The 121,896-nt window shown below is 45.2% G+C and overlaps 1 protein-coding gene across 1 annotated transcript; it reads right to left on the bottom strand.

Annotated features, from left to right (window-relative positions):
* Positions 1-878: 878 nt before the first annotated feature.
* On the bottom strand, positions 879-62,547 carry TMEM51 (transmembrane protein 51). The gene is made up of 3 exons (XM_073603358.1): positions 62,416-62,547; positions 22,910-23,370; positions 879-2,974 (listed from the first exon to the last, which is right to left on the bottom strand). Exons 2-3 carry the CDS (start codon positions 23,254-23,256, stop codon positions 2,584-2,586), a joined length of 738 nt encoding a protein of 245 aa, XP_073459459.1. The 5' UTR covers positions 23,257-23,370; positions 62,416-62,547; the 3' UTR covers positions 879-2,583.
* Between the last annotated feature and the right edge of the window lie 59,349 nt (positions 62,548-121,896).

The raw sequence follows: 121,896 nt of genomic DNA, 5'->3' as shown, positions 1-121,896 counted from the left end.
CATGATGCTGCACATGTGATCAGTTATGACACCAGCCATTGGATGGTTTGACAGTTTGGTTGAGAGCACAACCAATGGGAGTGTTACATTTCCGGCATGTCCCGGAAATGATACTGTTTTATGGATGGGTTTACTTCCGCTTTAAGCACGAGGCCAGGTTCACATATGTGCAACTGAGGTTTTCAGCCTGGGCTCTGGTGCGTTTCCGTTCACCGGTTCGTTTCCGTTCACCGATTCAGGTGCGATTCAGGTCTGAATTTTAGCCTGAATTTGCACCTGAACCAAAAACACACGGGACCCTTTGGGAAAACTGCGGCCGCCCCGGACATGTGTGAACCGCCTCCATTGAGAGCCAGTCACACTGACATGTAATGCGAATTGGATGCAGTGAAAACCGCATTCAATTCACACATATGTGAACCCGGCCTCAAAAAGAGACCGTCACCCTACGCATTCAGGGCAAAGTGACAGTGTCTACTTAAAGAGCGCCCCAACCAAACCCTACAGATACCCACCTTGCCCGCTCTGCATTGACACCCCTTCCAACATTGCAGCCAGTGATAATACTAGGTAAGGGGGGACAATGCCACCTCCTTTCATGTGACAGTGTTTGTTCTAGCAGGCAGCTATTTGTTAGACCCAAGCATCAATAATGACCAGGGGAGTCACCGCTATCACCAGCTGCGACAGAGGATGGAGCGTCGAGGCGAGTATCAGAGGGCTCTCTACAAAGACACCTTTCACCTCCCTGAATGGGGAAGGGGACAGGTTCTCTTAGATATGACGCTGTGTTCTGAATTCACACTAGAGATGATTTCTACAATGATCCACAGCCAACACTCACAGCCCATTACCAGTGAGCACCCATCATTTTCCCGTTGGGTTCAATAAATGTAATATTTGAATTTTCTGACAAGTAATCTTACAAGGCTTATACAAAAGCAAATAGTGAGTGATACAGACAGAGGGAAATAACAGAACATTCAGAAATCAATAGAGATCACATATATATCCAAGATGTACAAGATGATAAAGAACTTCAAACATTTTTTTTTTTCAATTTTGGATGGAGTAAGGGAAGGATCAAAACCCGTCAGGTTTTTTTTTATTACTCTTGTGTCCCCCTTGAGGCTGGGTTCACATATGTGAATTGGATGCGGCTTACACCACACATCCAATTCACAGAGTATTTGAAAATATGTTCTTTTCAATGGGTCTGGTTCACATGTGCATTGCATCCGCACTCCGCATTGCACAAAAAAAGTGCGCGTTTCCTAGGCAGTGTAGTGCGAATTGCAGGCACATAATCTTCAAAGGGAACGCATCTGATTCGCATATGTGTTCCGTTATGAACAGGAAATCTCTCCCCCCTCCTCCTAAACCACCCCCCTCTCCCTGGTCAGCTGATCCGCAGCTATCAGGGGTCTCAAACTGGTGGCCCTCCAGCTGCTGCGAAACTACAAGTCCCATGAGGCATTGCAAGGCTGACAGTTACAAGCATGACTCCCACAGACAGAGGCATGATGGGACTTGTAGTTTCGCAACAACTGGAGGGCCGCAAGTTTGAGACCCCCAAGTCGTAGATGAACCCCGGAATGAATCATTTTTATCTTCGCAGGGAAACCGGAGCTTCAATTCGCACTGGACTAGTGTGAACCCAGCCTTAGACATTTCCCCTCATTTCCTGTTCTGGAGACATAGCAGGAAGGAAAAATCCTCAATGAGAGCACAGACAGTAAAGAAAACGCAACTATTCCCACTCTACGTGGGGAGGAAAAAAAAGAAAAAAAAAAGTAGTTTTTTGTACTCACCATAAACTCCTTTTCACGGAGTTAATTGGAGGACACAGCTATGCTTTTAAAAATAAACACCCGCAGTTGGCAATCATTTAAAGCAGAGCTGTCTCCTCGAACTAAAGAGAAAAAATAATAGTTTTATTCCTGCGCGTATCTCCCTTAGAGAAATTCTCACTTCCTGTCTTGCTAACAAAACAGGAAGTGAATAATAAAAACCAAAATACAAAAGCAGGAATGAAAAACCAAAAAAAAAAAACAAAAAACACCTTCTCAATTTTAACCAAATATTAATACATTTTCATAGTTTGATGTTCTTCTCTATAACTTGAACCTCTTTTGCTTATAAATACAGCTAATTTTAGGGCTGGGAAGAAACGATAGATTTGTTTTGTTGACTGAAAAATAACTTGTTGGGCCTGTGTGAAGTAATGGCTCCTGTATGAGGTAAGGGTTCCTGTATGCACTAATGCTCCTGTATAAAGTAATGGCTCCAGAGGTCCCCAGAAAAAAAAAATTACCTCAGGATGGATCACTTGTACCTGGGATTCTCTAATATTCATTCATATCATATTAATCTAGAAGTAGAGGGAAATTGACTAAACCTACAGCAGTATTGTCAGCGAGCGGCCCTGTCAGTCACAACCTAGAATACAGGATTTAGGCAATGCCTAATTAGAAAAAAAAAAAAAAAAAAAAAAGAAATAGTTTATATCACAAAAAAATACCAGTATAAAAATAGTCTCAAAAAGGATGAACTACAAACTATTCCTTTTCACAACAACAAAGTCTAGACCGGCTGGTGAGCCCCGATCTGTTTATCTTCATATTGCGGCGGTGGCGTTATGGGCTCGATCTTCTGAGTGTCGGCCAGGTTTTTACGACCGGACAAGTTAAGTCTGAATTCCTTCAGGTGAAGTTTGTCAGATTTGATCCTCCGAACGTTCAAGGGTTTTTTCTCCTTTCCCGATCGTGAATTGGTCCTTTCCGGTTTCGCTGAAGCGGCGTTGGGCCTAGTTGGCGTTGACTCGTCGAGTTCGTTCAGGGACTCGTAGGATGGAAGGGTAATGCTCATTCTCTGGTCTCTGTCGGCGTCTGCAGTTTGTCGAGGTTCATATTCCAGTCTCATCACTTCCTCGTAGCTTGGGGCGGAATACCCCGGGGAATCGGGTTCTTCATGGCTGCAATGAACAATAGAGAGCATTAGTACCCGCAATTCGGTTCTTGGGTTGTTTTACAGAATCTGTGAAAACGAGAGCTTGAGGAAATCTGTGTCTACATTGTGTAAAGGGGAGCCAGCATGGCCAAACATTACAACTGGATATAGATTGGACCAACAACTTTGTAGTGTGAGGGTTTCTTAATTTGATTTTAATTGAATCAATTGTTTACATAGGCCACCAGTTTCATACTGGACCATAAAACACCTATAAGGCCCCCCACAGATTTTTAAGATAATAAAAACAGTACTTCTATACCAGTAATGACAAACCTTGGCACCCCAGATGTTTTGGAACTACATTTCCCATGATGCTCATGCATTCTGCAGTGTAGTGGAGCATCATGGGAAATGTAGTTCCTAAACATCTGCGGTGCCAAGATTCGCCATCACTGTTCTATACTCTTCCCCAGCCTGATCCCTACAGACACTCCACTTCTCTTAAGCCAGCCATACATGGATCGAAATTCGGCCAGTTCAGCAGGGACTGGCTGAATTTTGATCCATGTATGGGCAAGGCTGGTTGTACACAGGTTGACTTGTGTACAACCAGCCTGTCCGATTTTTCCCAAAATATCAGTGTTGCTGACTACAGCCGGCAACACTAAGGATTGTATGCTGATGGCAAAGAAGGCTCCCTGCAGTCAGAATACAATACCACAGTGGGAGTGATTCACCCATCCTCAAGTGTGTGGATGGGGAATCAATGTATTTTCTTTCATTCATTCAGTCTGCTGGTTGACCAGAAAAAAAATGTATGAGCAAAAATCAATCATTCATCCCACTTCCTGTGCGCTCAGGGTGTCAAGGCTCCACCCATAGATGTGCGCAGCCTATTGGATTAGAGTGTGCACCCTAAAGTTTAAACAAACACATGTGTGTCTACATATATATGACCCTGGCACACTGATCTCCCTGCCATCACAGTGAAAAAGTAGTGTGTAAGCATGACAGAGACGGTAAGAGGGAGATCTTTCTTGCAGCCACACAGAGCGATAATACTAATGCACATGGAGTGATTAAACTGTGCTCAGGCATATCTGGCACACCCTGTGCGCACGCCCATGGCTCCACCCCTCAAACTTGGGCTCATGGGAGAATTCTGCAGAAAATGGCACCACATCAGTACGCGATGCTGCTCTCTGCATTTACAATCCTCCAAAAAAGGAAGAAGAGGGTGAAGAGGACCTGTGATGTCAAGTGACTGAAAATACCTGGAACACACAGATTATATGTTATACAATATATACATACACAGACTAAAGTAGCTCCCTCCCCTATTTACAGTAGGTTGTTGGGCTAAATTTATTTTTGACCGCACTGTAGTTGGTGATTATTTTTGTCTGGGGAGAGTTTCCTAGGCTGTGTGGTTGATTTCTCCTACCTTCTTCTGGAAGAAGCTTCCGGAATATAGGGCAGGGAGAGTCAGATACCCAGTTATAAATATTTATCATGCCTCAGGCAATCCCTGGATGGCTGGGGAGTTGTTAAATGTTTGGAGAGGCCTTTCCTCTCCAGGGCGGGTTCCAGTATTCCTGGGGCTGCTGCCCCTGGGGGGCAGCTATACTGAGACAAGAAATTGTAGTCTGGGTGGCCTCAGCAGATGCGGAGCGGAGGGCCTGTAGAAGATTTACTAAAAGGATTATGCTGGAGGACACTGTCCTGAAGTCCTTGTCTGGACTGGAGAAGAATCAGTCACCCCCCCCGAGCAACTACCTGCAGGGCCGTCTTTAATATTGATTGGACCCTGGGCAAACATTTTCTTGGGCCCTCCTAAATCCACTTAACTATTTGCGGGCAGTGTGGGCTCAAGGGGAAACCGCCTTGGGCCCCACAACAATGACTGGGCCCGGGGCAGCTGCCTCTTTTGCCCTGTACCTGTGGAAGCTGGGTGGCAGACAGCTTCTGGGACATTGTAAGACCAGGTTGAGACTCAAATGTGTGTCTACAGCTATAGGAAAGTTGTCCTCCTAATCGTCAGTTTTGGAGTATCCTGAACCCCACTTCTGTTTCAAGTTATTCAGCAATAAATTCTAAGATGATATCCCTTTAGTTATATTTTAAGGTTGCAAACAAGGCAACATACACAGTATTCATCCTACAGCCCCAAAACACAGTCATAATCTGTTGACTTTCTCTGGGTTTTTTGCTTTGTGTGGGTTCCTTTGGACACCAGTAGTGTATCTAAAGCCAAAACGTATCTTTTTTTTTTTTTTAGACTAGAATGATGAGGGGTTGGAATCCCTGCCGGGTTATTATTGCTGTCTATGTCCCCACTAGGGATAGCTCTGGTGTTAAAGCAGAACTGCAGGTAACACAGGAACATACATCTACATGCGCCAATCAGTTTACATCACCAGCACAGTCCCTGTGTGCCAGGATGACTGCCTCCTGCGCATGCCCAGGAGTTACATCATCCTGCACCAGCCAATGAAGATAGCCGAAGACCACACCCGGAAGGAGCCAGTGAGAAGATGTCACTCCAGCAAGGGACCCCTTCAGACTGTTGGAGAAGGGCCAAGTATAGGGACTGTCCTGCCTTAAGCTACCCAACAGGACGATGACAGCTATAAAAACCTGACAGCTGTTAAAACCCTCCACTACTCTATGATTAAACTCCAGACAGCTTAATACACAAGTGAAGCACATGTATGGGAGTTTGTATGTGCAAGTGTGAGAGCACCGCACTCCCGACAGCCCAATCTAAAGGAATAGTAGGGAGCTGCTTCAGCCGGAGCTCCTCCCCAGCCACGCCCTTTGACGCATTTTGCCCAGGGGCTTAGTCAGAGGTTCTCTATAAATAAGCTTCGGGGCGAAACGCATCTGAGGGCGTGGCTGGGGAGGAGCTGAGGCTGCTCCATTATTCCTTGAGACTGGGCTGTCCGGAGCGGCCCTCTCACACAAGCAACTTCTGGATGAGAAACAGAGACGCCGCAGCACCCATTTCAGTGTGGATCATTGGAGGAGAGAACACAGGGCTTCAGAGCGTTCCAAGCATTTTAAATGAGTCACATGTGTAGGAGCTGCTTTACTTGACAAATCAATGGTATTTCTGTCCATCCAGTCCTGGATTTACACAGCTTGACTCTTCCTGAAAAAGGCAGAAGACCTGATTCTTCTCTGCTATAGTTCGGTAATGGCCATTTTCCAGAGCGATTCACTGTGGGTCACTTTTTGGAAAGCATTTGACAGGCGGTGGGTAAGCGTTGTGTCGCTTCCTCCCTGCCTATTTTAACCCCTAAAAACCCACACTGCCCCATTCACATGAACGGGTCATGTTCAGTGGGTGGTACTGCTCACCAAACATGACAGCGGGCATGGGTATCCCACCCATATGGCTGCCTTTGTAGCTTAGGGAAAGCAGCAGGGGAGGAGGGGTGTAAAAATGCAGCTCAACCACATGGTTTTTACTATGCCCCCACTTCAAGTGTAAACTAAGCCTGAAACTTGCAGGTCCCGTCTTCCTCTTCAGCCTGTGACTGGACAGCGAACAGAGAAGCAGCACACTGACGAGTTGATCGCTGTCACCTGCTCTCTCCTTTCCACATGCCCTGTCCACTGCAGCACAACTGATTAGCTCCTTGTGCTGCTTCTGCTCCTCCCAGTCTGAGCTCTGCTATACAGGGGCTGAAAAAGGCTGTATAAAAAAAAAAAATACACTTAATGATGCAATATTGATTACAGTGCCGCATTATGTGTGGCTTTTATATCTGCCTGGAGCTAAGCGTTCGGGTTTGTTCACACCAGGTGTGGTGCAAAACCACGTCTTCCTGCACCGCACAGAAACGCGGTGCCTTCTGTAGCTGTGTGCAGGTGCCATTAAATTCTTAATGGCACCACCACACTTCTAGCAAATGTGGGTGCGTTTTGGCCTCCAAAAATGTATGGTATGTGGTCTGGTGCGGCACAATTTTTAAAATAGTGCCTGCACCTTTTTTTTTAAAATGTATTTCACACGCATAGGGCATCCTATTGAAACGAATAGGCTGCCATAAAAAAGTGATGTGCAGGAACACTAACAAAAAAAAAAAAGCGCATTTGCTTGGACACGCCTTATGCTGCGGACAAGCCCTTGGAACCCTGCTGCCCAACCTGCGGCCCTTTGGTATATGATGTGCGGCCCTCAGAGCTCACCAGTCTATAGTGGGAACATGGGTTAGGGCAGTGATGGCAAACCTTGGCACCCCAGATGTTTTGGAACTGCATTTCCCATGATGCTTATCTAGAGTGCAGACTGCATGAGCATCATACTTTTTCGCAGAAGAGAGTTTACCAAGACTCGTGGCCACTCATTAAAATTAGAAGAAAAGAGGTTTAACCTTAAACTACGTAGAGGGTTCTTTACTGTAAGAGTGGCAAGGATGTGGAATTCCCTTCCACAGGCGGTGGTCTCAGCGGGGAGCATTGATAGCTTCAAGAAACTATTAGATAATCACCTGAATGACCGCAACATACAGGGATATACAATGCAATACTGACACATAATCACACACATAGGTTGGACTTGATGGACTTGTGTCTTTTTTCAACCTCACCTACTATATATCATGGGAAATGTAGTTCCAAAACATCTGGAGTGCCAAGGTTCACCATCACTGGGTTAGGGTAATCACATTGATCTCTACAAGCCTCATGTAACATGTTCCCTGTTTCTCATCGCCTTCTGCGACATATCCCCAGCCAACAATGGATCCTGTCCACATTTTTCGACCTTCCTCTATTCGGTCTGCAGTCTGGCAGTTCTCCCAAGCATTACATATACTGAACATTACATGCGGCCCTTTGATGATGTCAGGAGGTCACATTTGAGGCCCCATTTAGCTCATAAGTTGACAACTGCCTTAAAGTGGTTGTAAACCCTTTTACAACCACTTTATACTACAGGCAAGCCTATAATTAGGCTTACCTGTAGCTACACTGGATATCTCCTAAACCTGCACAGTTTAGGAGATATCCCTGTATTTGCATGTGCCGACGTCCTTGGCACTTGAGCAAACTGAAGCAACGGCACGTACGTAGTGAGTACACCCCTAAGAGCCCATTCACACAGGGACGACTTGTCAGGCGACCTAGTCGCCTGACAAGTCGCCTCCCGTTCTGTGCTATGGAACCGTTCTAAGGGGAGCGACGCAAGTCGCTCCGACTTAGAAAAAGGTTCCTGTACGACTTCGGGGGCGACTTGGGGTGACTTGCATAGACTTCTATACAGAAGTCGTTTTGCAAGTTGCCCGGGCAGTCGTTTGCAGGTCGCCTCGCTGAGGCGACCTGCAAGTCGTGTTGCCCCTGTGTGAATGGGGTATAAGTGAAATTGTCCAAATTGGGCCCAATTATCCATTTTCCCTCCCCGGTGTCATGTGACTCGTTAGTGTTACAAGGTCTCAGGTGTGAATGGGGAGCAGGTGTGTTAAATGTGGTGATATCGCTCTCACTCTCTCATACTGGTCACTGGAAGTTCAACATGGCACCTCATGGCAAAGAACTCTCTGAGGATCTGAAAAGAAAGAACTGTTGCTCTACATAAAGATGGTCTAGGCTATAAGAAAATTGCCAAGACCCTGAAACTGAGCTGCAGCACGGTGGCCAAGACCATACAGCGGTTTAACAGGACAGGTTCCACTCAGAACAGGCCTCGCCATGGTCCACCAAAGAAGTTGAGTGCACATGCTCAGCATCATATCCAGAGGTTGTCTTTGGGAAATAGACGTATGAGTGCTGCCAGCATTGCTGCAAAGGTTGAAGAGGTGAGGGGTCAGCCTGTCAGTGCTCAGACCATACGCTGCACACTGCACCAAATTGGTCTGCATGGCTGATGTCCAAGAAGGAAGCCTCTTCTAAAGATGATGCACAAGAAAGCCTGCAGTTTGCTGAAAACAAGCAGACTAAGGACATGGATTACTGGAACCATGTCCTGTGGTCTGATGAAACCAAGATCATACCTCCCAACTTTTTGAGATGGGAATGAGGTACACCTATCAGCAAAAGCATGCAGGTATAGGACACACCCCCTTAAAGTTAAAATTGTACAAAATAAAAATCAAGATTGGTTAAACCCACAAGTGCTTTTTTTACCACTTCTATTCCTTTATATTGGCTTTTGGAATTTACAAATGCAGCCATTTAGAAATCAGATGAAAGGTTTAGCACTGGGAAACACTTTTTGATAGATAAAAAGTAAATTTGATATACATCTATATAGAACGGACCAAAATGAGGGACAAACTAGGAGGAATGAGGGACAGAGGGACATTTCTCCAAATCAGGGACAGTTGGGAGCTATGCAAGATAAACTTATTTAGTTCAGATGGTGTCAAGCGTGTGTGGCCGACAACCAGGTGAGGAGTACAAAGACTAGTGTGTCTTGTCTACAGTCAAGCATGGTGGTGGGAGAGTCATGGTCTGGGGCTGCATGAGTGCTGCCGGTACTGGGGAGCTACAGTTCATTGAGGGAACCATGAATGCCAACATGTACTGTGACATACTGAAGCAGAGCATGATCCCCTCCCTCCGGAGACTGGGCCACAGGGCAGTATTCCAACATGATAACAACCCCAAACACACCTCCAAGACGACCACTGCCTTGCTAAAGAAGCTGAGAGTAAAGGCGATGTACTGGACAAGCATGTCTCCAGACCTAAACCCTATTGAGCATCTGTGGGGCATCTTCAAAATGGAAGATGGAGGAGCGCAAGGTCTCCAACATCCACCAGCTCTGTGATGTCATCATGGAGGAGTGGAAGAGGACTCCAGTGGCAACCTGTGAAGCTCTGGTGAACTCCATGTCCAAGAGGGTTAAGGCAGTGCTGGAAAATAATGGTGGCCACAATAATGACACTTTGGGCCCAAGTTGGACATTTTCACTTAGGGGTGTACTCACTTTTGTTGCCAGCGGTTTAGACATTAATGGCTGTGTGTTGAGTTATTTTGAGGGGACAGCAAATTTACACTGTTATACAAGCTGTACACTCACTACTTTACATTGTAGCAAAGTGTTATTTCTTCAGGATTGTCACATGAAAAGATAGAAGAAAATATTTACAAAAATGTGAGGGGTGTACTCACTTTTGTGTGATACTGTATATGTAAAGCGCTGCGTAAATTGATGGCGCTATATAAATGCCTGTAATGCTCGGTTCACACTGAAGTGACAGGATCTGACTTGTGACACCCCAAGTCGTGTGACATGTGAAATTCAATGTTTCCCTATGAGAGTTGTCCTAACTGATAATTTTTGGAATTTTGATGTATGGGACACAATGGCCTGAGCACCATTATTCAGCTGATCGTCTTATAAACATGCGGTAGAGCTTGGGTGAGTTTTTGTCTACATTGTCCTAACTGATACTACACAAGTCTGTCCGCCTTTAGAAAAGGTTCCTGTGCTACTTTGGTACGACTTTGAAACAAATTCAATGCCTGGTCTTGAAGGGGGGTAAATCTTCTAAAGTGGTTAATGTGTGCTGTGTTAGGCAGTCCAGATCAAGGAGCTGCAAATGAACCCTAAGAAAAAAAAAAAAAAAAAAAAAAAAAAAAAAATCATCAAGCGGTCACACATTTAAAACACATCACAAAACTATGATGCGTTGGGGTACTATTCAAAATGAATGGCACTTCATGTAATGTGTAATGCTGCACACTGCGGTAAAACGCGTTCCTTTAGAACGTAGAGGTCAATGGGCTTATAATACGTTAATAAAAAAAATGACCAAATTACCATTGACATTTACCTTTAAAAAAATAAAAATAAAATCCTAAATTCATTCTGGAATTCTATCCGGATAAGAACCATTTCTTAGTCATTTATCACTTTGGACAGCAGAGGGCACCGTGTGCAACACAAATGACTGCAGTGCCTCTATAGGATATTGTAGCTCCTCGCTCGTCTATGTCTTCACAGTGCAGAGCACAGCACTCCTGAGCAATGGACATGTACTTGGTCACAAAAAGCTTTTTACAAGTAGAGACAATCAATCAATGGTTGGCCTGTCATTACCTATTCCAACTCCTCACTTTAATGTCACACACAGCACAGCATGGCTCCCGGCCTCTTACCAATAGACATAAAGCTATCACAGAAATACGAAACAAGTGGCAGAATGACCGATTGTCTCTGCGGTAATGGGATATTCTGACATTCGCTTCTGTTGACGTACTTGACTTCTATCCTTCAAGAAAGACTCAAGCGTGAAGTTCTTTTTTTTTTCTTTTTTTTTTTTAAATCAGGGTTCCCCATGGCTGTTTTCAAGAAATCCTGACCACTTTCAACGCATTTCATCTAACAAAAAAAAAAAAAAGGACTGAACTCCCATTACAATCTCAGGGTTCGGGATATAAAATACATCAGTGGTAGTAGTGGGCTCCATTTTTGCGATTGTTAGCTGGTTTAAAGCATTTCGGGTTGCTTGAACATTGCCATGTGTATGGCCAGCATTAAAACACCCACCGTTCGGTCTTTCGATCATATCATTAAGGTGAAGGTTAAAGTGGCTGTAAACCTTTATGCATTCTATGGATGAAGGTAAAAAAAATCTGTGCCGCTCCCCCCTAATACTTACCTAAGCCCGATCTCGATCCAGCAATGTGCAGGAGACCCCGAGGCTCTTCTGGGTCTCTCCCTCTTCATTGGCTGAGATGCAGCAGCCATTGGCCCCCTGCTGCTGTCAATCACAGCTGGTGAGGAGGAAGCGGGGGGGGGCAGGGCTGAGGCCTTAAGGCCGACTTGGGAGCGAGCAGGCACAGGTGCCCCCGAACCAAGTGGTTTGCTATGGGGGGGCACTTGGCAAGGGGCCCAGAGTGCCGAAGGGGGACCAGAGAAGAGGAGGATCGGGGCTGCTCTGTGCAAAACCATTACACAGAGCATGCAAGTATAAAACACGAAAAAATGTTGCATTTACAATCACTTTAAACGTGGGTCTAAAACCACCACTCCTCTGAAAAGCCATTTGGATTGCTTTTCAGAGGCGACTGACAGGTATGTCACATCTCTTCACCGACTGTTTTAACCTCATTTTTGCAGAACAAACGTGCCACAGCTGTGTGCATTGAATGTGTTTGCCACCCTCCCTCAGTCACTTGATATGTTGGATACATTTTGCAGCGGAGGCAAAGCACCCAGACCACGGAATGTAAACACCCCCCATTCACTGACACTGCAGCTTAAGGGTGCAAGGAGTTTGGGGTGGAGGAAAGCTAAAAATGTGGCTTAACCATATGTTTTTAACGCCCCCCCCCACCCCCCGGTAACCAACCGAGGGCTTAGGGCTTGTTCACATCCTTGTGTTATGCGCTCAGTAGCTGCGTTTTAGAACGGCAAAACAGGCCCCTCACAGATGAACTCCAGGTTGATATAAAATATACTAATGAATGCAGCTCTGGATTCATTAATACATCATGAAATCTAAAAAAAAAAAAAAAAAAAAAACTCTATCGTCTTTGGAGTTGGTTCACATCTCCATTCCAAGTGGCCTGAAGCCAAACGCCTGAAGCTCAAAAAAAGTTCTGGAGCTTTTTTTGTACTCGAAATCGGGCAGATATGAGTGTTTTTTGGTGCGTTTATTTCCATAGGAATGAATAGAAACGCGCCATGTGTGCGTTTTGTTGCGATTTTCTGCACAAATAAAAAATTGTAAAACATAAAATAGCAATACATGAATAAATGTAAACTAAATTCCCAAATAACTATGTGTGTAATACATAAATTATAATTAACCTTTAACCTTGCCAACCAGCCGCCATCGTTATACAGCAGCAGGTGAGCAGATCACCGTAGCTGTACGATGGCACGGGCGCGCTCACGCCCGCTGCACACTGCGGGAGCGTGTCCTGTGGGTCGCGATGTCCGCCAGCGTCCCGCGATCGCGGTATACAGAGGCAGAATGCGGACCTGTCTTTGTAAACAAAGCGGATCCCCATTCTGACAGGGGACAGGTCAGAGATCTACTGTTCCCGGTGATCGGGAACATCGATCTGTCATGTCCCAGGCAGCCCATTCCCCCCCTACAGTTAGAACACGCTGAGTGAACACATTTAACCCCTTGATCGCCCCCTAGTGTTAACCCCTTCGCTGCCAGTGTCATTTTTACATTGATCAGTGCATTTTTATAGCACTGATCAATGCAATAATGTCACTGGTCCACAAATTCAGATTTGTCTGCCGCAATCCTGCAAAAAAAAAAAAAAAAAAAAAAAATCACAGATTGCCGCCATTACTAGTAAAAACTATTTTAAAAAATCCCTAAATCTATTCCATAGTTTGTAGGCGCGATAAGTTTTGCGCAAACCAATATACGACTATTGCGGTTTGTTTGTTTTTTTATCAAAAATATGTAGAATAATATATATCAGCCTAAACTGATGTATACATTTTTTTTTTTTAGATTTCTTTTTGGACATGTATTATAGCAAAAAGTACAAAAAAAATTGGCGCTCTTTGTTTGTTTATAGCAAACACAAAAAAAAAAAATAATAATATTGCAGAGGTGATCAAATACCACCAAAAGAAAGCTCTATTTGTGGGGAAAGAAAAAAAAAAAAAAAGGATGTAAATGTTGTTTTGGTACAACATTGCACGGCTGCGCAATTGTCAGTTGAAGCGTCGCAGTGTCACATTGCAAAAAATGACCTGGTCATTAAGGGGGCAACTCGTTCCGGGCGGATTTGGTTAAATTATAAATATTATTAATAATACTAGTAAGTGATTTATTTTGTGTAAGAGTTAAGGTGTTTCATGTATTAGTATTTCATTTTTTAGGGTTAGGGGTTAAGGTTATGGGTTATTTATTTACTATTACTTAGTATTCATTTATTGAATTTATTTATGATTATTTTTGTGTATTTTACATTTATTCTTAAATATTAATAATAATTAATAATAATAAAATACATTTAAAATACACAAATAAATTCAATGTATGAATAGTAATAGTAAAAATTAACCACTACAAAATAACTAAACACCCTAACCCTTACACAAAATAAATAAACTTACTAGTATTTTTTTTTCAGGTTTGGGTGTTTATTATTATTGTGATTATTATTATTAGTATTAACGCCCTAAGAAAATAAATAAATAACCCCCATGTCAGGAAGCTAGTTCAGCCAATACTAATTCTCATACAGCTAATGCAAATTCTTCTGCAGCTACTGCTCATTCCCATACAGCCAATGCTCGTGTACCAGCACACAGACAAGCCCAGGCCAACACCGACTTCAACCAAGGTACGCCACACCCAAACTCCTAATCCTAACCTCAAATCTAACCCCTTACCCCCAATGAAAAAAAATAATAATAATATAATGAATAATAATAATTAAAAGATAAATAAAAACTAAGGGAAAAGCTGAAATGCCTAGCAACAAATGATGCAACAGATAATATCTCTCTATTGGCTAATAAAAAAAAAAACGCCAAAGCTCAAAAACGTGTGCAAGTCGCGTGGAAAAAAATGCTGAGGTGTGAATGCAGCCTCAAGCTTTTAAAAGGCTTAAGAAAAAACAAAAAACAAACACACTAGAAATGTAACTATTATAAAACAATAGGAAAGAATGCTACATGTTGAGAACATTTTGCCCATTTCTTAACAGGTCCAACTGCATTGCTTACTCTAATTGTGCTACACATTGTGAGCTTCTCTCGAGTGTATTAGAAGCTGCAGAATATCAGATAGAGCCTGCCTCATTTTCTGGCTGGATGATTCCCAGCATCATCCAGCCCTTTCCCTCCTGGCCCGACTGTCCCTAACCTGTTTATTTCATTCATTGGATTTCAGTTCTTTCAGTCATGAAGGCTCAGCATCACATGTGGGTATTACTTAGGAAAGTCTCTGCTGTTTTCGGGATGCCATGTACAGCCCCTCCCACCAGCCATGATCAGACTGCATTGCATAGAGAAGCACAGACACCCAGTGATGAGGGTCACTGGGTCTAAAATCAGGTATACAATGCCAATGGAACTTTTTTTTTTTTTTTTTTTAATAAAAACCTCATTAGCATGCTGATGAAGGCATCCTCATCCATTTCTAGGTCCTCATCAAAATCAGAGCACAGAGCTGGGTTCAGCCTGCAGTGCTGTTTGTTTATGTCATACTTACCTCCACTGTGCAGTTAGTTTTGCACAGAGCGGCCCCGATCCTCCTCTTCTGGGGTCCTCCGGCGGCGCTGGTAGGTCATCCCTGCATCGTATAACCCCCCTTTCGAGGGGTTACCTTGCGGGCACGCTCCCGGGTCCAGCATTTGCGTCTATAGACACAGAATGCCAGACTTGGCTCCGCCCCCCCACATCACTGGCCTTTGATTGACAGCAGCGGGAGCCAATGGCTGCGCTGCTATCAATCTATCCAATCAAGAGCCGAGACAACGGGCAGAGGGAAAGAGCGTGTCTCCGGCATGGGAATTACAGGACTAAAACAGGGGGGGCCAGTCAGTGACAGAAGTTAGGATCCATTAAGGTGAAAAAACATGGAGGGTTTACAACCCTTTTAAGGCTTCATGCAAACGAGACGCCGGTGCAAACTCTGCTGAACACGTTTTTAAAAGCTGAAACCAGCGTTTAGAAACGCCCATTTTGCCGCATTTGCATGCCGCGTTTTACCGCGTTTGCGTCTAGAAGCGTTTAGTCAAGATCCCCAAGCACTTTTCTGCAGCAGGGAATGACATTTTGCGACCCATATCTCTGGGCCACTTGGTGCTAGGAACCCTAACTTTGGATATGTTGTAGTGCTAGTTTCACTGTGTTTGCACACCAAATTTGGGGTTCCTAGCACTAAGTGGCCACGAGATATGGGGCCCCAAATTCAGGTCGCAAAATGTCATTCTCTGCTGCAGAAAAGTGCTTGACATTTTGTGACCCGACTTTGGGGCCCAGTATCTCGGGGCCACTTGGTGCTAGGAACCCCCCTTTTGGATATGTTGTAGTGCTAGTTTCACTGTGTTTGCACACCAAATTTGGGCCACTTGGTGCTAGGAACCCCGACATACAGGGCCCCAAAGTTGGGTCACAAAATGTCATTCTCTGCTGCAGTTTACCATCATATTTCTGTGTTTTCTGGTCCAAAAAATAGGGTTCCTTTAAAAACACTTATAAACGCAAACGTTTGGCGTCTGAAACGTGGAAAACTTTTGCATCTGAACCCATTTTTTTGCTTCTGGAAAAATGAGGTTAAAACGCAACTGCCTAAAAACGCCAAAATACGAGACTGTGTACATGGACACATAGGATAACATTGAATGGGTTCAGGGGCAGTTGGAAAAAGTGTCCAACTGCCTCTGAACGCGTGTTTAACAGCGTCTCGTGTGCATGAGGCCTAAGTCGTATGGGTGACCCTTTTGAACTGAGCATTTCATATGACCTCAAATGGAGGCCGCTAGAAAGAAGAAGAGCCTTCCTCTGTAATCACGTTTTCTAAATAGAATAATAACATTTTTTTTTTTGCTATTCTAAACATATCCATAGAAACATGTCTCCCCATCCACCAAGGTCAGATCTGTCTACATCCTTGGCACTAACACTTGCTGTACAGTTTATCACTATTGACTGTGAGGTAGAGAATGTGCCACAACAACGTCTGGTTGCCTTGACCTTGCCTATCCTTCCAGGCATTCCGGCACCAAATTGAAACACTTTTTAGCTTCCTCCCATAATCCTCCGCCTGGAGGAACAGGAGTTCCCACAACCAAGCTGAGACCTGAGCAGGAAGCCTGTGGGAATGTGGAGGGACAGCACTGCTCATGATTTGTCCTTACCAAACCTCTTCCTTAGGAAAAGCACTTGACCAAGGAAGTGGTCATATTAGCCCTCCTATGCTGGTGATGTGACCAGGAACCTAGGTGTTGCTTACGTCATCTCTGCTAAAGGGGAGGAACGGAGTTCAGTAGAGATCACCTGACTAAATGCCTCGGCTTTTAAGTGATTACTCAGCACAGAAGGAAACCTGGGGAAGCATTTTGTTCTAGGAAAAGTACTTAAGCCCGTTATTCTTTATTTATTCTCCCGAGGCAGACTAACACAACTTTATATTAAAGCCCACCTCTGGGAACCCTGCGCCTGTACTGCAAGGGTTAACTGCTCGTTTTGTCTAGGAGAGTAAAAGCATCTTACCTGCCCAATCCTCCGCTCTCGTGGCCCCCCCCATATTCTGGCAGTGTACTGTCCCTTGGCGTCCCCACCCCAAATGCAAGGCTACGTAGCCCGCATTGGTCTAGATCAGTGTAGCAATAACTCTCGGTGGAGCTGCTGGTTTAGACGGGCTTGTTACCTTCACTCTCCTTCCCTCTGTTTTACCGGCACCGGGTCTAGGGTTCCGTTGAGTTTACCTCTGGACGACATACGCACCAACACTTGAGTACGTTTTCAATGCTTTATTAAACAATTTACTAAGGAAGTAGCAGGAAAGAGGCAGAAGGGAAACTGCAGAAGAAACTCATATCTTCTTGTAAGATTCTTAAAAAATGTCCTGGTAGAATTTGAATATTACAATAGAATGCGCTCCCCTCGTGGGACACACTCTTTGCTCGCCTGGATAGGCCTCTCTCACTTGCCTAGCAGCCAGTACATAGCACGAACAAAAGTCTCTGCCACAGACTTGTTTGGAATAAAACCCGTACGATCCTCTGCCACAGGATGTATTGGTCTTTCTGCAATGAACGTCAGTCACAGTGCTTGAACCTTTAAGCCAACCCAGCAACACTATGCTTAATAGTTACTTTAGGATACATCCTCCAACTGAGTCACCAGGCCCCTCTCCAGACCAGCACTCTGCATGATCCCTCCATGACGGGTCCTCCCCTGGGATCTCCTCGGTTGTCCAGCTTCTTCACTCAGGATAGACAGCTCAGGACCATTCCTCGGCTGTTGTGGTAGGCCCCAGACAAGCTTCTGGGCCCACCCCTGCGCCGCAGCGACGTGGGCCTCCGGAACGGAGGACAACGAGATTGCTCTCTAACGCATACCTGTCGGCCAGGAGGTCCAGCAGGTGGCTGTAAAACGAACCCCCTAATATGGAGTTTGTCCCATATATACCCTCTCCCAGAATGCAACTCGGAGGACCACCTCCACCGAGTTGTCTCCGGGACAGAAGAGCATCCATACGCTTAGACACGTTGCTTTTCCAACACTGACCAGTGATAACAGCGACACCCACCGGTCAGTATGGAAACACCCACAACAGAGGCAAACCTAACCTTCCTAACGAACAAGTTACTAAATTTACCTAACATATGGTAGATCGCAAATCTACCAGCGCTACATCAGTGTTTCTCAACCGGGGTGCCGCGAACAGTCCTCAGGGGTTCCACAGCAAAAGGACAAAAAAAAAACAAATACAAACTGTCCCAACCCTATACAGTTCAATTTGAGTCTAATTTGAGCAATCCTGTGTTAACTCCTGTATACAGAGAGGTGGGAGAGAGCACAGCCCACACCTCTGCTTTGCAGGTCATCTACAAGCGTCCTACCAACTGATGGCATCATCATTTGCCAAGAACATGTAGGGCTGCTCCTGTATACAGAGAGGTGGGAGAGAGCACAGCCCACACCTCTGCTTTGCAGGTTGTCTACAAGCGTCCTACCAACTGATGGCATCATCAGTTGCTAAGGGCATTCAGGGCGGCCCGCACAGCTTTCTGGGTTGCAGACTTTAGTACAGATAGCAGCAGGGAGGAGAAGAAAGGTGGGTGGAGGTGTGGGCTGTGCTCCCCCCACCCTCCTGTCTGTACAGAGGAATTAACACAGGATCACTCTAAGATTTGAATGTACAGGAGTTGATTACTGCCCTATCTCCTCCCCACACCGTCCCGGTGTGCTGTCGAGATAGCCAACTTGTTGAAATCTCCAATTACATCACGTCAGGTGACTAGCAGCAGACTTCGACGAGTTGGCTTTACTGCCCATGCACAAAGGTGCTTCACTAACCTTTTTGGAAAACTCATTGAGTTCTCCAACAGCTGTCAGTGCGCATGCCCAAGGTAGGGTAACCGCGCGCACATGGGCGGTAGCGCCAACTCGTCGAAATCTACGGCTGGAGAGCAATTGGAGATTTCAACAAGTTGGCTATTTCGACAGAACACTTGCAGCAGAAATTGCGGAAGGGGGGGGGGGGGGGCGCAATAATCAACCTCTGTACATCTGGATCTGAGAGCAATCCTGTGTTAACTCTTCTATACAGACAGGAGGGGAGAGGAGCTCATGGGGGGAAATGGAGAGCACAGCCCAACCCCACCTTCTGGCCCGCTCCCCTCTGCGGCTGTCCCTACTCCTGTAATGATGGGGGGGACAGAATTAGTGCTAGGAGGGGAGATTTGAGGAGAGTTTTTTGCTAGGAGGGGAGGGGGTGGTGGGGTATGTGCTAGGAAAGGGGACTGGGGGAATCACAACCCCACTGAACTTTGCCTCAGACTACATTTTAGTGCTTGTTCACACCAGGTGCAGTGTGGTAATATGTGCGTAATCGTGCATTTTCCTACACCTCACAAAAATGCTGCCTTTTGCAGATGCATATGGATGCCATTAATGGCACCGACCACACCTTTTACACGCGCATAGAGCAGTCCTTTATGAAATGCATCTTGCGGGAACAGCAAAAACGGACGTGTGCGTGCTCGGACGTACCCCTTAGTGTGAACGAGCCCTCAGACTGATATACCCCCAAGATTGTGCAAAAATTCAAAAGGGTGCCTTGACCTAAAAAAGGTTGAGAAACACTGGTCTAGATGACATTAGGACCAACCTTAGGCCACTGGAGCACGAGGGAGAAGACTCTGCAGGGATTAAACTAGCAGCATGAAGGAGCAGAAGATTGGGGTAAGTAATCTACTTTTAAATGCCCTCGGATGTAAATGAGAATTTTACAGTCTCCTGGAGTTGGGCTTCAGCATTTGATTGTAGGTCCACCTTAGAAGGATAACTGTGCTGTTCTGCACCCCCTCCAAAGTCTTATACTGACTTATCTAAGATCTTGACGGATCCTCCCTGTGTGTGACTCACAAGGAACCACAAAGGCTTCAAGCACTGACCCTTGGGGAAGCAAGTGAGGGGGGGGGGGGGGGGGGGTGCCGTGGCATCCTTTATGGGGGGGGGAGTCTGCTATACTACACCATAGCCAAGGTCTTCTACTTGCCTGTCCAAGATCCTGACAGGTCCACTCTGTGTGGCTCACAAGGAACCACAAAAGGCATTAAGCACTGGCCAGGAGGGGTTCCTCCTTGGGGAAGGAAGTGAGGGGGAAGGGGGGGTGCCATTTAAAGGATACAGATCTGCTATACTACACCACTTCCAAAAGGTCCTCTAATTACCTGTCAGGTCCACTATTGTGTGGCCCAAAAGGCAACAACCACAAAGCCACAAGCATTTCTAGCACTGCCTTCATGGTTCCCCACGGGCAGCATTTGACTCTGAGGGCAGGGGGTCATTTAAAGGATAACTTTACAATACAAAAGCCATCCTATAAATCCTAATTAGCTGCATTGTACATGAACCCCACAATTATGGAAACCTGCTGCATGCACATTTCCAGTGTAGTTATACTATTTATACAGCGTGGGTGTAGTTAAATTAAGGCTGACTTTCAACGCTCTCTAGCTGTCGTTTTACCCTTCAAAACACATGTTCGTGAGCTCAGGAGGATGATCTCTCATGCAATGCTGTACTGCCAGTTCCCATACAAGCCTCAGCTTGAAGATACTGTACAGCCCTGAGAGAGACGTCCAATAGGGGCAGAGAGAGCAACATTCTCCGCATGTGTCATCACCTGCTGATCAAGATTGCTCAGGAATTTTTATTCCAACATGATCTGTGGTGCCTGAACTACAAAATCTGCAGCGCCAACTTGCACAAAAAGGTACTTTGTGCACTCTACCTGCAGCATTGTGAAGCCGACTAAAAGAATTGCAAATCATTCCTTTTCAATAAAAACGATAATTTATGGATACATCTATTAAGCATGCTGGGGGGGGGGGGGGGGGGTGCGATACGATATGTTAAGATCAGCATCATTTTCTAATTACTATGTGGTGCCAGCAGAGATATTTTAAATACTGTATAATGGAAAAAGAGGCAGATGCCCAGGGAAGAACCCCTAGCAGCTTTTGAAGGTACCCTAGGGCAGTGGTTTCAAAACTGTGGCCTGAGGGCCCTTTGCTTGCCTTTATTCGGCCCTTGGGGCACTAATGCTCACATTGATACAAGGCATTATTTCCCCTTATTGACACCAATGAAGAGGCACCATTCTTTCCACTGACACCAACAATGAGCCATACTTCCTTCCACTAATGTAAAATGTTGGAACACTATTCCTCCTGCTGACATCAAAGATGGAGCACTATTCCTCCCACTGATACCAATAATGGAGCAATATCCCTGCCACTGACAACAACGATGGGGCACTACCCCTCCCACTGACACCAATGATGGGGCACTATTCCTCCCACTGACACCAATGTCGGGGCACTAATCCTTCCACTGACACCAATAATGGGGCACTATTCCTCCCGCTGACACCAATGACAGGGCACTATTCCTCCCACTGATACCAATGACGGGGCACTATTCCTCCCACTGACACCAATGATGGGGCACTATTCCTCCAACTAATGCCAATGACAGAGCACTAGACCTTCCAGTGATACCAATGATGGGGCACTATTCCTTCCACCTATACCAATGATGAAGCACTATTTTTCCTCATACTAACCACAGGCACTATATACATTTCTTTTTTTTACTCCCACTGACCACCAAGCCCAGGGAATTTTCTACTCTCACTGGCCATAGTGGGCCAGTCTGAAGGACCGTAAAATGGCCCTTAGTTTAAAACATTTGGAGATGCCTGCCCTAGGGTTTCACAGAACCCTGATAGGTATCAAGAAAATACTCCACACAGTCCCACTGGCCCTATGGCATGATGGGCGGCCTAAATGGCCACTAGGAATGAGCAGGAGGCAGGAGCAGAAGGTGCTATAAATAAGGCTGCAATAGCCGAAACATGTTAGCATTGATCCGGTGTATAGGATGTAGCCAAATAAAGGATAGTACCAAGAAGTTATGCGGTTGCTGGCTTAATTTCTGCTTTGGATGTTCGAACAGGGGAGTGAAGATCCCCCAGCCTGAGCACCGAATCTTAGCAAGTATTTTTCAATTGCGCGGTTGAGCCCTCCAGGCCATTTCATGTGGCCCTCACACCTCTCCTGCAGCTGCAGGAGAGCTCCAGCCCTCCTCTGGTCCTCCTCCAGACCCCCACTTTCTGCTTTCAAGCAATGCATCCAGCTTCTTCCCAGCAGCAGCATAAGGAAAGGGGGGTGCACTGTGATGTTAGGGAGAGTAGGGGACTCAACTTCTGAGGTTGGGGTGGCTCTTGACATCTAATGTAAGGGGAGGGGATGTGCTGGACATCTAATCTTACTGCTACAACTGGCGGACAGTTTTGAGGACAATCATAATGCTGATGTGGCCCACGATGAAATTGAGTTTGACATCCCTGTTCTAGAGCTTTGCCTGCCAGAACTCTGGCAGACATGGCTACACGTTAACTTTTTTGCCGTTTTTGATTTAGCAACAGAGTCCCTTTAAAGGACAACATCAAAGAATGAAAAGCAGCCAGAAACGTGACACGACAGACTTGGGGAAGGACTAGGAAGCAGTGTTGTCATATCTTTGCTCACGTGTGTCATTTGGCAGTAGCAGCAAGAACATTGCTAAGTAATCATTATGGATGAGTTGAAGGGATGATCTTCTACTCACACCCTGAGGTGTAACTGGTTAACAATACTTCTGTAAAAATAGGCGACTTTAGCAGAGCTTGCTTCTAAGTTCAGAGTAAAGACATTCTTGTTGCTCATCAAGGTATTATTCTTTTGTTTGGCAGAATAAAAGGATTAGTCATACCGGTTTTCTAGGTTGACATTTACTTACCTCACATCATTACCCCGGGGAATGGTAACTTCCTGCGGGACGACGTGGACGTTGTCCATGCTTGGGCGCCGTTTCCGTTTGCTGCGTATGCTCAAGCAGATTGCCACCAGAAGAAGCGATATACCTGAACCCACCAAGACGTAGGCTACAGTGAAAGTCTTACTCTTGAGATTGATTTCGCCATGGGTTTCTGGCTTGCTGCTATTCCCTTGGGATGGGCCAGGATTGTCATTGCTGCCAAATCCTGGGACCAGGTTCCATACGGCCATCACTACGCCGAGTACCAACAGCCCTACTCCGATGGCAGTGAGGGCATAATAGGATCCGCTGGCCTTTGATTGGGCCATAATTATGGATATATCCAACCACGGAAAGCTTCTGTGTTCTTCAGGTCTTGGTTTACATGTTTTACTGTGCAAAGGAGGCGTCTTCTACCTGCAGTTTAGGCCCATCATCAAGAGCTTAAAAACAACAAAAAAAACAAACAAAAAAAAAAAAAGTTAAAATTTTCATCCAGGGAAAAATATACAATATATTGTTTTAAAGACATTAGTATAAATAAGTAAAATCCTTTTTACAATTGGGTTTCCATTTCTAAAGCTTGGTTGCTGTCAAATATGCAAAATTAGCCAATCCCTGAAACTCAATACCTACATTTTTTCGTATCTGTCCTTAAAGTGGAAGTAAAGTTGTTTTGTAAACAAGTGGCTGACAGGCAGTGTACTTAGGACAGAAGAGACCCAACTGGTCTCTTCTGCCATAAACGCATCTTTCTGCCTGTCAGCTGTCATGTTCATTGAGTAGCGCATGCGCAGCTTAGCGAACATTTACTGCTCCAATCCGTGCCGCAGCAAAGTGACTCCCATGCACATGAGTGGCGTCATCGCGGCCTGGCCTATCAAGTGGCCAAAGGCATGGGACCTGGAAGGAAGACCGGGTGAAAATGGAAGCACCGGGGGCCCAGCGCTGCGCCGAAAGACACCATATGACAGGCAAGCCTGCCATAATGTACCAATATGCTGTGCATACTAGTATTTATGGCATAATTCATCTAGGGGGAGGGCGCCTTAAAACTTTTTTTTATAGAGGACTTAACTGTCGCTACAAAGGACAAGTCCACCTTTGGGAACATGTTACGTGTTCCACCTGTGAGGGCTCCGGTAGTTCATTGAGTCTTCCTGTAGTCATGCAACTGCCTGCCCGTACGAGGTATGAGCAAACAGATGCACTGACCGTCTGCATTGCACCCGTGATCTGATGATTACGGGTGCAATGCTTTACTTAGGTGCATAGCTATTCTGCTTGGAAAAAAAGACTCAAGTCCATCCAGTTCAACCAATGGGGGGGGGCGCAAAAACAAAACACATATATACATATCACCATATACATGATCATATCTCTCCCCCCCCCCAATCCCATTTAATCTCCTCTTAAGAGAATTCAGTTCCTCTAATGTTTCCTCAGATTTTTTGGATACATTCTGTACATAGATGCATTTTAATCAATGTAAAGTGGCGTTTGGTGCACTTTAATTTTAGTACTCACACTACACAGATACACTATAATATACTATTCCTCCCTCTGACAATGATGGGGCACTATTCCTCCGACTAACACCAGTGGTGTAATTCTGTCCGCTCCCACTGAGGTTGGGGCATTGCCCGCTCCCACTGAGGTTGGGGCATTGTCCGCTCCCACTGATGTTGGGGCATTGTCCGCTCCCACTGGCCACAGTCCAGCCCCCATAAAGTGTGAGGGGCAGTGAACTGGCCCTTTGTTTTGAAAGTTTGGAGACCCCTCGGTTAGACCCACACCTTAGTCCTAGATATTTTTTATTTTGGTAGGTTCACATACCTTTTATACCAATCACCTTTGATCAAGAAAGATACATGGCAATACATAAATAAGAATGCAATAAGAGAAGTCCCATTGTTCATACATTAAACCTCTTCAGCTCTGTCATGAGAAACAAACTATTTTTAGAAACATATCAAAATTACTTTGTTACCAAAGACTTGCCGGTACCCAGAGCCCCAATGTTGACTCAGTGAAACACCTACAGTATCTGTATGACATTGTTCTGGTGTTTCCTGTGTACAAGTAATTTGCATATTCTCTTTGAAAGTTTTTTTTCTGATTACACACCATGTTGATTCTCCAACAAATGTTAGAACTTCAGTGAAAAGTTATTAAGTCACCTGCGTCCCTGCCAAGAGGAAAGAATAACTAATAACAAGAACACAAAGTTTCAAGGGGAAAGAAATATCAGAGTTTACAAAAGGTGAGCTTCCTGTATGATAGACAGGGTTGTGCCTAGGAAGTAGGCAATAAACAGCTCTTCCAATGTCAGGAGGTTCATGTTAACACTTGCAAAGATCTTTAAAAAAAATATTTTTTATTTTTAAATCTCTGCAAGCAGAAATCTTGTGAAATTAAATTTTTACGTACATCTAAAAGTCTTTTCCTAAAATGTTACTAAACCCAGGACCCTTCATTCACATCTGATTGCCCACAGTCCAGGGAAATGCAATTATTTTAGTAAATATAAACTGCTAAAATACCTTTTCTCATTAGCAGTATATAGCTAGTCTTGTAACTTCTATCAGTGTCTTGTCAATGCTTGCAGGAGGAGTTTTCATTCTACTCTGACTGTCCTATGAGGCTGCAGGACCCCTGACCCTCTGTCCGATTGGCCCTGTGCTGATCACATGCACCCTCCCAAGAAAAAAAGAACAACTCTTCAGTCTTCAGCAATGCAAACCAAAGTGAGCATGTGCAGCTTGCCCCCAAGGCTCTGTACTATCAGGAGATGGACAAGAAGGGGAGGTTTACAGAAGACAGGATCAAACATCTTTTTTTACACAATGCAGAGGATTAACCCCTTAGGTTACACAGCGAGTATAACAAGCATGCTTTACTGCATATACAGACTGATTTTACGGTTGTGGGTTTAGTAACACTATGTACAAGGCACAGATCTTGAAACAGGTGGGTTATATCCCACATGGTTATGTGATTGGACAATGACAGCACCACTGAAAGGGTTAACACACCCTAATATAACCCTCCCCACCAGGCAAACCTCAGTTTCATAGCAAGCAATGTTAAGACCATAGTCCTGTGTTCTGTACTGTGCTCCAAGAAAATAATTTTACAGGTCAATCCAATTTTCTTTATCGTACAGTACATGGATCTTGCATCATAATGGGTGGGATGTTCTAAAGAAGAAAAATGAGGGGAGGGTAACCTTACAAATAACCTGCCAACAGACCCCCAAAACAAAAGGCCAAACATTAACAGACTGCAACACCTTGCAGCCAAAACTGGCATCAGCAGAGGCTTGAACATCCACCCAATAGAATGTGTGAACAGAGGACCGGGTAGCAGCCTTGCACAGCTGTGCAACAGAAGTCCAATGCTAGAATGCTCAAAATGTGCCAACAGATCCAGTAGAACGAGCCTTAAATTGGAAAGAGAAGCTACTTCAGGGCTTAGGCAGGAGAAATGATCCCCCACCTGGGGATTGTGGAAAGAATCAGGACCTCAGGAAAAATGAAACAAAGTCCTATTTTCTGATAAAGGCCGTAGCTGTGAGGTAAATCCCCACAGCCCACTCTACATCCAGGCAATGCAGGGTCACCTTCTTTGAACCCTAAGGGGAAGGGCAAACCTGTGAAGCAGGATGGTTGATGGACATTGAGCCAAAAGGTCTGCCCCGTCCAGAACAGGTCAAGTATCTTCTGCCCACTTGCGAAGAACGTCTAAGAACCAATCCCTTCTGTTGCCAGTGTGGGGCCACCAGAATCACTGGCACACTTTACCTCAATCCTGTGAAGCAGACATGGTAGCAACTGAAGAGGGCTGGGAAAAGCATAGATCGGTCAGAACTGATCCCATGGAGCCAGAAGAGCATTTACTGCAAATGCTTGAGGCTCTCAAGTTCTGGCCACAAACCTGTCTAGTTTCCTTTTAAATATGGATGCCAGAAGGTCCACATCCAGAATCCCCCACTGACAACAGATCACTTAAAACACGTCTGGATGCAGTGTTAACTCCTGCTGACTAAGGAAGTTCACCTGCCAATTCTCCACTCCCTTGATGTGCAAAGGGAATATAGCTTGCAGGTTGGTCTAAGCCCAAGCCAGAATGAGAGCCACCTCCTTTTAAGCTGTGCTGCTTCTTGTTCCGCCTTTGCGGTTGATCCAAGCCACTGTCGTGATTTAGTCCAGCTGCACTGTGTGTGGGCACCCTCTGAGATGAGCAACCCAGTGTAGAAGGAACAGGTAAATGGCCCTCAATTCCAGGACATTTCCCTTCACTGTTCAAGTTTCTGGAGCTGTGGCAGTCCCCAGCCCCCTGGCTAGCCTTTTAGGGCTGGCATCCATGGTGAGGATGGTTAAAGTCAGAAGGAGGCAGGATCTGCAATAGGCTGGAAAATCCACCAAGTCAAAAAATTCCTGGCCCTAAGACACTTGGGCTGATGAGTCGACCTGTTCTAAGCTGACTGAATGTTGTACTGCAGAGGTCGTGACTGCCATTGAGTGTACAATACTACATTGAACAAGGACACCTTGATCCCAAAAATCCTTACTGAGGGGCTCGTCGTGGAGCAGAAGTTCTGAGCCTGCGCCCAAATAGAGAACTTTCTGTAGTAAACAAATTTTCCTGGGATATGTCTAGAACTAGACTCCAGGCACTGAGACAACTCCAGAACTTCTGGAGATTGAGAACCCAAAGTTCTGCAGACAACCTGCATTCTCCCATATAAAGGAGGTCATCTAGACAGTCCAGAATGTGAATCCCTAGGGAACATAACAATGCCAGGACCTTTGTGAAGACTTGCAGGTGAAATCAATCTCAAGAGAAAGGCCATTAACTGATGATAATCTTCCACCACAAAGTGCAGATAGTGCTCATGCAGAGGGAAAATTTGTGATGTGCAACTGTGACCCGGACCCGAGGCAGGAGCAATGTGAGGGGAAAGCATCCATATTTAAATGTGTCAGCACACAACCCCGGTACACAGAGCGAGACTTTTTCACCCACCTTGGACAAGCACACTCCTTACCTCTATAGACAGGAGTTCCTCAAGTACAGGGCTCCCCTGCAATTGGGCTACAGCATTGGACCTGTAGAGGCTTGGTGCAGCTTAAAGCAGAAGTAATCAATTTAACAGTTTCAAAATACCGTTACATACCCTGCACGTGCCGGGGAATGTTAAGGTCACATCTGGTTATGCTCTCAACCAAACTGTCAAACCATCCAATGGCTGGTGTCATAACTAAATCACATGTGCAGCATTATGGCAGTTGAAGATTAAAACAGAGGCCAAGATGGAAGCTTCCTTGGCTGAAAATGATAGGAGGGTTTAGTTCCACTTTAAAGATACCTCCTTCTACTGTTTTTCTTCAAAATGTTTCTACATTCATTCTCTAGTCTCTCCACCCAGAGACATGTCCATCACTTAGGGACACTAACAAAATACTAAGGCTTGCCTAGTGGAAGGGGATTATATGAGGGCGTGTTTAAGCTTTGTGGCTTTGTCAGTGTGCGGCATTTAACCTGTTATGACTCAAGACCTGTGTCCTGTACGATATAGAAAAAGATTTACTAGACTTAACAATACATATTTGGCGCAGTCATTCTTCCCATACACCTTTAGAGCTACCAACACACCAGATGGGTAGATTAGCTTGATGTTACGGCAGCTGGGAACATTTACAATATTGAGGGGGAAATCCATGATACAGAAAAAAAGTTATCCTCTTGATTTTCTGCAATATTCCTCAAAAAATAAATAAAATAAATATATTAGACATAAGCCGCTACTACTCTGTAGTAATTACTTTAACCCCATGAAAAAACTATGCTGTCATCACTGGGTATTACAAGGATATTATAACACAAAGGCCATTATGTAATGCCAAGAACTTCCTCAGTCACCGACAATGCAGAGTTCAGGCTGGTGACACATTATAAAGCCATCTCTCATGGAACTGTAAAAGGAGAGCTCTGGGCAAAGTACGCAATACAGCATTAAGCACAATAAGAACTTACCTACGCCAAGTGGTTTTCATTCACTGATATAGGACACCCATTTAAAAAGGTAATAACACCAGAGACTGTTGATCCAGGGAATATCTTATTGCCTTCAGACGATCAGGAAGGAATTTTTTTTCCCCACTGGAGCAAACTTGACTAGGTTTAAAAGGGGTTTTTTTTGCCTTCACCTGGATCATCTGCAGGTTTGTATATGGAGGCATTCAATTTTTTTTTTTTTATTGGTTGAACTAGATGGATGTGTATTTTTTCAACTTATGTAACCAACTTGTTTGTAACACATTTTTCTACTGTTGTGAAGCCTGCTATAACCCAAAAGTGGACATAAACCATATTTAATTGTAGATCAGAGGGTGCCAACAACTTATCCTTTGGTACAGGCACTTATACAGATCACATTAGAAAAAGTTATAAAATTACACATTATTAGGTATTGTGACCATCACAAATTAAAAGAGTAACTGTACTGTTATTAAAACTATAGCTGAAATTACTTCTAAACCTTACCCATGTGTCCCATTCAATCATTTCTCCATTTACTGATCATCTTCAGGTGTGATAGTGCAAAAACCTCTGTCCAGGACCTATTGCTGCCCATGCCCTCATTGGGGAGATTTTCCCTCACTTCCTGTTCTAGTGACCACACAGGAAGCAAGTGTAAATTTCCCCAGCAGGGGCATGAACTGGTATAAAAACCAGACAGGAGGTTCCAAAACTCCCCCACTATCCAAATTGCTGAAGGTGAGAATTCATAAATGTACATAAAAAGACCTTGGATGAGATGAATATGGCATTCTCGTTGCCAAAGTATTGCACATGTACTGTTCTCAGTCATAGACAACAATATACTGTCTGTAGCCCTCACTACAAAAAGCGGACAGGGCTGCCTGTAGCTGTATGATCACCATTAAAAAGGTTGAAGTCCAGGAATGCGATACCTGATCGGCCTCTGTGGAAGCTGTAAATCACTGTGGTAGCCCAGAGCTACTACACTGGTAGCCGCAGTCTTCCAGGTGCTGTACCAAGTGGCTGCTTTTATTTAGAGTAAACCACAGGGGATTGCTTGCTCTGACTTCAGAGAATACACACAGTTTTAAAGGAACACAAAGCATTTCCTGATTGGACAAGGTGGAGAGGAGTTCAAGTGGAAGTTCAGCCAAAAATGAACTCTAAAATGTACTGGCAGCAACATTCTAAGACTAATCCATCTAATCCAATGAAGCAAAAATCGCTATACATACCTTTTATGCAGCCAGTCCAGTCTCCAGCGGCAGATGCCCTGTAGAAGAGACCACCGACAATGGCTGGGAAGTGACGTCACCCACAGACTTACTATAGGGCTTCCGTTGTCGGCGGGCTCACCTGCACATGCCTAGACAGAGAAGCCTCCGCTGATAGCGCAACGTAGGACTGGATTGGCTACAGAAAGAGGTATGTATAGGGATTTTTGCTTTCCAGGGGTTACATAGATTAGTCTTAGAATGTGGCTGCCAGTAGATTTAGAGTTCGTTTTTGGCTGAACCTACTACTTTAAATCCCATCGGTTTGCTGTCTGCGTCCCTTTAGCAAGATTTCCCTAGATCCCACAAACGCAAAAATGTCTATGAAGTTACAGGGGAATTCTTCCCATAAACAGTTGTCAAAAGAACAGGTGTCTAGGTCAGTGCAGCATTTACCCTCACTTCTTGCTCTGGTGACAGCTCCAAATTTTCCATCCCATCGGTCACCAAGACAGAGGGGGATGAATTACCTCAACAGGGACACAGACAGTAACAGATACCTGTCTGGGGTTCCAAAACTTCCCTACTGCCTAACATTGGAAATAAAAATAATTAAAAAAAAACAAAAAACAAAAAAAAAAAAAAACACGTTTAGCTACGCATACACTTTAAGGTCTTATCTGAAGTCGGTTTATTATAATAAGTCTGTAGTATGATTAGTAGTAGCAGTAGCTGCAGTAGTATTAACAGAATACATATAATACATACAAGACTACTATTAGAAAAACAAGTACAACCACAAGTACAACCACCACCACATGTACCACCACCACCACCACATGTACCACCACCACCACATGTACCACCACCACCACCACCACCACCACCACCACATGTACAACAACCACCACCACCACCACCACCACATGTACAACCACCACCACCACATGTACAACCACCACCACCACCACATGTACAACCACCACCACCACCACCACATGTACAACCACCACCACATGTACAACCACCACCACATGTACAACCACCACCACCACCACATGTACAACCACCACCACATGTACAACCACCACCACCACATGTACAACCACCACCACCACCACCACCAAAAGAGCAATAAATAGTAAAATAATATAAGACTACTACTAGAACAACAACCGCCATTACCACCACAAGTACAACCACCACCACATGTACAACCACCACCACATGTACAACCACCACCACATGTACAACCACCACCACATGAGCAATAAATAGTAAAATAATGTAGCGCTGGTAGATTTTTTTGATCTACCGCTTATATGTAAATTTAGTGGGTCATCTGTTCTGTACATAGTTCAAATTCAATTTATAGCTAAATTAGCCTCTGTTCCAGCATTGGCTGTGTTGCGTGCAGTTCCACACTGTTGCCTGTAGGTGTCGTCACCATAGGTCAGTGTTGGAAAGCAACAAGCTGAAGTATATTGAGTGCTCTTCTTTCTCGGAGGCACCTCGGCAGAGGTGGTCCCCTGCCGTGCATTCTGGGAGAGAGCATTTAAGGGACAGATGCCATGTGCTAGGAGTTCTACCTCGTGGCCCTCCTGGCTGGAGGGCTGCGAATCTGCAGCCATGCAAGTAGGCCCAGAAGCCTGTCTGGGGCCTACTACTGCCGAGATGGTCCTGTGCTGTCTGTCCTGCGGGAAGAAGCCGAACAATTGAGAAGACCCAGGGGAGGACCCATCTTGGAAGGGATCATGCGGAAGGCTGGTCTTAAGAGGAGCCTGGTGACTCGATCGGAGGACGCATCTTAATTTAATCTACCGCACAAGTACTGCTGGGTCGGCTTAAAGGTTCTGGTACTGTGTTGCTGTTCATCTAAAACTACTACGTCCTGTGGCAGAGGATCGTACAGTTATTGTTCTCCTCAAGTCTGTGGCAGAGGCTTTTTGTTCGTGCTGCGCACCGGCTGCTAGGTCAGTGAGAGAGATCTATCCAGGCGGGCAAAGATTTAATTCTTGGACTGAAGGTGCATTCATTCCCGAGATTTCAATTCCCTAGTGCTACATGTGGAAAAGGTATTTGAATTTCCCTGCAACTCTTCTTCTACCTCTTTCCTGCTACTTCTTCCAGTTTTCTCCTATTAAAGTATTGGGAAAGTACTAAAGTGACTGGTGCCTACATTGTAAGATATTGAACTCAACATGGGCTCTGGTTCTGATATTGGTGAAACTACGGGTGAAGAGGTGACGGTAACAGCCCGATCTAAATCAGCAGCTCTTTCGGGGGTATTTGCTACAATAATATAAGACTACTACTAGAACAACAAGTACAACAACCGCCACCACCAGTACAACTAGGCCTGGTTTATTAATAATTCCAGCAATCCTCTAAAAATTCAGCCCTTAGCAGTCAATATACTGCTAAACTATAAATTACATTGGTAAACACTGTGGGTGAGGGACCTGCAATCAGCTGCAGAAGGTACAAGGTTTCAACTGTAATGGATCCATCAATATTCCACCCTACAAATCAAATTGCTGGGCTGGATACAGCACCTGCTTAGTTCCACCCAGCCAAATGGATCATAGTTGGGTGTACCTGAACAGAGATCTAAAACAAATACATGGGGAGTTGGCCTCCAGAGAGACAAATCGATGAATAGATAGGATAGATATAACACCAGCTAGGCTCCTAATAAGCTAGCTTGTACTTTATCCTTGTAAATCCATTTGATTTGTCTTGATACCTTGTAAAATACTTTCATCAGTCTCTTCAAACACTCTCCTTATATGTTGGGGTGTGCTAACTTTTATAATGTTGAGCTTTAAAATTGGTAAGAAAATTTAAATTAAAAGGCCAAAACTTTATTCCCCCAGCTTCGGATAGAGTAACAGAGGGTTATAACTTGTTAGTTTTTTTTTTTGTTTTGTTTTTCTTTTTACATCTGTGTCCCATTGATTCCCTCAAAAGTGAAGAAATCCCTGGCTGTCACCAGAACTAGTGCCCCCTTTGCAAGATTTCCTCTTTTCCTGTTCTGGTGACACCACAAAATGTGGGATTTTCTGTCACTGGTAACTATAAACAGGACAAATAGAGACAGGTTTTCTAAACCAGGGGTGTCCAACCCGCAGACCGGGAGAGTTCAGCATTCGTCCCAGGGCATATCTGGAAGAACCCTGCGCCCCCCCAGATCTCAGTTGCTCCCCCTGAAGCCCCCCCCCCCCCCCCCCCCGCTCACAACCTCCCCACACAGCAAATAACAGGGTTTCCAGATGCCACTAAATTCAAGGACACTTTGTAAAATCCATTATTTTTACATTTGTCCATGAATGTTTGTAATTGGACATGCAGTCCACAGATTTTACAAACGGTCCTTGAATTTAGGCTAGGTTCACACTACTGGGGGTGGTTATGGGTGCGGGAATTGCAGCTGTTCCCCCTCCTGCAACCACCCAAAATCAAAACGCGCTGCTCTTTACAGACGTGCGGGGCGGGGTACCAGTCATTCCTAAATGGCGCAAAAAAACAGGGAAAAAAACTGCGCTAAGATATGTGTGAGTGAAGAACTCAAATATGTGAAATTAAAACAGATAAATGTGAAAAGCAGCAATTCTAATTATATGACACGCATACAGTAATAAAATATAAAAACCCAAGAATCGCGCCTATTTATAAGTAATAACATACGAAACTAAGTGAGTAAATTGATAATCACTACAAAAAATTCAAATTAAAAACAAAATGAAATGGGTGTAGAGATGGAGATCTCTACTGAATGGTGCAGTTTCCATACCTCTGTTACATGCTATGCATTTCCTATGAGCCGGTCCATACAAGGCGATGATCCGAGGACCCAGCGGCAGATCAGCGGGTGATACTTTTCAGAGTCACAGCTGTTATGCTTTTCATGATCCTCTGTAGTGGGGGATCATGTCTGTTTGGTAAGAAGTAACCCCTTCTATACCGGTGGTGGATCACATCTTTACGTCACACAGTGGATGAAGATCGTCTTTTGTGGACGTTTTTTTGTTTTGCACGGGTGGATGACATTTGCCATTATTATACACAGAGACTTATCTTTTTATGTTTGCACTTTACACCCATTTAATTTTGTTTTTAATTTGAATTTTTTGTAGTGATCATCAATTTACTCACTTCGTTTCATATGTTACTACTGATAAATAAGCGCGATTCTTGGGTTTTCATATTCTTAATGGCACCCCCATGATTCTAATAACGCAGTGCATTTTCAGGTGTAGGAACCGTCCCTGCAGTTCAAAAATGGCGCAGGAACCTTTTTTCCTGCATGACATGCAGGCACAGCGGGCCGTTCAAATGACTGGGCTACCATGCCCAAGCAAATGTGGCCCAAGACAATTCCTCTTCTTCCAATGTGGCCCAGGAAGGTCAAAAACAGTTGGACACCCATTTTTTTAAACCCTCTCCACTGTATCCAAAATGTATAAAAAGCTTTGCTTTTAGTTATATACTCACAGCAGGAGCCCGATGTGTCTCCATTCACCGTTTCAGGTATGATTTCAGCCCCAATATTGGGCCGAATTCGGACCTGAAAAAGACCAAAAGACGCACAGGGCTTCTGTGCAAATCGCACCGGAGATGTGAGAGCGGGTCACAAGCCCCTGTTATGCAAATTGGATGCGGGGAAATCTGCATCCAATTCACAATAGTGTGAACCCAGCCTAAAAAGTGTTACTAAACCCTCAACCTTAAAATCAAATCAGTGTGTATATGCAGTAAAAGCATGCTTGTTATACTCACTGTGGAAGCTAAGTGGTTAATCCTGAGCATTGTGTAAAAAGGCTGTTTGATCCTGTTTTCTCTGACCCTCCCCTTCTTCCACTGTCCCCAATCCATCTCCTGACAGTACAGAGCCTTGGGGGGGGCACTCTGCACATCCTCAGTTTGGCGGGTATTGCTAGAGTGTATTTTTTTCCCATGGGAGAGTGCATATGATCAGCACTGTCCAGACAGAGGGTGAAAGGTCATGCAGCCTCATGGGACAATCAGGGGAGAATGAAAACTTCTCCTACAAGCTTTAACTAGACACAGATAGAAGAAGTCATAAGTCTGCTATATACTGCTGATGAGAAAGTATTTAGCAGTTTATATTTACTAGAATAATTCCATTTCCATGTTCTGTGTACTGTGGGAGACCAGATTACGTGAATGCAGGGTCCTGGGTTTTGTAAAACTTTAAAGTGGTTGTAAATCCTTACAATCTACTGTTTGCTACAGGTAAGCCTATAATAAGGTTTACCTGTAGCTACCCCGGATATCTCCTAAACTTAAACGGTTTGCTTTAGTGAGCGTGCCGTTACCGCAGCTCCGGCCAATCACAGCGCCGGAGCCGAGATACCCGGAAGTAACTCCGGGGAAAAAATGTCGCTGGCTGGTACTGTGTACGGGCACCGCAGTGGGGGCTTCGATCTCAGGTGAGTATTACATAATGAGCTAGTATGCTGTGTATACTAGCTCATTATGCCTTTCTCTTGCAGGTCTTTTTTTTTTTTTTTTTTTAATTTTTCATGTGGGTTTAGTAACACTTTAAAGAGGAAGTTCCACACATTACTTTTACCTATAGGTAAGCCTATAAGGCTTACCTATAGGTAGTGTTAATACCTCCTAAATGTGCACCGTTTAGGAGATATTTACATTACATGCAGCCAGTGACATCACCGGTGCATGCGCTCTGAATGAACGGCCAGCCGCGTCGTTCCTTCCGATCTCTGTGCCGTAATCAGCGGCTCCCGCGCGCAGTCACAAAGCTGGAGTCCGCGAACCTGGATACAAGACGGGTGAAGATGGGAGCCCGCTGAAATCTTGGCGTGGGAGTGCTTCATTTTAAGGCAAGTTTAACATAATGTGCTAGTATGCAATGCATACTAGCACATTATGCCTTTACCTTGCAGGGTGCATAAAAAAAAAAAAAAAAAAAAAAAAAAAAAGCAGAGCTCCACCAAAAAAGGGGAGGGGGAGCGGGTACCTGTTTTTGACAGGTACCCGTTCCCACTTCCAACTGACCTTGCCACAGGAAGGCCCCCCCCTCCTCCTTCCCCTGCCGCTGGGTGGCCATTCACAAAACGCAGCGGTTTCCCTTACAAGAAATGGCGGCAGCATCATCCAAGAGCCGATTGAAATAAAATCAGCTGGGGTGCCGACATGGCTGGATCCCTGGGCAGGTAAAGTGTCTTAATATTACAGTATTTGTAGCTGCTGACTTTTTATTTTTAGGTGGGGGGGGGGGGGGGGCTGTAGCTCCTCTAAGTCTCCATAGGGTTTTTTTTTTTCTGTAGCACATGAGCTCCTTGTTAATCGTTTTGTAATATTCTCCTAACTCCTTCAGCTGGGAAGACATTGGGGGGTGGGACATTGGAGCAGAAAAAATGACAACTATGTAAGTGTTTTATAAACACAGAACACTGGCAGCATGTTATGGAAACATCATCCTGCATACAGGGCACAGGAAACCTCTTCATAAACACAGCAAAAGAAATATATCATGCTGGGCAAGCATTAACCACTTGACCCCTGAAAGATTTACCCCCCATCATGACCAGGCCATTTTTTTGTGATACGGCACTGCGTTACTTTAACTGACAATTGCACGCTCATGCAATGCTGTACCCAAATAAAATGTATGTCCTTTCCCCACAAATAAAGCTTTTTAGTATTTGATCACCTGTGCATTTTTTCGAAATTATATATATATATATATATATATATATATATATATATATATATATATATATATATATATATATATATATATATATATATTTTTTTTTTTTCTAAATTTCTTAGAGCACAAAAAAAAAAAAAAATAAATAAATAAATATATTATAATATAATATAATATATATATATATATATATATATATATATATATATATATATATATATATATATATATATATATATATATATATATATATATATATATATATATACACACACACACATATATACACACACACACACACACTATTACTATGTCCCTTTAAGGCCATTGGGCCAAAGTGACGTTTGATGTCACTGCCATCATCGACCAACATCACTGAATCGAGTGGGGGGGGCCCATCATTCCCTCAGAGGGGAAAGAATCCGCCGCTGCCGACAGCTCTGGTAAGCGGCGGAGATCGCTTATCTTAAAGCGGACCGCTATCTGCGGCCATAACCCCGGTATTTAACGTCAAAGTACCGACGTACAACGATGACGGGCGGTCTAGAAGTGGTTAATAGAGACTGTTCCATTCCAACTTTGATGCTTATAGTATAAATAAAAAGTTTGTTCAATAAAAAAAAAAAAAAAAAAATGCATATATAAAGTGCTGGTGCAAATTTATAGTGCAATCATATAAAGTTCATCTATGTATATAATGTGCTGAACACGTGCAACCTTTGCTGTGAAGATTCCAGCGACACTCCGTGCGCCCCTCCTGGGTCCCCACTCACCAACAGTAATCCTTCAAATCACCAGGTCTTTATCCTGCATGTAGGTTAGGGAATTACCTTCCTGCTCCTCCAATGATCAGGTTTCCATGGTAAGGATGTGTTAATACAAAATACCAATGAAGAGAGAGAAAGATGTATATAGTGTAATACTGCTTGGTTTATTTGTTAAAAACATCCAATACACTTACATCAAAGATTTGAACTTGCAAAATTTGCCACCTTGGCGTACAAACAACCATCACTAGGTCTTCTTTGACGCGTTTCGCCCCTCCCACTGGGTGTCTTTAGTAGCGGTCTACTGAAGAAGTCTACGTCTGACGACACGTGTCTAGGGGGGCGGAGCCTACGTGCTGACGTCATACCGCAGCCATCCCGTTTTACATTGTATCTAAGCTCGTACAGCCAGCACGGCCTATAGTGCCACTTTTGTGAGTATGTTTTTTTATGGGAATACATTTTCTATTACAGAGAGCACTAGATTTTGCCATTTTCTTTAATATACATGCCCATCATTGCACTATAGCACGTTCGCTTACCAGGCTTAAGATGTGTTTGTACTAGAGGATCTCCAGTGCTGACATCACGACAATCTTTCTCGATATCCCCAGAGGGGAACTGCTTTGTTTGACCCGCTGGTGAAACGGGTCAAACCATGAGGTGAGCAGCCTAAGACACAGGTGGAGGATTGCATGAGCACTTTATATTTGGATTTCTACACAAGAATGGTGGATCGCTCTTCTTTATCATACATTTGATCGATCACTTTTCATGGACTGAAATGCTTTAATTAATTAGTTCATGTCTTCATTAATTGTTGTATTTACACTTTAGTATTTATGAGTAGCACAGCACTGTTTATTTATACATTGGTTATTTGGGTGGAGGGAAACACTGAGTGATAGCAGCTACTTTTTATTGATCCCTTGTCACTTATACATATTTATTTATACCGATTGATTTCATTATTATTTTTTTGTCAACGTTCCCATCATGCCTTGTGTTTTTCCTACAGCCAAGAAACTGGTTCCTCAACTTGACATCCACAAACAATGTGTGTTTGGTCAATTTAATCAACCACAGGAACTTTTCACCAGTGGTGAATCAGAGCGAGATAAGACAAGCGAGGACATTGGCTGCCAACAATATCTACAAGAGTCCAGAGGTTCAAGGACAAAAACAGCAGAAAGAGAGGAAGAACAGATGATGAAATATTGTCAGGACAATTATAGAAAAGTCATTATTTCCTTTATGTCAGATTAATAAAAGTCACAGAAAGCCTGTTAATGGTTTATTAATGGCCGTGTCATATGTAATAACATTAGAAAGAAAAAACCTCATCAAAAAATTACTGATTTATTGAGAGAATGAAGAAATAAAAAAAAAAAAAAGAAGAAGGAAGAACACCACCATCCATTTATAATGAAGGTCAAATTAGATTTTAAAGCTTAATAACTCAAAAGTAGGTGCCACCTACTAAAAGTCAAAAATACTTGGAAGTTCTTCATGAGACCTAAGGATGCTCAGAAAATAGTGTTGAAATCAAAGGTTACCTGTACGGTCTCATTGTGTGCCGAAAACCATTCTAGAACCACAGCAAGAAGCAGCCTAATGTCATGGAGACAAGGAGAGGAGGAGGAGGTGTTCTGTAGTTTAGCAGGGCTGACAATGATGCTAGATAGTTCATTGCAGCAGAGGTAGGGCTGTCAGCTCACTACAGGAAGCTACTAGATTTCCAACAGCCATTTCTCTTTGCTTGCAACATTTTTAAAAAGGGATAAGTCATGAGGAAATGTGCTGGTATAGCAGACACGACCTAAAACATGCTTTATGTTACCTAAATCTACCCATTCCGTTTTTCTAAAGCTCTTCTTTTTTTGCATGATTTTGCTGCCATGAAGCTAAATGCGTTTTCTTCTTGAACTTGAGTGTGTTTTGTGTATTTCCTCCAGATCTGTGCAGTAATCCAGTGTGAGACTTTCCCTCTGAAGGAGCTTCCTATAAGAAAGGCCTGCGATTTCAGCCACACAGATAGTACCTCGGGGCCCACTGATCGTTTCTGGGGAGAGGCAGAACGGCGGTCTGCCTATGTAAACAAGGCAGATCGCTGTTCTGCCAGAAGGGAAAAAAATGGAGATCTTGTGTAGCTGCCGACTTAATTTTTGGAGGGGGCGGCGGAACTCTGCTTTAATCCTTTCATCGCCCCTGGTGTTAACCCTTTCCCAGCCAGTGTCATTAGTACAGTGACCGTGCATTTAAAAAAATTTTTTTTTTTAGCACTGATCATTGTAATAATGCCACTGGTCCCCAAAAAGTGTCAAAAGCGTCAGTTAGGTGTCCAATTTGTCCGCTGCAATGTCGCAGTCCCGCAAAAAAAAAAAAAAAAAAAAAAAAAAAAGCTGATTGCCGCCATTACTAGTAAATAAATAAAAATTCCATAAACTCCCGTAGTTTGTAGACGCTATAACTTTTGCACAAACTAATCAATATACGCTTACTGGGAATTTTATTTTATTTTTTAACCAAAAATATGTAGCAGAATACATATTGGCCTGAATTGATAAAGAAATCCGATTTTTTACTGGATGTGTTTTATAGCAGAAAGTAAAAAGGCATTGCGTTTTTTTTTTTTCAAAAAATTGTCAGTATTTTTTTTGTTTATAGTGCAATAAAAAAAAAAAAAAAAACAAACAAAACAAAAAAAAAACCACAAGCAAACAAAAAAAAAAAAAAACGCAGGAGGTGATCAAATACCAAATACCACCAAGAGAAAGCTCTATTTCTTGGGGGGGGGGGGGGGGGGGAGCATAAATTTTGTGTACAGCGTCGCACAACAGCACAATTGTCAGTTAAAGTAACGCAGTGCCGCGGCGCAAAAAATGGCCTGGGGGGGGGGGTGTGAACCTTCAGGGGCTGAAATAGTTAAAATCCTGCACTAATACACCAAAACCACATGCATGCAGTTGCAGGGCGTCTCCACCGAGTAGCGTTCAGTGGGTGGTATTGCCCGCTGAAGGTGACAACAGGGGGAGAACATTTTTTGCCTCATGATGGCTGTGGCATGTGTACACCCCCAGACACTGCCTTTACTGCATGAGAGGGAGCGGTTGAGGAAGACGGTTCAACCATGCGATTTCACCGCGCTCCAACTGCTAATGTAAATGAGGCCCTAACTAAAATCATTGTCCTGGAACAACTATGCAGCAAATAAAAGGGTGGTGAAAACCTAAAAAAAGGTCAGTGACTCAAAGTATTGAAGCCAAAGCACCAGGCAGAGATCAGCAACGGCAGCTTTCATCTCTCATGAAGTTTTCTTAAGCCCCGGGTTCACACTGACAGCGGGAATGAAATCGTGCGAGTTCAACTGAATTTCATTCGGGCATGTCAGTCCCGACTTCGGGGCAATTTCAGAGACATCTGCGCGGGTTGCTGCACAGATGTCAATGGAAATTGCACCCTGAGGTCGCCAAAAGTAAAGACAGAAACTACTTTTGGGAATTGGTGCAATGCCGCCGATTGCTGGCAATTTCCGACGATTTGGCATGCGATTTGACATGCCAAATTGCTCCAATGTGAACCAGAGCTTAAAGGAGCACTAAAGATATCTTTTTTTTTTAAACAAACATGTTATACTTACCTCCACTGTGCAGCTCGTTTTGCACAGAGTGGCCCTGAACCTGGTCCTCTGGGGTCCCTCTGCGGCTGTCTCGGCTCCCCCCGCAAGGACTCAACACGTTCATGCGAGCTCCCTCGCATGGTGGCGAGTTCTTGTGGGCGCGCTCCCGTGATACAGCCGGTGGCCATAGCCGCTCACTGTATCACTCGGCCCGCCCCCCGGTGCGCCGCGTCATTGGATGTGATTGACAGCAGCGCGAGCCAATGGCTGCGCTGCTTTCAATCCATCCACTGTAACCAATCAACGGCCTGGTTGAGCGGCGAAGAGGATGTCGGGAGCGAGCGCGGGACTTTCAAGGGGTCAGGTAAGTAAAAATGGGGGGGGCGGTATTGTCGGATGTTTTTTCACCTTAATGCATAGAATGCATTAGGGTGAAAAAACTTTTACTTTTTCAACCCCTTTAAGCAGAGATGCTAATCACATTCCCTGATATACAGAAGGACAGTAAACTAGCGAAAATCCTGATAAAAATGCCTTTCAGACAAAATGTGACAAATTTTAGTACATACTGGAGGGCTACTTTACACCACATACAGTCCAGTGAGTTTTTTTTCTGATATTCCGCATGGATAGTAGGTTACATGGTTTGCAATGGCATAGTTCACACCAATGCAGTCAATTTCATTTTTTTTTTTTTTTAGAACATGCTGCATTTTTTCCTGCACTGAATGTACTGGAATGCAGTAAAACGCATCAAAAGAGCAACAAAAAAAAAAAAATGCACTGGAACACACAAGTCCTTATTTAAGAAAAAAAAAAAAAGTATCAAAAATGCACATGCATCCGGACTGCGTTTCTATGGTGTGAACTGGCCTTTAAAGGGTAACACCATCACCGTTGCGGTGAAGCCACATCCAATTCGCAATAGTGAGCCTAAATGATTGCGACACAAGTCATTGTAGATGAATGTTATTAAAGACGACCTTTCCTATCTGCAGTGCTGTCATTTTCTGCAAGATGCAATATGGCTACCTGGAATTCTGTATACAGAATGTGTACAGAGTGCCCCCCCCCCCCCAAGATATGTCATTTCCCGCTTGTGTGATTGGCTCACTGGATTTTCCCAGAAGTCTGCACTAAGATACAAGTCAGACTTTGGGCATCCCCTGCAACACAAATCTCATGTTTGGCGAGATAGTCCCAAAGGGAAATCACATCTGAAGGGATGCAAACCCTGACAGACACTTTCCTCAGAGCCCTGCAAGTGCAGCAGCTGAGAATTATAAAACTCCCATTCACATTAATTTTGCACACAGAAAAACAGCTAATTATAGGCTTACCTGTAGTAGGTACAAGTGAAAAGTAAAAAAAAACAAAACACTTTACTACCCCTTTAATACGGTCTAAGTTCCTGCCATATTTTAGGAGTAGCAGAGCGTTCACATAATATGCAGCAGTCTCAGCTCTGGACTCCAGCTGTTCAATGTGGCAAAACCCGCCATTCACATGACTTTCCCCTGCCACAGCTCATTAGGCAATCAGTGTAATGGGCCAGCACACTCCTGCCCTCTACACAGCTCATCAATTACCAGTCACATGGAGGAAATTATCACCTTCCTACAAGTCTTCTCTGTTAATCTTTAGTCATCCTACAGGCGGGGCGGATTTTCAAGATCTCTGTACTGTATAAAAGACAACCTGTCTCCACATTTATGGTAGTAAAGAAGTGAGCTACCTGTAAAGGTGGCCATATACATATAGATTTCAACAGATTCCTCTGTCCATGCCAACAGCACCATACCCCCCAACTGTCCCTGATTTCGAGGGACTGTCCCTGATTTGGGGCAATGTCTCTCTGTCCCTCTTTCCTCCTAATTTGTCCCTCATTTTGGTCTGATCTATATAGTTGTATATAAAATGCACTTTTTATCTTTCAAAAAGTGTTCCCCAGTGCTAAACCTTTCATCCAATTTCTAAATTGCTGCATTTGTACATTTTAAAAGCCAATATAAAGGAATAGCAGTGGTAGTAAAAAAAAAAAAAAAAACAAGTGGATTTAATTTTTTTTTTAATTATCAAATTAATTTTAATAAAATGCTTTTGGAGTAAAAAATCTATCTAAAGATAGTTTTCTATTTAAGATACATGAATAATTGAGTTTGCATGAATCTATCCATAGTGCACAGAGGGGGCAGCAGGAGAGAGGGGGCGGCGCCCTTAATGCACGGGCCGCCACTGAAGAACTCCACTACAACACAAGTCAGAATTTTAGGCATCCTCCGAAACCATGTCATCTTTGGCGAGATACTCCCTAAGGCACAGGTGGCAAACACAAGGCTGAATCCGGTCGGTCGGCCAGGCCTTGTCATGTGGCGACAGATGTGTGCAGAGATGGGAGGGATGTTGCACTCTGCGCACCCCTGAACCCTGCACGTGGCGCAATCCTGAACCCTGCACGTGGCGCAATCCTGAACCCTGCACGTGGCGCAATCCTGAACCCTGCACGTGGCGCAATCCTGAACCCTGCACTCTGTACATAGCACAATCAAATATGGAAAAAGTGAAGCGCTGTGAATACTTTCCGGATGCACTGTATAAGGTTTAATCACTTCTAAAGATATGCAGACAGTGAAACTTTTCTAATCAGAACATAAAGTGCACCAGCTGATTATAATGAACCAGTCACTCATTTATATTACATGGTCTCACAAAGAACTATTTCTTCAGATAGGAATCTGCAGCAAAGTTTGATAAATTCCTTCCTCTACAGTTAAAAATGAATTTACTCTTTAAGCAGGCACCAACCTGCCATTCATGGGCCCCAAGCTGTTACCAGCGATAACATGATCGTATTTTCTGTGACGTATCAGGTCTACCTATAAGCCTCCATGTCATATAGAAATGTCAGGGAAGTGAGCTGGGTAGGGCTGTGTGATTACCAAGTTAATCATCTACCAGTCCCAGCTGGAGCCTGAAATAGAAAATTATAGAACGCCCATCCCTGTTCTCATGCTGTAGAGTCAGGAAATCAATCCCGGTGCCCGGCTCTATATGGAATATCATGGGTGGCATTAAAAGCCTGGCATCAAAAGTCTCAGCATAAGCATGGCAACCAGCCAACTAAACCAGGTCCTCACCATGTAGAAATCAGGTGTGTGCCACCCACTTTGGGAATCATTACTAAAAGGCCTTGCTCCCATATTTATGCTTTAAATGATAAGTTCACCTTCGTTCACCTTTTTTGTCCCTAAATTTCAGCTCCCCTATGTACCAATATAGCATTAATGTATTTGTTTTGCAAAAATAAAAACTGCTTTCCATTAACTCTACATAGACTTACCGCACTCTCTTCATAGCTGTTTGTACACACTGCTCCATTACTTCTGCCTTACTTCCTGGTCAGACTTTAGGTCATGACACAGGAAGGAGTTGACCAGCTGAGGGTAGATGATGCAGGGTGTTTTGGCAGATTAGGCAACCCGTCAGCATTTGTAACGGAAGTGACGGTCCATCTCCACCATCTTGCTACACCTCGCACTCTTCCACAGTAAAGACCCCAGCACTCGTCCACATTGAGAAGGCGGCAAGCAGACATCTTGTTACACCCACCGGAGTTTTGCATTTCACACTTATTTTTAACAGTAAACAAAGCTTATTATAGTGAAATACAGTATTTAAAAATCCATCTGACTGTTTAGATGTTGAATTTTAAAAGCAGCGGCAAGCCTGCTGATCTCACAGGTTTGCTAATCTGACAGAACACTGCTGCTTTGAAAAAAACATCAAAACAGTCCGAGGGATTTCAAAATGCTGTATTTCACTATATAAGCTCCGTTCACTGTTAAAAATAAGTCTAAAATGCAAGACACCGGTGGGTGTAACAAGATGTCCACTTTCCGCCTTGTCACTGTATCCTTACTATGGACAAGCATGGAGTGTAGCAAGACGGCGGCGAAGAAACTTCACTTCCGTTACAAAATTCTGATGGGTCACCTAATCTGACGAAACACAGGGTGTGTGCTATTGAGATCACCTGGTCAACTCCTTCCTGTGTCATGACCTAAAGTCTGTCCAGAAAGTAAGGCAGAAGTAATGGATACATTTGGAAAAATCTAGGAAGACAGCGAGGCAAGTGTCTGTAGAATTAATGTAAAGCTTTGATATTTTTGCAAAAAAAGAAGAAGAAGAAGAAGAAGAAGAAGTACTACAATGCTATATTGGTACATAGGAAAAAAAAAAAAAGTGAACCTAGCCTTTAACCACTTGCCGACCAGCCGCCGTCATACTGCGGTAGGTCGGCTCTTTCCCGCGAATCGCCGTAGCTGTAAGTCGGCTCCTTTAAGAGCCATAGCAGGTACGCTGTGCACGTGGCCGGCAGCCAAGATGTCTCCCAGGAAAGAGCCAGAACCTGTAGGTACCCCGGATATATCCTAAACCTGCACGGTTTAGGAGATATCCCCTGTATCAGCACGTGCTGACGTCATCGGTACATGCGCACTGAAGCAACGGCACGTCCAATGCTGTTGCTTCAGCTAGTATGCAGTTACTGGCGTCTCCCGCGTGCATGTGCGACGTCATTGTGGCTCCGGCCAAGTAATTCATAATGAGCTAGTATGCTATGCATACTAACTCATTATGCCTTTGTCTTGCAGGTTTTTTTTTGGGGGGGGGGGAGCTATCCACATCTCTGCCCCCAGCTACACTACTAACCTAGTCTCAAAATACCAACCTAATTATTCTTTGGTCCTCCCAAGACCTCCTGCTCTCTAGCGGGTTAGGGAGCGGGGCCGCTGCATCCTTACCAACCGATGACTCATTCAGCAGTCGGGTAATGTTTATCAACAACATTGCTCAGCCACTAAAACAGAAAGGTAAAAATTAAACATTGTTTCTTTTTGTATCTTTCTGTTTCTTCATCTAAAAATCAAAAGGGATGAACTTCGATCTGCAGATGAAGTCAGTTTAACCACTTCCCAACCTCCTATTGCATATATACTGCGGCAGGTCAGCTCTATTGCATGAAAGATGTACCTGTATGTCATTTCGTGCAACAGACAGCGGAGGGGCACGTGCTGATTGGCCAGAGGAGGAGCCAATCAGCGGGTCCGGAAGTCGCGATGTCCGCTGATCGTTCCCCAGAGCCGAGGAGATCTGCTATGTAAACAAGACAGATCACCGTTCTGAAAGGGGAGAACACAGAGATCTTGTGTTCCTGCCAAATAGGAACACAACTTCCCCCCAGTGAATTCATCCCCCACACAGTTAAGCATCAACTAGGGACACACTTAACCCTTTGACTTTGATCGCCCCTGGTGTTAACCCCTTCCCTGCCAGTGTCATTAGTACAGTGACCGTGCATATTTTTATCACTATAACGTCGTCACTGGTTCCCAAAAAAAGTGTCAGTCGGGTGACTGATTCGTCTGCCGCAATCCTGCTAAAAATGGTCGATTGCTGCCATTACTAGTGAAAAAATAAAAATGAGAAAAAAAAATAAAAGCCATAAAATATCCCATAGTTTGTATACGGGATAACTTTTGCGCAAACCAATCAATACACACTTATTGGGATTTTTTTACCAAAAATATGTAGCAGAATACATATTGGTCTAAATTGATGAAGAAATTAGATTTTTTTTACTGGATATGTTTTATAGCAAAAAGTAAAAAAATATATATTTTTTTAAATTGTCGCAATAATTTGCTTCTAGCACAAAAGAAGAAAGAAAAAAAAAAAACATGCAGAGGTGAATAAATACCACCATAAAAAAGCTCTATTTGTGGGAAAAAAAACATTTTATTTGGGTACAGCGTGGCACGATCGGGCAACTGTCAATTAAAGCGACGCAGTGCCGTACCACGAAAAATGGCCTGGGTCGTGAAGGGGGTAAAACCTTCCGGGGCTGAAGTAGTTAAAGCAACCTGTCAAGTAAAAAATTAATTTTGTTTTTTTTTTCTTTTTTTTTTTTTTTATTAAATGTTCCTCTGTTTAACCCCTTATTAACCCTCAATTTACTCTAATCAGTCTTAATTAGCTCATTCTTCTTCTCCAGTATCACTACTCTTTTACGAGTAACGATACTGGAGAAGGAGAAAAAAAATCCTCATTCTCCTTCTCCAGTATCGTTACTCGTAAAAAAGAGTACTGATATTGGAGAAGAAGAATAAGGAGCTAATGAAGGCTGATTAGAGTAATTTAAGGGTTAATAAGGGGTTAAACAGAGGAACATTTAATAAAAATTAAACAAAAAAAAAACCACCCCCCCACACAAATCGGTGCATCCCTAAAATAAAAATAAATATATATATATATATATATATATATATATATATATATATATATATATATATATATATATATATATGCAAGCACAGTCCGCCTCCACATTTCTGTAGGTGCCGGTTTACTGTAACACACAATGAGGATACATTCAGCAAGTGGAGTGGAAACTTTCAGAGACCTCTTCTTGGTCTCGCACTGCTGGAGCAGAATGAATGGACAGCCTGTTTGTATTGTCTCTTCCAATATCGCAGTCACAGACCCAGATCATCGGTGAAATCCATCTGTGCGAGTTGGCCGCAGTTCACATGCCATCTCTCCGCACTCACCATACACTGTACAGGGCACACCACTGCCAGAGGGCTATGCTGCATACAAGAGGTCAGAAGTCAGTGTGCGCTTATTATCGCTCTGCATACTTCACATAACACAGATCACTGAGGGCTTATTCACATCACATCTGCTTTATCGCATGGATTTGCAGACTCAACACAAACGCACATAGGAAACAATTGTTTTCTGTGTGCCCTGTTTACACCAGAACACTGCACTAATACACAGCACCTCTGCATTTTTTATGCAACCCACCGTATGGCACCGCATGCATCGAGTGGCAAAGTTCTGCAGTGCATAAACTTGAATGAAAGGACGCATCAAAGTTAAGAAACCAAAACAGCGTAATGTATCACAATGGCTCTCACTGCCTCTACACAACACCACAGTCCCGGTTCACATAGGTGCGATGCGGGAACACTGCGAGTTCCCACATCGCACCCGACTCGCAAGGCAGTTCACACTGCCATATGCGAACTGCTGGGAGTGTCAATACAATGGTAATGACACCATTTCAGTTTGCATATCGCACTGCGAACTGTCAGTTCGCACATGAATCGGATCGCATGGGTCTGCAGTAACTGGCGTTCTTCTGCACTGGATATCAATACCAGTCACCACTAGGGCACATGGAAACCAATTGTTCTCTATGTGCCCGGGTGCAGTGAAATGCAGCCCAGGGGTGCGGTAAAATGTTGCGTTATAAATCGCAGGCACTGCACAGCAGCACAACGCACTGCACTACTGTGCACCTCACTGCAGCCCAAAAACTGACAGCTGCTCACACGCTAAAAAAAAGGAGTGTTTAGCATGCAGGCAGTGTGAACGGGCCCCAATGTGCATAATAAAAGCAATCCGAATTTTAATTTGCACAGAAAAAAATAATGATGTATTTGAGAGGACACAAAGTTGTGTAGTGCACTTAGAGCCCATTCACACCATTACGCATTACTGCAATGCACAGTAACATGCGTTAAGAATATTGGTGTGTAGCGGTGTCGTTTATTCTGAATGGCCCTTCAGCGCCCCCTGCATTGCAGTGCCATTGCACTACCATGCATTGTGGCTGAAAATGCTACATGCACAATTTTTGGTCCATTGTGGTGCGTTATGCAGCGCATTCAAATAAACAGGTGGCTCTAATGCAGTGCGCATTACTGCATGTAAACATGCGTACCTTTAATGAACTGCAGTGGACCACACTGGTGTAAATGAGCAGTTAGCAAATAGGAATGGGGGGTGCCGATACCGAGTATTTTCATCAGTACTTGTAAAAACGCTCCGATACCCGAAATAGATACTTTTGGGGTGCGATTTGAGCCCATACAAAATGAATGGGCTCAAATTGCAAAGAATTGCATGCGATTTGAACAGGAATGCGGTGCAATTCCTGCCTGAATTACATGTAGTTTCCTGCATCGCTTGTGCGAACCCAGGCTGGTCACAGGGATTTCAGCCTGCGTTCACACAGGAGCGGTGGGGGGGGGGATAATCGCACCACATTCCTGTTCAAATCGCATACAATTCTTTGCAGTCTGATTTGCTCCCATACATACATACATACATACATACATCACACTGCAAAAAGTATCAGTACTGGATATGGGCGAATACTTGACTGAAAGTATCGGTACTTACCGGCAAAATATCGGTGCAACCCTAGTGCCAGGAAATTGTTCCAGGATGCATGGGAAGACCATGCAGAATACAAATGATTATTGAAAATAACAGCCCGCCAACAAAATACTACTTGTGCAGCATCCCTCCATAAAGAATAAGAACACATAGGGGGGAATTTACCAAGACGGGAGCAGCTGTGCATAGTAACCAATCAGCTTCTAGGTTTCATTTTCAAAACTCAACTGGTCAAGCTGAAGGTAGAAGCCGATTGGCTGCCCCATATCGTTTGTTCAGTCTTAGTAAAGCCCCCCCCCCAACCCCATAGTGATCACACCCAGCATTATGGAGGATATGACATTGTATGTAAACAGGACATAGTGCCGACAATAAAAGCAGAATTAAATTAAGTGATTGTATAAATGACACGACCAATTACTCCACATTGAGTTTCACAAACAGGAAACAAACCAGATACAAATTTAATTTACATGTGTGAACACATTAGGACTGACTGTCTTGCTGAACTCAGGTCACCTGGCAGCTACCTAGAGAAGGAGAACCGTCAGGTCCTCAGGAAATGCGAAGAATGTCCACTTGACCTCCGGAAGATTTAGTCGCATCCTACAGCAAAAGCCATGGTCCACAGAGAGCCTCCAAAGCATCAGAGGGATCTCATTGTTAAAAGGTATCAGTCAGGAGAAGGGTACAAAAGAATTTCCAAGGCATTAGATATACCATGGAACACAGTGAAGACCGTCATCATCAAGTGGAGAAAATATGGCACAACAGTTACATTACCAAGAACTGGACGTCCCTCCAAAATTGATGAAAAGACGAGAAGAAAACTTTTCAGGGAGGCTGCCAAGAGGCCTACATCAACATTAAAGGAGCTGCAGGAATATCTGGCAAGTACTGGCTGTGTGGTACATGTGACAACAAACACCACACTTAATCTTCCGTTTTAGGGATCAGGTACACACACCAGAAGCCCAAACCCAGTAGCTGTGCTTATTTGCACCAAATGTACCAAGCACAGTAACCACTGAGTTCAATTTATACTCAGCAGACTTAAGAAAAATCTATGTGTGCCCCCGTACTAGAGACTTACGTACTTCACTTCCTGTGCCTATGACACGACAAAGTAAAAACCTGTCACAAACCTGGACAATGTGGAAATACGGGACATTTAGGAAACAGAGATCACAGGTCAATTGGCTTCAGTATAAAATCACACAAATAGGAAACATAAGGGTAATACAAAAGACACTGAATTTCAAAAGAGCCAACTTCCCTAAACTACGAACCTTGCCAGAAGATATAAATTGAGATAAAATCTTAGGAACAAAGAGCACGGAGGAGAGATGGGTTCGCTTTAAGAGCATATTAAATAAGGGCATTAGCCAGTGCATCCCATTGGGTAATAAATTTAAAAGAGCGAACAAAAGTCCTGGATGGCTTAACACCAATGTTAAAAAGCATATAAGAGCAAAAGAGAAGGCCTTCAAAAAATACAGGGTTGAGGGATCATCATCAGCATTCAGACTTTTTTTAAAGAATGCAACAAGAAATGTAAGGGTGCAAATAGGGCGGCTAATATAGGACACAAAAGACACATAGCGGAGGAGAGCAAAAAGAACAAATCCCAAGAAATTCTTTAAGTATGTAAACAGTAAAAAAGGGAGGACAGACCATATTGGCCCCATAAAGAATGAGTAAGGACATCTGGTTACCAAGGAAGGAGAGATGGCGAAGGTATTGAATTTATTCTTCTTCTCAGTCTTCACGAGGGAATCGGGGGGCTTTAGTAAAACAAAACTGCAGTGTTTATCCTCAAGACACAACACAGGAAGCACCTCCATGGTTAACAGAGGACATAATTAGAATTAGACTTGGGAAACTGAACATTAATAAATCACCGGGACTAGATGGATTGCACCCGAGGGTACTTAGGGAACTCAGTTAAGTAATTGCCAGACCGTTGTTCCTAATTTTTACTGACAGTCTACTGACTGGAATGGTACCAGCTGACTGGCTTTTCTCCAATGCAGCACCAATATTTAAAAAGGGCCCAAAATATATCCCTGAGAATTACAGACCAGTTAGCCTAACATCAATAGTATGCAAACTCTTGGAGGGGATGATAAGGGACTATATACAAGATTTTAGTAATGAAAATGGTATCATTAGCAGTAATCCGCATGGATTCATAAAGAATTGTTTTTGCCAAACCAATCTATTAACCTTCTACGAGGAGGTGAGCTGCCATCTAGATAAAGGAAGGCTTGTAGACGTGGTGTATCTGGATTTTGCAAAAGCATTTGACACAGTTCCCCATAAACGTTTACTGTACAAAATAAGGTCCGTTGGCATGGACCATAGGGTGAGTACATGGATTGAAAACTGGCTACAAGGGCGAGTTCAGAGGGTGGTGATAAATGGGCAATACTCGGAATGGTCAGGGGTGGGTAGTGGGGTCCCCCAGGGTTCTGTGCTGGGACCAATCCTATTTAATTTGTTCATAAACGACCTGGAGGATGGGATAAACAGTTCAATCTCTGTATTTGAAGACGATACTAAGCTAAGCAGGGCAATAACTTCTCCACAGGATGTGGAAACCTTGCAAAAAGATCTAAACAAATTAATGGGGTGGGCATCTACATGGCAAATGAGGTTAAATGTAGAAAAATGTAAAATAATGCATTTGGGTGGCAAAAATATGAATGCAATCTATACACTGGGGGGAGAACCTCTGGGGGAATCCAGGATCGAAAAGGACCTGGAGGTCCTAGTAGATGATAGGCTCAGCAATGGCATGCAATGCCAAGCTGCTGCTAACAAAGCAAACAGAATATTGGCATGCATCATAAAGGGGATCAACTCCAGAGATAAAACGATAATTCTCCTGCTCTACAAGACTCTGGTCCGGCCGCACCTGGAGTATGCTGTCCAGTTCTGGGCACCAGTCCTCAGGAAGGATGTCCTGGAAATGGAGCGAGTACAAAGAAGGGCAACAAAGCTAATAAAGGGTCTGGAGGATCTTAGTTATGAGGAAAGGTTGCGAGCACTGAACTTATTCTCTCTGGAGAAGAGACGCTTGAGAGGGGATATGATTTCAAATTTATAAATACCATACTGGTGACCCCACAATAGGAATAAAACTTTTTTGCAGAAGGAAGTTTAACAAGACTCGTGGCCACTCATTAAAATTAGAAGAAAAGAGGTTTAACCTTAACCACTTCCAGACCGCCCACCGTCGTTATACGTCCGTAATTTGAAGAGGAATATTGTTGTTATGGCAGCAGCTAGCTGCCATAATCCTGGTATCCTCTTCAGCGAACAATCTGCTTCAAGATAAAAAAGTGGTCTCTGCGGCGGATTCGCTGTGAGATCGCTTTAATCGGCGGCGGGAGAGGCCCGTCCCCCCCTCCCTTCGCGCTCTGGTGCCCTCCGCCGCTTACCGGAGCCCTCAGCAGTGGCGGAGGCGATCGGATCCTTTCCCTAGCCTGACATGGAGACAAGTGAGGGGAAGATGGCCTCCACCCATCTCCATATCATTGCAGGGCGGAAGCGACGTCAAAACATCACTTCCGCCCATAGCTCTTAAAAAGGGCCTTTTTTTTTTTTGTTTTTTTTTGTTTTTTTTTTAAATGACAATTTTTGCATTTTAGTGTAAATATGAAATCTGGGGTCTTTTTAACCCCAGATCTCATATTTAGGGAGGTCCTGTCATGCTTTTTTTCTATTACAGGGGATGTTTACATTTCTTGTAATAGGAATAAAAGTGACACATTTTTTTAAAAGAACAGTGTACAAATAAAAAAAGGTAAAATAAATAACGAGCTCACATGCAGAAGCGAACGCACACATGAGTAGCGCCCGCATATGAAAACGGTGTTCAAACCACACATGTGAGGTATCGCCGCGATCAGTAGTGCGAGAATAATAATCTCTAGTCCTAGACCTCTTCTAACTCAAAACATGCAACCTGTATAAATTTTTAAAAATGTCGCCTATGGAGATTTTTAAGGGTAAAAGTTTGTCGCCATTTTGAAGCGTGACATGTTGGGTATCAATTTACTCGACGTAACATTATCTTTCACAATATTAAAAAACAAAAAAAACAAAAAAACAAAAACTGGGCTAACTTTACTGTCGTCTTAATTTTTAATGCAAAAAAGTGTATTTTTTCCAAAAAAAGTGAGCTTGCAAGACCACTGCGCAAATACTGTGTGACAGAAAGTATTACAATGACCGCCATTTTATTCTCTAGGGTGTTAGAAAAAAAAAAAAAAAATTGTATAATGTGTTGTGGAAATTTTAATTCAACCTCACCTACTATGCAACTATGTAATTCCCAATACTCAGGATATGATGAAAGAGGTTATCCGCAATAAAAATACGGATTTCAAAATAATTATTACATGCAAAACATATAGACCGGTATCTCTTCCATGAAGCTCTCCACTCCTCCTCTGAACTTCCTGCAAGAAACTGGAGCACTGGCAGAATAGGAGGGAGGAAGGAAACAAGAGCTGACACTCGTATGAAAAGACCTCTATTCAGAGGGCTCCGAGTCCTAAGGATTCGGTGAATGAATGGCGAATGGAATGCTCTTCTATTACCCCGGCACTAATGCAGAGTGCAATCCCCCATAGCAATCGTCTACCATTCATACTTCTATGATGTGACTATAGTAAGGTCAGACCTATTCCTATGACCTTCTGCACGTGGCTTTATTAGATAAGGCAATCAATACCAGCAGGAGATTATTTGGCGTGTCACCGGGTGTAAATGACCCCGGATACAGCGACATTCAGCATTTCAGGGCGAGCCTATAGCTACATCACTAGATATTCATATAGTGTGTGGGTGTGACTCTACTGTGTAAAATATGGTGTCTGCTTTGTTAGAAGACATTAGGATGAAATTCTATAGTCAAGCCAGGTGGGGCTTGACTATAGCACGCAAGACCGTGTAGATGGCTTAAATCTGCATAGCCAGCTATTGCAGTCTGATAGCCAAAACTTGCGGCTGTCAGAATACCCAATGCCTGCCATCTGATTGGAGTTTACTCAAATTTTGAAGGGATGGGAACCCCAAAACGCACTGACTGTTACAAAATAAAGACTATACAAGCTGGTTTTGGAGCTTCCATCCTTTCAAAACGTTAGTGTTTTCAGGGGTTCAGTAGGACCCCACAGCCTCTGGTGAGCAGCCTCTAGGAACGTAAACCACCCATCACATTATAAAAACGCATCTCCATAAGGTTCAGCACTCCAACACCACAATGATGGCCATCTGACTGGAGGCAGGAGCCGCCCGAATTTTCTGCTTTGGCAGGTTTGTGGGTTCCGATCTTCAGCCACTTTGATTGGCTGGGCCAGGATTTACGCAATTCCCTGTACATTGCAAACAAAGCAGAATAGTCGCGCTAATCAAAGTGAAAAAAAGAATGTTATATGCAAAGATGATAGTGGTCTATAACGTAGCAATGAATAAGACAATAAATTAGGTAAAAAAAAAAAGTGTTATTGAGTGAAAAAAAAAGAGAATTCTGAAGAATACATATGAGCAGAAGTCCACGTGATATATATAAAAAAAAATAAAAAAGAAGTTAAGTCCAGCAAGATAATTATATCCAAATGGTTCCACCACCAAGATGCATGCAGATCCTCCTGCGACAGTCACACTGTTAGTGGAGACTCTTACCAGATAATGTGGACCTCCTATTCCTAGAGAGGTCACATGCGCATGCAGGTATACCTCTGCAGGGTAAGATAATCCACCACACCTCTGGAGTTAGCTGTAGATCAAAGAGATTCCTCCAGGATAACCAGCTTGCATCTGGGGGTCTCGATCAGGCCAATATCACGGGGAATATAGGTAAAAGTGAAGGCTCCAATAGTGTGATAAAGTCTTAAAACCTTTTATTGATAAAAGCCAGAAGGGTACTTACAAAACATAAAAATATAAAGAGCGTTGTATAAGTTTGTTTGTCGGCAAACAAGATTCAAATCACCCGCACTTCAGGGGTCATGTGGGTCGTAATTACATCAGCGCGTAGCTCCGTCCGACATGTTTCGTCATACGTGACATCTTCGTGGGGCCTTATATCACATGGGTTTGTCGCTGTTTTTTTTTTTTTTTTTTTAATTTAATTTTGTGTTTTTTTAGCGCGGTATACCACCTGGTCTTGATTTACATTGCAAACAAGCAGGTAAGAATACTTAAATGCAGGAGAGACATAGTATGCTTCTTTTACATTAAAGGAGAATGTACAGCCAAAGCTAGTTTGGCTGTATTTCACCTGTGGATTGTTCTGCACTCCTGTGCCCACTGTTGGCAGACGTCAAAGAGCCAGTCCAGGCTGGACCTAGATCATGACAATAAAGTCAAGATACGCCCACATGCTTGAACCAGCACCCTGGCTCAGCCTCTTAGCATGCCGCCCGCTCCTGCCCCCTCCACAGTCCAGAGCTCCAGTGATCGTCACCAGCTCTCTGCTCAGGGAACTGTGAGAACCGAGTGATCGGCGATGTTTGATCGATTGGTTCTCTGCCTTAGAGCTGGCGGGGGACATATGCAGCATCTACCTAGGTAAGTATGAATCTGCAAAAAAAAAAAAAAGGGGAAAGTTCCATGTCCCATGTTCACATTAGGGACGGGTTTGAAATCGTGCGAGTTCAGCTGAACTCGCACAATTTCCAACCGACATTTCAGTCCGATTTCCAGAGCGAGTGCAGGAACTACTTTTGGGAATTGGTGTGGCGCCGCAAAGTCAGCGCCTCACCAAATAACCGCCGATCTGACATGTCAAATCGCATGTCAAATTGACCCAATGTGAACATGGGCTTAAAAAAAAAAAAAAAAAAAAAAAGAAGAAAAAAAAACATTGGTTATATTGCAGTTTGCCATTCCTTAGATGTGATGGCTGCATTCGTTTTCTATTTTAGACTCTTTCTTCTATTTTCATCTGGTGATCCAGCCAACAAGTCTGTTTTTCAAAAAAAACACTCTGTCCAGCAGAATGTATCAGTTTGGCTCCCTTCACACTGGGGCGGTTTTCAGGCGCTTTAGTGCTAGAAATAGCCTCTGCAAAGCGCCTCCCATTTATTGCAGTGTGACTTTTCACACTGGGGCAGTGTGCTTGCGGGATGCTATGAAAAGTCCTGCAAGCAGCATCTTTGGGGCGGTTTGGGAGCGATGTACTTAGCGCTCCCAAAATGCCCTGCCTATTGGAATGAATGGGCAGCGATTTGAAAGCGCCGCAAAACAGGAGTTTTTACCCTCTTTTTGGGGTAAAAACCCGCCCTGCTAGAGAAGAAAAAGTGGCGCTAAAGCTAAAAACGAGCAGCGCTAACAGCCGGCAATGCCAGTGTGAAAGTCTAGCAGGGACAAGACAAACCATTTAACTCTGACAGTGGTGCCTACAATGATCAGTTTTTCAGCAAAAATAAAAAAAAAATAAAAAATAAAAGTAAACTACTAATCAAGTATTAGCTGGAGTTTGGCCTCAATGTGCTAGTATCTAAATCTGCTAGTACATCCAACACTCCCCTTCCCCCAGACTTAATGCTGCTGTCCAAAAGGTGCCCCCGATGCTCCTTAATCCAGATTGGGGGCACTCTAATACAGGAGGGGTGTTAGTGGCCAGATCACCAAGTGAAAACAGAGGGGAAAAAAAGCCTAAAAAAGAAAAAACAAACGCAGCCACCACATCTAAATGATTGGTAAGCTTCAATATTTGACATTTTTTAGTTTGGTCTTTAATACCGGTTTCAGTACAATGTGATCATGTATGAGAAGTTATCTATGTGATCTCACAATAAAATAGGCTTGTGGGTGTGCTGATGACACCTCTCCTCCATGGAACTCGCAATCACACCAGGATATCATCATTAATGAAAAGCATTGAAGCAGGAGGATCACCATGACAGCCAGGCAGATAGCATCTTCTCTTCGTTTAATAAGACTCCATTTAATCATGGTGAGATGGGCGAGATACTATAGAATTCAGGTCGGATCCCAACAATCGCCTTCTCTCTAAAGTATTTCAAGTATTCTCATTAAAACCCAGCAGCAGCCAATACAACAGGTCAGCCATGACCTCACCCCCCAGCAAGCCCGGCATTTCCCAGACACAAGTGACGGAAGACGATAAAACAAAGACAGGGGGCGCAGGACGGGAACTGGGCCAGCTTTGTGCTACTTTACAATACAGCCCAGGGCTTCAAGAGAGCGGCTGAGGAACTAAAAGCCCCAGCATGCCATAGGACTTATTTTTGAACTGGAGGTTAAAGTGGAACTAAAAGTAAAAAATAATAATAATAATAATAATAATAATAATAATAATATTGCAGAAGAGTCATTCATAAAGACAAGCATGCGCAGGTCAGGGTAGGTTCTAGGTGCTAGGGAGATGCAAGGTCTGGTTCACACTATGGTGGGTATTGCAACTGTTCCTGCACCCAAAATGCACTGCTCTTTAAAGTTCCCCCTCCCTTCCTGACCAGGCCATTTTTTTTGCGATACGGCACTGTGTCGTTTTGACTGACAATCGCACGACGCCGTACCCAGATAAAATGTATGGGGTGTCCCCCCCCCACAAATAGAGCTTTCTTTTGGTGGATAGAGATATATATATATATATATATATATATAATTTATTGGATATTTTTTTTTTTTTACAGTAGATTATATATATATAATATATATATATATATATATATATAATATATATATATATAAAAAAAACTTTAAATCTACTGTAAAACATATCCAATAAATAAAAAATAAAAAAATCTAATTTCTTCATCAATTTAGGCCAATATGTATTCTGCTACATATTCTTGGTAAAAAAAAAAATATATATATATATACCAATTAGCGTATATTGATTGGTTTGCGCAAAAATTAATCGCATCTAGAAATTTTGGGATATTTTTATGGCATTTTTATTATTACTAGTATTGGCGGCGATCAGCGATTTTTTTTTTAGCGGGACTGCGACATTGCAAAACAAAAACAATATTTTTTACTTTCTGCTATAAAACAAAACATATCCAACATATCCAACAAAAAAAAATAAAAGTCTTTATAACTTTAGGCCAATATGTATTCTGATACATATTTTTCGTAAACCCCCCCCCCCCCCAAAAAAAATTCCGATAGACGTATATTGATTGGTTTGCGCAAATGTTTTAGTGTCTACAAACTATGGGATAGATTTATGGACTTTATTTTTACTAGTAATGGCGGCAATCAGCTATTTGTAGCGGGACTGCGACATTGCGGCGGACTAAACCGGACATTAAGTGACACTTTTTGGGGGACCAGTGACACCAATAAAGTGATCAGTGTTAAAAAAAAAAAAAAAAAAAAAAAAAAAAAAAAAGCACAGTCACTGTATAAATGACACTGGCAGAGAAGGGGTTAACATCAGGGGCGATCAAAAGGGTTAAGTGAGCTCCTAGGGGGTGCTTGCTAACTGTGTGTGGGGGAGTGGATGCACTAGAGGAAAACAGATCTTTGTTTCTGCTTAGCAGAAAACACAAGATCTCCATTTTTCTTACTGACAGAACGGCGATCTGCTTTGTTTACATAGACCGCTATTCTGCCTCTCCTCAGAACAATCGGACCCGTTGCCGGACCCACTGATTGGCTCCCGCCGTGTCCAATCACAGCAGAAGTGGGGCTCTAGCGGCGCCTGCATGTGATCCAAATCTCGTGCACAAAATCACGTACAGGTACGTGATTTTGCGCAGCAGCCGGGCTGCTCTGCCCCAGTATATATGCGGTGGGTGGTCCGGAAGCGGTTAAAGTGGTTGTAAACCCCAGTCATGGGGGAAAAAAAAAAAAAAAAAAGAGAGAAGAGCTAAATAAAAAAACAAAAGCTCATTCACACCTAGGCCTTTCCGGATCGTGGGCGGAAATGCCACAAAAACGCGGGACACGTTTGCGATCCTGTTACTTCTTAATGGCACCCCAATCACGGTACGATTTTGCCGCAATTGTCGCCAAACAGATCGCGGCAAAAATCACCAAAGTTGTGGGATGCCCGTCGCCCAAAAGAGGTTCCGGAACTTTGCATGCAGGCGGTTTCATTTTTTTTTATTACTATTATTATATAAAACTTTCTTACACTGCCCCTTTAATTTTTTTTGTATTAACTTTAACTGGCGTTTCTTTGGGGTATGGGTCATGCACAGGGCAGTCCGTTCAAGTGAACAAGCAATAACACTCAAAAAAAAAAAAAAACCCAAAACACACGCACGCGAGCAGGAACGCACATTCCCGCTACGCTCGGGTTCCAACCCATTCTTAGAGAGATTTCCCTTCACTTCCTGTCACAACAGGAAGTGGGAGGAGATCTTGCCATAATAAAAGGAATTCCCCTCCTCCACGCTTTCATTCTTTTTATCCGATCAAAGCAATCAGATCAGAAAACAAAATAGCCGCAACACCCCTTCCAATCGATTAGACTCTGCTTTGATCTAACTCGATCGGCCCGGGGCGGAATGTTTTCGAATCATTTTGCATCGATTGGCAGCACTGAGATACTTTGTTTATGAATACAAACATATCTTTATTGATCAGATTACATGGAGGAAAAATAAGAGATCTGATCACAAATGACAACTGTATCTTAACTATTGACTGAAACCCACTTCCCCCCATGTGTGGCTTATCGATCAATTTTTCTTTTCGGAAGAGATCGATCGGTGAGGACACTGAAGTGTGTATGGCCACCATTAAACAGTAACCATGAGAACAAATGTTCTCGTTGTTCCTGAGATAATGACATGGTTTCCCTCAATGGTGATCTGTTGTAATAAAGCGGACATACACTTTGAGGCCTCTCGCAGTTGGACGGCTGAGCCTGTTCAATATAAATGCCGAGTCTTTCCTCCCTAAGGGAGGCCCAAGTGTGGAGTACAGCCTCCCAGCGACACAAATGGCTGCGTGCCATTTACACTTGTGATTTGGGAATGGTAAAAAAAATAAAACACACAACACAGGCAGTTGAGCCATGTTTTTACCGCCACCCCCCCAAACTGCTTAATGCAACCAAATGGGGTTGTATACTCGCTGTAGCTTCAATACTTTGCATCACGGCAAAAGCGTTGCCCCCTCCGGTCGCTGAACGCAACCCATTCACGTGAACGGGACTGCGTCCAATGTGCACAATCGCAGCGTGGTGTTGCAGGCTTCTTGTGACATTTCGCTTTGTCTCCGCCCATGTGGGCCGGCTCACACTGCTGGGATGCCACACATCGCATTACTGTGCAGATCACATGCGATGCAAATTCAGTCATACAAACCGTATGACTGAATTCGCACCCCCGCCCCCATTGGTCCGCACCAGAATCAGATCCCACACGATCCGATTCCTGTCCGAATTCACAGTTTGCACTGCGATCCGCTCTGGGGGCGTCATTACCTTTGTATCGACACCCGCAGCGGTTCTCAGAGGGCTGTGAGAACCACTGGCGATTCACGTGCGATGCGGGAACCCTCACTGGATTTGCAGAGTTTCCCGCATCGCACCGGTGTGAACCAAGCCTTAATGCCCTCCGAAAAGTGATCCACTGCAAATCACTCTTCAGGCTGGGTTCACACCTATGCGAACGTGATACCAGAGCGGGTTCCCGCATCGCATGTCACTGGCAGGCGGTTCACACTGCCCTCCGCACACCGCTGTGGGTGTCAAGAGAAAGTTAATCCCACCCCCAGATCAGGTCGCAGAGCGAACTGTCTAATGGTACAGGAATCAGATCGCATATGTGTGAACACCCATGAGATCCAAATCCAGTGCGGAACAAACAAAAAAAAAAGTTTGTATGGCTGAATTTGCAACGCACAGACATCGCATGTGATAGCACCACATTGTCTGTGCAGATCACATGCGATGTCTATGCGTTTTGTGGTATGTATGATGTCTATGTGGTGCGAATCACATGCGGCGTTACTGTTCGCACCAATGTGAACCCAATTCTGATTTAAATAAACCGTAACTCTGAACGTGAGGGTCTTGTCAATCGCTCCCACACACCCACCGCTGCTCAGTGGGGAAAGGCAAGTCCTGGCTGCTCGTGGTGATGGCAAAACCGAACCGCCTGCTTTGCCAGGTCACATTTTACCTAAAAAGCCAATCAATCATTTAAAGCGACTAAAATGATCAAACTCAACAAGAACGACCCTCTATTCAATCCATCTAGCGAACTTTCTACCGATTTCGATTTTTATTAAATCGATGGATGGGACGAATATCTGCACGTGTGCGATGAAACGATCGTTCTTAGAGATTATTGGATTTCCTGTCCATATCGTATGTGTTGCATTCTTCGATAATTTCATAGATGATGAATTACTAGTTTGCGATCGCTTGTACCAGGATCAATATATGGATGGCCACCATAAGGAGTTGAAAGTCTAGGTGTTGGGGGCCCGGGGCCCTCCCCGCCCCCCCATAACTGGCACCTTGTGTGATCACGCTGTTGAACTTGACTCTATACAATGTATCTCTTTGTATGTGTGTGTGTAAATTATATATATATATATATATATATATATATATATATATATATATATATATATATATATATATATACACACACACACACATATACATACATACATACAAAGAGATACATTGTATAGAGTCAAGTTCAACAGTGTGATATAGATATATACATAGATCTCCCCCCTCTCTCTGAGCCCCTCCAGTCCCGGGCTGGTGGGATCAATCTACTGGGATCGCTCTACCTGTGATCCTCGATCGGCCTGGAAATAGTCGTCTCCAGGAACCGATCTATTAACAATGGAGAAGTTTTTGGCGATGAATGCAGACTGAACTTTCCTCCCCCCCCCCAGCCTGGTAATGGAGGACTCCTCTAAGGATCACTTACCTTGTCCAGCTCACCTTTAGGTCATCCTGAGCCTCCCGCCTGTCCTCTGTACTGAGGATCACATGGGAGCTCTGGAGAGCAGAGACTGGGAAGGTGGAGGAGCTCAGCACACCCGCCCTGCTATCAGGAACTGGGAGGAAACCAGCTGGGACTGCCCCAGGTCCTAAAGCTTGACTCATACAGCGAGATCAGCACTGCGAGTCGTAGACAATCCTCCGCACCTTCATAAATCTAAGGGCGGCCTTACATTATACAACTTTCCTTTCGATTTACCAAAACCATATAATAGGAGGTCCGACCTAAACACTTTGAGGGCCAGTTCACACCACATGCAGTCCTGTGTGTTTTTTCTTTCTGCAACAAAAACGCATGGAAAGTAGGCTGTATGCTTTTCAATGGCATAGTTCACACCAGTGCTTGCAGTTCCAGTGCGTTCCAGAAAAAAAAAAGTAGAAAAAAGTAGACTGTACTGGAACGCTGTAAAAAGCATCAAAAACACACTGGAACACACATGTCCTTATTTAGGGCCAGTTCACACCATAGAAACGCAGTTCGGATACGTTCCAGATGCTTTTCTGCATGCATAGTTTTGATGCGTTCCAGTGCGTTTTTTATGGGTTCCAGATGCAGTCAAGTGCATCCCCCCCCCTTTTCTTTTTATCCTTAAATAAGGACATGTGTGTTCCAATGCATTTTTGGTGCGTTACAGTGCGTTTTTGATGCGTTTTACGGCGTTCCAGTGCAGGAAAAATGCAGCATGTTCTACTTTTTAATTTCTGGAACTGGAACACGCTGGAACCGCAAACACTGGTGTGAACTATGCCATTGAAAACCATATAACCTACTTTCCATGCGTTTTTGAAGCAGAAAAAAAACGCACTGGACTGCATGTGGTGTGAACTAGCCCTTAAGGTTAAGAAAAAAGAGGGGAAAAAAAATGCACTGGACTGCATCAAAAATGCACTGGAACGCATTAAAAAAGCGCATGTAGAAAAGCATCAGGAACGCATCCGGACTGCGTTTCTATGGTGTGAACTGGCCCTAAAAACGCGCATGCAGAAACGTATCCGGAACGGATATGGAGTGCGTTTTTTATGGGGTGAACTGGCCCATAGGGCACCATAGAAACGCAGTCAGGATGCGTTCCAGATGCCTTTCTGCATTCATGTTTTTGGCACGTTCCAGTGCGTTTTTGATGCGTTTTTGATGCGGAAGGGAGTTTAACAAGACTCATGGCCATTCACTAAAATTAGAAGAAAAGAGGTTTAACCTTAAACTACTGCAAGGGTCTCAAACTGGCGGCCCTCCAGCTGTTGCAAAACTACGAGTCCCATCATGCCTCTGCCTGTGGGAGTCAGGCTTGTAACTGTCAACCTTGCAATGCCTCATTGGACTTGTAGTTTCACAACAGCTGGAGGGCCGCCAGTTTGAGACCTCTGAGTCGTAGAGGGTTCTTTACTGTAAGAGCGGCAAGGATGTGGAATTCCCTTCCACAGGCGGTGGTCTCAGCGGGGAGCATCGATAAGATCAAGAAACTATTAGATAAGCACCTGAACGACCGCAACATACAGGGATATACAATGTAACACTGACACATAATCACACACATAGGTTGGATTTGATGGACTTGTGTCTTTTTTCAACCTCACCTACTATGTAACTATATAAGGTCATCACAGAGGACAAGGGGGCACTCTTTACGTCTAGTGGAAATAAGATTTCATCTCCAAATACGGAAAGGCTTCTTCACAGTTCTGCCCCATACACAAGATCGCACATTCCGACAACAAAATCCATGGATTTTTTTCCGACGGATGTTGGCTCAAACTTGTCTTGCATACACACGGTCACACAAAGTTGGTAGAAAATTCCGAACGTCAAGAACGCGGTGACGTACAACACATACGACGAGCCGAGAAAATGAAGTTCAATAGCCAGTGCGGCTCTTCTGCTTGATTCCGGGCATGCGTGGCACTTTGTGCGTCGGAATTGTGTACACACGATCGGAATTTGCGCAAACGGATTTTGTTGTCAGAAAATTTGAGAACCAGATCTCAAATTTTGTACGACGGAAATTCCGATGGAAACTGTCTGATGGAGCCTACACACGGTCGGAATTTCTGACAACAAGCTCACATCGAACATTTTACATCGGTAAGTCCGACCGTGTGTACGCGGCATAAGAGCTGTGAAAATGAGTCCCTCCAGAGGTGGTTCTGGCCAGCTCAGTAGATTGCTTTAAAAAAAGCCTGGATTCTTTCCTAAATGTACAGAATATAACTGGATACTAACATTTATAGGTAAAGTTGATCCAGAGAACATCCGATTGCCTCTCGGGGGATCAGAAGGTATTTTTCCCCTGCTGTAGCAAATTGGATCATGCTTTGCTGGGTTTTTTCTCCTTCCTCTGGATCAACTGTGGGTATAGGATTGTGTATATGGGATTTTTTTTTTTTTTTATTCCTTGAGCTAGATGGACTTGTGTCTTTTATCAACCTGACTAACTATGTAACAATGCGAGGCTCAGTGTGCACAAACGTGGACGGGCAGGGAGAAGCAGTTAAAGCGGGGTTCCACCCAAATTTTGAACATTATCTCTATGCATTCTCTTCCTTGCCTAGATGCTGACATGCTGTGTAAAAAAATTTAAATCGCCGTAATTACCTTTTTTTTTTCTAATCTTCTTAGCACTTCCTGGTTTTCCTCCCATGGGAGTAGGCGTGTTTCTAGCCTCTCCCAGACCTCCCACAGTCCCCTGGGAGCTAGTCTCAGGCTTCCCAGCATGCATTGTGCAACAGCGTCATCACAACATCTTGGTGAATGCTGGGAGCACAGCATTCACCGCATCCAGGAAATACATGCTTGTGGGCTTCAAATGCCCACAATGAAGATGGAAACCGCCTGCAGTGAATTTTATAAGTTATTCTTTACAACGAAATCGGACACAGGCGGACTGATTACACAGAACATGTGAGTAGATAATCATGAGAAGAAAAGTTTGTGAATGAACTCCAAAAAAAAAAAAAACGATATAGGTGGACCACCGCTTTAAGCTGGATACACACTAGAGGTCGACCGATATGGGTTTTTCTCTGGCCGATGCCGATGCCGATATTTACAAATCGCGGTGGCCGATGGCCGATATGTGATGCCGATTTTTTTGGGCCGATATATTAGGCCGATTTTTTTTTTTTTTTACCTTCATCTCATAAAATCTAACAGTTAGACCCCTTTCACAATGGGGCGTTTTTCAGGCGCTTTTGGGCTAAAAATAGCACCTGTAAAGTGCCTGTCAAACGGCTCCCCTGCAGTCTCAGTGTGATATCCCGAGTGCTTTCACACTGAGGCGATGTGCTGGCAGGATATTAAAAAAAGTCCTGCAAGCAGCATCTTTGGAGCAGTGTATACCACCACTCCTGCCCATTGAAATGAATGCGCACCGCTGTTGAATCGCCTGCAAAGCGTTTCGGCAGCAGCGCTTCAGGGGTGCATTTAACCCCTTCCTCGGCCGCTAGCTGGGTTATAAGCGACCTGCTAGCAGCCGAATAGCGCCGCTAAAATGACGGTAAAGAGCCGCTAAAACTAGCAGTCTTTTACCGTCAACGCATGCCCGCTCCAGTGTGAAAGCAACCTTCAGTGATACGGAAATTTTTTTACATTTAAACATTTATTAAACAAAACAAACCTCCAATCAGTTCACTTGTATGTAGAATTTAGATAAAAAAAATATAAAAAAAACCTCTCTTAAATATTAAATACACAAAAACAGGTAATCAAAACTTCTGGATGAAAAAAAATGGGCTAACTTTACTGCTTAGTTTTTTTTTTAATTTATTAGTGTTTTTTTTTTTTTTAAATTACATTTGAAAGACCGCTGCGCAAATACCGTGTGACATAAAATATTGCAACAACCGCTATTTTATTCCCTAGGGTCTCTGCTAAAAAAAATATATATAATGTTTGTTGGTTCCAAGTGATTTTCTAGCAGAAAATACAGGATTTTTACTTGTAAGCAACAAATGTCAGAAAAGATTTAGTCTTTAAATGGTTAAACTGAGAACTTCTACACACGGAATTTAGTTCATTCAGAAGTGTAAACATTGTATCCTTCAGGTTCTTTTTATCAGATTTGGCAGGCTGCCCAGAGAGGGGGAGAAGTCGCTTCACACAGACAACTGCACTGACTTCTATTACAGAAGTCTTTTGCAAGTCGCGCTGAAGCTATATCGGCTTTTTTATCAGCACAATCGGCCGATGCCGATTAAGTAAAAAACACCAAATATCGGCCGATATATCGGCCGGCCGATATATCGGTCGACCTCTAATACACACTATACAATTTCCCTTAGATTTTTCCCTTTATGCCCCGTATACACAAGATCGGACTTTCCGACAACAAAACCGTGGAATTTTTGTTCGAAGGTTGTTGGCTCCAACTTGTCTTGCATACACACGGTCACACAAATGTTGGCCAACAATTACGAACGTGGGAACGCGGTGACGTACAAGACGTAAGACGAGCCGAGAAAAAGGAAGTTCAATAGCTAGTGTGCCACCCTTTGGGCTCCTTCTGCTTGATTCCGAGCATGCGTGAACTTTTGTGCAACGGACTTGTGTACACACGATCGGAAAGTTCGACAACAAAATCTGTCGGCGGAAGATTTGAGAACCTGCTAGCCAACATTTGTTGGCGGAACGTCTGACAACAAATGTTCGATGGAGCATACACATGGTCGGACTTTCCACCAACAAGCTCACATCCAACATTTGTTGTCGGAAGATCCGATCGTATGTACGGGGAATAAGGTTTACCAAAACCATATATAAGGTCAAGCCCTAAACACTTTTTCGGCTTTGTTCGGGTCTCCGGACAGCCTGCGGACGTGCCGGCTGTTCGCTCGGGCCTCCCGGTGGGACTGGAGAGCTCTGGCGATCCGAGGAAGGTGGTGGTGGTGGTGGGGGGACGTTTGTAATAACAGCCGAATGGCTGATTAGCCTCATCGGTTGTTATTATTACAAGGAAGCCGAACATCGGCTCTAAACAAACAGTACAACTCCTTGAAGCTGAAGGCTGCATATTTGCATTACGTCGGTGTCAAGGGATTGATTATCGATCGTCTTAGTTTTTAATACGAGTTCTGTAATTTTTCAGGTTGTCAGTAAAAAATGTGCTCTGTCTGTAATTTTTTAAATGTTTTGTCAGTAAAAAATGCCGCAGGAGGTTGGCAACCCTGCTGCAAAGTAATTTGATCAGTTTGTAACTTTACAATTGTAGCGGTACCCTCTTGAGGGCTGCTGAGTGTTGTAGTCTGTCTCTCACCATGTCCAGCCAGGCACACAGTTCACCCTCAGGCAGAAAACCAGGCTTTAACTTTGGCTTTTATTTTATTGAGGGATATTAACCACTTGGCATCCGCGCTATGGCCGAATGACGGCGGCAGCGCGGACCTGAATTCCCAGGAGGCCGTCATATGACGGCCTCCCCTGTGCACGCGGTCTGCTCGCGCCCTGCAGGGCGCGCGCTGAGCTCGCTGTGATCACCGAGTCACTGAGACTCGGGTGATCACCGATCTGAGGAAGGGGCCGGTCCCGGCCCCTTACCATGTGATCAGCTGTCAGCCAATGACAGCTGATCACATGATGTAAACAAAAGATCGGTAATCATTTTTTTTTCTACTCACGCTGACAGTGTGAGTAGAAAAAAAAGCCGATCATCGGCTCAGATGTGAGGGACATTGGTCCCGAAGTGGAAGAGGCACATCTGCCTCATCAGTGCCACCTAATAGTGCCACCTAACACTGCTCACAGTGCCACCTAACAGTGCCCACAGTGCCACCTAACAGTGCCCACAGTGCCGCCACCTAACAGTGCCCACAGTGCTACCTAACAGTGCCCACAGTGCCACCTAACAGTGCCACCTAACAGTGCCCACAAGTGCAACCTATCAATGCCCACAAGTGCCACCTATCAATGCCCACAAGTGCCACCTATCAATGCCCACAAGTGCCAGCTATCAATGCCCACCAGTAGTGCCAATCAGTGCCACCTAGCAGTGCTGCCTATCAGTGTAACTGATCAGTGCCCATCACTGCCGCCTCAGCAGCGTACATCAATGAAGGAGAAAAATTACCTGTTTTAAATTTTTTATAACAAAATATAAAAAAATTAAAAAATTAAAAAAAAAAAAATTTAGTTTTTTTAACAAAAAGTAAAAACTGCAGAGGTGATCAAATACCACCAAAAGAAAGCTCTATTTGTGGTGAAAAAATGATAAAAATTTCATATGGGTACAGTGTTGTATGACCGCACAATTGTCATTCAAAGTGCGTCAGCGCTGAAAGCTGAAAATTGGTCTGGATAGGAGGGGGGTTTAAGTGCCCAGTAAGAAAGTGGTTAAACTTGGATGGGGTAAGGGAGTACGGGATGCCCACTTGATTGAAGCACAATATACACGGGACTCAACCTATATACACCTCCGGTATATACTGTACACCTCCACACTTCAGCCCCAGCACAACTCTTGCTTGCAGACTATCTCTCCTTAACACCTCCAGCACATCACTTGCTTGCACTTCCCGAACCAGCTAGCACTGATTTGCAAGCCTGACACTGGCTTAGCCAGGCCTAAAGTGAATGCCTTTTGCAGGCAGGGACCGCCGGCCCCTTTGGTGTAGCAAAAAATTTAGAAAGTCCCAGTGCTAGCTGTCCACGTGGCTACTGAGCCCAGTACCACATCTTCAGGCACTGCCAGCCCTCCTGGCTGCAGCTGCCTCTCTCCACTGCCCATGCCACCACTGTCCACTCCTCTGACTCTGCACCCATCCCAGACTGCAATCTCCCAGTCCTCTCAGGCGTGCCTCCTCAGTCCTTCCCGACTGTGTGACACTCACCAGCCCTACGACCTGTTGTTCCTCCCTGAAGACTTTGCCTGGCAGTGCTCTCCTGCGGTCCTCTCCTTGCTCCTGTGCCACCTGTCCAGGACACCTCCATGTGCATAGCTCCCAACTGTCCCTGATTTGGATGGACTGTCCCTGATTTGGAGCAATGTCCCTCTGTCCCTCTTTCCTCCACATTTGTCCCTCATTTTGGTCTGATCCATATAGTTGTATATAAAATTCACTTTTTATCTTTCAAAAAGTGTTTCCCAGCACTAAACCTTTCATCCAATTTCTAAATTGCTGCATTTGTAAATTTCAAAAGCCAATATAAAGGAATAGGAGTGGTTAAAAAGCACTTGTGGGTTTAAACTAATCATTTTTTGTATAATTCTCCTTTAAGGGGGCGTGACAGGGGGTGTGTCCTATGCCTATATACTTTTGATAATAGGTGTCCCTCGTTCTCATCTCAAAAAGTTGAGAGGTATGCATGTGTCATTAGAAGGGCCCTGTCCGCACCCAAGCCCAGGCCCAAGGGCCCCCCCAGGCTGGAGAGCTCCCTCAAAGGCCCCGACAGCCTTACACTCCATCTTCAGCTTCCACCCCAACAACTCCTCCCCCACTGGGCTGACCCTGCGGATTTAAGAAGGCCTGCCCCCTGCCAATCCAGGTAGGGGATTGGTCAGGGCTCCCCAGAATACCCCAGGCAGCTCCACCTCTCCTCTACTCCTTCCTTTCCAGAAAACGCTAGAACATTCTAGAAAGTTGTGGGAGGTCTTGGTGATGCTGCCTGTGGGTCACCCAGCTCTGCTCCGAGTCACACCCAACCCAGTTTAAAACACACCCAGGCTTGGTCGCCAGCCAAGCCTGGAAATGTACCCACTCTACCAAAAAAACAACACTATCACTTCTAGCACACTAGAGGGTGCTACACAATAATGTAGTTAAAAAACAGATTGACTGAGAAGACAGAGGACATAGCCAGAGGTCCAAGATGGTTTGCAGTCCACATTGTTGGGATGTTTCTTTTGTGTGCAGCCTGTGAGTGGCATGGAAACCAATGCAGGGTGAGCGTGCGCATACGGCGTCCGGGGTGGGTACTAATGATACCCCACGGCATCCTTCCACATAGGGGGAAGAGCACCTTAGAGGTTGTGCTGTAGTGTCTCCTTTAGGGGGAGAGGACTGTGCGTGTAATGCCGCGTACACACGAGCGGAATGTCCGACAAAAAAAGTCAGACGGAAGCTTTTCATCATATATTCTGATCGTGTGTATGCCCCATCGGCCTTTTTTTTTTGAAAATTTTGACGGACCTAGAAATAGAACATGCTCTAAATATTTCCGACAGAACCAATTCCTATCAGGAAAACCGATCGTCTGTATGCTGTTCCGACAGACCAAAAACGACGCATGCTCTGAAGCAAGTACGAGACGGAAGCTATTGGCTACTGGCTATTGAACTTCCTTTTTCTAGTCCCGTCGTACGTGTTGTACGTCACTGTGTTCTGGACGATCGGACTTTGGTGTGATCGTGTGTATGCAAGACAGTTTCAGTGGATATTCCGTCGGAACTCTGTGAGAAAAACCTTCAGAGTTTATTCCGACGGGAAAACCGGTCGTGTGTACGCTGCATAAGAGCCACCTACTGCCAGAAGAGAGAGGCACAGTCCTTTCTGCCAAATTTCATCAAAGCTGAAACTAAACTTCGATCAATGATCTCATAAGGTGAACTTTTTTTCCTCTTATTTCGGCCCGATTCACACTTGTGCGACCTGAAAGTCACGTGACTTGAAGCAATGCCTGTATAATCCTGAGGTCTATGGACCTCAAGTCGCATCAAAGTCAAACCAAAGTAGTGCAGGGACTACTTTGAAGTCGCTGCAACTTGAAGTTGCACAGATATGAACGGTACTCATTGGAAATCATGGGGTACGACTTGTCATGCGACTTTACAGTCCCAAGTCGCAGGACAAGGCGCGCGAGCGCGAATGGGGCCCTAGGCCCCGTTCACGTTAGGCAACTTGAAATCACAACCAAATTGTGGCAAAACGCGTGCCGTGCATTGGGGTGCCATTATTCTGAATGGCACACCAAACGCAGTATGATTTTTCCCGTGACTGCCGCACAATACAAAATGTTTATTTAAAAAAGAGCAAGAAGCTCATTACACAAAAAGATGCATGATCTTCTTTTTGTACGACAAACATGCAATGGGCGGCCCTGTGTGCAACACGCATAATTATGTGAAAATCACACAGCAAAAATCATGAACGGGAATGCTCTTTCCTGCTATGTGATATTTATGGTCATTTTGTTTAATTGAGGGTTCTCCTGTGTTTTGTGTGTATTTGATGATTATTTGTGTACTGCTGCTTTAATTTACTTTACTTTTTTTAATTAAAAGTCGTTTTAAACCTTCAGCATTTTTTTTTTAGTTTAACACATTGAGCACAATAAAGGAAATATTCCTCAGTAAACTATATGCTGTTGGCGCTTGCTGTCTCACTGCTGCTTCCCTGAATGTCCGGTTTTCACAGGGAAGAGTAAACAGTGGACAGTGCAGTCTGCAGTCAGTATGTTAGCTTGGAGAAAAGGCAAGGAAGGAGGATCAGGGGAGTGCTTTGCCATCCTAGACTATGGGGCTGTGTGTTTCTATTGATGCACACAGTGTAGGAGACACAACTTTAGTCCCTGCATACAAGGGTGGCTCCATAGGACGCTCCAATGCGCAATAGCAGGAGATTGTGCCCGGCTCTCTATGGAGCCGGTTCACATATTTACAATGCGGTTCCGGTGCGTCTTTTGGTCCATTTCAGGTCTGAATTCAGCTGAAAATTCAGGCCAAAATTGGACCTGAAACGGTAAACGGGGACGCCCCGGACCCCGGCTGTGAGCCGCATGCGAAGATAGTTTGAACCCAGCCTGAAGATAAAGAAGCTGCATACTAAGTAAGTGATGAAATCAGCTGCTGAAAGTGTTTTAACCACTTGCCACCCGCCATATAGCAAAATGACGGTGGCAAAGTGGTTTCAATATCCTGATCGGACGCAACAATGGCGATCGTTGTTGACACACCGCAACTCCGATCTAGGTAAAGAGTCTCTGACGGAGACTCTTTACCATGTGATCAGCCTGTCCAATCACGGCTGATCACGATGTAAATAGGAAGAGCCGGTGATCGGCTTTTCCTCACTCGCGTCTGACCGACGCGAGTAGAGGAGAGCCAATTGGCTGCTCTCCTGACAGGGGGGGAGCTGTGCTGATTGTTTATCAGCACAGCCCCCACTCGGATCCCACCCAGGACCACCAGGTAAGCCGCCCAGGACCACCAGGATGGTCATCCACACTAGACCACCAGGTATGCCCCCTAGACCCCCAGGGAAATACCAATCTGTGCCCAGGCAGCTGCCAATCGTTGCCCACTCCATTGCCTACCACTGCCAGTGCCACCAGGGATGCCTATCAGTGCCACGTATCAGTGCCCATCAGTGCCACGTATCAGTGCCGCCTATCAGTGCCCATCAGTGCCACCCATAAGAGCCCATCTTTGCAGCCTTTCAGTGCCCATCAGTGTTGCCTATCAGTGCCCATCAGTGCCACCCATGAGTGTCCATCAGTGCCACCTATCAATGCCCATCAGTGCTGCATATCAGTGCCGCATATCAGTGGCCATTGTCAGTGCCCGCTCATTGGTGCCACCTCATCGGTGCCGCCTTATCAGTGCCCAAGAGAAAACTTACTTATTTACAAAAATTTTTAACAGAAACAAAAGCAAAACTTTTATTTTTTTCAAAGTTTTCGGTCTTTTTTTATTTGTTTAGCAAAAAATAAAAACCGCAGAGGTGATCAAATACCACCAAAAGAAAGCTCTATTTGTGGGAACAAAATGATAAAAATTTAGTTTGGGTACAGTGTAGCATGACCGCGCAATTGTCATTCAAACTGCGACAGCGATGAAAATTGGTCTGGGCGGGAAGGTGTATAAGTGCCCTGTATTGAAGTGGTTAAAAAAACAAAAAAACAGAGGGCTTAAAGCAAAGTTCCACCCATGAGTCCCCACTTCCGGGAGACCGGGCTGCGGCAAAGTATGTCAGCAGCTTGGCCCCCCTCCTTCTCCCTCCTTCCCTACTGCTGGGCCAGTGAGAGAGCACAGCACGCTTCACGCATGCGCAGTAGGGACCCAGCCGCGAAGCCGAAAGGCTACACTGCCGGTGTTCTGATAAAATGTCGAACCCGGCAGAATATCCATCCACGTCACTTCCTGTGATGAAGAATCAGCTGTTGCAGAAAACAACACGCACTGCGCACCACGTCATCTGCACACATGCACAGCGCGTTATCGCTGACGTCAGGACACTGCATGTCAAATTCGTCGACCGATGGCCATCTTGCTACACCCCGCACTCAGCCGTACTGAGCCTGCAGTCAGAAGGCGGCAGCGGACATCTTTTTACACCCACCGAAGTCTTGCATTCCACACTTATTTTTAGCACTAAACTGAGCTTATATAGTGAAATACCCTATTTTCAAATCCGTCACACTCTTTTCATGTTGAATTTTAATAGCAGCGGTGTTCTGTCAGATTAGCAAACCCGCCAGATCTGCAGAATTTCCGCTGCTTTTAAAATTCAACATCAAAACAGTGTCACGGACTTCTAAATACTGTTTTTCACGATATAAGCTGAGTTTACTGTTAAAAATAAGTGTGGAATGCAAGACTTGGGTTGGTGGAAAAAGATGTCCGCTTCCGCCTTAGGCTCTAGTGTAGCAAGATGGCCGTCAGTCAACGAATTTGACATGCAGTGTCCTGATGTCAGCGATGACGCACTGCGCATGCGCAGATGCTGCGGTGCGCATACGCAGCGCGCATACCTCCCAACAGTCCCGGATTGAGCGGGACTTTCTCGCATTTACAAGTTTGTCCCGATGTGCAGGGGCTTTGTCCCGCATTATTCTGTTGCCTTCTAGCTCAATAGGACCTGCAGCACTGTGCACATTCAGAACAGCCAGGGATTGGTGAGCAAGACGGCTGGGTGTGCACGGTGCAGCCCCCATGAGAGACTGCAGCTGTCAGATCTGAGCTGTGATGTCAGGTGTGGGCGGGACTGCTACCCAAACCCCGCCCCCTCTGTCAAGCAACCACTGCATAGGGAGAGAGGCATTTGTACTTCAAGGTCCCTCAAAAATTCTTTAAGCACCCCCAAAATGTTTCGTTAGTATTTGCAGATGTTACTTTTATTTTTTTTATTATTTATTTATTTTTTTTTTTATGTCATTGCCTGCATATCCTCTATTGCTGCCTGGAAACTGGGGACTATTTTTTTTTTCTTGTGGAGGGATACAGCAGCCTGGCCGCATAACCCGATGATCTTTACTTAGACCCAGCAAGAAGATTTCAGAGGCGGATTGATATACAATATCTCTTCTGCCTCCTCAGCCAATGGGAAATACTGTACCCGGCCTGCCTTCTTTGACTTCTAAGAAGAGGAGATGTCGGCAGCTGCATTGAAGGGGGAGAGAGAGGAGAGAACACAGCCTGCTATGGGGACACAGTGTAAGAAGCAGATTCCTCATCCCCAGCACTGACAACACAGTGACTTGTATTACCCTGAACTGCTGCCAGCATGGAGCTCCACAGAAAAAAATCCTTCATCCATTCCCTCCAGGCTTGTATACTGACACCAGCAAGACCTGTGATAAAGATTGACTGTGGGGCATACAGAACACAGACAGCCTGCATTACTTTCTGCCAGCACAAGTCATATGGTACTTCCAGAGACTCTGATAGGGAGAAAATAATCTGGGATGTCCGAGTGTTCTGTCCATCCATCCATTCATCATCTTTAACATAAAATGTTGCTGGTGTCACAATACAAGAAGAATGTATTGAAATATGACACGATATTGTCTGGTTGCATTCTACTAAACCAATGTTTACCACACTTTAGTAACAACGTGTACACAGTGCCCTCCTGACCCCTCCCGACCCCTCCCCTGTGTACATAGTGCCCTCCTGACCCCTCCCCTGTGTACATAGTGCCCTCCTGACCCCTCCCCTGTGTACATAGTGCCCTCCTGACCCCTCCCCTGTGTACATAGTGCCCTCCCGATCCCTCCACTGTGTACGCAGTGCCCCCCCCCGATCCCTCTATTGTGTACATAGTGCCCTCCTGATCCCTCCCCTGTGTACGCAGTGCCCTCCCGATCCCTCCATTGTGTACATAGTGCCCTCCTGATCCCTCCCCTGTGTACGCAGTGCCCTCCCGATCCCTCCACTGTGTACATAGTGCCCTCCCGATCCCTCCACTGTGTACACAGTGCCCTCCCGATCCCTCCACTGTGTACGCAGTGCCCTCCCGATCCCTCCACTGTGTACGCAGTGCCCTCCCGATCCCTCCACTGTGTACGCAGTGCCCTCCCGATCCCTCCATTGTGTACGCAGTGCCCTCCCGATCCCTCCACTGTGTACGCAGTGCCCTCCCGATCCCTCCACTGTGTATGCAGTGCCCTCCCGATACCTCCACTGTGTACGCAGTGCCCTCCCGATCCCTCCACTGTGTACGCAGTGCCCTCCCGATCCCTGCACTGTGTACGCAGTGCCCTCCCGATCCCTCCACTGTGTACGCAGTGCCCTCCCGATCCCTCCACTGTGTACGCAGTGCCCTCCCGATCCCTCCATTGTGTATGCAGTGCCCTCCCGATCCCTCCACTGTGTACATAGTGCCCTCCTGACCCCTCCACTGTGTACATAGTGCCCTCCCTATCCCTCCACTGTGTACGCAGTGCCCTCCTGATCCCTCCACTGTGTACATAGTGCCCTCCCGATCCCTCCACTGTGTACGCAGTGCCCTCCCGATCCCTCCACTGTGTACGCAGTGCCCTCCTGATCCCTCCACTGTGTACGCAGTGCCCTCCCGATCCCTCCCCTGTGTACGCAGTGCCCTCCCGATCCCTCCATTGTGTACATAGTGCCCTCCTGATCCCTCCACTGTGTACACAGTGCCCTCCTGATCCCTCCCCTGTGTACGCAGTGCCCTCCTGATCCCTCCATTGTGTACATAGTGCCCTCCTGATCCTTCCACTGTGTACACAGTGCCCTCCCGATCCCTTCACTGTGTACATAGTGCCCTCCTGATCCCTCCACTGTGTACACAGTGCCCTCCTGATCTCTCCCCTGTGTACGCAGTACCCTCCCGATCCCCCCACTGTGTACATAGTGCCCTCCCGATCCCTCCACTGTGTACGCAGTGCCCTCCCGATCCCTCCACTGTGTACGCAGTGCCCTCCCGATCCCTCCACTGTGTACATAGTGCACTACTCATGATCTCTGCATTGTGTGCATAGTGTACTCCTGAACCCTGCAACCTGTACATAGCACATTTCTGAACTCTGTACGTAATGGACTCCTTCTGCACTTTGTGTAACGCACACTTCCATTGTTCATGCAAAACCATTTGTAATGGAAGCTCTTCATTCTTCTTGAGTGTCCCTCATTCTGAAGTTCAAAAGTTGTGAGGTATGGCAGAGAGTGTCGTTTTCTGCATCAGCTGATTCTATGTCACAGGAAGTGACATGGTTTGATAAGCGCTGCGTAAACTGTCAGCGCTATATAAATCCTGTATAATAATATAATAATATTCTGCCGGGTTCGACATTTTGTCAGAACACCGGGTTTCCTTACCAGCAATGGCGGCTGCAGCACCCGACCAGCCGATGTAGACATCGGCTGCGGTGCTGACATCACTGGACTCCAGGACAGGTAAGTGTCCTAATGTTAAAAGTCAGCAGCTGCAGTATGTGTAGCTGCTGACTTTTAATTTTTAAAGGGGCGGGCGGAACTCCTCTTTAATATCAATTTAAGGTGGCAATGCGTGGTCCTGCTGGCACCACCAAAATTGCTGGTCAAACAGTGACTGCGTCCAATCAGCAGATATTCTGACAGCTGTGGGTGCAATGGCTGTCTGAATAAAATAATCGGCAGGGGAGATTCCTCCATCAATGCTGTTTAGTGTGAAATCTAAGCATGTATGCAGGGCTACCGTTAGGAATCATGGGTCCCTGTGCAGGCTACCTGACAGGCCTTGCTGGGCAAAAGCAAGGGGTGGGGCCAGCACAAAACTAATGGACGGCACCCCCCCCCCCGACTCATCCACGGTCTAAGTTGAACCCAGGCCTTTCTGCTGACACAATAAGGCCTGGTATTGGCCCCTTATCAGCGGCCCTGTGTGTATGACTAGCCTGACTGGCATTATGCTTGTTGAGTATTTCATGGGTATAGGTGGCACCAGCTCCACCATGAAGCTAAGGTGTGACCGAACCTGGCCATTGCCCCTCAATGTTGTTTGTCTATTACCAGCCAGCATGACAAGGACACCTTGTGGAAGCCTTATGCCCTGTACACACGCGGTCTTGCCTACACATGGTCAAATCCAGGGGCGGACTGACCATTCGGGCACTCGGTCACTTGCATGCCACTAAGGGGCCCCATCAGGGTTGCCAGCCTCAATAAAACCAGGGACAGTATGTAAAAATCAGTGTTTTTTTAAAAAAATCCCAAGATTATAGCTGCCCCGCCTCTCCAGTACCTTTTCAGTGTGTGTATGTGTATACTGTGTGTGTATATTGTGTGTCTGTGTGTGTATACTGTGTGTGTGTGTATATACTGTGTGGCCCCATAATCTCCTATTGCCTGGGGGCCCCCTAATCTTCTCCTATTGCCCAGGGGCCCCAAGAGTTGTCAGTCCGCCCCTGGTCAAACCAAAGTCCAACCAAAGTCCGACCATCAAGAACACGGTGACGTACAACACGTACAACTGGACTAGAAAAAGGAAGTTCAATAACCAGTAGCCAATAGCTTCCGTCTCGTACTTGCTTCAAAGCATATGCCGTTTTTGGTCCGTCGGAACAGCATACAGACGAGCGGTTTTCCCGATAGGAATTGGTTCCGTCGGAAATATTTAGAACATATTCTATTTCTAGGTCTGTCAGAATTTTCGAAAAAAAAGACCAATGAGGCCTACACACGAATATCGGAATAGACGATGAAAAGCTTGTGTTGGACTTTTTCTGTCGGACATTCCGCTCGTGTGTATGCGGCATTAGGTTCACCAACTGTCCCTATTGGCAGATCCTTCTTTATTTGCAATAAGATCTCAGCTTGGAATCCCCGGATTATGAAATCCATCAATAGTGGAGTCAATGCCAAACTTCTACTGAAGCTTCACCCACTGAGAGGAAGATTCTCTTTTGTTTTATGGCAAAGGGTCAGTCAGCCTAATCTGGTTATTCAGTTTATAGTAGATGCTGGTGAGTTCAACCATCAATGGTTTCTTCTGTCACTCCAGGACTCTACTCCTTGATCTTGATTGTTCTTGAGTTCCCATGCCGACATACCTGCTGTGACCATTATAAGGTGTTCCTGTTCTACCCCCTGGATTTTGTTTAATTTATACTATATATAGACAGCAGGAGCCGAAACATACAAAGGTGGATGGTAACACCTAAAACTCCAAGAAGAACAGGAACACAATCAGAGCTCACTGTTGGAATTTCCTATCAATAGCCATACCAAAATTTTAGTTTTGGATGGACATGACCTTTAAGTTATTAGCTGATGATGTGCTAAATTCCAGCCCAATACTTTATTTATGTGGGAACATTGGCAACCCCCAAACTGGCTGGTATTCAGCATATCAGAACAACGGGTCCAATCTGGCCGGCTTACAGCACCCATTTTCAAAAGAGGCTGACCTTCATGATATGGGGTTGGGTTGTAGGTAATAAGGGAGGGTTGAGGTTTCCATCCGAACTCCAACCAAATATTGAAAGATAAAATAACAAAATTAGCTTTAGCTGCACTATTTATCTTTGACTGAGATTGTGCCCTTTTTTTTCTCCCACTAGATGTCCTCAGTCTGCATAATTCAACCCATTCCCAGCTCAGGTTGTCCTGGACCCACCCTCAGCCTGTGACTGGACAGTGAAAGGAGAAGCAGTACAGTGATAAGCTCATTTTTCTGTTACTCTGCTGTCTGCTCCTATCAGCGTGCTTCTTGCCCACACATGAACTGATTGGCACCTTGTGCTATTTCTTCCTTTCACACTTCAGCCCTGCTGTACAGGGAGGTTGGTACTAGGTCACATTTAGGTACTTAAACTGCTTGCATTTAAAAATACATTCATTATGTATTTATTATTGCAGAGCTGCATTCATTTGTGTCTTTTATTTCTGCCTGGGTGTCAATGAATACAGGGGGCAACAAGAGGGCAACACCTATCTTCCAGCTTTCCGGTATATAACAGGTGCAGCTCTGCCATACAAATAAATGCAATAGAAGTCATCCCCGGCTACAGAGGAAGTCCTACATTCTACGCCTACAGGATATTTCCTCATTGTCCTGACACCTAGAATAATAGATTTACAATCGCTAAATAAACACAGCGGACTTTGTACTTTGTATTTGCGCAATTTTATTTGCTATAGCTACCTGCCAAAGTCGTGTATGTGATAATGAATGCACCTCAAACCACTATTAGGGCGTGCTTATTAAAGTAGATGTAAACCATACATTTTATTTGCAAAAGCTCTTTGTATTGAAAACAATCGACATGTTTTTTTTTGTTTTGTTTTGTAAAATACCGTTGTTCCTTTGTTGCATCTCAGGAAGTGTTTATGTATGTGTATATGTATATAGGTGAGTACACCTCTTACATTTATGTAAATATTTTATTCTATCTTTTCATGTGACAACACTGAAGAAATGACACTTTGCTACAATGTAAAGTAGTGAATTGTCAGCTTGTATAACAGTGTAAATTTGCTGTCCCCTCAAAATAACTCAACACACAGCTATTGATGTCTAAACCGCTGGCAACAAAAGTAAGTACACCCCTAAATGAAAATGTCAATATTTTGTGTGGCCACCATTATTTTTCAGCATTGCCTTAACCCTCTTGGACATGGAGTTCACCAGAGCTTCACAGGTTGTCACTGGAGTTCTCTTCCCCTCCTCCATGATGACAACACAGAGCTGCTGGATGTTAGAGACCTTGCGCTCCTCCACCTTCCGTTTGAGGATGTCCCACAGATGATCAATAGGATTTAGGTCTGGAGACATGCTTGGCCAGTCCATCACATTTACCCTCAGCTTCTTTAAGAAGGCAGTGGTCGTCTTGGATGTGTGTTTGGGGTCGTTATCATGTTGGAATACTGCCCTGCGGCCCAGTCTCTGAAGGGAGGGGATCATGCTCGGCTTCAGTATGTCACAGTACATGTTGGCATTCATGGTTCCCTCAATGATCTGTAGCTCCCCAGTGCCGGCAGCACTCATGCAGCCCCAGACCATGACACTCCCACTACCATGCCTGACTGTAGGCAATACACACTTGTCTTTGTTCTCCTCATCTGGTTGCCGCCACACACGCTTGTCACCATCTGAGCCAAATAAGTTTATCTTGGTCTCATCAGACCACAGGACATGGTTCCAGTAATAGATGTCCTTAGTCTGCTTGTCTTCAGCAAACTGTTTGCAGGCTTTCTTGTGCAATATCTTTAGAAGAGGCTTCCTTCTGGGATGACAGCCATGCAGACCAATTTGATGCAGTGTGTGGCGTATGGTCTGAGCACTGACAGGCTGACCCCCCACCCCTTCAACCTCTGCAGCAATGCTGGCAGCACTTATACGTCTATTTCCCAAAGACAACCTCTGGATATGACGCTGAGCATGTGCACTCAACTGCTTTGGTTGACCATGGCGAGGCCTGTTCTGAGTGGAAACTGTCCTGTTAAACCGCTGTATGGTCTTGGCCACCGTGCTGCAGCTCAGTTTCAGGGTCTTGGCAATCTTCTTATAGCCTAGGCCATCTTTATGTAGAGAAACAATTCTTTTTTTCAGATCCTCAGAGTTCTTTGCCATGAGGTTCCATGTTGAACCTCCAGTGACCAGTATGAGAGAGTGAGAGCGATGACACCAAATTTAACACACCTGCTCCCCATTCACACCTGAGACCTTGTGACACTAACAAGTCACATGACACCGGGGAGGGAAAATGGCTAATTGGGCCCAATGTGGACATTTTTCACTTAGGGGTGTACTCACTTTTGTTGTCGGCGGTTTAGACATTAATGGCTGTGTGTTGAGTTATTTTGAGGGGACAGCAAATTTACACTGTTATACAAGCTGTACACTCACTACTTTACATTGTAGCAAAGTGTCATTTCTTCAGTGTTGTCACATGAAAAGATATAAAAGAATGTTTACAAAAATGTGAGGGGTGTACTCACTTTTGTAAGATACTATATATATATATATAATATTGTCAATTGTCAAAAGTATTGGGACACCTGCCTTTACACACACATGAACTTTAATGGCATCCCAGTCTTAGTCCGTAGGGTTCAATATTGAGTTGGCCCACCCTTTGCAGCTATAACAGCTTCAACTCTTCTGAGAAGGCTGTCCACAAGGTTTAGGAATGTGTCTATGGGGATGTTTGACCATTCTTCCAGAAGCACATTTGTGAGGTCAGACACTGATGTGGACAAGAAGGCCTGGATCGCATTCTCCGCACTATTTCATCCTAAAGGTTTTCTATTGGGTTGAGCTCAGGACTCTGTGCAGGCCACTCAAGTTCCTCCACCCCAAACTCACTCATCCATGTCTTTTTGACCTTGCTTTGTGCACTGGTGCGCAGTCATGTTGGAACAGGAAGGGGCCATCCCCAAACTGTTCTCACAAAGTTGGAAGCATGAAATTGTCCAAAATGTCTTGGTATGCTGACGCCTTAGGAGCCAAGCCCAACCCCTGAAAAACAACCCCACACCATAATCCCCCCTCCACCAAATGATTTGGACCAGTGCACAAAGCAAGGGGTGGCGAATTTGGGGTGGAGGAACTTGACTGGCCTCAACCTGATAGAACCCCTTTGGGATGAATTAGAGCAGAGACTGCGAGTCAGGCCTTCTCATCCAACATCAGTGCCTGAAATCACACATGCACTTCTGGAAGAATGGTCAAACATTCCCATAGACACACTCCTAAACCTTGTGGACAACCTTCCCAGAAGAGTTGAAGCTGTTATTAGTTGCAAAGGGTGGGCCAACTTAATATTGAACCCTACGGACAAGGACTGGGATGCCATTAAAGTTCATGTGCTTGTGGCGCCCCAATACTTTTGACAATATAGTGTATTTATTGTACAGTGTATGTGCTTATAAATGCACAAATAATAAACATGAGTCCACTACTTAAAGGAACCAGTGCTGAGGAAGGATGGAGGCTGCCCTCGCTGACCTCCCTTTCTAGGAACACGGTTCTCATGCTGTTCTTGTAAATGAATAGTTCCATATTTCCTCACTCATTGACCAGGACATATATCCAGGTTAGAAGTTCTGATTTTCCTGATCTGTACCTGTTGGGGGTCGGTGTCTCAGGAAGTACTGATGGCGGAGACTGCCAGGCGACAAGCATTTCCTGAAGAAGGTTGAAGCCTTAGTATTTCAGTCTTGTTTTCCTTTGATTGAATATTCATGGTTGGAGAACAGAGTCCTGTGTATGATGTAGGTGTGTGTCTAAGACCCCCATACACACTATTAGATTTTCTGCAGATTTTTGTCTTCAGATTTATCAAAACCATATAATATGAGGTCAAACCTTAATGCCCCGTACACACGGTCGGATTTTCCGATGGAAAATGTCCGATCGGAGCGTGTTGTCGGAAATTCCGACCGTGTGTGGGCTCCATCGGACATTTTCCATCGGATTTTCCGACACACAAAGTTGGAGAGCAGGAGATAAAATTTTCCGACAACAAAATCCGTTGTCGGAAATTCCGATCGTGTGTATACAAATCCGACGGACAAAGTGCCACGCATGCTCAGAATAAATAAAGAGATGAAAGCTATTGGCCACTGCCCTGTTTATAGTCCCGACGTACGTGTTTTACGTCACCGCGTTTAGAACGATCGGATTTTCCGACAACTTTGTGTGACCGTGTGTATGCAAGACAAGTTTGAGCCAACATCCGTCGGAAAAAATCCTAGGATTTTGTTGTCGGAATGTCCGAACAAAGTCCGACCGTGTGTACGCCCTATAAGAGTTTCAATTTGTGTGCAATCAGGCAGGTCCTTGTACTACATGGTTTTGGTAAATCTGAAGACAAAAATCTGCAGAAAATCTAATGGTGTGTATGGGGTCTCATACAGCCTTTAATAATAACAACCTTTATTTCTGGACGAGTCACAGCAACTGCTCAACCTCAGCACCATGTGTCACCTGGCCTTACCCCTCCAGCAGGGGGCGCCATTATTATGTGTCACCCGGCCTTACCCCTCCAGCAGGGGGCGCCATTATTATGTGTCACCCGGCCTTACCCCTCCAGCAGGGGGTGCCATTATTCCATGACCCGGGAACACACACTGACAATGGATTTCATTTATTCTTTTTTTTATATATGAATTAAACAATGAAAGCGGTTTGGTGTGCAGAAAATGTCTATCAATCTGTTGTACAGATTTTCATTTCTCCAAGTTCTCTGTATCATTTGTCACCCAGACCTCGGCTCACTCATTTGCATTTTAGCAAGTTGGCTGCATTCCTTTTCTATTTTAATATTTTTTTCCCATTATGATGATCCCGCCAGTAACACACTTCATGCCCTAGAGCGGGGCCAGATTACAGCGCTTCAGACTTTGGAGGGCCTGTGGGAGTAGAAAATTTATTGGCATCAGTGGGAGTAAACAAGACCCCATCATTGGTGTCAGTGAGAGGAATAGTGCCCCATCATTGGTGTCAGTGAGAGGAATAGTGCCCCATCATTGGTGTCAGTTAAAGAAATAGTGCCCCATCATTGATGGTGTCAGTGAGAGGAATAGTGTCCCATCGTTGGTATTAGTGGGAGGAATACTACCCCATTATTATGTTAGTGGGAGGAATAGTGCCCTATCATTGGTGTCAGTGAGAGGAATAGTGCCCCATCATTGGTGTCAGTGGGATAAATAGTGCCCCATCATTGGTATCGGTGGTAGGAATAGTGCCCCATCATTGGTGTCAGTGGGAGGAATAGTGCCCCATCATTGGTGTCAGTGAGAGGAATAGTGCCCCATCATTGGTGTCAGTGGGAGGAATAGTGCCCCATCATTGGTATCGGTGGTAGGAATAGTGCCCCATCATTGATGTCAGTGGGAGGAATAGTGCCCCATCATTGTGTCAGTGAGAGGAATAGTGCCCCATCATTGGTGTCAGTGAGAGGAATAGTGCCCCATCACTGGTGTCAGTGAGAGGAATAGTGCCCCATCATTAGTGTCAGTGGGAGAAATAGTGCCCCATTATTGGTGTCAGTGAGAGGAATAGTGCCCCATCATTGGTGTCAGTGGGAGGAATAGTGCCCCATCATTGTGTCAGTGAGAGGAATAGTGCCCCATCATTGGTGTCAGTGGGAGGAATAGTGCCCCATCATTAGTGTCAGTGGGAGAAATAGTGCCCCATTATTGGTGTCAGCGAGAGGAATAGTGCCCCATCATTGGTGTCAGTGGATGGAATAGTGCCCCATCATTGGTGTCAGTGGATGGAATAGTGCCCCATCATTGGTGTCAGTGGATGGAATAGTGCCCCATCATTGGTGTCAGTGGATGGAATAGTGCCCCATCATTGGTGTCAGTGGATGGAATAGTGCCCCATCATTGGTGTCAGTGGATGGAATAGTGCCCCAATGGGCCAGATAAAGGCAAGTAAAAAGCCACATCTGTCCCTCAGGTCATAGTTTGGAGACCATCGTTCTAGGATGACAACACTCATTGATTCTCATAGTGCATCTATGGGGGGGTCAGCGTTGTCACGGTAGGATGACAGAACATCTCCCCCTCTTCTCTTCTCCATATCAGAGGGATGTGTTCTGTAGTCTGCAGAGAGATCTGGGAACAATGCTGATAACAGTGCAGACAGGAAGATATCAGCTTATGGCAGCATTCACAGGTACGATTTTCCACTTAACAAAAATGTAGAAATCCACATTTCCAATGTTATATTCAGAGCTGAACTCTTAGGCCCCTTTCACACTGGGATGGTTTGGAGTCGCTATTGCGCTAATAATATCGCCTGCAAACCGACCCGAAAGTGCAGCTGCTGTGTATCCAGTGTAAAAGCCCCGAGGGATTTCACACTGGAGCGATGCGCTGGTAGGACGGGAAAAAAGTCCTGCTAGCAGCATCTTCAGAGCCTTGAAGGAGTGGAGTGTATACCGCTCCTTTACCGCTCCTGTCCATTGAAATCATTGGGACAGCGTGGCTATACCACCGGCAAAGCGCCTCTGCAGAGGCGCTTTGCGGTGGTTTTTAACCCTTTCTCTGCCGAATACCGACGGTAAAGCGCCGCTTACAATAGCGGCACTTTACCTTCGACGCTGCCCCCCCCCCAGTGTGAAAGGGGCCTTAGTTTATATCGGCTAAAAGACATTCCAGGTGCATCAGAACTAAAGATGTGCAAAGTCTTCATTGTGCCCGAGTAGTGAAGCCCGTCTCCTGCCAGCATACTCTCTGGAAAAGCTGGAGCCCTTCAGTCAGAAGGAAATGTGAGATTTCCTGTTTGACGTGTTAACGGTCTGACCTCTGCAGAGAGACCACTGCTTCCATAGAAGAAAGCAAGGGTTCTTCTCTGTAGTGTAAGCAATGAAAACCCGTCAGGGGTTCCAGCCACCCCCTACTTTACTGACACAAAAATGTAGGATATTTACCATAGAGCCCCCGTCCATCTCTATGACCTTCGGAGGTCATGACGTCACTTCCCGCTCTGGCAGATGTAAACACTGGAATTTTTTTTTTTTTTTTTTTTGCTGGAAAAATCTATTTTTTTTTTATCTCAGGCTTTCCAGCATAGTGGAGAGATGGGGGACTCGTAGATGGCGGATCTCTCTGTCATGCTCTATTCCTATTACAAGGGATATTTACATTTCTTGTACTGTAAAACCACACATGTGAGGTATCGCTGCGATCGTTGGAGCGAGAACAATATTTGTAGCACTAAAAATACACCTCCTCTGTAACTCTTAACTGGTAACCTGTAAAAAAAATTAAAGCGTCGCCTATGCAGATTTTTATGTACCGTCATTTGTCGCCATTCCACGAGCGTGCGCAATATTAAAGCATGACATGTTAGGTATCTATTTACTCGCCATAACATCATCTTTCACATTATACAAAAGAATTGGGGTAAATATTTTGGTTTATTTATTTATTTATTTTTTCTTTATGAGTGTTATTTCCCCCCCCCAAAAAATCTCATATGAAAAAAAATTTCAATTAAAAAATTGGAACGACCGCCATTTTATTCCCTAGTGTCTCTGCTAAAAAAAAAAAAAAAAAAAATATATATATATATATATATTATATATATATATATATTTATATATATATATATATATATATATATATATATATATATATATATATATATATATATTTGGCGGTTCTGAGAAATGATGATTTTTACATGTAGGAAAGGAATACCAGAATTGGCTTGGGTGGCAAGTGGTTAACCTGTTGCTGCTAGACATGTGCACTGCCAAAAAATTTGTTGGGTTTTTTTTCTTTTCGTTTTTCAGGTCATTCATTAAATGACCCGAAAATAGCATAATGGCAATTCGTAAATTCGAAAAAGTGAAAATCCGAAAATAGGAAAGGAAAATCCGAAAATTTGAAAGAATAACTAACTAATAATAACTATTAAATCATTTGTATTGGAATTTCCTTTCAAATTTGGCTGTTTGAAATAACGAACGTAACAAAAACAAATTTATCCGAAGTTGTGAATTATCCGAAATAACGAATGCCGCATCTAAACATAACGAACGTAACAAATTAATAATAAATAATTACAATAATAATGATAATAAAAAAGTTTTTATTATTATTATTTATTATTATTAATTTGTTGCGTTCCATTCATTTAGATACGGCATTCGTTATTTCGGATAATTTGTAACTTTGAATAAATTCGTATTCGTTACGTTCACTAACAGCTACATTTGAAAGGAAATTCCAATACAAATAATTGAATAGTTAGTTATTATTTCAGATTTTCGAATTTAGAATTTCGGATTTACGAATTTGGGATTTACGAATTACGATTTTGCGAACACTCGAATTTGTGAATATTCAAATATTTTGAAAAATTTTGAAAAATTTAACGGGTTTTCGTTAATTCGGATATTTCCAAATTAACAAATTTGTTGAGATTCGTTAAAAACTGAATTCGGAACGAAACGAATTGCACATGTCTAGTTGCTGCCTGTGTAACACATATGTACGGCGGCAAAAGGGTGGGCCCTAATGCCCATACACCACACACGTATGCGTACACTGGGCGGCCAAAGTTTCTGTGTTGAGAGCGCGTTCACTGGGTGCTCCCAGCACAGAGAAGGAGCTGTCACAGACAGCTCTCAGCTCCCACTAACGCTGGGTAGCCAGAAGTCCTGTCTCCTGATCACTTTGACTGCTGGTCACATGACCCTTGATCCTTACTGCCCCACCAGGATTAAGAACTTATTAAAGGGATGCAGGAGGTAAGGGGGTTAAAGCGACCCTTTAAAAAAGAGCCCTGCGATAAAAGATCGATGCGACCTCTCCGGCAGGAGCTGGCTTGCACCTTCTGTTGGAAGAGCTACAGGCAGAATCTAAAGGCCCCTTTCACACTGGGGCGGTGGGGGCGTCGGCGGTACAACAGCGCTATTTTTAGCGCTGCTGTACTGTCGTTCTTGCAGCGGTATTCGCCCGCTAGCGGTGCGGTTTTACCCCCCCGCTGGCGGCCGAAAAAGGGTTAAAATCCCTCGTACAGCGCGGCTATAGCCGCGGTATTGCCACGGTATAGCCGCGCTGTCCCATTGATTTCAATGGGCAGGAGCGGGGAAGGAGCGGTGAATACACCGCTCTTTCCCCGCTCCAAAAAAGTGGTTTGCAGGACTTTTTTCACCGCCCTGCCTGCGCACCGCTTCAGTGTGAAAGCCCTCGGGCTTTCACACTGAACAAACAGCGGAGGCTGTTTAGGGGCGGTTTTCAGGCGGTATTTTTAGCACAATACCGCCTGAAAACCGCTCCAGTGTGAAAGGGGTCTTACACCCAGCAAGACGCATCCAATCGTGGGAGATCCAGCATTGGACACACCCAGAAGTGTCGAATGCAGAAAATTCTTCAGCAGCAAAGCGAAGTTCTGAGTCAGCGCCCACCAACGTGTTCTTCTTTTGCATTTTTTTTTTTTGAAGGGTATTATGGAAAAATATAAGGTGGACTGGGTTGCTTTAATTATCACTGTAGCAATATATGTTATACTGCAGTTCTGCATCAATATACGTGCCAGCAATCGTAAGCAAGGGAGCTGTGTGCATTCTCTGCTGCTTTTCCTTGTTTTATTCGGATCTGGAATTCATAATGTGGTTCAGCCATCACATACATAGGATTGCACAATAGCAGAACAGCAAGATCACACACACTGCTCATCAACTCTTGATCTTTAGCTCCATCTAGTGGCAATATTTTAAAATGGCAATCAGATGGGTTATAATATTTATATTGTGTGATTTTTTTTTTTTTTTCAGTACAAAGTAGACATAAACCGGCTCTAATTTGTAGAAAATCTGTGCTTGCCAATACCAATTCTTCCTATTTCAAAAGGGAAAGGCATATTCACCCTGGTTCTGAGGCCAAGCTTTACTTGATGATGATTACAACTGGTTGGGGCTGACAGATATCCCATCTCAAGGCGGTACAAAAAAATAATTTTGCAATGCTATTAAAAGACCAGTGCATCCAAAAGTGGTTTTAGGTATAGATGGAGCCTGGTAGACATGTTTACTGCTGAAAAATTTGTTTTAGTTTTCGTCTCATTCGTTTCTTTTTTATTCGATCTTCGGGTCATATGTTATGATCGCAATTCGTAAATTCATAAATTCTCGTAAATTCGAAAATAAAAAGGAAAATTCCAGAGAATAACTAACTAATAACTATTAAATTATAGGTATTGAAATTTCCTTTTACATTTGGCTGTTAGTGAACGTAACGAATAAGAATGTATCTGAAGTTATGAAATATCCGAAATAACGAATGCCGCTTCTAAACAAATGGAACGGTACAAATTTAATAAGAAATAATAACAATAAAAGTTATCCGAAATAATGAATGCCGCATCTAAACAAATGGAACAGAACAAATTAATAATAAATAATAATAAAAAGCTTTTATTATTATTATTATTGTTGTTTGTTATTATTAATTTGTTACATTCCATTCGTTTAGATACGGCATGTGTTATTTTGGATAATTCGTAACTTCAGATAAATTCGCATTCCCTACGTTCACTAACAGCCAAATTTGAAAGGAAATTCCAATACCTATAATTTAATACTTAGTAATAGTTAAGGTATTAATAGTTATTATTTCAGATTTTTTCGGGTTTTCTAAATATCAAATATTCGAATTTCCAAATATTTTTAAATATTTAGTTTTTGTTAATTTGGATATTTCCGAATGAACAAATTTGTCGAAATTCATTAAAAAACTAATTCGGAATGAAACAAATTGCACATGTCTAGAGCCTGGTGGGCTGAGCCTGTGTTCCTCTCCACCTAGAAGTTTTGGGTATTTCCGCCCACTTTTGTGTTCCAGCTCCTCCTGTCACATTCTCAATAAAATAGAATAAAACAAATACAAAACGAATCGGGTAATGGGAACTCTTATAATGACTGCGATGATTTGCAAAAACTGCCAAAAGAGTTTCCGATTTCCTTGCACCTTTACTCTGTGAACTCCCCAGAGCCGCCATGCATATGATTATTTGATTGGATTATTGCAGATGTCTGCAGACAACATGACCTCAAACTACAGAATGACCGGCTTCACCTATCAAAGATCTCCGCATGTATGAAGGGATACTTAGCGGTTCGCACGCCTGGTCTGCAGTATTGGGGTCCTTTGGTTCAAGTCCCGGTCAGTACACTGTCTGCATGGAGTGTGCATGTTCTCCCTGTGCTTTTGTGGGTTTCCTCCCACAATCCAAAGACATGCTGGTAGGTTAATTGGCTCCTGTCTAAATTGGACCCTATCATATTCTATTGAGCATGCCCAAGGTGGCTGCTTCATCATCTGTCTCAACAGCAGTTAAAGAGCATTGGGTTCCGGGGAGAAATGTGCTGTACATATACAAGAGAATGAACACCATGGCTGCCGATTTTCTTATTACAACACTAAGACCAATCAGGTAGCAGGGGCAGATCGGGGGGGCGCAACGGGGCAATTGCCCCCCCCCCGAAATTTGTGACAGGCAGACGGGTGGATCAGTCAGCGGGCCGGTGGGTGAGTGGGCGGATCAGTTAGCAGGCCGGCGGCCGGATCAGTTAGTGGGCCAGCAGGCGGATCAGTTAGCGGCCCGGCGTGTGAGCTGGCAGATCAGTTAGTGACCGGCGGGTGAGCGGGTAGACCAGTTAGCAGGCCGGCGGGCGGATCAGTCAGCGGGGTGGTGGGTGAGCGGGCAGAACAGTCAGCGGGCCGGGAGGTGAGCGGGCGGATTAGTTAGCAGGCCGGCGGGCGGATAAGTTAGCAGACCAGCGTGTGAGCTGGCAGATCAGTTGGCGGGCAGACCAGTTAGCAGGCCGGCGGGCGGATCAGTCAGCGGGGCGGTGGGTGAGCGGGCAGATCAGTCAGCGGGCCGGCAGGTGAGCGGGCGGATCAGTTAGCAGGCCGGCGGGCAGATCAGTTAGTAGCCCGGCGTGTGAGCTGGCAGATCAGTTAGCGGGCAGATCAGTCAGTGGCCGGCGGGTGAGCGAGCAGACCAGTTAGCGGGCCGGTGGGCTTATCAGTCAGCAGGGCGGTGGGTGAGCGGGCAGACCAGTTAGCGGGCCGGTGGGCTTATCAGTCAGCAGGGCGGTGGGTGAGCGGGCAGACCAGTTAGCGGGCCAGTGGGTGAGCTGGCAGATTAGTTAGCGGGCTGGTGGATCAGTCAGCGTGCCGGCAGGTAAGCGGCCGAACAGGCCAGTCGGCAGGTGTGTGCCCACCCTGCATCACCACTCTCCTGCCCTTGAGTTTGCATGTTCTCTCTGTGCCTGCGTGGGTTTCCTCCCACACTCCAAAGACATGCTGAGAGGTTAAAGTGAAGTTCCACCCACTTTTACAACTCTTCAGCATCCCTCACTAAACTGCGCACTGTAAACGAATTGGATATTTTTAAATTTTTTTTCTCAGCACCTACTGTATATCTGCTGTATTCATTTTTCACTTCCTCCTCCCTGGCCGTGGCCCATCGCATCATTTCCTGTTTGCAATGCCTTCTGGGAAGGGCCGGCAACTTCCTCTGACACTGTCGTTGCTATGGAAACCTGACCTGAAACCTATTACACTGCTTGTGCTGCACATGCACTGAGCATGTGCGAGATCTGCAAGGATGAGATCCAGGAAGAAATACAGTCTGGCTTCAGATGCCCACACTTAAGATGGCCACAGCCTGCTGTAAGTTTATAAAATAACAAACTACTGCTATAAACTAACAAAACAGACCTTAGTTTACAGACTAACTTTACTAGAATACATTAAGCTTGTGTATTATAGGGGTATTTTTATTTAAAAAGTATCGGCCGGAACACCACTTTAATTGGCTCCTGTCTAAATTGGGAATGTGAGTTAGAGATCTTAGATTGTAAGCTCCTTGAGGCCGGGGACAGATGTGAATGTACAAATATATGTAAAGAGTTGCGAAAATTGTCGGCGCCATACACTCACTGGCCACTTTATTAGGTACACCTGCTCAATTGCGTGTAAACACAAATTGCTAATCAGCCAATCACATGGCAGCAACTCGATGCATTTAGGCATCTAGATGTGGTGAAGAAGACTTGCTGAAGTTCAAAATGAGCATCATAATGGGGAAGAAAAGGGATTTAAGTGGCTTTGAATGTGGCATGGTTGTTGGTGCCAGATGGGCTGGTCTGAGTATTTCAAAAACTGCTGATCTACTGGGATTTTCATACGCAACCATCTCTCAGGTTTACAGAGAATGGTCTGAAAAAGAGAAAATATCCAGTGAGCGGCACTTGTGTGGAGGAAAATACCTTGTTGATGTCAGAGGAGAATGGGCAGACTGGTTCGATATGATAGAAAGGCAACAGTAACTCAAATAACCACTCATTACCACCAAGGTATACAGAATACCATCTCTGAATGCAGAACACATAGAACCTTGAAGCAGATGGGCTACAGCAGCAGAAGACCACACGAGGTGCCACTTCTGTCAGCTAAGAACAGGAATCTGAGGCTACAATTTGCACAGGATCACCAAGTGGACAATAGAAGATTGGAAAAACGTTGTCTGGTCTGATGAGTCTCGATTTCGTCTGCGCCATTCAGATGGCGTATCAGAATTTGGCGTAAACAACATGAAAACATGGATCCATCCTGTCTTGTATCACCGGTTCAGGCTGGTGGTGGTGTAATGGTGTGGGGGATATTTTCTTGGCACACTTTGGGCCCCTTAGTACCAACTGAGCATCGTTTAAAACACCACGGCCTACCTGAGTATTGTTGCTGACCATGTCCATCCCTTTATGACTACAGTGTACCCATCTTCTGATGGCTCCTTCCAGCAGGATAATGCACCATGTCACAAAGCTCAAATCATTTCACCACTGGTTTCTTGAACATGATAATGAGATCACTGTACTCCAATGTCCTCCAGAGTCACCAGATCTCAATCCAATAGAGCACCTTTGGGATGTGGTGGAATGGGAGATTCACATCATGGATGTGCAGCCGACAAATCTGCAGCAACTGTGTGATGCTATCATGTCACTATGAACCAAAATCTCTGAGGAATGTTTCCAACACCTTGTTGTATCCATGCCACGAAGAATGAAGGCAGTTCTGAAGGCAAAAGGGGGTCCACCCAGTACTAGCAAGGTGTACCTAATAAAGTGGCCGGTGTGTGTATAACTACCTGTAATAAATAAATACATTTTCAATCCATAGGAAGGCTCTTTATGAGGCCACCTGTCACATTGCTAAAACAATTGAAAGGTGTAGGAGACAAAAAGGGGTTGGCTCAACCTTATTATATTAAGTTGTTGCAGTAATACCTTGGATTACGAGTAACGCAGTTTTTCAAGCGTTTTGAAAGACAAGCAACATTTAAAAAAAAAATTTGACTTGATATACGATCCATGTAGAAAAGCCGTTGGTGTATGCAGTACTGCATGTGGCCAGAGATCTGGGTGCGCTGGTGGCACCCGGCGATTCGTGGAGAACTTGGGGACGCTCAGAGACACTCCGAGCTGGGTGGGGTGGGCGTAACGTGCGTCAGAGCACCCGAAAGTGTCAACAGTTCCCGAGTGTCTCCGAGTTCTCTAGGAAGCTCTGGGAGCCACCAGCTCCCCTGCACTTCTGGCCACATACAGTACTGCATACACCAGTGCCCCCGCACCTCTGGCCACATACAGTACTGCATACACCAGTGCCCCCGCACCTCTGGCCACATACAGTACTGCATACACCAGCGCCCCCGCACCTCTGGTCACATACAGTACTGCATACACCAGCGCCCCCGCACCTCTGGTCACATACAGTACTGCATACACCAGCGCCCCTGCACCTTTGGCTACATACAGTACTGCATACACCAGCACCCCCACACCTCTGGCCACATACAGTACTGCATACACCAGCGCCCCCGCACCTTTGGCTACATACAGTACTGCATACACCAGCACCCCCACACCTCTGGGCACATACAGTACTGTATACACCAGCGGTCCCGCACCTCTGGCCACATACAGTACTGCATACACCAGCACCCCCACACCTCTGGCCACATACAGTACTGCATACACCAGCGCCCCCGCACCTTTGGCTACATACAGTACTGCATACACCAGCACCCCCACACCTCTGGCCACATACAGTACTGTATACACCAGCGGTCCCGCACCTCTGGCCACGTACAGTACTGCATACACCAATGCCCCCGCACCTCTGGCCACATACAGTACTGCATACACAGGCGCCCCTGCACCTCTGGCCACATACAGTACTGCATACACCAGCGCCCCCGCACCTCACATACAGTACTGCATACACCAGCGCCCCCGCACCTCTGGCCACATACAGTACTGCATACATCAGCGCCCCCGCACTTCTGGGCACATACAGTACTGCATACACCAGCGCCCCCGCACCTCTGGCCACATACAGTACTGCATACATCAGCGCCCCCGCACTTCTGGCCACATACAGTACTGCATACACCAGTGCCCCCGCACCTCTGGCCACATACAGTACTGCATACACCAGCGCCCCCACACCTCTGGTCACATACAATACTGCATACACCAGCGCCCCAGCACCTCTGGTCACATACAGTACTGCATACACCAGCGCCCCCGCACCTCTGGTCACATACAGTACTGCATACACCAGCGCCCCCGCACCTTTGGCTACATACAGTACTGCATACACCAGCACCCCCACACCTCTGGCCACATACAGTACTGCATACACCAGCACCCCCACACCTCTGGCCACATACAGTACTGCATACACCAGCGCCCCCGCACCTTTGGCTACATACAGTACTGCATACACCAGCACCCCCACACCTCTGGGCACATACAGTACTGTATACACCAGCGGTCCCGCACCTCTGGCCACATACAGTACTGCATACACCAGCACCCCCACACCTCTGGCCACATACAGTACTGTATACACCAGCGGTCCCGCACCTCTGGCCACGTACAGTACTGCATACACCAATGCCCCCGCACCTCTGGCCACATACAGTACTGCATACACAGGCGCCCCTGCACCTCTGGCCACATACAGTACTGCATACACCAGCGCCCCCGCACCTCTGGCCACATACAGTACTGCATACACCAGCGCCCCCGCACCTCTGGCCACATACAGTACTGCATACATCAGCGCCCCCGCACTTCTGGGCACATACAGTACTGCATACACCAGCGCCCCCGCACCTCTGGCCACATACAGTACTGCATACATCAGCGCCCCCGCACTTCTGGCCACATACAGTACTGCATACACCAGTGCCCCCGCACCTCTGGCCACATACAGTACTGCATACACCAGCGCCCCCGCACCTCTGGTCACATACAGTACTGCATACACCAGCGCCCCAGCACCTCTGGTCACATACAGTACTGCATACACCAGTGCCCCCGCACCTCTGGTCACATACAGTACTGCATACACCAGCGCCCCCACACCTTTGGCTACATACAGTACTGCATACACCAGCACCCCCACACCTCTGGCCACATACAGTACTGCATACACCAGCACCCCCACACCTCTGGCCACATACAGTACTGCATACACCAGCGCCCCCGCACCTTTGGCTACATACAGTACTGCATACACCAGCACCCCCACACCTCTGGGCACATACAGTACTGTATACACCAGCGGTCCCGCACCTCTGGCCACATACAGTACTGCATACACCAGCACCCCCACACCTCTGGCCACATACAGTACTGCATACACCAGCGCCCCCGCACCTTTGGCTACATACAGTACTGCATACACCAGCACCCCCACACCTCTGGCCACATACAGTACTGTATACACCAGCGGTCCCGCACCTCTGGCCACGTACAGTACTGCATACACCAATGCCCCCGCACCTCTGGCCACATACAGTACGGCATACACAGGCGCCCCTGCACCTCTGGCCACATACAGTACTGCATACACCAGCGCCCCCGCACCTCTGGCCACATACAGTACTGCATACACCAGCGCCCCCGCACCTCTGGCCACATACAGTACTGCATACATCAGCGCCCCCGCACTTCTGGGCACATACAGTACTGTATACACCAGCGGTCCCGCACCTCTGGCCACATACAGTACTGCATACACAGGCGCCCCCGCACCTCTGGCCACATACAGTACTGCATACACCAGCGTCCCCGCACCTCTGGCCACATACAGTACTGCATACACCAGTGCCCCTGCACCTCTGGCCACATACAGTACTGCATACACCAGCGCCCCCGCACCTCTGGCCACATACAGTACTGCATACACCAGCGCCCCCGCACCTCTGGCCACATACAGTACTGCATACACCAGCGCCCCCGCACTTCTGGGCACATACAGTACTGCATACACCAGGGCCCCCCGCAACTCTGGCCACATACAGTACTGCATACACCAGCGTCCCTGCACCTCTGGCCACATACAGTACTGCATACACCAGCGCCCCCGCACCTCTGGCCACATACAGTACTGTATACACCAGCGGTCCCGCACCTCTGGCCACGTACAGTACTGCATACACCAGCGCCCCCGCACCTCTGGCCACATACAGTACTGTATACACCAGCGGTCCCGCACCTCTGGCCACGTACAGTACTGCATACACCAGCGCCCCCGCACCTTTGGCTACATACAGTACTGCATACACCAGCGCCCCCGCACCTCTGGCCACATACAGTACTGTATACACCAGCGGTCCCGCACCTCTGGCCACGTACAGTACTGCATACACCAGCGCCCCCGCACCTTTGGCTACATACAGTACTGCATACACCAGCGCCCCCGCACTTCTGGGCACATACAGTACTGCATACACCAGCGCCCCCGCACCTTTGGCTACATACAGTACTGCATACACCAGCGCCCCCGCACCTCTGGCCACATACAATACTGCATACACCAGCGCCCCCGCACCTCTGGCCACATACAGTACTGCATACACCAGCGCACCCGCACCTCTGGTCACATACAGTACTGCATACACCAGCGCCCCCGCACCTTTGGCTACATACAGTACTGCATACACCAGCGCCCCCGCACCTTTGGCTACATACAGTACTGCATACACCAGCGCCCCCGCACCTCTGGCCACATACAGTACTGCATACACCAGCGCCCCCGCACCTCTGGCCACATACAGTACTGCATACACCAGCGCACCCGCACCTCTGGTCACATACAGTACTGCATACACCAGCGCCCCCACACCTTTGGCTACATACAGTACTGCATACACCAGCGCCCCCGCACCTTTGGCTACATACAGTACTGCATACACCAGCGCCCCCGCACCTCTGGCCACATACAGTACTGCATACACCAGCGCCCCCGCACCTCTGGCCACATACAGTACTGCATACACCAGCGCACCCGCACCTCTGGTCACATACAGTACTGCATACACCAGCACCCCCGCACCTTTGGCTACATACAGTACTGCATACACCAGCGCCCCCGCACTTCTGGGCACATACAGTACTGCATACACCAGCGCCCCCGCACCTTTGGCTACATACAGTACTGCATACACCAGCGCCCCCACACCTCTGGCCACATACAGTACTGCATACACCAGCGCCCCCGCACCTCTGGCCACATACAGTACTGCATACACCAGCAGTGGTTGTGGTACGAATCATTTGAACGAATTAGGCTTGTAGGTATTACTGTAATTGCATTACCCCTCTTTCTGTAGGATTTGTGGTTCATGGACACCTTTGGCTACATACAGTACTGCATACACCAGCACCCCCACACCTCTGGCCACATACAGTACTGTATACACCAGCGGTCCCGCACCTCTGGCCACATACAGTACTGCATACACAGGCGCCCCCGCACCTCTGGCCACATACAGTACTGCATACACAGGCGCCCCCGCACCTCTGGCCACATACAGTACTGCATACACAGGCGCCCCCGCACCTCTGGGCACATACAGTACTGCATACACGGGTGCCCCCGCACCTTTGGCTACATACAGTACTGCATACACCAGCGCCCCCGCACTTCTGAGCACATACAGTACTGCATACACCAGCGCCCCCGCACCTTTGGCTACATACAGTACTGCATACACCAGCGCCCCCGCACCTCTGGCCACATACAGTACTGCATACACCAGCGCCCCCGCACCTCTGGGCACATACAGTACTGCATACACAGGTGCCCCCGCACCTTTGGCTACATACAGTACTGCATACACCAGCACCCCCACACCTCTGGCCACATACAGTACTGTATACACCAGCGGTCCCGCACCTCTGGCCACGTACAGTACTGCATACACCAATGCCCCCGCACCTCTGGCCACATACAGTACTGCATACACAGGCGCCCCCGCACCTCTGGCCACATACAGTACTGCATACACCAGTGCCCCTGCACCTCTGGCCACATACAGTACTGCATACACCAGCGCCCCCGCACCTCTGGCCACATACAGTACTGCATACACCAGCGCCCCCGCACTTCTGGGCACATACAGTACTGCATACACCAGAGCCCCCCGCAACTCTGGCCACATACAGTACTGCATACACCAGCGCCCCCGCACCTCTGGCCACATACAGTACTGCATACACAGGCACCCCCGCACCTCTGGCCACATACAGTACTGCATACACCAATGCCCCCGCACCTCTGGCCACATACAGTACTGCATACACCAGTGCCCCCGCACCTCTGGCCACATACAGTACTGCATACACCAGCGCCCCCGCACCTCTGGTCACATACAGTACTGCATACACCTCTGGCCACATACAGTACTGCATACACCAGCGCCCCCGCACCTCTGGCCACATACAGTACTGTATACACCAGCGCCCCCGCACCTCTGGCCACATACAGTACTGCATACACCAGCGCCCCCGCACTTCTGGGCACATACAGTACTGCATACACCAGGGCCCCCCGCAACTCTGGCCACATACAGTACTGCATACACCAGCGTCCCCGCACCTCTGGCCACATACAGTACTGCATACACCAGCGCCCCCGCACCTCTGGCCACATACAGTACTGCATACACCAGCGCACCCGCACCTCTGGTCACAGACAGTACTGCATACACCAGCGCCCCCGCACCTTTGGCTACATACAGTACTGCATACACCAGCGCCCCCGCACTTCTGGGCACATACAGTACTGCATACACCAGCGCCCCCGCACCTTTGGCTACATACAGTACTGCATACACCAGCGCCCCCGCACCTCTGGCCACATACAGTACTGCATACACCAGCGCCCCCACACCTCTGGCCACATACAGTACTGCATACACCAGCAGTGGTTGTGGTACGAATCATTTGAACGAATTAGGCTTGTAGGTATTACTGTAATTGCATTACCCCTCTTTCTGTAGGATTTGTGGTTCATGGAACGCTCTAGAAGATATATCCGGATATTTTCAACAATGCTAGTTGACTGCCTTTAATTTCCATTACTAGTATACCCACTTTATAATAATGACAGGTTTCCTTTAAGAAAAATTGTCACACATTCTCAGCTATTCCCGCTGGTAACAGGCCTTAGGGGAAATCTGATTTCCGTAGCTGTAGATAACAGTTTGGTAGGAGATTGTGCATCAACCTGATATATCTTGATTTTACAGGCAGCCCGCGTTCATTATAAATGCTCGATGTTGTGTCTTTGTAGCTGCTATTTAGTCTATAACCATAAAAAATATTTTTTTTTGTACTTTTCGACAGGGGGAAAAAAAACGACCTGGGTATTGTGCAATCAGAGCTACTCAGTTAATGCAGCCCTGAGACACAACCCCAACACTATATTATAATAAATGTGTACAACCCCAATACAGCCTACTCACTAGTGCAGTGATTTATTAGGAGTAGCTGGGGATTTAGAGATCCAGTGAGTCAGTGATCCAGACATGACCATTGTGGTAAACATCAGGAGCTGGTAGGATACAGGCAGAGCAAAATGGTTTTATATTTGGTAAGTGAATCTAGGGCTCCAGTGTGAACACTGACCTTGGTGATGACCACTGTATTAATCGTCTAATTCTGCGTACACACCGTCGGATTTTCCAACGAGAAATGTTGGATGTGAGCTCGTTGTCGGAAAGTCCGACCGTGTGTACGCTCCATCGAACATTTGCTGTCAGACTTTCCGCCAACAAATGTTTGATAGCATGTTCTCAAATTTTCCGCCAAGAAAACTTTGTTGTCGGAAAGTCCGATCGTGTGTATAAAAGTCCATCGCACAAAAGTTCACGCATGCTCTGAATCAAGCAGAAGGAGCCGCACTGGCTATTGGACTTCCTATTTCTTGGCTTGTCGTACGTCACCGCATTCCTACGTTCGTAATTGTTGGCCAACATTTGTGTGACCATGTGTATGCAAGACAAGTTTGAGCCAACAACCTTCGAACAAAAATCCACGGTTTTGTTGGCGGAAAGTCCGATCGTGTGCACGGGGGCATTAGACTAAAACTAGATTGAAATTTGCTGCCAAAATTAACATTGCTTCCTCAGGACACCAAGCTAAACTGAGCTTCTGCTGTACATGAGCTCAGCCACTAGATGGGGCTGTGCCATTTGCCTAATATCTAGCCTACTAGCTACTTCAACCCCGGAAGATTTTCCCCCTTAATGACCAGGTCATTTTTTGCGATATAGCACTGCGTCGCTTTAACTGACAATTGCGCAGTCATGCAACGTTGTACCCAAACAAAACTGATGTTCTTTTTCCCCACAAATAGAGCTTTCTTTTGGTGGTATTTGATCATCTCTGCGGGTTTTTATTTTTTGCGCTATAAACAGAAAAGACCAACAATTTTTGAAAAAAAAAACTATATTTTTTACTTTTTGCTATACGATTAGAGAAGTGGCCTCTCTACAGTAAAATATAAAGGTAGCAGAAGTGCATATGTACCATCATCCAGAAATCAATACCCCCTATCTCCATTATCTATGTGTATGTTTTGATGCTGGAACATAAATTATCTGATCATGTATGTTTGTAAACCTCGTATTTTTTTAATTGTCAGGTTCAGACTGTTTAGTCAGAAAAAACTTATCTTCAGATTCCCTCCTGATGAAGCGGATTGTGTCCGCGAAACTAGTCGAGGAATATGATATCTGAGATTTTGTGCTGTACTGTATACTATTGAATCCATTGGTGATATGCCTGTATTTTTATTAAGTGTTTTTGTATTATCATGTTCTGTTCATTGCATCAATAAATGAATTATAATTTTATTATTGTTGCCACTTGCTCTTATGGTTACCCTTAATTACTGTACCGTAATAGTCCAATATGCTCCATTTTTTGGTCGCCTGACCGGGGATCAGGCTTCCAACCCCCTTTTGATACTTTTTGCTATAGTAAATATCCCAAAAAACAAAAACAAATTTCTTCATCAGTTTAGGCCAATATGTATTGGATATATTGATTGGTTTGCGCAAAAGTTATAGCGTCTACAAAATAGGGGATAGATTTATGGCCTTTTTATTAATATATTTTTTTTACTAGTAATGGCGGCTATCAGCGATTTTTAGCGGGACTGTGACATTGTGGGGGACAGGTCGGACACGTTTGACAATTTTTTGGGACCAGTGACATTTATACAGCGATCAGTGCTATAAAAATGCACTGATTACTGTATAAATTACACTGGCAGGGAAGGGGTTAACAGTGGTAATCAAGGGGTTAAATGCGTTCCCTGGGAGTTGTCTCTAACTGTGAGGGGAGGAGACAAGGCATGTACTGGCCAGCGGGACTACCAGGAGTTTCCCGGTGGGCCAATGGCTCAATGGGCCGGTCAGTGATCGTGATTTCACTCCTGTCAGGAGGGGAGCAGCTGCCGTCACTTGCTGGAGAGAGGATTAGGCTTTCTGCTCCCTCCAGCCTGCAGTGGGAGATAGACAGCCGGCAGACTTTCCTTCCTCTCTCCCCTTATCACTTGTCACTTATCACATGACTGGAGAGAGGAACGAGATGCTGCCTTCAGAACTGTGCGTACACATTGGAGGGGGAGGAGAGGGAGGACAGTGGACACTCTGATGAAAGGGGGCAGCTGGTGATGGGGACACACTGCTGATGGGGACACTCAAAATTAAAGTGGGCCGGTCTGAATGAAATACAGGGCCAAATTTTTGTCCCAGTCCAGCCTTGGAGGAGACTGACTGGGAGTACAGAGACATCGCTGTTCCTAATCACTAGGAACAGACAATCACTCTGTACTCCCCTGTCAGAACAGGGATCTGTTTGTTTACATTGACAGATCCCTGTTCTGGCTCTCTGTGGAGCGATCGCGGGTGGCCGGCGGACATCACGGCCTGCCGGCCACACGCATCAGCTCCCCCGCCACGCAGCGGCGCATGCCTGCTATAACTGTTAAAGGGGCCGACATAAAGCTACGGCGTTTCATGGGAACAAGCTGACCTGCCGCAGGATAATGATGGCAGCTGGTCGGCAAGCAGCTAGAGGCAGCAGCTATCCTATATCAGTTCCAGAACAAAGTCCTGACCTCTCCAACAATAAACACTGGGAATGAACTATATATATATATATATATATATATATAATATAATATAATATAATATAATATAATATATATATATATATATATATATATATAAATATATATAAAATATATATATATATATATATATATATATATATATATATATATATTAAATTATATATATAATATTATATATATATATATTAAATTATATTATATTTTGTGTGATAGAAAATGTTCAATATACTACCTGTAAAGTCAGTGTATACAACCCTCCCAATAAAGCCTTCAGACTCCTGTCTACTCATCAGCTGTAGAACTAGCGGTAATATTCTAATGCAGATCGCTTTATAGAATTGACTAAGAATAAATTAGACTTTACTGTAAATAATTTGAGGAAGTTACAAATTTATACTTGTTATAAAACTTGTTATGAATCATTTTTAAATGTAATCAGCCGCCAGAGTAATAAATGCCTTGGAGGGTTAAGTTTATTGTGTGTCCAAACTACGATGATAAAATGCACCATATAGAGCTAATAAATCTACAATATAAAATACAGGCTGACTTTCATATAGGCTATTAATCACACTCACAGATATGTACACAGTTTCTGTACCTGACTAGAAATATAATTTTTTATATTGCATTTGCTTTATAGTGCCCACTGCTAAGAAGGAAGGTAAATATGAGTGTTTCCCTTTAAATATCCTAGGGGAAGCTTGAATTTTTAGAAAGAGGTCAGCAATAGTAGTTTACATAATTCTGTACAGGTTTTATTTTTCACTGTAAAATACATTTTCATTTAAGTATTTCAGGATAAAAGTTATAACAGAAGGAAACAGATAGATATGGACAGGTTTTAATTTTCAAATTAAAATAAACCTGCTCCCTGTAAAGAAAAGACTGTAAATACTTAGCCCCATCTGCGGTTAAGATGCCACCCAAGGCAGCCATTTTTGCGCCACCCTCCGTAGTTGGTTGATAGGATGCAGCAGGCAGCTAGGTGCACAGCGTCATTGGTTGCTAAGAGGCTGGCAGTCAGACCATACAGCGTCTTTGGTTGCTAGGATGCTGGCAGCCTGGCTGCATCTGCTACAATGCTGGTAGTCGAACCATACAGGGGAAGATTTACCAAAAGTGGAGCATGCAAAATCTGGTGCAGATCTGCATAGAAACCAATCAGCTTCAAGGTTTTATTGTCAAAGCTTAAAGCGGAGTTCCAAATACAGCAGCTGCTGACTTTTAAAATAAGGACACGTACCTGTCCAGGGCGCCTGCGATGTTCTCATCCGAAGCCGACCCGTCCCTCGGCTCCGGGGTGCAGGCGCCAGCATCTTTAGTAAGGGAATCAGGAAGTGAAGCCTTGCGAGTCTCGCTGCGTGTTCTGACTGGTCTCTGATGTCTTCTGGGACCTGTGCGTCTCCCAGAAGACAGCAGGGGGGAGGGCCCCGGACATGGCGTAGTTTGCCGTGGATTCTATAGCGCTCTTTCGCTGGAAGTGGGAGAAAATACCTGAATTAGACAGGTAACAGGTATCTGCTCCCCCCTCCCCCCTTAAAGGTGCCAAATGTGACACCGGAGGGGGGGAGGGGGGAGGAACCAGATTTCTGGATGGAACTCCGCTTTAATCAAACAAGCTGACATTACAAGCTGATTGGCTACCATGCACAGCTGCACCAGATTCTGAGTGCTCCAGTTTTTTAAGTAAACCCCCCCCACGGTGATTTTGGTTGATAGGAAGCAGGCAGCTGGGTCGCACAGGGTAAAACTGGTTGTTAGGAAGCTGGGGGTTGGGCTGTACAATGTTGTGTTGCTAGTGGCCAGGCTGCACGGTGCTATTGTTTGCTAGGATGCTGGGGGCTGAGCCACACAACTTGATTAGTTGCTAGGATGCTGACGGCCAGGATGCACAGCTTGACTGGTTATTATGTTGCAGGTGTTCTGTCAGATTAGGCAACCCGTCACAAATGGTAACAGAAGTGATGTTCTGTCGCCGCCATCTTGCTACACCCTGCACTCCTCCACAGTAACGATACACCGAGAAGGGGGCAAGCATACATCTTGTTACACCCACCGGAGTTTTGCATTTCACGGTTATTTTTAACAGGAAACGGAGCTTATATGGTGAAAAACAGTAGTTCGAAATCCATTGGACTGTTTACATGTTGAATTCTAAAAGCAGCAGTATTCTGTCAGATTAGCAAACCTGTGAGATCAGCAGGTTTGCCGCTGCTTTTAAAATTCAACATCTAAACAGTCTGTCGGATTTCTATATAGTGTATTTCACCTTATAAGCTGCGTTTCCTGTTACAAATAACTGTGAAATGCAAAACTCCGGTGGGTGTAACAAGATGTCCACTTGCCCCCTTCTCTGTGTACCGTTACTGTGGAGGAGTGCAGGGTGTAGCAAAATGGGAGCGACGGAACTAATGTGACCACGCGTCCCGGATTGCCCGGGAAAGTCCCGCATCTTGGAGGTCTGTTCCGGGTCCCGGGCACCTTCATTCTGGGACAATACAGTGTCCCGGAATGAAATTGACACGGCCGATGCAGCCGTTCACGATTCTGTGGCCATGTCTGTCTGTCTCCTCTTCCGGCTCTCCCGCCCCTCCAACGATTTCATTCTATCAGCACAGAGCAAGGGGGTGGGAGGAGCTGGAGATTTGCACAGACAGCGATAGGCAGGGTCGTCTTTGCTCTCAAGGTAGTAGAGGGTGATTGGTTGGAGGAGCGGGGCTGGCAGTCGGGTAGTAGTAAGGTGGATGGAGGTGTAGGCTGGGGATAGCAGTGCTGGCTCCCTGTCAGACGTGCAGTGTACGGCGGATCCTGGTGATCGGTGCTCTGGTAATGCTCGTCTCTCGTGACTGAAATGGAGGTGGAAGAAAATATTACAGCGCACACGTGCAAAAAAGACATTCACCTCCAGCAAGGCTAGTTTAAAAACACCTGGATATTTTCAAAAAAACATTATCAAAAAATATGGGGATTTTGTCACACCATATTGCTATATGGTGCTAAGCCCACTTTCTGCGACAAAGTACTCCATGATTAGTGGGTCCTACACTATCCATAGATTGGGAGATCCTACTTCTCTGAACCATGAGAGCATTACACTCTTCTAAATGGGAGAATCTTGAGGTCTCCACCTATTACACAAGTGGACACTAATGAGAGGTACTTAATGAGGGAGTGGGGTGCTCCTCACCCAAAGGGATTTGGTCAGAATCCATACAATATACAAACAAGATATTTGGGAGGCACACCCTAAAAGATGCATTAAAGATGGTGCAGCCATATCATATCATATCTTGTTTGAAATGGAGGTGGGGCACTGCCTGTGTCTGTGTCCCCGAGTCCCTCCTGTTCTTCCCAGTCTTTGGGTCCCTCCTTCTCGATGCTCGCTCACCCCCAGCTGCTCCCTCCCTGATTGTCTCCCCCAGCTCTGATCCAGGTCCCTCCGACCGTTCCAGGCTGTCAATGTCCAGGGCCCCCTTTGACACTGTCCTCTGCCCTCTACTCCTCCATTGAACCCTGTGTGGGAGCCCTCTCTTCTTACTGTACCTATCTACCCTGCACCCCTCATCACTCTACTCAACAGAACCCTGCCCCCAACCCATAGTACTCTGCACCCCTCCACGGAACCCTGCCCCCAACCCATAGTACCCTGCACCCCACCACAGAACCCTGCCCCCAACCCATAGTACTCTGCACCTCTCCACAGAACCCTGCTCCCAACCCATAGTAACCTGCACCCCTCTACAGAAACCTGCCCCCAGCCAATAGTACCCTGCATCCCTCTACAGAGCCATGCCCCCAACCCATAGTACCATGCACTCCTCCACAGAACCTTGCCCCCAACCCATAGTACCCTGCACACTTCTATAGAACCCTGACCCCAACCCATAGTACCCTGCACACTTCTATAGAACCCTGCCCCCAACCCATAGTACCCTGCCCCCAACCCATAGTACCCTGCACCCCTCTACAGAACCCTGCCCCCAACCCATAGTAACCTGAACCCCTCTACAGAACCCTGGCCCCAGCCCATAGTACCCTGCACCCCTCTACAGAACCCTGCCCCCAACCCATAGTACCCTGCACCCCTCCAGAGAACCCTGCCCCCAACCCATAGTACCCTGCCCCCAACCCAAAGTACCCTGAACCCCTCTACAGAACCCTGCCCCCAACCCATAGTACCCTGCACCCCTCTACAGAACCCTGCACCCTTCATTATACACCCTCACTATTGGCTGGCAAGTGACACTGCATCTGGTGGCAGGCTGTGGGTGGCAAGTGGCACACAGCATTTGGTGGAAGGCTATGGGTGGCAAGTGGCACACTGCATCTGGTGGCAGGCTATAGGTGGCAAATGGTAAACTGCATCTGGTGGCAGGCTATAGGTATAGGTGGCAAGTGGAACACTGCATCCGGTGGCAGGCTACGGGTGGCAAGCGACAAACTGCATTGGATGGCAAGTGACACACTGCATCTGGCAAGCAGACGATGGTGGCAAGTGACAAGCTGCATCTGGGGGCAGGCGACGGTGGCATGCTGTATCTGGTGCCAAGTGACAAGCTTAGGGTTCCCACTGATTCTGCATTATGGTGAGTTGAACTATTTCATTATATATTACAATGTAGTAATAGAAACAATGTGATTTGATCATCCTGACACCATATCAAGCATGGTGTCGGGATGATTTAAGTGCTAACATCAGCCATTCACCCGACAAATCACCCGCCGCTGATTTCCCTGTCAACCCAGAGACTACATTCCTTCCCCCCCTTCCAAAAACCAGTCTCCCATGCAAGAAAGGTTGTTGTAAAGCGACATCACTTCCTCCTAGCGTACTATGATAGAGATAGCCACGCAGGAGGGAAATGAGTGACAGATTCCATTGTCGGCGAGGGTTTTGAAATCATATTTTTTTGGGAAGGGGGGGGGGGTGTCCCTGAATGGCAGTTTGGAAATGCGGTCACCCTAGTGCGCACGCCAGACCTGGAACTGTCAGATCATGTAGTAGGCACGTGATCTGGTGCAGAGCGGCCGCCCTGCCGCATCATATGTGCACACACCTCACCTGTTCTAGCTCCCCCGCCCCTAAACACTTACATGGTGGGCGTACGCTAAACGGTAAAACCTGATCGCGTTCCTGATGATGTATTCTACTTTATCCATAATGCTATTTATTGTGTTTGCTTGACTAGTTTTGTTTTGTTTACACAGGAATTTATCTTGCCACTATCACTTTTCCTCGATCGGCTGGATGTGGTGTGCTGACCTGATTTCCCTTGGCGGGCGTGTGACCCCCGGATTACGCCTTCTCCCCCTATTGAAATCCGGCCGTGTCTCTGACAGTGTGCATGTACAGGATCCATTGCAGGGGAACTGACCTGGTGATGTCACACTCCGGGGGGGGGGGGTATTTATTGTGTGATGGATGGGACTCCCCTCTGCTGTGGTTGGTGTAAGGGGGGATGCCGGACCTTCACTCACGTGGGTACATTTGTGACCATTAGGTGCTCTCTGGTGTCTGACTATGTATGTACCCTCCATCGTTTCTACTCCTTCTGTTACCTTTGTGGGAGGGAGTGACTTCCAAACCGCCAATCATTTCTGTCAGCCTGCTGTAACCAATGGCTGCTGTTTATTTCCCTTTGTTCATACCTTCTTCCCTGCTGGGACCTGTAGTCCCTTGATGTAAATGAGACTATTTAAAAAATTTTTTTTTTTTTTTTTATCGGGACTGAGACAATGCGGCGGACAGATCGGACACTTTTGACACTATTTTGGGACCATTGACATTTATACAGTAATCAGAGCTAAAAATAGCCACTGATTACTGTATAAATGTCACTGGCAGGGAAGGGGTTAACACTAGGGGGGCGATCAAGGGGTTAAATGTGTGTTCCCTAGGTGTGTTCTAACTGGGGGGGGATGGGACTGCCTGGGGGAGGAGACCGATCGGTGTTGCTATATACTAGGAACACAAGATCCGTCTCCTCTCTCCTGCCAGAGAGTGGATTTGTGTGTTTACTCTGTTAGGAGTGATCGCGGGTGCCCAGGGGACATCGCAACTGCCGGGCACACGCATCGGCTCCTCAGTACCGTGCCGGGTGCGTGCGCCCCCTATACCCCTAAAGCAGCTGCCGTACAGCTACGGTGATTCGTGCAGGGTAGCCATTCTGCCGCTGTCAAATGATGGCAGACAGTCAGCAAGCGGTTAATCTTGTTGTCTGACTAGAGATCTATGTTCTTCCCAAGTATGTTTGAAGCCATTTACTGCTGACTGTCTCACTACCTCTACTCTACAATATGTTTCCATTTCATATGTAATGCATTTGAAAAACCGCTGCGCAAATATCGCATGACATAAAAAAATTGCACCGCCCGCCATGCAAAAAAAAAAAAAATTTGGGGTTCTAAGTAATTTTCTATCAAAAAAGTGTACATTTTTACATACTGTAAATTTGAGAGGTGTCAGAATTGGCCTGGGTGTCAAGTGGTTTAGGCCATTTTGTGGACAGAAATAAAATATAAATCATTTTATAGCATGACATGTATCACTATTGTACTGAGCAGGGATGAGCTTACCTTTGTCCTGAACCAGGTTTGGTATTGAACCCAGAAGTCAATACAGTCCCCGCCCCCCTTATATCAATGTCCCCATTAGAGTCACCCCTTATATCAAAGTGGCTATTAAAATCCACCCCTATCTCAGAGTCCCCCCTTACATAGGGTTCCCCTCCTTACACCAAGGTCCCCATCATAGTCCCCCTTACATAAGAATCCCCCCCTTACATCAGGGTTCCCCCCCTCTTATATTAAGGCCCTGATTGGAGCCACACCTTTACATTAGGGTCCCCAGCAGAGTCCCTCCTTACAGAATCAGGGTGCAGGTTGGGGGGAGGATGAGGCAGAGGCAGCCATTGCTAACCTTAATTCTTAAAATTGTTGAATGCCGGGTGGGCCTTAGTTTGGAGACCCCCGCTCTAGAGTTCAACCCTAATTAATTTTTTTTTTTTTTTTAAATAGTATGCCCCCCCCCCCCTTTGCTGTATCAAGGGGCAGAACGTAGGTTGTTTTTGTAAATCTTATCACTTTATTGGTGCAATGAATCCATGTTGTCCATCGTTCCCATGGTATCATCTTTGTGGTTTAAAATACCCAATAAAACACATTCTGGAATAATTTGGGCCTGATTATTATGCAAAAAGTGCCATTTTTTTTTCTTTTTTACAGAATCCCCCCAACATTGGTCTTCAATGGACAGGAAGTGATGGGATATCTCTACAATAAGGACATGATCAAAATCGAAAAACATTTTTTATTAAAGCGGTGAGTTAGAATGATTGAAAATATATTTATTGCTTACGTGCATATTTGTTCTGGGTTAGTAATTTAGAGTAGTGAAGGAAGAGGACCCACACGTTTTAATTTTAATTTTTTTCAATTTATATATTATAATTACAGTTACCTGCAGTTTCCACCTTGGCCTCAAGATGGCACTACATGATGAAAAAACACATGGTATGTGGGGGATGGTGGGGACTCGGTATAAAAAAGGGTGCAGCACATTACACATGGGGCTATGGGGGGGGGTGGGGTGAGCTCTCAGATAGTCATTTGAACCCCTTCACTCTTGGAGATTTTTGCTGATTTCTGCTCTCCCAGCATTCCATAGTTTGTGAAATGATGAAGGTCCCAGTCACACCTCTGACATACCCCTGGATGGCAAACCCAACCCAACACCCATAGCGCCCCCCATTGATTTCAGTGCGTTGCCCTATGCCCCACAAGCGTGACAAAGTAGCTCATGACGCGTTTTTTTAGTTCCCATGCATTTTGGCATATTTATTGTATTGGGGTCTCACATTTGTTGTATTGGGGTCTCACATTTGTTGTATTGGGGTCTCACGTTTGTTGTATTGGGGTCTCACATTTCTTGTATTGGGGTCTCACGTTTGTTGTATTGGGGTCTCACGTTTCTTGTATTGGGGTCTCACATTTCTTGTATTGGAGTCTCACGTTTGTTGTATTGGGGTCTCACGTTTCTTGTATTGGGGTCTCACATTTCTTGTATTGGGGTCTCACACATGTTGTATTGGGGTCTCACATTTCTTGTATTGGGGTCTCACATTTCTTGTATTGGGGTCTCACGTTTGTTGTATTGGGGTCTCACGTTTGTTGTATTGGGGTCTCACATTTCTTATATTGGGGTCTCACGTTTGTTGTATTGGGGTCTCACATTTCTTGTATTGAGGTCTCACGGTTTGGGGGGACATTTACAATAAATGACACTACAAGCATGAGGCTCATATTTTTGCATGTTCCGGGATTGCGTGGAAACGTGCACTTCTGTGCGCATTACCGGAACGCGGAGATGTGACCGGAGACTGATAAGGTGGAAAGTTGTCACCGCGGCATGCCGTGTTCCACCATATGTCCATTTTTATCGGTGACCACCATACAAAAACGTTTTCTTGGAAGTGGGCAGACATGTGTAAAGTGCGCATGTTTTCTTTGGATGGAAATGTTGGAGGGAAAGTTCTTTCTCTCCTTTACTCCGGAGTATGAAGAGCTGTAAAATGTGCTGTGAATGTGAGCAGACAGGGAATGTCTACGGCTCTGATCAATGAATACTGGACCTTCCTAAGATGAGTCCCCGCAAACCTTCCCAAAGCTGCAGAAGACGGAAGGAAAATGGGGGGGGGGGGAGGGGGCACATTTTCTTAGAGGGGGTTCCCCACAATTTCTGGGTTATGGGGGGGGTATCACTGTTGCTATGGAGATAAAGGGTCTCGCTGTGTAATTGGTGTCTCCACAGAGGGCCGTACAAGCCCAGAAGACCCCCCCGCCACCAACAAACCTGTCCAGGGGATTGGCAGGAAACCTGCAGGTATCGGCAACGGAGAAGAGGAGTCTGCAGAGCCAATCCAACAGGTAGGCCATGTGATAATGATCAGTCAATACAGGAGACAGTCATGTATTTCCATCCTGTATATTGTACAGTCACACCAGTCCCTGCCCCCAAGGAGCTTACAATCTAATCTCCCTAACTCACATTCATACACATACTAGGGCCAATGTACCTCCCAGCATGTCTTTGTAGTGTGGGAGGAAACCGGATTCCCCGGAGGAAACCCACGCAGGCGCAGAGAGAACATGCAAACTCCAGGCAGGTGGTGCTGTGGTTGGGAATTGAAGCGACGACCCCGGTGCTGCCACGCAGAAGAGCTAACCACTTAACTCCTCCAACTTGTGGTGGGACTGCAGCTTCTTGTTGTATGTTTCTGTACAATGTAACATCTCTTGTGCTGCACTGCATGTGGATTAAGCTGGACTCGTAGGAAGATCTTAGTCTGCCAAAGACAAGCAGTTACTCATTGGGCCATTTTATATTTAAATGTCATTTTATTAAAAAGCCAAAAGAGAGAAATGAGAGCGAAAAGAGAATAGTTTGTACAGAGAGGGAAGATGGTGGGAGGAACGGCGGTGCTGGGGGAACTACTTGGAGGATATTAATGGATAGAAATCTGCTGATGGAGCTGGTGCCGGTCTGGGCTCTGGAATGTGAAAGCATATAGATTGTGGGAGGAGCTTCTAAAGGGGATTCATTCATAAAAGCGCGTTGTACGGTGATCTTCTCATTTCCTTTTTGGGTGATTGGTGGAAATCCATTGAGGGGAGAATATATCTATTGGATGAAGAAACGCTGATTTGGTGGTCTTTGGTGATAGAATAAGGTGTGATTGGCCCAGAGGTCCTCAGGGTTCTCGGGGGAGGGGCATTAGCACCATCACTGGCGGGGGAGCACTTTTTGTACTGAATTTTAAGGATCACTTCTATAAAAGCACGGGGGATGGGATGACGTTTGATAAATACAATAACACAGAATTTTGTGGATGAACATTTTCAAGGACTTTTTTTTTTTTTTTCACGTTTATAACAAATCTGGATATTGATTTCATGATGTAATGCACAGTGTTGTATCCCGTGTTTTATCTTCATATGTCTTTCACAAATGTGGATATTTAGGATTTATTGTATGGTGGGGAATGATATGGAAATGACACAACTAGATATTGTTGGTAATACAAATCAGCAGTTAGTAGTGAGGAGGATCAGCGCCGACTTTATTTTGCTTTTTTATTAATATATTTGTGCCGTCTATTTTACAGCTCAAGTTTGTAAACAAACCAGTTGCTATGACAACAGTGTTTACCTTTCTAGCTGATATCTCATGTAGAGGGCCCCCTATATTTCCTTCTAAATCTCATGGGTGGTTTGAATGTCGTTAACATATGTGGGCATGACCTACATATGCGTTCACTTCTGCGTGCGGGGACGCTTTACATTTTTTTATTTTCTTTTATTGTTTATTTTACTTTTATTTTACTATTTTGACACTTTTTTATCACTTTTATTCCTATTACAAGGAATGTAAACATGTCTTGTAATAGGAATAAGCATGACAGGTCCTCTTTACAGTGAGATTTGGGGTCTAGAAGTCCCTCCCTCTAGGCTGGGAGGGAAAAAAAACAAAAAACAAAAAAACAAAAAAAACGATCCTGGCTTCCCACCCGAGGTGGCGGCATTTTTTCAAATGCCTCCGAAAGATCATAGAGACGTCCGGGGGCCATCTCACCCGCCGGATTCTCTATGGTCAACTTCTGGCATGGACTGATTCCTTATCCCTCTCGATGATCGTACAGGCGAGCCGGGAGAAGCACCGGAGGGCGGTGGGGGACGTCCCGTCCTGCTGCCTGTAAGAACGATCAAGCGTCTGAACAGCCGCTATGATTGTTCTTACGGTGTAGAGCAGTGATGGTGAACCTTGGCACTCCAGATGTTTTGGAACTACATTTCCCATGATGCTCAACTACACTGCAGAGTGGATGAGCATCATGGGAAATGTAGTTCCAAAACATCTGGGGTGCCAAGGTTCGCCATCACTGGTGTAGGGAATCGCCGGCTTTAAAAGAAGATATCCGAATGATGCCTGTAGCTGCACCTGTCATTCAGATATCCCCACTCAGTCGACAACATCGATGGGCGGGAAGTGGTTAAAGTGGTTCTAAAGGCTCAAGGTTTTTTTACCTATATGCTTTGTATGCATGAAGGTAATAAAACTTTCTCTGTTCAGCAGCCCCCCTAATACTTACCTGAGCCCCCTCTCAGTCCAGGCTGAGATGGCTGCTGTCAATCACAGCCACTGAATTAGAAAAGAGAGGGGGCAGGGCTGAGCCGTGGCTCTGTGTTTTGAATGGACCCACAGAGCTGCAGTTGGAAGCGTGGCCCCATTGTAAGCACTCAGCAGGCAGGAGGGGCCAGGAGCGTCGGCGGGGGACCCCAAGAATAGGATCAGGGCTGCTCTGTGCCAAACCATTACACAGAGCAGGTAAGTATAACATATTTGTTATTTTTTTTTAAAAAGTGAGACTTTAAAGGGGAGTTCCTACCAAAAATGGAACTTCCGCTTTTCGGAATCCCCCCCCCACCCCCTCCGGTGTCACATTTGGCACCTTTCAGGGGGGAGGGGGAGCAGATACCTGTCTAATACAGGTGTTTTGCTCCCACTTCCGGGCATAGATACCTGAGCCACCTGCGGGTATCTACGCCACTTCCGGCACCTTCTCCGCCCCCCCGCCCCCCGCTATCTTCTGAGAGACACACAGGTCCCAGAAGACAGCAGGGACCAGTGGGATCAGGGAAAGGCGACTTGCGCATGCGCAATAGGGAACCAGGAAGTGAAGCCGCACGGCTTCACTTCCTGTATCCCTTAGCGAAGATGGCGGTGGCGGAACACGGGAGCCGAGGGAGAGATCGGCTTCTGGTGCTGACATCGCAGGAGCCCTGGACAGGTAAGTGTCCTTATTTTAAAAGTCAGCAGCTACAGTATTTGTAGGTGCTGACTTTTAAAAAGAAAATAATTTGGCAGAACTCCACTTTAATAACATTTTAGGATTAGGGTCAGGGGCTACCAAGGTCATTTTAGGGGTCAGGAAGCGGTTTAAAGTTAGAGCTAGGGTTATCTATAAGGATTTTTATAAAATGTATTTTTAATAGAGTAATGATATAAAAAAATAAGAATCTTAATTCTGTTTTTTGTTGCTGATTGTGGCCCTGCTCAGACCTGCCAAAACAAGAATAGAGGGAAAGTCTTCAGACTGGGACATTTGTTCTGGAGTGGTGACAACTGTCTAAGAGAGGATTTCCTGTGTGAACAGGAAAGGAAGTTAAATCTGAAATATTTTGCCTGCTCTGGTTTCGCCCTCCCATGCTCATAAACAGGTTTTCTGTTTTCATTACATACCTTATTTTAGTTATCACTGGGTCTCTGCCATTCTCTATGCAATGCAGAGTGTTTCGTCAGATTCGGCAACCTGTCAGAATGTGTAACGGAAGTGACGTTACATCGCCGCCATCTTGCTACACCCTGCACTCCTCCAGAGTAAGGATACACTGAGATGGGGGAAAGTCTTGTTACACCCACTGGAGTTTTGCATTTCACACTTATTTTTAACAGTAAAGTGAGTTTATATAGTGAAATTCAGTGCTTAGAACTCCCTCTGACTGGTTAGATGTTGAATTTTAAAAGCAGCGGCAAGCCTGCTGATCTCACAGGTTCGCTAATCTGACAGAAGATCGCTGCTTTTAAAATGAAACATCTAAACATTCAGACGGAGTTCTAAGTAGTGTATTTCACTATATAAACTCACTTTACTGTTAAAAATAAGTGTAAAATGCAAAACTCCGGTGGGTGTAACAAGATGTCTGCTTTCCCCCTTCTCAGTGTATCCTTATTATGGAGGAGTGCGGAGTGTAGCAAGATGGCGGTGACAAAATGTCACTTCCGTTACACATTCTGACGGGTTACCTAATCTGATGAAACACAGGCAGATCATAGCTGGTGGGAGGGGCCAGCAGGGGGCTGTACATCATAGCTCCCAACTGTCCCTGATTTGGAGGGACTGTCCCTGATTTGGAGCAATGTCCCTCTGTCCCTCTTTCCTCCTCATTTGTCCTTCATTTTGGTCTGATCTATATGGTTGTATATAAAATGCACTTTTTAGCTATCAAAAAATGTTTTCCAGCACTAAACCTTTCATCTTATTTCTAAATTGCTGCATTTGTAAATTCCAAAAGCCAATATAAAGGAATAGTCGTGGTAAAAAAAGGACTTGTGGGTTTAACCAATCTTGTTTTTTTTTGTAGAATTCTCCTTTAAGGGGGTGTGGTAGGGGGCGTGTCCTATGCCTGCATACTTTTGCTGATAGGTGTCCCTCATTCCCATCTCAAAAAGTTGCTGTACATAGCTTCCTGAAAACATCACAGCACCCTGCCTCAGTACTCCTCTCAAGAACTATCAGTTCTGATGCAAACAGTGAGCTTGCTCTTGGGAGAACATATGGGGGACAGTATGTCTGGGGAGCAAAGAGCTAGATGATGCTGGACGCCCTTCTAGCCAGGAAGCGAAGCAGGCTCCATTTGAATAGCTGAAACAGAAAACAGTGCAGAAAACTTTAAAACTTTTAATAGCGAAACGGTTAAAAACACTTACTAGCAGTAAGGGTAAACAGGCTCATCATAATGTAAGACATGGGTAGTCCCTGCATGATCCTATCCGCAGCGAAGAGCCTGCGCTCCCAGCCGTCCATTAGAGGGAAGCTGCGGGGAAAGGGAACAGGGAGAAAGCAGTCGCGCTGTGTAGGACCAGCATGGAACGCTGGACTCATGGATGGCGTCAGCGGAAGTGCACCCGGAACCAGCGTGGAACGCAAAGGCCGGGAAATGACTACTAATGGACGGGGCGCGTTTCAGAGCATCTGATAGGCTCCTTCTTCATGCCGTAACCATTTGAACAGCAGCAGCTTCTAAAGCACATTGTGAGATGGTTACAGTGTGCAGTGAAATAAGTCATTTCAGTACAGGGGAGGAGCCTGTACAACTGTGCAAAACTGCAGGCAAGTCTGGAGGTCAGATTTAACAGCTTTTGTACTGCATTGAATCAAGCACCGTCAGAGTTATTCTAGCCATTAATGTCAGTAAATCGAGCTGCCTGTAGATAGCTCAGTTCACACACACCATGTACAGAGTAGATCTGGCCAGCTCTGTACATTATGAATGTGGTGATTGATCAAAGGGAGAGACCCTTTCACCTCCTCACCCCTTCTATCCTACACATCCAATCTCCACACTGTCTATGTATAAAAAAAAAAATATATATATATACACTACCGTTCAAAAGTTTGGGGTCACATTGAAATGTCCTTATTTTTGAAGGAAAAGCACTGTACTTTTAAATGAAGCTAACTTTAAACTAGTCCTAACTTTAAACAAATATACTCTATACATTGCTAATGTGGTAAATGACTATTCTAACTGCAAATGTCTAGTTTTTGGTGCAATATCTACATAGGTGTATAGAGGCCCATTTCCAGCAACTATCACTCCAGTGTTCTAATGGTACAATGTGTTTGCTCATTGGCTCAGAAGGCTAATTGATGATTAGCAAACCCTTGTGCAATCATGTTCACACATCTAAAAACAGTCTAGCTCCTTCCAGAAGCTACAAAACTGACCTTCCTGTGAGCAGATTGAGTTTCTGGAGCATCACATTTGTGGGGTCAATTAAACGCTCAAAATGGCCAGAAAAAGAGAACTTTCATCTGAAACTCGACAGTCTATTCTTGTTCTTAGAAATGAAGGCTATTCCATGCGAGAAATTGCAAAGAAATTGAAGATTTCCTACAACGGTGTGTACTACTCCCTTCAGAGGACAGCACAAACAGGCTCTAACCAGAGTAGAAAAAGAAGTGGGAGGCCGCGTTGCACAACTAAGCAAGAAGATAAGCACATTAGAGTCTCTAGTTTGAGAAACAGACGCCTCACAGGTCCCCAACTGGCATCTTCATTAAATAGTACCCGCAAAACACCAGTGTCAACATCTACAGTGAAGAGGCGGCTGCGGGATTTTGGGCTTCAGGGCAGAGTGGCAAAGAAAAAGCCTGAGACTGGCCAATAAAAGAAAAAGATTAAGATGGGCAAAAGAACATAGACATTGGACAGAGGAAGACTGGAAAAAAGTGTTGTGGACGGATGCCAAAGGTGTGCAATGCTGTAATTGCTGCAAAAGGAGGATTCTTTGATTAAAGCAAAGTTTGATGTAAAAACAATGTTATTTCAAATACAAATCATTATTTCTAACCTTGTCAATGTCTTGACTCTATTTTCTATTCATTTCACAACGTATGGTGGTGAATAAGTGTGACTTTTCATGGAAAACACAAAATTGTTTGGGTGACCCCAAACTTTTGAACGGTAGTGTATATATACACACATAGCTCCCAACTGTCCCTGATTTGGAGGGACTGTCCCTGATTTGGAGCAATGTCCCTCTGTCCCTCATTCCCCCTCATTTGTCCCTCATTTTGGTCTGATCTGTATAGATGTATATAAAATGCACTTTTTATCTATCAAAAAATGTTTTCCAGCACTAAACCTGAATTGTTGCATTTGTAAATTCCAAAAGCCAATATAAAGGAATAGTAGTGGTAAAAAAAAGCACTTGTGGGTTTAATCAATCTTGTAATTCTCCTTTAAGGGGGCGTGGCAAGGGGTGTGTCCCAGGGTGTGTCCCAGTAAAAAAAAATGTAAACAATCAAATTTCTTCATCAATTTAGGCCAATTTGTATTCTGCTTTATATTTTTGGTAAAAAAAATAAATAAAGCGTACATTGATCAGTTTGCACAAAAGTTATAGCGTCTACAAACTATGGGATATATTTATGGAGTTTATTGTTTTTACTAGTATAGGCAGCAGGATCAGCGATTTTTTGCTGGACTGCGACATTGCGGCAAACAACTCGGACACTAAGTGACCATTTTTGGGGACCAGTGGCACCAATACAGTGATCAGTGCTGAAAAAAAATGCACTGTCACTGTACAAATGACACTGGCAGGGAAGGGGTTAAGATCAGGGACAATCAAAATGTTAACTGTGTTCCCTGGGTGTGCATTCTTACTGTGTGGGGGATGGACTGACTGGAGGAAGAGACACATCTGTGTTCCCGATTAGCAAGATCTCTCTCTCCCTCTGTGACAGAACAGCGGTCTGCCTTGTTTACATAGGCAGACCACCGATTTGTCTCTCCTACAAAGGATCGGCGAGTCCCGGTGCCCATCGCGCCTGATAGACCCGCTGATTGGCCCCCGCTGTGTCCAATCACATTGGGAGCGTGGCTCCGCCATCGCGCGCCCCAGAGCTGACAACAGAAATCACGTACAAATATGTGATTTTGCGCTTAAGGGCCGCCCTGCTGCAGTAAATGTAAGTAGGGTTGTACTTAAGTGGTTAATGGCATCCCAGTCTTATGCCCTGTACACACGATCGGACATTCCGACAACAAAATCCATGGATTTTTTCCGACAGATGTTGGCTCAAACTTGTCTTGCATACACACGGTCACACAAAGTTGTCGGAAAATCCGATCGTTCTGAACGCGGTGACGTAAAACACGTACGTCGGGACTATAAACGGGGCAATAGCCAATAGCTTTCATCTCTTTATTTATTCTGAGCATGCGTGGCACTTTGTCCGTCGGATTTGTCCACACACGATCGGAATTTAAAGGATTGGATTTTGTTGTTGGAAAATTTTATAGCCAGCTCTCAAACTTTGTGTGTCGGAAATTCCTATGGAAAAAGTCCGATGGAGCCTACACACGGTCGGAATTTCCGACAACACGCTCTGATCGCACATATTCCGTCGGAAAGTCCGACCGTGTGTACGGGGCATTAGTCTGTAGGGTTCAATATTGAGTTGGCCCACCCTTTGCAGCTTTAACAGCTTCAACTCTTCTGGGAAGGCTGTCCACAAGGTTTAGGAGTGTGTCTATGGGAATGTTTGACCATTCTTCTAGAAGTGCATCAGGCACTGATGTTGGATGAGAAGGCCTGGCTCGCAGTCTCTGCTCTAATTCATCCCAAAGGTTTTCCACCGGGTTGAGGTCAGGACACTCATCCATGTCTTTATGAACCTTGCTTTGTGCACTGGTCCAAATCATTTGGTGGAGGGGGGATTATGGTGTGGGGTAGTCTTTCAGGGGTTGGGCTTGGCCCCTTAGTTCCAGTGAATGGAACTATCAGGGCGTCAGCATATCAAGACATTTTGGACAATTTCATCCTTTTCGGGCGCCTGAATTACAGTGGCGGGGGGTGTTTTTGAAGCACCTGATTGGAGCCATAAGGCTCTAATAGGCTTCAAAAAAGGTGACCTGCGAGTGCCATGCTTGGCGCTCGCAGTTCACCCAGGTGTGTTAGGAAAGCGAATATTCATTCGCTGTTCTGACTCTGAACCTCCTCTCCGCCAATCAGGTGCTCGGGTCTGTTACCCGTCATCTGATTGGCTGAAAGGACAGGCGCTGTGATTGGACGCCTATCAGGAAGAGGGGACGGAAGGGGACGACTGGAGGACACCGCTCGCCGACGTCACCCGCTGCCCCACAGAGACAGGGTAAGTGCTGGGCAGACATCGAGCGGGCGGGATCACAGTGGTGGCATTCGATGGCACAGTGGCTGCAATTGATGGGCACAGTGGCTGCAATTGATGAGCACAGTGAGACTGCAATGTTTTTGTTTTTTTTTTCAGAATTTTTCAGTGTGTTTGCGCCCCCCAAAAAATTTGAGCACCAGCCGCCACAGGTTAAGGCAGTGCTCCTGAAAATAATGGTGGCCCCACAAAATATTGACACTTTGGGCCCAATTTGGACATTTTCACTTAGGGGTGTACTCACTTTTGTTGCCAGCGGTTTAGACATTAATGGCTGTGTGTTGAGTTATTTTGAGGGGACAGCAAATTTACACTTTATTTCTTCAGTGTTGTCACATGAAAAGATAGAATAAAATATTTACAAAAATGTGAGGGGTGTACTCACTTTTGTAAGATACTGTATATGTTATACTATGTGGACTATATATTAACCCCTTCATTGCCAGACTGTATAGAACTTGTACATTAACCTTTCCATCTCCTCCCTCAGTGTATGACATGTATAGGCTGTATCTAGTGCACTATTATCAAGCTCCAATATTTACCCACCTCAGTACCAGCCTGTTTCCTAATTTCCATAAATAAAGTAGCAAAAATAATATCACCCATTTACTTTCTAAAAATAGGTCATTTGGGGGTTTTCATACTGCCCTGACATTTTTAGTTTAACAGAAAAATGTGCTCTTTATTCCTTTATAGAATAAATAAACCCCCAGTGGTTACTAAAAAAAAACCCCAAAAGAATGCTTTTTCTGTCTTACAAAAAAAAAAAAAAAACAATGTAAAATTAATTTGGGGTACAGTGTTGCCGAGTAACTGTCAGTCAAAATGTCAGACTAAAAAATGTCCTGGTAATGAAGGGGTATGACAGGCTAGTACTTGAAAGGTTAAGGGAGAGAGGACAGCAAAAAAAAAAACCTGAAAAAAGTATATATACTTTAAGTAATATGATTAGAGGTGGGACAGGGTTGAACATTAACCACGTAAGGACCACCCCACTTTCTTATACTGCGGCAGGGCGGCCCTATAGTGCGAAATATTGTACCTGTACGTGATTTTTTTTTCCAGGTCTGGGGTGCACACGTGTGCTACCAGCGACCCACTGTCTAATCACAGCGGGTCCGGCGGACCCGATGTCTGTTGGGACCCGCCGATCGTTTCCGAGGCAGACAGAACGGTGGTCTGCCTATGCAAACAAGGCAGATCGCCGTTCTGTGACAGAAGACCGAGATCTTGTGTTTCTGCTAAGCAGGAACACGGATCTCTGTCTTCTTACAGTACAAGCCCCCCCCCCCCCCCCCACAGTTAGAAAGCACTCCCTAGGGACACATTTAACCCTTTGATCGCCCGATGTTAACCTCTTCCCTGCCAGTGTCATTAGTACAGTGACAGTGCATATTTTAGTATTGATCACTGGTCCCCAAAAAAAAAGTGTCAAAAGTGTCACTTAGTGTCTGCTTTGTCCACAGCAAATGTCACAGTCCTGTTATAAGTCGCTGATCGCCACCATTACTACGGTAGGAAAAAAAAATCAATAAAAATTCCATAAATATATCCCATAGTTTGTAGACGCTATAACTTTTGTGTAAACCAATCAGTATACGCTTATTGGGATTTTTTATTTACCAAAAACATTTAGCAGAATACATGTTGACCTAAATTAGTGAAGAAATGTAATTTACATTTTTTTATTGGGTATGTTTTATAGCAGAAAGTAAAAAAAAATAGTGTGTTTTTTTGCCAAAATTG

Source organism: Aquarana catesbeiana, linkage group LG10, assembly GCF_042186555.1.
Source record: "Aquarana catesbeiana isolate 2022-GZ linkage group LG10, ASM4218655v1, whole genome shotgun sequence".
Classification (NCBI taxonomy): domain Eukaryota; kingdom Metazoa; phylum Chordata; class Amphibia; order Anura; family Ranidae; genus Aquarana; species Aquarana catesbeiana.
The sequence above is the reverse complement of the archived record's forward strand: the minus strand, read 5'-3'. Positions and strand labels throughout refer to the sequence as shown.

Excerpts from the sequence above, each read along its gene's own strand:
- TMEM51 (XM_073603358.1), bottom strand. The coding sequence starts at position 23,256 with ATGGCCCAATCAAAGGCCAGCGGATCCTATTATGCCCTCACTGCCATC. Across the intron at positions 2,975-22,909 it reads CCCCGGGGTAATGATGTGAG|CCATGAAGAACCCGATTCCC; the intron begins GTAAGTAAATGT and ends TGTTCATTGCAG.